General features: G+C 59.0%; 5 protein-coding genes across 5 annotated transcripts; 3 read left to right on the top strand and 2 right to left on the bottom strand.

The window, feature by feature from the left end:
• Positions 1-5,465: 5,465 nt before the first annotated feature.
• LOC130544636 (proline-rich protein HaeIII subfamily 1-like) lies at positions 5,466-8,716 on the top strand. The gene is made up of 6 exons (XM_057317222.1): positions 5,466-5,512; positions 5,891-5,984; positions 6,413-6,756; positions 7,143-7,276; positions 8,031-8,217; positions 8,587-8,716. The coding sequence occupies exons 1-6, from the start codon at positions 5,466-5,468 to the stop codon at positions 8,714-8,716; spliced, it is 936 nt and encodes a 311-aa protein (XP_057173205.1).
• Positions 8,717-21,863: 13,147 nt separating this feature from the next.
• On the top strand, positions 21,864-110,924 carry TNNI2 (troponin I2, fast skeletal type). Its single transcript, XM_057317325.1, has 6 exons — positions 21,864-21,870; positions 109,839-109,882; positions 109,972-110,100; positions 110,224-110,313; positions 110,424-110,600; positions 110,732-110,924. The coding sequence occupies exons 3-6, from the start codon at positions 109,978-109,980 to the stop codon at positions 110,825-110,827; spliced, it is 486 nt and encodes a 161-aa protein (XP_057173308.1). The 5' UTR covers positions 21,864-21,870; positions 109,839-109,882; positions 109,972-109,977; the 3' UTR covers positions 110,828-110,924.
• IFITM10 (interferon induced transmembrane protein 10) lies at positions 32,893-40,819 on the bottom strand. Its single transcript, XM_026482900.4, has 4 exons — positions 40,812-40,819; positions 39,723-39,930; positions 38,399-38,851; positions 32,893-33,533 (listed from the first exon to the last, which is right to left on the bottom strand). The coding sequence occupies exons 1-4, from the start codon at positions 40,817-40,819 to the stop codon at positions 33,384-33,386; spliced, it is 819 nt and encodes a 272-aa protein (XP_026338685.2). The 3' UTR covers positions 32,893-33,383.
• On the bottom strand, positions 43,651-56,087 carry CTSD (cathepsin D). Its single transcript, XM_026482901.4, has 12 exons — positions 55,918-56,087; positions 54,770-55,035; positions 54,317-54,423; positions 53,445-53,601; positions 51,316-51,475; positions 49,385-49,508; positions 48,832-48,950; positions 47,263-47,489; positions 45,378-45,500; positions 44,839-44,983; positions 44,655-44,753; positions 43,651-44,582 (listed from the first exon to the last, which is right to left on the bottom strand). Exons 3-12 carry the CDS (start codon positions 54,378-54,380, stop codon positions 44,415-44,417), a joined length of 1,386 nt encoding a protein of 461 aa, XP_026338686.2. The 5' UTR covers positions 54,381-54,423; positions 54,770-55,035; positions 55,918-56,087; the 3' UTR covers positions 43,651-44,414.
• Positions 104,784-106,923, top strand: SYT8 (synaptotagmin 8). Its single transcript, XM_026482868.2, is given in 9 exon segments — positions 104,784-104,883; positions 104,986-105,157; positions 105,561-105,663; positions 105,787-105,954; positions 106,028-106,195; positions 106,279-106,384; positions 106,468-106,601; positions 106,701-106,727; positions 106,729-106,923. Coding segments are annotated over 9 exon segments (1,167 nt in total). The 5' UTR covers positions 104,784-104,789.
• Positions 110,925-119,648: the final 8,724 nt, after the last annotated feature.

The following is a 119,648-nucleotide window of genomic DNA, read 5'->3' as shown; positions in this document are numbered from 1 at the left end:
ATACTGCAGGGTAAAAGAAATAATTGAGATTAAGAAGCTGTGGTCCATATATACAATGGAATATTACTCAGCCATCAAAAAGAATGATTTAACAAGATTTGCAACAACATGGATGGGACTGGAGGAGATAATGCTAAGCGAAATAGTCAAGCAGAGAAAGACAATTATCATATGGTTTCACTCATTTATGGAACATAAGAAGTGGGAAGATCGGTAGGGGAAGAAAGGGAAGAAGAAACGGGGGGTAAACAGAAGGGAATGAACCATGAGAGACTATGGACTCTGGGAAACAAACTGAGGGCTTCAGAGGGGAGGGGGTGGGGGGATTTGGGATAGACTGGTGATGGGTAATAAGGAGGGCACGTATTGCATGGTGCACTGGGTGTTATACGCAAGTAATGAATCATGGAACTTTACATCAAAAACTAGGGAGGTACTGTATGGTGACTAACATAATATAATAAAAAATTATTATAAAAAAAAGAAATCACTGAGAGAAGTTCTCCCAGAATCAAAGAAAGACTTTATTTAAAAAAAAAAAAAAGGAAGAAAGAAAGAAAGAAAGAAAGAAAGAAAGAAAGAAAGAAAGACCCTTATGTTGAAAGGGCTGGAGAAGAAATGTGCTGCCCACCACGTGTCCACAGCATGCAGACGTGAGAGAGATGAAGCTGGGATTTCCCAGGAGGAGAGTCGCTGTCGGGGGAGAGAGCGCCAGGCTGGCATCGCGTGGCCCCAAAGCAGCACGGGAGCCCGAGGACCAGGTGCTGGTGTGCACGGCACAATGATGCATTCAACAGAATACTTGGAAATGTGAGGGGATAAAGTGAGGGTGTCAAGAAGTGTTCTCAGACAGACAGGGAGTCAAGAGAATTGTCCCACAAAACCTGTTGGCGAAAACACTAAATGATTAAAGAAAAATAGCCAGTAGGTACAAGAAAAAATACAATAAAATGGGATGATCAAACATTTTTTTTGCTAAACTCATCATCTTAAAAAAAAAAAAAAAGCAAGAGCCAAATAAGAAAACTTATATTCTTGGATTTTCTGTACAGTAGTCATGTGTGAGCATAAAACAGAGAGTTTGCAAATGCATACGTTCTGTTCACTTGAAGACATAGATATCGTTTCATTTAAATTAAAAGTTAAGTGTAACCACCGTAAGAATAAAAACACAACGTGTACTTGTTACGCCGGTAGAAAGAAAGTTAGTTTATCCAACCGTCCGTGGTAATGAAAAAAATAAGAAGCAAGAGAATACAGCTCGGCGGCAGACAGGACTCAGGATGGCAGGAGCAGGTCCTGGTCTGGAAAACCTATCCCAAGACTGTGGAATAACCCAACAGAGGCTGTGGGTTAAATTAAAAGATCCCTCACCAGGCGATCGACAAGAGCCACCGCGGAGTGGACAGGAAGCAGCCGGGTGTGCGTGGCCCCGAGGACAGTCCGGGCAGGGCTCTCGGTAATAAGCCATAAGTAGAGCGCCTGGCAGTCCCAGCCTCAGCACGCAGAGCACATATTCTGCAACCCCAAAGCAAAAATGTAAGAAATTAAACCACAAAAGGGGTCGTTAAAATACTATGTGTCTGTAAACTCGGGGTTAAAGAGGTAATCACAAGTGAAAATATGGAATAATTAAAAGTAATGTTAATAAAAACAGTATACGTTAGCACGGACGGAATGCAGAACGCGGAGCCCATCCTTGCCGGGAAATGTATAGTGTTAAATAAATAAATGTGGCATCGAATAAATTTATCACAAGTCATGAGATTGGGGAGCTGTCTGCTCAATTATTTTGCCCGTTTTTAATTAGGTTGTTTGTCTCATTACTGTCAGAGGTTTATGTGTGTGTGTGTATATATATATTCTGGACACAATCCTTTATCGGCTCTATGATTTGCAAATACTGCCTCCCGATCTGTGGCTTATCTTTTTCTTTTCTTGGTGGCGTCTTTGAAACCATAACAAAATTTTAATTTATACATGTTTTCTGTTACAGATTATGCTTTTAGTGTCATAGCTACAGAATCACACCCAGACCAAGGCTGCAAATAGTTTCCCCTGTGTTTTCTTCTATCGGTTTTGGTTTTAGCCCTCACATTTCAATCCACCTGGCATTAATCTTTGCGACTCGCCTGAGGGAGGGCTCCGAACTTACTCTCTTGCGTGTGGATATCCAGATGTCCCTGCGGCACCGTTGCAAAGACAGTTCTTTCCCCATTGGGCTGCCTTTGTGCTTGTGTCAAGCACTCACAGACAGCAAAGATGAAGGTTAATTTCTGGATTCCCGGTCCCGCTGCGCTCCTCCGTGGGTCTACCTGGACACCAGCACGGCCCCATCTCGGCGGCTGTGACCATGTAGCAAGTTCCGAGATCAGGAAGTGAAAGTCCCACTCACTTCGTTCTTTTTCAAAATTATTTGTCTGTACTGGGTCTTTTGTGTTTCCCTATAAATACTAGGGTCGATTTGCGAACTTTTGCACAAAGGCCTGTTGTGACAAATCATTTTTGCGGTGAACTCCCATTGCCCAGGAGCACAGCGTGTGCCGCCAGCCATGCCGGGGAAGCCAGCACGTGGCCTCGCACTTCCGGCGCTGCAGTAATTCTTAACGATTTTATTCTTTTTGCTGCTATTATGAATGGAATTGGTTTCTTAATTTTCTGTTCAGAGTGTTCATTGCTAAGGTAGAGAAACTCTGTCGACTTCGGTCTGGGGGCGTGGTATCTGGCAGCTTCGCCGGCCTGGCTGGTTAGCTGTAACAGGTGCACGCATGTGTGTTTGGAATCTGTGGTTTGTGGTCTTTCACTAATTTGGGGAAACCTTGGCCATTGTCCCTTCAAGTACTTTTTCTTGCACTCTTCTCTTCCTAAAACCATAATCACACGCATGCTGGAGCTCACGGGTGTTCAGCTCTGGTGGTTTGCCCCTTGTGCTTCACTTTAGATGGTTCTGTGCCTCGGGGGCCCGAGCACAGGCTCCCTCCTTCATCCTGCAAGGGCTGCCCAAGGATTCCTGCACTGTTTCCACTTGACCAGTTTCTGCGTGTTTTCATGCACCTGCTGGAATTCCTCCCCTGTGAACACGTGTGTCCTGCTTCTTGCCCTGGATCCTGTTCCGGGCTGGTCCGTTGTTGTCACATCCCTGTGGACGCCTCAACATGTGTACGTGCCCATGTGCGGCTGCTGGATGGCAGGCTTCCCGCCATTCGGTGCACCTTTGGACCTGCCTCGCTGTCAGAAACCATCAGAAGCACGTGATGCATGGCAGAGGCCGCGGCGCCCACGGGTCCCCAGCGAGCCTGCGTGCCTGTGGCCAGTCCTTGGGGGGGCTGTGGTCTGGCGCGGCGACAAGGTGGAGAGTGAATGAACACAGAACATCTAAGAACAGAGATGCTACAGCGAGCAAACGCCCCGTGCCAGACTCAATACCGCACACCAACAGATTTGTGTGTACCGTGTATAGAAAACGTGTGACACTCCCCATTCATAAGCTAAAAATCGTGGGGTGCTATACGGAATGCCTAAGAGAAAAGCAACACTAGATGAAAAAAATCAGTAAAGGAAAAAATTCTTAAGAGCCTACTCTTTCCAAATTTAAATAAATGGAGAGAAATCCCTTGTTCTATGCTTGGAAAGATTTTATACTTGATTTCTGCAAACGTGAATCTACAAATTTCATTCCAACCCACTTAAAATAAAGGACAATTTCCATGTGACCAAGTTGCCCTCAGAGTCTCATCGGAGAGCATGTCCGCAGAGAAGCTACTATGGGTTTGAAAGCAAAATGAAAAGAAGGAACAACAAGGAATGAGTTTCCAAAAAGACACAAGTGCGAGGGACCACGGCCGGCAGGTGAGGCATCAAGTGCATGGACTCGGGGACATACGCAAGTGTGGCTGCATGGAACTGGGGGACGGATGGACAGACAGCGGGATGGCGCTCCAGTCGGCGGGAGACCCCATGGCCGCCACTGCAAGGCCACTGCTGTGATCGCTACCTCATCTGAGGCGAAATGTCTAGGTCCTGACTTATACACGACAGCAAACTAACAAGGAACCAAAGTCTACACAGACACATAAAAATCTGAAATTTCCTGCAGGACACGTGATGGGCTGGAAAACAGAAGCACAGAACGCAGTCCTGCGCGTTGGACTCTTCCTCAGTGAACAAGTACGCAGATCGGAAGAAAACATTTCTAGCAAATGTAACAATGAAACTATTAATATCCCCAGTCACCACATTGGCTATACAAATCGCTCAGTCGGAGACCGGCAGCCCCACAGAAAGCGGTGCTGACCACGAGCGCGGTCTCAGGGAACAGTGTGGGTGACGTCCGGATGCCGTTCCTCATTACGGTTATTAGTGTAGGAAATTACGTTGGTTGCCTGGATTTTTCCTAACTTGACCCCATGTAGAATTAACCCAGTTCTTGTCAAAACACAGGGAAAATCTTTTTGTGGAAATAGACAAACGGATTCTAAAATTCATAGAGAAAGACAAAAAAGCTGGGAGAACTCAACTTTTTTTTTTTTAAGAGAAGAATCAGGTGGAAGGATTAAGCAGCACGGTGAGCTCAAGAGGTGTGGGAAGTGGCAGTGACCACCTGTGAGTCAGGGAGAGGCAGGCGCCCTGGCAAACGGAGTGGGATGGAGCCCGCGGACGGACCCCACGGGCTCAGCCCACCACGTGGTGCACAGGCGGGGAGCGACGGAGGAAGGACACGCACTGCAGCAACGGGACGTCCGTGGGGTTAGAAAAAGACTTTTGGCCTAAACCTCGCGCCTCCTTATAAAAAAAAACAACCCAAAGTGGATCATAAATTTAAACACAAAATATAAAGCTTTTCTACAAAAAAATAGGAGAAAATCTTCAGGACCTGGCGCTGGGCAGAGCTCATAAACATAACATCAAAAGCATGATCTGTTAAAAAAATTTTTTTAAATTTTTTTAAAGATTTTATTTATTCAACAGAGATAGAGACAGCCAGCGAGACAGGGAACACAAGCAGGGGGAGTGGGAGAGGAAGAAGCAGGCTCATAGCGGAGGAGCCCGATGTGGGGCTCGATCCCATAACGCCGGGATCACGCCCTGAGCCGAAGGCAGACGCTTAACCGCTGTGCCACCCAGGCGCCCCTGTTAAAAATTTTTTTTTAAATCTGTGAATTAGACTTTATCAGAATTAAAAACTTTTGTCCTGCAAAAAGAACATGTTTGTTAACCGCACTGGAATGAAAGTAAGTAGAGAGAGAACTTTTGTCGTGCAAGAGCCCCGCTAGGAGCTCCCGACTGGGAGGAAGTGTTTGCAGGCCCCGCGTGTGCCGACAGACGGGCATCCAGAACACAGAAAGGGCCCTCAGCCTCGACAGGAAGGAGACAGAATGAGGACAGAAGCGGGAGACGTGCCATCGCAGGGGGTGTGAAAGGCGAACAAACACGCGGACGTGCCCGACGCTGCTCGCCCGCGGGACATGCCGGTCGGCAGCACCACGAGAAGCCTCCGCACGGCCGTCACAAAGTCATGACATTGCCCGGCGCCGGCGGCCGGAGAAACGCGATCACCGGCAGCTGCTGGGAATGCAGAACGTGACAGCCGCTCTACAAAATAGTCTGACAGTTTCTTAAAAAATGAAGCCTGCACTTACCATATGGCCCGGCAGTCCCGCTCCCAGACACTGATCCCAGAGAAACAGAAAACCCTACACGACTGCTCATCACAGCTCCTTCCAGCCCCAAACTAGAAACAAGCCTCCTGCCACGGTGCGTGGCTGGACACGGTGCCCGTGGAGAACGTGGGACACACTTCACACTTATCAAGGGTCGACACAACGACCTCAAGCAGCCACAGACTGTGTGATTCGGTTGGGGCCTCATTCTCAGAATGACCTCATTTTAGCCACGGGAGGCAGGTCAGCGGTGGCAAGGGGACCGTGACCGTGGTGGGACAGACAGTCGTGGCACCGAGCTGCCACGTGCCCCACGAGGCCACGGTGAGGCCAGCTCCTGGCTGGGATATGGCTGGCGGCTGCTGGGACGTCCCCGTGGTGGGGAGCAGTTGAACGGTGCATGGGAACTCCCTGCACTATTTTTGAAATTCCTGTGAATCTGTATTTCAAAATAGGATTTCTTTTAATTATGAGTAGTAAGAGAGCATATCGTGTCCCCCTGTGTGAGAAAGAAGGAGAAGCAGGAACAAGCAGGCAAAACCCACAGGAAAGGAAACCAGAAACAAGGGGACAGAGGTGAGAGGAGGACGGCTTAGCTCTGCCACCGTTGTCGCCTCTGTTTTGTCAAAAACATGAAATGGATAGAACTGTAAGGGTGGTGGGCAACCGAACAGGGATGACCTGAGGACTCGGCGAGCGTTAAGGGACTTCACCTTAGAGACTGTGACCTGGACGACCCCCGCCCTCCACAGAGGGCCCGAGGCTCCCGCAAGAGCCAGGACCAGGTGGGGGACACGGCCAGCCTGCAGGGAAACCGATCCCCCACCGCGGCCGCCCAGGGCCCAGGACACCGTCCTTGGTGCTGCCACAAGCGGGACGCGGTGTCAGGGCCCGTCCCCAGGGCCCACCTCAGACAGCAGGGCCCACCGCACCCCTCCCCGGAGCCCCCGCAGCCGCCCCCGGCCCTCCTCGGAGCCCGGCCGCGGGGCAGCGCTCTCGGGCCAAGCCGCGGGCAGCAGCCCCGGCCTCGGCCCTCACGGGGCCCCGGTCCCCACGGATGCCTCTCCCCAGAGATGAGCTCCCCGCTCAGCCCGAGGTGGGTGGAAAATCAGAATTGCTTCCTTAATTGGTATTTTCCAGTTGAGAGAACATCCTATGCTTTTTTCACTTGTGTCATTGAATTACCAAATGTTTTCATTTTTGAGAAGACCTGAAATTGCAGAGATCTTGGGGATTTAGGGAAGGAATGCAAGACCAATTTTGCCTAATTACGAAATGTCTCGGCGGTCACTCTGACGTGTCCCAGAGTAGGCGATGCAGACCGCTGGGCCTCCCCGGAGGTGGGGGGCCCGGGCTCTGGCACAGATGTTTACCTGACGTCCCGGGCCAGAATCTGGTTTACATCGAGAAATCAGACTGTTTACAGGACACCGCGTCTGTCTCTCCCTCTCCTTCCCTTTCATTTGTGGTAATGTTCTGCAGGTCTCTGGGGTCCCCGGGGACCGTCTGCGCCATCACGCAAGGCTCGCCATGTCCGGACGGCCCCATCTGGGGGACGCATCAGCCCCTGGCCCGGCCACCCGGGTGGTCAGCCACAGCCCGGGCTGGCAGTGCAGGTGGGGAGCAAACCCACCCGGCCGTCAGCCCAGGGAGCAGGCCCTAGGTGGAGGGCGGGGGGCCTTCTCCAGCCCCCACATCGTGGCAGGCCGCCGGACACGACGGCCGAAGCCTCTGAGGTGTCCTGCGAGCAGTGCCTCAGAGTGGGCAGCGGGACCCGGGGTTGGCCACAGACCGAGAGAGGCCCAGTGTATAGGGAACCCGGGGTCCACATCCGTGACAGCGACCGTAGGGGCATGTGGGGGTCAGGGATGGCACGAGAGGAGCGGGTGAGGGTTACAGATGGGGCCCTGGGATGGCACGGCCACGGCGGGTTTGAGGGGCTCCTGGTCCCTGAGGGAAGGCCCTGGCCCTCTCTGCTCCCACCTGCCCCTCCGACCTGCTCTGCCCTCAAGCTGCTAGAACCGTGGGCTGGGGGGCTGGGGAGCAGCAAGAGACACCCGCTGGTGTCCCCACACCCCCGGGGCTCACCCTCGGGCCAGGCGTCCACTGCCTGCACCTGGTCCCAGAGGCCGACCTCGGGTCCTCCTGCTCCAGGGGGCTGGATTGAACCTCTGGTTCCAGCTCCAGGTTCCGCCATCATCCCCTCCCCTGTGACGATCGCCCCCGTCCTCCTCCGTCACCGGGGAGAGCTGTCCCTCCCACAGTTAGCTGGTCCTCGGTTGTCCTCAGGACATGCATTCTCCCCTCCCTGGCCTGGGTCCCTGGGCTGTGTGCTGCCTCCCCTGGGCCTGCTGCTCCTCTTGCCCTCAGATCCCGGGCAGCACAACTGCTCCGGCCTGGATGCCGGGGCTCTCCGGAAGCGGGCAGCCTCCTTACGCTCCGGGGGCCCGTGCTGTCCCCAAAGACACAACTCTGGACCAAGCGACCCCTCCTGCCCTACAGGCTGTCAAACAGGACATCCTCAGGCCTCTGTCCTTGGGCTGCTGGACACGCCCAGGTAGTCTCAGGCCCAGGGGTGTGAGCCCAACTGTGCTTCAGACCCACGGTCCTTCTAGCACCATCCGTGACACCCAGTTGTGGCCAGACCGAGTCACCACGCTCCCCACAGAGCTCATCTGAGCTGCAACCAGCCACCATGTGACCGTCTGCTGACAGCCTCAAGCCCCACAGGAATGCCCAGGTCGGGGAGCCCGCGGTCCTGGCGCTCCGGCCTCTGTCGGGAACCCCCACATGCCAGCTCGGGGCAGCAGGTCAGGCAGGCCGCATCGTCCACTCTGTCCTGTGGGCGCTGACACCCCACCTCCCAGTCCAACCCTCAGCGGTCTGCGGGGCCACCCCGGCCTCCCCGGACCCTTGCTGTCTGCAGCTCCCCATCCAGGGATCCAGACGCGTCTCCCCGCCAGTGGCCACAGCTCACGGGACTAAAGGCAGCTCCCCCACCCGGCAGCATCCCCAGCCCCCGTGGACTCCATGGCTCGGCTCTCGTGGACCTGTGACCCAGACCCGGAGTCCCACCTGGCTCCTGCCCCCGTCACTTGGGGTGTCCTGTCCTATCTGCCTCTTTACAAGTCATCACGACACGTGGGGGAAGCCAGAATGCCACTTTCCGATGTGGGAAAGTCGGGATCTAAACGAGCTGGACCGTAATCTCAGCGCCCAGCCATGCCCGGCCTTCGGAGTTTTCGGATGGGCCCCGGCTTCTTCTGCACACGTCCTGGATGCTCCTTGCACAACTGCGTGATGATGCACACGGGGCAGACTCCCGCCGCGTTTCCGGCGAGATCAGTCTTTCACCCCCAGGACTCTCGTGGCTTCGTAATCTGAGGGCGGCCGGCCCTCCTCTATTGCCGGTCAGAACCTCCAGGGCACGCGGCTTGGAGAAGTCGCGCTGTTCCTGCCTCTGGACGTAAGGATGCAGCAGGGAAATTGCTGTCTCGGAGCCCAGGGGCCGTTGGCGGCTCGGGGTTCCTCCGCCAGCTGCAGGCAGAGCCGCCCCGCTGCCCCCGCCCCGCTGAGCCCCTGCTCCCAAGCCCGTGGGGCCCCGGCCCCGCGCTGCGGCATCGCGGCTGGGTGGGCGCACGGCGCTCGCCCTCTCTCTCTCGCCTTCTCTCCCGTGGCTTCTTTCTCTTTGACTAGATGGCGCAATGTCGTCCCACACACGTGGGTAACAGTTCATTGTGCTCCTTTTGGGTGGGTTTGCTCTTTGAATTCTCAAGTTCTCCAGGTGGGAATGGCAGCAAGCGTGGACGTCGCGCTGCACGGGCGTTTTCCTGCACTTGGAATTGGCGGGGCTGTGAATCCCGCCGGGCTGATTTTTCAACGCCTGTGTTTGCTTTGCTTAGCGACAAAGCGACACGTGCTCGGGGGACACCTGCAAACCGGGCTTCCGTGTGTAAAGTACAAGCGGAGGTCCGTGTCTTCTCTCATCGGCCGTGCGGACGGGCGGGCGGGCGGGGAACGATAAACACGCACGGGTCGCCGGCGCTGATGGAGAGATAAGGTTCACACGGCCACGTGGTGGCTGAAGTCTGTCATCGCCCCTTCCCGGCTTGTCACGGCTGGGAAGGGACCCTCTCCATCATTCCAGAAAACACACGTGTCATGCAGCCGTCCCGTCCCGCTGACACACGGTGGCCTGTACTGGCTGTCGGGGGCCGTCGGTACCACCAGGGCTCTCGGGGCCAAGAACCAACGGCTTTATCCCAGATGAAGTTTCTAGAGGAAAACCAATCCTGGGGTGGGGGGGGGCACTGTGATTCTGGATGTGTAGGGCCTACAGTTGCGGGCCTGGCTGGAAGTTCTGTGTGTCCCCCTCTCCCGTGTCCTCAGCCCTGCCATGCATTACAGCAAACCGCCAATTGGCTCAGGACAGCCTGACCACCGCCGGGTGCTGTCCTGGCCTGGTGTCCCCCCTCCGCAGTGGCCGCAGCCCAGCTCTAGGCCTGCCCCAGGAGTGGAGCTGGCTAAGGGCCGAGGGGTCGAGAACTCTGACACCCCCTTCCCACGCCCACAGCCCCCGGGCCCACATGTGTCCATCCTGGGCACTGGTTGTAGACTTTCCAAGGGCCCCGACCCCAGCAGTGACTCGGGCCCTCGGGGGCAGGGCCCCACGCCTGCTGTGGGTCGGGTGTTCGGAGCAGCTGCTTTGGGCCCTGGCCTTGGCAGCAGAGACCATGTCTCATCCACCTTGTCCCTCTGCTGGTAATCCCCTCCTTACATCAAGCGTTTATGTGGCACGAACTGTGTGCAGAGCCCGGGAAGGGAGCTGCAGAGAAGCCCGGGCTCCACACCGGCTGAGAATCCGTGGTGCGTGCAGAGCAGAGCGGGGCTGGCCCGGGCCCCTGTAGATGGAGTGGGGCCAGCTGTCCTGAGCCGATTGGGGTTTGCTGTGGACTGAACCGTGCTCCCCTAAATTCACATGAGGAAGCCTCCCTAATCACCCAGGGGAGGGTGTCGGGACGCCGGGCCCCTGGGAGGTGATTAGGGGTAGACGAGGTCGTGCAGGTAGAATCAGTGTCCTTACAGAAGCAGAGAGCACTGCCCCTCCTCGGGGGAGGACACTGGACGGGGAGGAGCCCCTCCAGCCCTCGCTCTGCCGACGCCCTGACCTCAGGCTTCAGGCTCCAGACCGTGCACAGTGCATGTTGGTTCGGGCCGTCTGTGGTGTCGCAGGCCCCACGCCAGGACGAGTAGCCAGAGCGGGACGTGCTGTCCGGGGAAGGGCACTCTCAGAGGGCCTCTTGAGGGCCCAGGGCCCGGGAAGCAGGGGTGCATAGCAGCTGTGGACGTCACAAGGCTGCCTCCGCACAACGGGCCCCCACGCTGCGGCCAGGTGCCCTCGTGATTGCGAATCCCCACGGCAGCCCTGAGGAAGCCCGTTCACACCGGTTCAGCCACCAGAGGCTGAGGCCAGAGGCTCAGCAGCTCGTCACCTTCTCCCAGTTTGGAAATGCACCATTCTCAGTCCCTGGGTGCCGCCAGGGTCTTCCAAGGGGACGGACTCAATGGCCATTAACCAGCAGAAAGAATAAGGTCTTTAGTCGGTGGAAAATTCGGGACGGAGAGAAGAAACGAGCAGGGAGGCCCTCCCTCCCCAAGGCCTCCCCCCAAGTCGACCATGGCCTCCTAAGCTGACAGTGGAGGGGCGTCGGAGAGGAAGGGTACAGACGTCCCTGCGTTCAGCAGGCAGGACCCTAGCAGCGGAGTCCCCATGGCACGTAGGAAGCAGGAGACCCCACTCCATAGGGTCAGGGGCTGGAGGGGGCTCAAGGTTGAGATTTCAGCCAGCCCCATACCACAGCCACCCAGGAGGCCACTGACACCCTGACCCACCCCCTCGGGGGTCCCCAAGCTCCCAGCCTCAGGTGCAGCCCACAGCCTCCCCACACCAAATGTCCCCTGCGGGCGGGCGCTGCCCACATGTTCCGGCAGAAATCCTCGCTGACCTCCGCCAGACCTCTGGCTGGCCGGCTCAGCTGGTGGCCCCAGGAAGAGGAGCCCCCAGAAACTTTAAGAAGCATCAAAGGCATTGTGATAGGGAAGCACAAAACTTCGCAGGAGAAATCTGCCTGGTTTTGGTTCCGCGTGGTCTCATCCAGATCGGTCAGGAGAGGAGAGCCTGACCACCTGGGGACATGGCTCCTTGAGAGGCGGGTGCGCTCCTGTAGACCCCAGACCCCAAAGGTCTCCGCATGCAGCGCCCTGCGCCCTTCCACCGTCGGGAGCCTGCCGTGTGCAGATGCTGCCACCAGGTGGCGCCCTCTTGAGCGCACAGACCTCGCCGCACCTGCCCAGGGAATGTGCTCGTTAATGGAGGTGGGGGGGCTGCGATTACTACTGCAACTTCAGAGTGGAGCAAAGGAGGCACAGGGAGCATGCGTAACTTGGCGACAGTCATGGTGGGGACCAGAGTCTACCCAGGACACAGCCCCCGAGTGATGGGGATGGGGGGCTTGGATGTGGGCACCTGGCAGAACAAGGGGGCAGGGGCGGAGGAGGGGGGCACGGAGAGACCGGTGAAGGCCTGTGCCAGAGACCTGCCGGCCAGCACCCAGGGAGACTGGCGGAGCCCTGGAGGGACAGTGGGGCGCTGCAGTGACCCAGAGGGCGGCTGACCAGCCCGACAACCCTGGGCACCTGCAGAAGGAGCTGTTTGCCTGACTTGCGGTTGCCTTGCTCCTGCCCTGTCCCTGCCTGGGGGGGCGGGGTCAGCCCTGGGGAAGCTCAGCGAGGTCAGGGTGCCTCATTACCCAGCTCTGCTCCTGCTGAGGACCCCAGAGGTGCCATGCCCGGACCCTCTCCTCGGGGAACGGTGGCCAGTTCCAGGCTGTCCAGGCCTCTGAGCACCCCCGTGGGCCAGCTCCCCCTCCCTGAGTGTCCGCAGGCCTGGCCTGGCGGGCACCAGGGGGCGAGCATGGGTCTTGTAGGCTTTCTGCTCCCACTGCTTCTCCCCACCCCCCTGCACTCCTCCAAGCCCCTTGTCCTCAACCCTCAGGCCTGTAGCAGATGGGGGGGGGGAAGCATTGGGGGGCAGCTGTGCTAGGGGTGCGTGGTGGTGACTGGGGACTGGGCAGTGCTCTAGAGGGGCGTTGGGGGGATCAGGCTGTGCTCTGGGGGGCATGGGGGATGCAGGCTATGCTAGGGGGCACAGGAGCCACACCAGAGCACTGACCCCAGAGTCCACAGAGAGCAAGGGCTCCCGCTGGGATCCTGGGGGCCAGCAGATTTGTTTTCATTTTCGTCCACTGGCATCCTGCAAACAGCCCTTCCTTCACTGAACCCCATCTTACAGACGAATCGAGGGCCAGAGAGGATATAGGCTTGCCTAGGGTCACATGACTAGAGGGAGGGGAGGTGGGGATTGCCCCCTGTGTGGTTCTACGGAGGACTGGAGTTCCCACCATGAGGCCCATGGCCCCACACCCTGCAGCTCCCAGCTCACCCTGAGGGGCTGTGGACAGGGGTGGGGCGTGGGGCAGGGCTTGCAGGCAGCCACCGTTGGGGGCGGAGGACTGCGAGTGGGTGGATGGCTGGATGGGTGGTGGGTGGATGAGAGCTTGGTTTCAGCTTGCTCTTCTGACCCCCCTTGAATTCCTTATTTCTCTCTCTCACCAATCTCTTTCCCCCCAACACACTCTTCTGGCAATCAATTTTCTACTCTCTCAGTTTCTATGGGTTCAACGTTTTTAATTTTTAGATTCCGCAGACAAGGGATACCGTGAGGGTTTTGTCTTTCGCTGACTCACCTCACTTAGCACGATGTGCTCCCGGTTTATCTGCATCAGGGTATGTGCCAGAACCCCTCCCGTCTTTAAGGGTGAGCAGTATTCCTTCGTGTAGATGCCGCATGTCCTTACTCGTTCATCCGTCAATGGGCACGGGGGTGGTTCCCGTGTCGTGGCTACTGTGAGTAATGCTGCAGTGAACGTGGGGGGCAGATCCCTCTTGGAGGTAGATACTGGGTTCATTCTGGCACCTGCACCCCCAGAAGTGGATTGCGGGGTCCTACGGCGGTCCCTCTGCTTTCCAGGGTGGCTGCACCAGTTTGCGTCCCCACCGGCTGCGCACGCGGGCTCCCTCTTCTCACATCCTTGCCGGCACCTGTCACCACTTGGCTCCAGATGGTGACCACCGTCACAGGTGAGAGCTGGTATCTGCTCTTGAATTTCTTTACTGTTTCTGGATAGGGGGCTCTACACTTTCATTTCTCAGAGGCCCTGCAAATTCAGGAGCTGGTCCTGAGCCTGTGCCACCATCGGTGCTGGGACCCTCCAGGTCCACCCTCTGCCCTTGTTCCCCGTGGCTGACCTCCAAGGACATATCATGTGCGCACCCCTGCCCCGCAGCTTCTGAAGGATGCCATCAGCGACAGCGTGTTTCCTAGCTCTTTCTGGCAGTCACCTTGTGCTGGCCGTGGTGGTGTTCCTATGCTGATGGTCACAGTCCTGCACCTGGGGTGGGGGCAGAGCTCGCCCACAACGTGGTTCTCTCAGGGTTTCAGTCACTGGCCCCCTTTGCCAATCCAGCCCCACAGGAGCAGTGGCCCCCTCTCAGCTGCTATGGCAGCTTTCCGTTGTTTCTCCAGCTCTGGAGAGCCACCTCCAAACCCTAAACAAGACATCCCCAAATCAGCCAGTCCTGTCCTGATCCTGAGTCGTCCTTACCCTGTGTCCTGTGCTGATCCTGAGTCCTGTCCGGATTCCGAGTCCTGTTCTGACCCTATGTCCTGTCCTGATCCTGAGTCTTGAGTCCTATTCTGATCCTGGGCCCTGTCCTGACACTGACTTCTGTCCTGGTCCTGTGTCTTATCCTGATCCTGAGTCCTATCCTAGTCCTGGGTCCTATCGTGATCCTGAGTCCTGTCTTGATCCTGAGTTCTGTCCAGTTCCTAGGTCCTGTTCTGATAGTGAGTCTTGTTCTAATCCTGAGTTTTGGTCCAGTTTCTGGGTCCTGTCTTAATCCTGAGTCATCTTCTGAGTCTTGTCCTGGTCTTGAGTCCTATTCTGATCCTGAGCTTTGTTCAAATGCCGAGTCTGGTTCTAATCCTGGGTCCTGTCTTGGTCCTGAATCCTATTCTGATCCTGAATTCTGTCCTGATCCTGAGTCCATTCCTAGTCCTGGGTCCTGTGATGATCCTGAGTCCTTTCCTAGTCCTGGGTCCTGTCCTGACCTTGAGTCCTGTTCTTCCCAGAGGTGACAGGCAGGATGGGACTGACTGTTCCAGAGTGTTTCCCTGGACTCCCTCCCCCTGTGCCTTCTATGGACACACCCTGGGCTTCCACAGCCAGGGCGGCATCAGGGGCAACATCAGGAACATGATGAGACAGTGCAGTGGGTTGAACAGTGTCTTCCTGGAACTTCAGAAGACGCCCTTATTTGGAAATCAGGTCTCTGCAGGTGGAATCAAGTTGAGTTTGTCCTGGACGAGGTGAGGCCCTAATTGAATGGCTGGTGTCCTTGTAAGAGAAAAGAGGAAGAGGGGTGAGGTGCAGACACACAGGGAGAAAGGCCACGTGAAGACAGGCACCAGCGCGAGGCAGGGAGCGTCAAGGATGCCGGCAGCCCCCAGGAGTTGGAAGAGGCAGCAGGGGTCCTCCCCCAGACCTTCAGGGAGCGCACGACCCTGCTGACTCCATCTTGGACTTCCAGCCTCTGGACGGCGGGAGAATAAATGTCTGCTGCCTCATGCCGTCCAGCCTGTGGTCATCTGTTCTGGCAGCCACAGAAAACCAACACAGGTAGCAGAGATGAACACGGCCTCTAAGCCACGGACCCTGTTCCCATCACCTTCGACTGACACAGAAATGGAGGCTCTCTTATTTGTCAGGGAACACATGAGGGGAAATCATGGACTAAAGAAAAAGTGCAAAACTGTGATACCACTGAGGTTATTTTAAGATTAAAAACAAACAAACAAATATAATTTCCCTGGGGGAGTGGCACAAACAGGGACCAGGAAGTGTGCCCAGCATCTCACTTGATGCTGGCAGGTATAAAAAGGGCTCCCGGCCCAGGAGGCTCCACACCTGCACACCTGTCCTCTCTACCTGCTCCTCTGACCTGCTCCACCCTCAACCCACCAGAACCATGAGCTGCTGTGGCTGTTCCAGAGGCTGTGGCTCCGGCTGCGGGGGCTGTGGCTCCGGCTGTGGGGGCTGTGGCTCCAGCTGCTGTGTGCCCGTCTGCTGCTGCAAGCCCGTGTGCTGCTGTGTGCCAGCCTGTTCCTGCTCCAGCTGCGGGGGCTGTGGCTCCAGCTGTGGGGGCTCCAAGGGGGGCTGTGGCTCGTGTGGCTGCTCCCAGTCCAGCTGCTGCAAACCCTGCTGCTCCCAGTCCAGCTGCTGCAAGCCCTGCTGCTCCCAGTCCAGCTGCTGCAAGCCCTGCTGCTCCCAGTCCAGCTGCTGTAAACCCTGCTGCTCCCAGTCCAGCTGCTGTGTCCCCTGCTGCTCCCAGTCCAGCTGCTGCAAACCCTGCTGCTCCCAGTCCAGCTGCTGTGTCCCCATTTGCTGCCAGTGCAAGATCTGAGATGCTGACCATAAGCCTCAGGTGAGCTTTGTATCCCCAGGAAGACTCCCCATCTCATTTCAGTTCTGGGCTGCTCTCCAGACCCAGAGACAGCTTTCTCTGAGTTCTGAGGAAGCTAATGACCCTGTCATGGCCCTTGGTTGGTCCTGTGACCCCGTCCCAGTTACTTACTCGGAGGAGACTCCTCCTTGTCACCCCACCCTCCTGTCATCCAACACGTACATCCTGAAATTTCCCCCACAAGCACTTTCCAGGTCCAGCCCAGGAGGGGACCCTCCATGTCTGCATCTCCTACTGACCCTCTTTGCCCTTTCCCTTCACGCTCCCCACTGAGCCAGCCCTGCCGCCAAGATCAGAATTAGGGGCACAAACTATAGCTGAGACTCCTAGGGTCCAACAGGCCCTTTGATCCCTTTAAATAAAAGGTTCTGCATCTGTCCGTCTTGTTCCCGTTGTCGTTCTTTCCCCAATGTCTTCGTCATTGGACTCTGCTCGTCCATTGTCTTCACTCACGTCACCTGAGCGCCTGCTGTGTCAGGCTCTCTGCTCCACCAGGGACACAGCAGAAAGGGAAACAAAGACACTTGGCCCAGGTTCCTGTTCTAGGAGGGAACAGTTCTCCCTGTTCAGTTCTCCCACAGGTTGGTCCCGTTGTTTCTGCATTTCCGGGGGCCAAGCCCCAGCATGGAGTGTGCACGTGCACGCACCTGGGGGAGATCCCAGGCCACAGGTGTCACAGCTGCAATCCCAACCCCTTGGTCTGGCTGCACGTCCTGCTTGTGACGGGGACAGAAGGTCTAGCCAGCACAAGGGCTTCGATGTAATAGAGATGGTGGGAAGGCAAGACCAAGCAGCGGCGTCAGGGCAAGCACAGGCCCTCTGCTCTGGGAGGCAACAGAGTGTGACCCCCAGGCTGCCGCCCTCCACGTCTTAGGGACCAGCCGCGGGCACCGGAAACGCTGCGTCTTTCTGCCTGGCTGTCCTCGGCCAGCGGAGCTCTCTGCCGGCCAGAGGTGACTGCTCCATCTGGACCTAATGCAGCATCTCCCTTCACGTGAGAACTAGGGTCAACCAGCACTCCTCTGACTTACGAGCGTCCTGTGTTGGGCCGGAGGGAAATGTCTACATACTTGGTCCCAAGTGTATCATTAAAACAACAGGTGACCTGCAGGTAAAGGAAGTTTCCTGAAGCCACAGAGCCAGTAAGTGTGCAGTCAGCGTCTACAGCAATGTCACTTTGTCCCCAAGGCCTGATGCTGGCCTGCCTTGCTTGGATGCCAGCTGATGGACCCAGAGGGTGTAGGTTATTTTAGAGCAGAAGTCCTGCAAGAATATGACCCCCCCAAAGGAAAGAAAGACCAGAGGGCCCCAGGACATCATGGTCGCAGGTCCAGGGAGATGACTGCCAAAGAGTCCAGCTTTTGCTGTGAGCTCCCTAGCAGCCAGGACAAAAAAGGAAAGAGACACCACATAGGCCTTATTGCCTAAGACCGGGAGCAGAGAGGTTTAGAGAGCATTACTTTCATGTCATGCCAGAGTGAAGAGTCATGTGGGGTGATGGGCCTCAGAATAGAGGTGCCCTCCAGGGCAGAGGGTCCCCAGGGCTGCCTCAGTGAGCCTCAAGGGACCCAGTCACAGGCCTGATTTGGAAGAGTGGCACTTTTGCAAGTCTAGAGCTTGATGAAGTCACACATGGGACAACGGATCTGAAGTTAACATTCAGGGAAAGCATGACTGGTTGACACAGAGTAAGGATGTGACTTATGCTCCGGCATGTGATGCTAATTTTATGTGTCAGCTTGGCTGGGCCATGGTGCCCAGATACTTGGTCAGACATTGTTCTGGATGCTTCCGTGAGAGTCTTTTTGGATGAGATTGATATTTCAATCTGCAGACTTTGAGCGAAGATGACGATGGTCCACGATGTGGGTGGGCCTCATCCAATCAGTTGAAGGCTTGAGTAGAACAAAAGATGGACTTCCCCAAGCAAGAAGGAATTCTGCCAGTGGCCAGCCTCTGGGTTCCATCAGCAATATGGGCTCCTACGGGTTTGCCTGCAGAATGCCTTTGCACTAATACCCCGATTCTCATCTGAGCCTCTGGTGCTGGTCTCCCCGCCCAGACTTTGGGCTCATTAGCCCTCCACAACAGTGTGAGCCAACGCCTTAAAATAAGTATCTTTCTCTATCTACACATCCTGTTGGTTCCGTGGCTCTGGAGAACGCGGGCCAGCACACTGCCCAATGGCTGCAGGGACTCTGCCCCTCTTCTGTGTGACGCCACCTGGGACCGCGAGGCCAGAGCTCAACCAGCCAGTGCTGGGAAGGATGCCCGTCCTGTGGAAAGGCTCCCGCACTTACCCCTGCAGGTGTGCACACGTGGCGGGGCCACGCCGGCCTCTTGGGATGCACGGCCACTGGGCCTGCTGGGGCAAGATCCCAGTGAACTGCAGAGAGCCCGCGGCAGAGGCATCGGCCTCAACCTCAAAGCCACCACGGGGGCGTGGGAGCAAGCAGGTCTGCTGCCTCCCAGCCTGGGTCTTCCTCGCCCTGCCCCTGGGCGGGAGGACATGTCCTGTGAAGTCCAGCGGGGGTGGGGGCAGAGAAGGCTGCCCTCACCGGGTAAGACCTGGTACTTCCAGTGCTGTACCCTAGGAACACCTGAAGATGCACAACCTGGGAAATCCTGGGTCTTAAAAGTCTTTAAATAAAGGTAATTGTGGGGTGCAATAAGCAAGATCCTCTTAAATCCTTCGCCGAGCTCACAAAAGCAGGCGTGGTCACTGTGGAGCACGCAGAGGGCTGGAGAAGGGCGACCGCGGGCACCACTGGCACAGACCCAGAACATGTCCACTTCCGGCTGCTGCACACCGCGTGAAAGTGAAGCCACGGGAAAGGGGACACAGTATGCAGGGACCTCCCTGGGTTTTCACAAGCCCTCCTAGAGCCGCCCTCCCATCAAGAACGTTCCAGCATGGCAGGAGTCACTACCCTCAGCCCCCAATGGCCGCCCCCCGACCTCCCTGAGTGACTATGAGTGCTGCCCCTTCGTTACTGAAGGTCACGCGTCTCCTGACGCAGGTGCAGCTGCAGGTGGCCGCGGGCACTCTCCTGCGGCGGCCCCCACGCCCTCGCGCTCCCAGACATTGGAGGGAGGGCAGGGGGCAGTGGCCCTCACAGCCCGGTGGGCCCCTGCATGCGGCTGACACTCCTGGAACCCCCACCCCATGCCCAGGACCCCAGCCCACCGTTCATGGAGAGAGCAGGAGACCTCTCTGCTGTGAGTCTGAGGTCTGGGTGTTAGACCGTCTCCCCCCACCGGCCCCCGCCATTGAAGTGACAGCTGCAGGTTCCGCAGGTGGGGTCCGTGCGGGAGGGGTGCCCCCGCCTCTCAGGCACACTCATCCAGAAGACAGCCTCGGAAACAGGTGACTGGGGGCAAGATGAGGGGTGTGCCAGGCTGCCTCCCCGGAGAGCGGCCGCACCGGGAAGCAGGGAGGGCAGACTGTTCACCGCCGTGCGGGTCCGCAGCGGAGCCGAGCCGAGCTGGGACAGGGAGGGAGGGCACGCGTCTTGGTTCAGACGCCACCGACTCACACTTCATACCGGCTTTTGGTAGATTTTATTGGACAAATGTTGCTTCATTTGAAATGGCAATCAGGCCATTGTCAGAGACTAAGTGACCGTTTATATTTTTTAAACGATATTTTTCCCTATTTCCCCTGGGGGGCGATCTGTGGAGCTCCCCAGGATGTCCTGCTGAGGGCAGAGACCCCGCCCGTCCCTTTATTACTAAGTGACATTTTAAGACAACCATGAGCTCCCCCAAAGGCTAAACATTTGGTGAAGAAGTTGAAGAAGACAGGTGGCGTAAATCCCCCAGGTCGGCTCTCCCTCCTGCCTTTGGGGAGAACGGTGAGGTCGCATTACCTTACCCCTTCCTCCAGAATGCAGCCAACCCCCCTGGTTACTTTTGTGTCTTATACACACGGGTCCGCGACGCTTCCTCCTAACGTGCTACACTTGGGCGTGGTTCGCACTGGGATCCATGACTGGTTGGGACTTGACTTCTACGACTGTGGGGCTCGGGTCTTTGAAAGGCGGCTGTGGAGTTGGTCCCCTCCCTTTGTTGAGAAAGGCTGTCCCTCCCCCGTGACCTGTCTTTGCGCCTCTGTCAGAGCTCAGGGATCTCAGGCGGCTTCCTGGGTGTCCGCACGCGGTCGCCCCGCATCGCCGAGCGTGCGCCTGGCAGGGGCCGTGGTCCCTCGCAAACATGGCTTACAGGCGGGGAATACCATTCCTCCCACTTTATTTCCATTTTCAGAACGGTTTTGGCTTTCCACCATAGATTTCGGAAACAGACAAAACTCCACTTTGTCTTTATCTACCAGAGAATTCTGCTAAGATTTTTACTGGAATCCCATTAAATTTGCAGGCGAGGGTTGGGAGAGCGGACGTGTTTGTGCTGTTGGCTCTCCCAGTCCGCGCACGCGCTCCCTCCGTCCGCGGTGTCGGGCCGTCTGTGGTTTCCTCCGAGAGTGTTGTGCAGTACTTAGCAGACCGATTCTGAATGTTTAATCGGAGTTATACTGAAAGATTTCATTTTGGGGAGCTATTTTTAAAAAATGGATGTTACTTATTTTAAAATAGACTGTGTTTTTTAAAGCAGCGTTAAATTCGCGGCAAAATTGGGAGGAAAGTGTACACATTGCCGTGTACCCCTGCTCGCACACAAGCTCCCCACGCTTGACATCCCCAGCACGTGGTAACGGTCCGTGAGCCTCCACGGACACGTCGTCCTCAGCAGAAGTCCACAGAAGTCCACGCCAGGATCCACTCTGGGTGTTGTATACTTTTTTCCGGGAAAAAAATAAGTCAAATTTTAACTATAACTGACCAAACTGCATCCAGGAATGTCTCCAAACAACCAACAACAGGAACAGGATCAAATTCTCCTGGTGAAGCAACCGGGTCCTTGCCCGCCGCCGTGCTTCCGAGCGTCAGCCCCGGAGCAGCCCAATCGTGAGGCTGGGTCTGTCCCGCATGCGAGTCTCTCATCCCGAGGGGAGGGCTGGACGTGAGTGAGGGACGCGTCCCCTCCACCCCCTGACGCTGGGGACTCTTAGAAAGTCACTGACTGGGCAACTGTTGTGGACCGAGCTGTGCTCCCCAAATTCACATGTTGAAGCCCTAACCCCATGACCTCAGAATGTGACCTCATTTGAGAGACGGTCTTTAAGAGAGGTAATTTGGTTGAAATGGGGTCACCGGGGGGACCCTGACCCAGTGTGACCGGGGTCCTTATAGGAAGAGGACACCAGGACACAGATGCGCACAGAGGGACGACCCTGTGAGGACACAGGGGGAGCACGGCCGTCCTCACACGAGGAGAGAGGCCTCGGGAGGACCCCGCCCCGCCCGCGCCTGGACCTCGGGGGACGGTGAACCCCGTTGCGTGAGCCACCCCCTCTGTGAAATTGCGTTACAGCGGCCCTGGGGGATGAATACAGCGGGGTCTCCAGGCATGTCTGGCTGCTACACTTGGGGGTGCTGCAAACCGCCGCCACAGGGAGCTGGCTGGCCCAAAGCGTCCACCGCACCGAGGTCGGGACACCACGCGGGGGATGAGGGGTCAGCTGAACGGAGGGCCTGGAAATAGACTCACGTATGAATGGACAGCTAAACGTCTTCTCCACACAAGGCAGGGGGATGATCGGAATTCCACGCCCAAACAATGAGCTTTGAGTCACGTTTCGCACCGGATGCAAAAGTCACTTCTAAATGGGTCTTAGATTGAAATGCAGAGTAAGGGAGAAAAATCTTCATGACTCCGGTTTGGGCAAAATGTCTTTGAGGCGATACCCACAAAAGAAAAAATGAGGTAAATTGGACCTCCTCAAAATGAAGCAGTGTTGTGTTCGGAAGGCACTGCTGAGAGACGGAGAACACCAGCCATGGGGGAGGAAGACCCTCGGAAACAAGTGTCTTTGTGTCTGGCGCACACGAGGGATTCTCAACCATCGATAAAAAGAAAACAACTAGGTATTAAAACGTGGGCTAAAGACATACAGAGACCCCTCCCCAAAGGAGCCACACGGACGGCCAGGCACGCAGAAGGGGTCTGACGTGGCCAGTAAGGAGGGACACACACGTGACAGCCGTGGCGAGGGGCCGCTGCGTGTTTGGCAGAGTGGCTGGAATGAAAACAGCCCACGCCGGCGCAGGGAAGGACGGAGCTGCCCGCGGTGGTGCCGCGGGGACAGCCCCGCGTGGGATGCGGTTGGCAGTCCTTCTAGAATTGAGCACACTCACCGTGACTCAGTCGTGCTCACAGACATTGAGTCAAGGGGTAAACGAAGTCCACGTTCCCTCGAAAGCCCGCGTGGACGTGTGGATCCGTAACCACCCACGGGCAGAGCGGGGGGACTGTCCCTCCGTCTGTGGGTGGACACGTGGCGGGGCAGCCACGTCGGGCAGCACCTGCCACGGTGGGAGTGTCTCAGGTGCATTCTGGAGACCGAGAGCAGACATCAGTGGTTGCCGGGGCCTGGGGTGGGGGGAGGCCTTAACGGCAAAAATGACACGGGAGAATTTCTTTGTGATGTGGACCTGCCCTGTGTCTTGGTTTCGGTGGGGGTTTTTGTCTATGTACTTGCCAAAACTCAGAGAACTATGGATTTTACTATATGTAAATTATACACTAATTTTATATGGAAACAGAAGTCTGATTCCAGGAATACCTGCTGGCTCCCCCAGGATGCCTGCTTGCTCTGTGATTCTGCAGGGGTGCGGCATCCCTGGGCTTCCTCACGCTCCACACGTCCCCGGCTGGATTACGTGAGAATTAGCCCCAGCCACCTGGTGGCCAGGTGACAAGACGGGGGCATGTTCCAGGGGGTAGGCATTGCCCAGTGTGGGAGGGCCTTCGACTTCCCGAGGTCCGAGAAGGCCGGCTCCTACCGGAGAGGGGGTCCACCTCTGTAGGTCCAGCATCTGGGGGGCGCAGAGTCAGCATCCTTGGAGGCATCTGTCCCTGTGTCCCCATCTCTGTTCTCAGGGTCCCTTACGTCCTGTTTCTTTGTCACTGGACGGGGCATCACTACAACTCAGCCACAGCCAGCTGTCTCTGCTGCCTCTGGGGGCCCTGTCCCCCTGAACCCCCCAAATAGCTGCCTCGTCACACCTCCCCGGGCTCTCCTCCACCGGAACTTCTGCCCATCCTCACCGGTGAAGCCTTTAACAACGGGGCCTCCAGGTCTTCCCGGCACCATCCGTGCCCCATCCGACAACCAGAGTGGGGGCGCCTCGGTCGCCAAACCCCCCGCCCCCCACCCTGTCCTCTCAAACCCCCTGGTGCTGCTCCTGTGGGTCTGGGTCTTCTGGGGATCGGACACCAGGACGGGGTCCCACCAGAGGACTTCCTGGGAAACGTCTGTGAGAGAGCAGGTGGGAAGGCGCCCTGGGACGGAGACAGCGTGGGGCCAGGCGCGCACCTGACCCTGAATGGGGGGAGGGAGGGACGCACGCGAGAGCCGGCTGCAGACACAGACCGGCCGAGCACGGTCTTCAGGACCCTGAGGCCGCTGTCTTCCGGGAGAGTAGGGGGTCGGGAAGGAGCCTGCCTCGCCAGCGCCTCTGTGGCTTCAGGGCCAACGTGGGTGAGGCTTCGGGGTGCAGCCACGGGCACCTCCGACCGTAGCCAGCAAGCGACAGAAGGCGGGAGTTTTACCGGCAGGTCGCGCACCCAGCCCGACTCCGATGCCTCGGAAGAGTATTGTTTTGCAGGGTGCTCGGACACAGTAACAGACGATGGACCGTAACCACTGAAACACTTCGAAAGACTGAAATCACAGAGAACATTCTCTGCCCACACGGCTCTTCGGCTGCAAGTGCACGAGAACGTTGAACTAGAACATTCCCTGTCACGGGTCTGCTGAGGCTGGTAAATATACAGGGCAGTTCGGGACATCCTTCTAGCTGCAACCAGTGTCACGTACGGTCCGGGGCTGACGGTGTGAAGTCTGGCTCCTGTTACCCATGAAGGCGGCCGTTTCAAATGCTCCCGCCGAATTGAATGAAAACACCTCAAAGGCGGGAGAGTGATATCAATTCACAAGAGTAATCCAAAACGCGCGGCTCAAACGCAAGCGCGCCTGACCCCGAGATGACCTGACTTTTCCATGAAAACCCTGACGAACCAGAGGACAAAGTCATATTGCCATGAACTTCAATGTGAAACAATTACGTCTTCGTCATGTCCCCAGATACCAAAGCTGCTTTACACAGAAACTTGGTTCCATCGAACGAGAACAGCTGGAAGTGACCTTGTCGGCCCGTGTTACCCCTTCACGCCCTGCACGGCTCCCTCCATCCGCGGCTCAGCAGCCACCCCCCCGCCTGTGGCAGCGGCTCTGGGCTCAGAGACACGGCGGGACCGACGCTGTGCACAGTTCACATTGTGTGACATCACAGCTCTGACCGCACGCGGTCGTGCTGAGTGAGGGACACGCATCTTTGAAACCATAGGATGAAAGACCGCTTCTTATATTTATTTATTCAGTGTATTGCAGGGTGAGGAGTAAAACAGAAATGGTTGTGTTAAATGCAGCAGGAATGGTCAGTAGCCTTTAGGGGGTAGAGTCCTAGACTGGACAGTGGCTAGTGTCCATGCGGGAATGAGAGAACATGAAAAGGAACGAGTTAGGTATTTACTGCGAGAGACCAGAGGCGGGAACAACCAAACGGGACACGAAGTAAAACACTGACTATTAAACGGACTGAAACTAAAATCAAAACTTCCCTATGAAAGAGCGTAGGGCCCCACGGCTTCACCAGCGAATGCACCAAATATAGAACGTAAATAAAACCCCTTGAAACAACTCGAGACCAGCATCGCCGTGACGCCCAAGACTGGCAAGGACCGCGTGAGGGAGGAAAGTCTATCACACTCCTGAACACAGACGCAGAAAAGAAAAATCACGACAAACAGAGCAGTGTTTTAGAGTAATACCACGGCGGCGCCTGGGGGGCAGAGTCGTTAAGCGTCTGCCTTCGGCTCAGGGCGTGATCCCAGCGTTCCAGGATCGAGCCCCCCATCAGGCTCCTCTGCTAGGAGCCTGCTTCTTCCTCTCCCACTCCCCCTGCTTGTGTTCCCTCTCTCGCTGGATGTCTCTGTCAAATAAATAAATAAAATCTTTAAAAAAAAATAATACTATGAAATGAACATTTTTTATTTATTTCAGAAGCGCAAGGTTGTTTTAATATTGGGGGAATCAAATGATGTAATTTGCAAATGAACTTATTAAAAGAGGAAAATCACATAATCAAATCAAAAGGTGCAGAAAATTATTCAATCGTGTTGGGTATTAGTTTAGTAAAATTGAGTCATTTTTGCTACGATGCATGTTCACAAAACGCAAATTAGCCCAAACGCGGTGGGTAAATAAAGAGCTACGGTCCAGCACAAGGACCGTGATTATGCAGACACGTTTCCCCCCGCATGTTAACGATGTTAAATGATTGAGGTTAGCATTGTCACGACGAGAGAGGACGTCTTGGGATCCCTGAAGACCGCAGTGGGGAGTGCCGGAGTCCTGTGCGGGAGACGCCCAGGCACAGATCAGGACGTGGAGAAGACCCTCCCCTTGTGTCCCCTTGTGTTCAAGAAGCCTGGAAATGTCATCACTCTGGGTCGGATGATTAAAGTGGGTGAAATCTGGAATGAATGCCCTTAAGGACTCATAGAAATAAGCACGGCGTGCGAGCATGCAGAGGGGTGCTGTCTGGGGCGCTGGCCTCCTGCCCCGCGGGGACCATGGGGAGCTGGTGGTCGCTGTCGGCTCCGGTCACAGAGGTCCATGGGTTTTGCGCCGTCTGCCCCCAAGTCTGTGTTCCTGTCGGCTTTCTTATTTGTAGTCCATGCTTTTGCAGAATTTGCAAAGTTTCTCCTGTCCGTGGCATTATGGCAAAAATGTCAGTATTAGCATATTATGACTAACAGGGAAGTTCCTTAAGCTAGTAATGATGTCTGCAAATACCTAGAGCAAATGTCATCCCAAATCGTGCAGCCTGGGAAGGTTTATCTGTGAGGGAGGGATGACCTCTATTCCACAGTGTAACTGAAGTCCCAGAGAATTAAGGAGAACAAACACAGAGTCTGCGGGTTGGAAAGGAACAGTGGGAACAGTAAGCTTGCAGATGAACGGACGCCGGGTTGGGTATGTGGGAAATGCAGAAGTTGCAAAAAATACCATGAAAATAAAAATCCTGTTAGTAAGGATGCTTAATACAAGATCGTGCCTTAGAAGTCGAATGATGCTTTTCACATCGCCAGCAGACACTTGGGAAGGGGACTATTTCACACTGTAACATTTACAAGAGCGTAAAAATCAAATATCTGGAAATAAATCTGACAAATTATGTGTAAGACCTCTGCAGAAAGCTGCAGAGCATTTTGGAGAGAGCTTTAAAAGGGTTTGAATAGGGCGCCTTGGTGACTCGGGGGAGGGGGCTCCTGGGAGGGCCGGTCCCTTAACTCAGTCGGTTAAGTGTCTGACTCTTGGTTTCGGCTCAGATCATCACCTCAGGGTCGTGGGATCGAGCTCCGTATCGGGCTCCGTGCTCAGCTCGAAGTCTGCTTCAGATTCTCTCTCTCGTCTGTCCCTCCTCCCCACTTTCTCTCTCAAATAAATAAATCTTTTTTTTTTAAAGGGCTTAAATAAACGAAACTTTATGGCATGCTTACAGATTTGAAAAACCCAATCTCATAAAAATGTAAATTCCTCCTAAATGCATCTATATTTTTAATCGGAATCCCAGCGGGGCTTGTCCCCTGCTTGATAAGTGGATTCTACAATTAAATGACTATCGAAGGTAAAATCGTCAAGGAATTCTGGAGAAGACGCTGCGGGAGGTTCCCACAGGCGGTTGGAGGCACCATAAAGCTACGGTGATTCCGATCCATGGGACTGTTCAAGGACAGGCAGGTGCTGCCCGGAGACGGTCCCCTGCAGGAGGGGACACCTGCTAGGTGGCGGGGACCGCCTGTGAAGCAACACCAAGGGCAGCTCTCCAAACCTGGGAGCCGTGAACGGTGTGAGAAGCGTCGGGAGGACGTGAATCCTATTGGCAAAAGCATGAATCATACCAGAAAAACTTATGAATGAGACGTGATGGGACACAGTCATGGCGGTTTAGGAAGGTAGTGCAGGCGCGTGCAAGGGGGCCGCGGAGTGTCTGTAGTGGCCAGTGCGCCACGGTCGACAGCGGCCCCAGTCTTCCCGTGACTCCGTGGCCCCGAGGCTTCCGCAGGTGTCGGGACGGTCCTGCTGGGATTATCTGTCGGTGTGGGCATGTGTGGCGCTTGCTTACGTGATCCCGCGCGGTGTGTCCGTCAACCCCGGGCTGCGTGACATCCCCGCCACCATCCACGTCGGGCCCCGGCCGGGCTCCCCGCGCAGCCTCCGGTGAGCAGAGCCCGAGCAGCGTCTTGTGTTCTAATATTTGGTCTTTGACTCCGGTCCTGACCCTGAGCTCCCGAATCGCTTGGAATTTCCTGGGTGACAGGAGGGGACTCGGGTGGGGGGTCCCGATCACCAGGAAGACGAAACCTGATTAGAAGCTTGCCACTCTCAGCCCACCCCCTCCTCCTGCGAGTTACTGATCGATCGATCATGTCTACGTGGTGAAGCTTCTGAAACATCCGGAAGTGTGGGGTCTGGGGAGCATCCGGGCTGGGGAACTCATGGAAGTTTGGGGAGAGGGAGTGCCACGCCCTTCCCACACACCCAGGCCTGCACGTGGCCTCCATCTGGAGGAGGAGGGGTCCTTTCATCACCAAAGCTGATGAGCAGTGAGTGCACGGTTGCCCGGAGTCCCGTGAACCCTCTAGAAAAGCGAGGGAAGACAGAAGCCAGCCCAGGAGGGGTGGTGGGCACCTCTGACACACGGCCTCCTGGGGCTCCCTGCTCCCCTTGTGATTGTGACTGGCCCCCAGGGTGCTCACCGGGCCTCCAGGTGGACTCACGGATTCCTGCTGCCTTCGTGGACTGGAATCGTTAGTAACATGATGGACGCAGACTCAGTCGTGCCTGATTTGGCCGGAGCGGGGCTCACGTCTCCTCAGGTCTTTGCTTCCTGGTCATCTCGCCTGGCCCGTCCCAAGCCTGGGCAGTGCCCGCTGCCCGCTGTTCTCCGGGGAGCCCGGCCCCTGCAGGTGGGCAGAGACCTTAAGAGCCAGGATCTGGGCACCAGTGAGCTTGTTGCTTTCGGGGTGTAGCGGCTTGCCGACCCGCCCAGTGGGGAGAGCTGGGGGTGCCGGGGTTCCCCCGTCCTACCCAGCACCGTGGCTCCTCCGTCCCTTGCGTCTTTGCCCACAGACTCCCATCAGTCTTAGCACATGTAGTATTTGACCAAACCTGCTGTCTGTATCCCGCCTCCCGTCATCCCCACAACCCCCGCCCGGCGCACCTGCCTTCTCCCCACAAACTTTCTCGGCTCCACCCCCACGGCCCCCCTCACACCTCACTCTTGTCCGTGTGGTTTCTCCCAGAGACATTCTCTTGCAGGCACTGTGCTTGTTTCTGAATAAATACAAGGACAACTTCCCCAGGGAAAGCGTGTGAGTCCAAGCTGCGCTTCGCACATTTACGAATTTGTTCTCGTACGTATGTGAAAATATATGTTAACACACGCTCGAGGCATCTCCCACTGCTGGCTTCCATGAACACGTCCGCAGAAATGCGTGTCGTGAGGAACGACACAGGCATGGGGACACAACGTAACCACTTCCGTAAAACAGACACGTAGCCACCACGGGCGTCAAGAAGTAGGACTTCACCAGCACCCCAGCGTCACCCCCGTGTGCCCCGATTTGGCAAATGTCCAGGTGTTTTTCTCTACATTTGCTTCTTTTTGTGTCCTGGGAGAAAGGCCCTCACCTCACGGAAGGTGTTGGTAGTTGTGACCGTCTTGAAATCGGACACCTCTGTTTATGAGAAGATGCCAGGGAGAGAGCGCGCTGAGAGCCTCCATGTGGGCCGTCGAGGGGCAGAGACGGGGCGTAGACAGACCACCGGGGCGCCCCTGACAAATCCCGGGAGGAAAGATGTGCTCGAGCTAGCAGAACAGGCATTTAGCAAGAGGACTTGCCCGTGGCAGGAAGCGTATGAAAAGATGCTCGTGTCATGAGTGTCGGGGAGCGCAGACTGAAGCCCCGGGACCCCCGCCCCACCTCCCCCAGGAGGCCAAAAGGGAAGGAGGACGAGATGCCCCGGAGCTGACATTCCTCCCCTGCTGCCCTGCTCAGCTGCTCTTCACGCCCCTCCGGCTGGGCCCCTGAGCTGCGTGTCTCCCGTCCGCTGGGCCCCTCCCGCTGACGTCTGCCGACCAGCAGGTGCCTACGGGGCAGGACGGTGTCTCTCCTCCTCTGAGCAGCCTCTCTGGACCTGCCCCGGCTGAGGTGGGATTTAGCACCTCTCCCTGGACCCCATGGCTTGTCGAGGTCAGGCACTTGCCCACCCCCGTGCCCCCATCTGAGCCGGTAGACTCTATCCCATGGGTGCAGGAGGGGAGCTGAGAGCACGTGACCATTCTGTGGTTTAAATGTCTGGACAAGAGGGTCAGGCCGGAGAACTGTGGACCACCGTGGCCAAGGTAAGAGAGGCTGGGGGCGAACTGCACAGCACCCCCCTCTCAACGCACACGTGCACACGGCCAGTCTCTCCATTCAGCCACTTGGTCTCGATCCTTTGAAACTGGACAGTGGGCTGGAGGTCACAAGGGCAGTGGCAGGGCCAATCAGGGCAGCATGGGGGAGAGGGAGGGCAGGGAAGGTCGCCCCCAAAGATGCAGAAACTTGGGGCACATGGAGAAGGACAGGCAGAGAGTGAGCCGAGGTGACTGCCTCATTCGTTCCTACAAGTATTTACTAACTGGCAGTTGCCTGCCCGATATTGTGCAAAACCAATGAAAGCACGGAGGGGACGGGGTGTGGGCACAGGGAGGGCTGGAAGGTCAGGGGGAGCCCTGAGGGGCAAAGACACGGACCTGGAGGCCAGAGGCGGAGGCTAGAGCCCGTGCCTGCCCGCCTGCCGGGGTGAGACACCCCCACAGACACCCCGCCCAGCGAGGACCAGCCCATCCCTGAGCCCAAGGGCTGGGGAGACGGTGCCTCCGGGTGTGGCCCCACACTGCCCAGGAAGGACACAAACATCTGCAGGCTAAGGGCACCTTTGCTGCCTGCAAGGCCAAGGGACCACTTTTGCAACAACACCCAAAAGCCTCATCTGGGCGGGGCATGTTCCAGGGACGAGCTGGCAGAGGCCTCCTTCCTGGGGATGCATTTCCTCTGGGTACCTGTCCCAGGGGGCAGCCAGCTGCCGGCACAAAGGCTTAAGGGAAAAGAGGGAAGAAAACATTTGGCCTCTAGGTTCCCGGCCCCGCCAGGCATAACAAAGCCCCCTGGACAGCAGGGTAGGGCCTAGGTTCATGACCCACAGTCCCCAGCTCCCCAGATGCCCACTGCGCGACGTTCTGACCCTGCCTCCTCCAGGAAGCTTCTGGGCAGTGATGGGAACCCACCTGGGTGTGACCTCAGAGGCTCTGGAAGCATCCAGGACTGAGCTGGCCCCACATGCTCCCTGCCCTCCAGCCCCCCACCCCCACCAGCCACCCTCCTGGGGTCCATCTGGAAGGCTCCCCCTTCCTCTCCACGGCGTGGCCACAATTTAACTCCGTGCAACCCTGCAGGGGTCCCAGCTCCCCACCCCCCATCCTGCCACTGCCTGGGGTCAGGGCTCATGCCATGGTGTTCCGTTCCTCCTCACCCCTCCTCCTGGGCTTCTGGGTCAGGCCAGGGCTGGAGTCCTGCTTACTCACCCATGCACCTCCCAACCACCCAGGGCCTGTTTGCTTGAAGCCCCTGAGGACTCTCTTAACGGCTGCTTAGCACTCTCACCTGGGAAACACGTCTCCAGACCAGGTCCGCTGCTCCCAGGAACCCTGCCTCGACTGGCCCTCTCACAGAAACTCCCGCCTCCCTGCTCAACATGACTCGGCCTGCGGAGCCGTGGACCCACAGGGATTCAAGTCCCAGCAGCCTGGCCTTTTTGGGATTGTCCAGAGTCCTTCCGTCCTCACCAGACGCCCAGCCTCGTGCCCTGCTCTCTAGCCCCGTCAACATCTTCCTTCTGGTGGGTCTGCCGCAGGGGGGCACCTCGTGGGAAAACTGCAGAGGCCCTGGATGCATGCCCTCAGCTGACCCTTGCACCCACCCCAGAGTCCGAGGCAGGTTCATTTGCCCAGGAAAGACCCCAAACACCTCACTCCCTACTGAGCCCTACCCTGCTCCAGGCTTGCTGCCCTCTCCCAGGGAGATCAGAAGGGAAACCCAATTCCTGGCCCCACATCCACAGTCCCGCCGCATCACCCACACCTCTGCCTCTGTCCTGGGTGAAGGAAACGTCTCTCTCCTGCTGTCTGGACGCTGCCCAGATGGGACCCTGTCTGTACCCTCTGTCCTCTGACACCCAGACCCCCATGACCGTCTCAGTCACCTGGCCTTCCCCCCATGGCTCTCCATCACCAGGGACCCTGAGCCTTGGGCTTGGCACCCACGCCTCTCTTCTCCCTTCATGGCCACTCGCTGCCACGTCCCCATCCCTCCAAGCACAGCTCTCTGCCCCTTCCTTGCTTCCTTCCTTCCCTATAGGCCCCTAAACCCAAGGGGCCCCTCTGGCCTCTCCGTCCGTGGCCCCCCACACTCCCAGCTTTCCTACAGGGATGCCCCTTCATCCTGCCAGCCATCCTGGAAAAGTTGGTGTTCCCTGGGCTCCGCAACGGCTGTCACTGCTCAGGCTGCCCGGGCTCCACACATAGCCTCCAGACCCGCAGCGTCAGCCCAGATGGCTCCTCTGCCCCCACAGGGCTCCTCCGGGGTCCTCACATTAGCGCACAGCCCTGGCCAAGTCGGACACGCAGGGATCCCCCCTGGCTCCTCCCTGCCCGCCTCACCTGCGTACCCAGTCTGTCCCCAGATTCCATCAGCCTCGCCCTGGGACGCAGTGGACGCCCTCTGCCGCTGCCCCAGCCCCAGCCCACACACCATGGTTCCCACTTCGCTACAGCCCGTGTCCCATCTTGTCCCCTCCAAGGTGTCTTGACGCTCCAAACAGCACCATCCTCAAAACCCTCAAAGCACGCCTGGTCCCTCCCCTGCTCAGCACGCCCCCAGGCCTGGGGTAGAGTTTGCAGGCCTTCCTCCTTCCCTCTCTGCCCCTGAGCTGCCTGGAACTTCCTCTGGTTTCCTAGACTGGCCATGACCCCGTGCCGCGAGGACCATGACCTCGTGCCACGGGGACTCTGTACCCTCCTGGGGGATGCACTGGTTTCTTCGCTCTAACTTACAGCCTGGCGGGCAGCTGTGTTCGTGCTGCCTAACCCCCAGGGGGGCTCGTGTTTGGGGCTCCCTCTGCCAAAGCCCCCCTCAGTCCCCTTGCATCGTGGGCAGAAGACTGCTGGGTCATGGAGCAGACCTTCCCCTGCAGTCAGCCCTGGGGGCCTGGACCACCGGGCAGTGCCAGAGTGGGGTCCCCAAAGCCGCCAAATTTCCCCCATGCCCTGCTCGGCCGTGGGACAGAGGCTGGGCTGGAGCCAGACATGTACTTTATTGAAAGTTCACAGATACAAGACTCTGAGCAGGGTCATAGCTTGGGGAGCTGGGGTCGGGGAAGACAGAGTGAGTCCCCAGATGCTGGCAGCCCCCTCACACTGGGAAGCTCCCACAGAAGCCCTTCTTGCTGGGTGTCGGGTCAGAGGGGCCCCAGGAGCCGGGGGCGGGCACAGGAGGGCAGGGAGGGCAGCCAGTGGAAGCCAGGGTGCAGCAGCACAAGGAGACGCCCACAGACCCCAGAAACAGGCAGAGGCAGAGGGTCAGGAGGCAGAGAGGGTGGGCCGGCCCGAAGCTCGCGGCCCCCGTACTGTATGGAGCTTCTGGCGGCCTCGCTGCCCGGGTCACAGCTTCAGGGGGGCTCCAGGGCACATGCCCCGCTCTGCCCCAACCACACAGCATCCCATGTCGTATCAGTCGTGAAAACAAACATGTCCCAGTGCTTTGTCTCCACGGCCGGCGGTGCCCGGTGGGGCCTCAGTAGTCGGTGAGCGGGTACCTCAGGAAGATGAGGACCAGGATGATGCAGGACGCGGCCAGGGCGGAGCTGGTGATGTTGAACAGCCGGGCTGTCTTGGCGTCTTCCACCGCTCCATTCAGGTCGTTGAGAAGCTTCTTGTCCCGAACCTGAGGCCAGAGGGAGGAGGTGAGGCCGGCGGCCAGAGAGAAGAAAAAGGCTAGTCCTGGGAACATCTGTGCAAAGCGCACCCAGGAATTCTTTGTATTTCTTTTTGCAACTTTTCAGTAAGTCTGAAATTATTTGACATAACATAGGATTGTCAACGATACTCTATTATTTGATCGAAAGTTGGCTGAGAGCACATTGTAAGTGTTCTTACCACCAAAAACTACAAACCTCAAAAACGAGAATTACGTGAGGTGACGGGTGTGGTATCGAACCCCCTTGTTGCAATCATCTTGCAGCATCTACATGGATCATATCATCGTATTGTACACGTTGGATTTACACAAGGTCGCACGTCAATCGTATCTCAATACAGCGGGAATCAATAAACAGATACAGAAGATAAGGGAGAAAGTCGGTCTCAGAGAGTTATATGATCAGACAATGGAAGATGTAAGCGTCCTCTACTCCGGACAGGGTTCCTAATCTAAAATGAGCAGGGATTACCTGAGAATAGGCACTATGCCTCGGTAGAATAGGTGGCAGTCCCTACAGTCTCCTGGAAGGGATGCTGAGATACAGGGAGTAGGCTGGAGCCCAGGAAATCCTGGGAAGACAGTGGGTATGGGCAGAGCTGGACCCATTTCCAAGATTCTCTGGTTATGAAGAGATGTTCCCAAGGAGGAGGCCACCCTCATCTAGGATAAATCTTAGGATTTCCTTCTCTTCAGCTCTTTCTTCTTCCACAAAGTCCAAAGAAGTGTAATTGGATATGTGGATGGATGAGAAGGCAGGGAGAACAGAAAGAAACGATAGTGTAGAGAGCACATAGATGGATGAGATGACTTAAGGGGTAATAGAGTATGCATGAGCAAGGATGAGTGTGAAGACAGGTACATGGTGATGGATGCACATTGCTCAGAAGGGATGGCAGATGGCTTGAAGGATGAATGGATGTATTGATGTGTTGGGTCAGAGGATGGATGGATGGCTGACAGGTAGAATGGGTAAGTAAGATGGAGAAAGTTACTTAGCAATTGAGGTTAGATAAATAATTAAGTGCATTGATGTATAAAATAGGTGGGATGAGATGGGGAGAAGTAGGGAAGGGAGGAGGATGCACAAGAAACATGTATAAACACAGATGAATGGAGGGTTGGTTGACTATTTGGATGGGTTGAAGGGAATAAAAGAGGATGGATCAATGTATAAGGGATGGTGGGTGGATGGATGGACGGTTGGGTGAGTGGATGGTTAGACGGGTGGATGGATGGATGGGTGGAAGGACGGATGGGTGGATAGATGAATGGGGATGGTTAGATGGGTGGATGGATGGGTGGATGGATGGATTGGTGGATGGATGGAAAGACGGATGGAAGGATGGATGGAAGGATGGGTGGATGGATGGATTGGTGGATGGATGGAAAGACGATGGAAGGATGGGCGGAAGGATGGGTGGATGGATGGATTGGTGGATGGATGGAAAGACGGATGGAAGGATGGATGGATGGATGGGTGGATGGATGGATTGGTGGATGGATGGAAAGACGGATGGAAGGATGGGCGGATGGATGGGTGGATGATGTTAATATTCAGAAAACAAGTAATGGGCAAATATGCATGTACAAAAACTGGCCCAGTATCCCCTCTCCTAATCAATCTTTTTTACTTCCCTGTTACTGGGAAGTCCACAACCTCGTAGGCCCGCACTGAGCGGGCACCATGTCATTATATCTGCTCCTCCTCTCCTACCCGCCCTCCCTGCCCCAATTCAAGCCATGTGTTCCTTTTCCTGGGCACCACACTGGGGCCCTAACTTTTCTCTGCCTCTGGGCTTCTTTTGGCCCCTTCCTCCACATTGGCTGCAGATTTAACAGCTACGACCGTATCTTTCTCTTCTGTGTCTTCCACATGATGAAATCCAAACCCCTCACATAATTTTTCAAATCCTCCTTGCACAGCCGTGTCCGGCTTTCCAGGACTATCCTCTTGTCCAGGCCTCCCTGACTCCCCCATCCTCAGGTCCTGGTTTATGTGTTTTTCTCCATCTGGAACACCTGTCTCCTTACCCCCCTTGCCCAGTAAAAACGATGCATCCTCCCATAAGTCTCCCATGCCCGGCTCCAAACTTGTCCCAAATCAGGAATGAAGTATTCTTTTTCTGAAACACTGTGGCACTTCTTCCACCTTGAGGGTGTCCTCTGTCCATCCACCCATTCATACAACACCCTTTGACCCCTACTGTGGTCAGCCCTGCCTTGGCACCAGTGACAGCAAGATGAAGGGATGGTTCTGGTGGGGTGGGCAGCCATGACTGGGGCAGGGAGTCTCTGCTGGGAAGTGGGGGCTCGGCCAGAGGGAGTCAGTAGAGTCTTTGTGGGTGAAAAACCCTCAGGCTGCGGGAATAGCACGTTGCAAACCGAGGTGTGCTCACGGAAAGGCTGGGCGGGGAGTGTGTGGTGAGGCTAGGAAATGGCTGAGAATGGATCTTGAAGAGCCTTGGATGCCGAGATGAGGACTCTGGCCTTTATTTGGTTAACAAGGGGGAGTCAGTGGTCATTATGAGTAGCTCGTGTCTCCTGCAAGAGTGGAGAGTCGACGTTCTGTGTCTCTGCCTTCCCCGGACACTCAGCTAAGCACCAGAAGGCTGCAATCTGTGTTGCTGACCCAGCGTGCACTGAACTGAACTGGCCCATGTGGGTGGAGAGGCTGGCTGGCTGGTTTGATGGGTGGATGGACAGCTGAAAGCAGACAGGGACACAGTGTTGGTTTCACACCACTGAATGCCAGCCTCTGCCCTGCTCAGGTGTGCTGACTGGGACGTCGTTTCATTTCAACGTGTTTTGTGAGCAGATGAAGGAATGAGCTCAGATGAAGGTGGCTTGTCAAGAGCTTTCTGCTCTTAAGGGACCAAGTTGGGAATTTGGCCAAGACCCTCTGACCTGTTAGGCGCCCTTGGAAGTGCCCATGACTGGCTACAAATGGTGCAGGGTGCAGCAAGCCAGGCGACATGCAGCTGGATGGACAGATGGACACATTCCCAGGTGCAGGAGTCTGAGCCAGCCGGTTCTGCACCCCCCCCCCCCCACAACTCACCTTGCACCCTCTTCCCTGGCAAGCCTCAAGCTTTTCTGCCCTGGCTGTCCCCCAGGAAGGACATGGGGGAGCAGCCCCAGGGCAGAGTCATTGTGAGCTCCCTTCTGCCCCTCAGAAGCACTAATTCCTACCCACCCCCCCCCCAGTGCAAATCCTGCACCATTCAGAAATCTGTGACCTACCTACACCCTGCACCAGATGGGCCTGCCCTGTGCCAGCCGGTGCCCACAGCCGAGCCAAGGGGAGGAGGGCACAGCTTCCGGACAGGAGCCCACACAGCCAGACTCGAGTCTACAGGCCACTGTCAGGGCACGGCAAGAGGGCACCAGGGGAGGCAGAGCCCCGCCAGCTGCCCCCACAGCTCTGCCCTCTGCTTGGCCCTGTCCCAGTGGAGCCAGAGCCGAGGTCGGCCCAGAGCCTCCACCCTCCCAATGTCTAGGGCCCCCTTCCCTTTGCTGCCTCCACAGCACACACAGGCACACACACTCGTGCACACGCACACACACACAGTTGTACCTGTATGCACGCACACACTCAAGCCCACATGTTCACACATGCAATTATACTTACACATTCACATCCATACACACTCGTACCCATGCACTCACAGCTACATGGGCACACACGCTCGTGCATACATGCACACTCACACACACTCACTCACACAACGCAGTCCCCATACAGCGGAGCCCAGAGCTCAGTACACAGGCCTGGAGGCAAAGGTGCGCCTGGCGGTGGGTGATGCTGACGATGAGTCAGGAGGTGGCCAGGGCGTGTGATGCCAGGGACAGGGGCGGGGCTCAAAGATGCACAGAGGCAGAGCTGTCCAGGCTTCTGTCCTTCCAGGGCCAGCCTCCCTGGCCTAGACTCTCCTCTCCCTCCGTTCCCCACGTTCCGCCCCCACCTCACTGGGCGGCTGCAATCAGTGACGTCCACCTGGGCTGAGACCTGCAATCCGGGGACAGTGATGATCTGGCCAGACATGAGCCAACCCCTACCGGAGTGGCAGGGAGATGGGTCCTGCTGGTGGGCCCTTCAGTCCTTACACATTTGCACAGAGCTCCCCACTTCGATTGTGAGTGGATCATAGCCTCCCTCCTGCAATCTTGGTCCATTTCTTTCTGCTTTGCCCTGGGGACGTGAGGTCCTGTCTGCCTGGCAACCTGCTCTGCCCCCAGCCAGCTCCTCTCACAGTGCCGAGCGGCTCCTACAAATCGTACCCACTCAGGGTTTGCAGTCAGGGGTGTATGGGACGTGCTTGTGGCTCTCTTCCCCTGGGCACCCCAGCCACCAGGACGGACTGTCTAGAACCGTGTGGGAGAGGGAAGGCAGAACACAGTGAGTCGATCAGAGACCCTGTCTACCGTGCCTGCTTCTGAATACCTGCCCGGTTTCAGGGTCCCTGTGAGGGGCTTGGAGAAGAAGGTCTCCACGCTGTCCTCCGATCAACAGGGGAAGGGCTCCAAGGGTCTTCATCCGTGTGCTGGCTCCGTCCCCGCATGCCCAGGGGCAACTCCACGACCCCACCCAGAGCACAGGACATTGAGCCCTGGGTGCTCCTCCAGGACCTGGCTGGCTGTGTAGAGAATGCAGTCTCGCGGCCCCGAGCCCTGTCAAGGCAGTCCAGAAGCTTCCGCAGCCCAGGGCCGGGAAGGGCAGCCCCTCCCTGCTGGCTCGGAGCTAGCCAAGCGCCCTACGTGTCTCCGGATCCCACGAGGCGGCCCCCACCGGCCAGCGCCCGCTCCCCCGGCCCCTCCCCTGCCCCGCTCACTTTGAGGGAGTAGGCCAGCGCGATGAAGCCCAGGCAGCAGAAGTTGAGGTAGACGAAGTTGAAGATGGACCACAGGTAGTAGTCGTTGACCTCGGTGGTGTCTGGGTAGACTTCGATGACCGTTGTGGGGTTCGTCATGGTCTTCTTCTCGGCTAGGTGCTTGCAGGCCTGGGGGGCGCCAGAGGCCCGCACGCTGTCTGTCTTGCTGCTCTTGGACTCCATAGGGAACAGGGTGGGCGCCATGGGGGGCGATGCTGAGGGCTCAGGGGCCGGGGCCGCTGGAGCCTGTAGGGCTGGGGGCTTGGACACGCAGGCAAAGCAACCCTTGGGCGAGCCTGCTGGGGGCCTTGGAATCCAGAAGGCCCCGTCCAGGGGGACTCGGGCTTCCTGGGCGCCGTCCGTGGTGCTGGCCGGGGCTCCCAGCGGGGCTGGGCACTGGCCGGGGCCCTGGGCCTGGAGGGAGGCGGAGAGGAAGAACGAGCTGGGTCCTGCCCGCCCTGCAGGGCTTGCCCTGGTGTCCTGCAGCATCTCCTCTGCACACTCACAAGCAGCCCCAAAGGAGATGGAAATCCCCACCAAGGCAGCCAGCTGCCAGCCTGCCACCTGCCTCCCCCACCCGCCCCAGCCACCCCGATGCCAAAGCCCTTCACAGCAGCCTTGGCAGGAACATCGGGGGCTTTTCATCACTTTGCCATCTGCGCACAAACATTCACCCACTGACACACAACAGCAACACCCCCCATACCCAACAACGCCCCAACCGACAGGCTGTTGCAATAAACAGAGCACGCCAGCATCCCAAACACCCCGACACACACAGGGCATGCAAACCCACAATGACAGCGTCTGAGCCACTCTGGCAGAATGAGCAGAGCTCTCCGGAGCACCTGCAGGCTGACAACGCTGACACCTCGGACACCAAGGCTCTCCAGACCCCAGGGCACACCCGTGTGCTGAGATGCTTCCAGGTAAACAGCTCTGCACTGTGACACGCAGCGTGGACATACACAGCCACACGGGCTCGGATGCAATCGCCCAGGGATGGAAACGGCCACTGCGGGCGCCCCAAACTCGTGCGCGTCGTCCCCGCCCCCAACCCCGGCCCAGAGCAGTCGCGGGGACCCCAAGCGCTTGCTCGCAGGAAGCCACCCAGCCCGTGGCACAAACAGACGCACAAGGACACTCTGGGAAACGCGCACTTCTCCAGCCAGGCGCTAAGGCGTCCGCGCCCTGCGTCCCCCCACCCCGGGGGTCTGCAGCCGACACCCCGCGCCCCAGCCCGGGGCTGCTGCAGCCGCACGGAAGGCGCGCCCCGCGCCCTCACCTGCTGGTGACTCCTGGGCTGGCGGGCCGACCCCTGCGCCGCGGTCCGCGCGTCCTTCCGCCGGCCCACGGCTCGCTGTTTGCCCGGCCGCTCCGCGTCCCGGCGGCCCAGCCTCGGCGGGGGGAGCGCACGGGGCTGGCGGCGCCGCTGTCCCCGCTCCTGCGCTCCCTCCGCAGCGCCAGGCCGGCCGCGCGGCTGCAGCCCGAGCCTGACTCACGGCGCCGCCGGCGGGCGCAGCCACCTCCCCGCCTCCTCCCGCCCGCAGGGTGGGGGCCGCGGGCGCCGGCCGGAAGCCGGACCCTCGGGGGCTGCAGAGCCGGTGAGGGTTGCCGGGATGGGTCCTCCTACAGTGACACCCCGTGTGTCCCCCACCGCTGAGCCTCTCCCGCCTCCCTGCCCCTCCCTCTTGCTTAGCCCCTAGCCCCTCTCCCCTGTCTCTCCAGGAAGGAGCCCCTTCACCCTCCTGCTGTCCTCCTCTGCCCCACCCCAGCCACCAGGATGGCTGTCTGAGCCCCTTTCCCTCCACTGCCCCTTCTCCCACTGCCGAGTCCCTCCCCTCCCCACATCCCAGTCCTCCCCCCTCAAGTCCCAGTCCTGGCCCGGTGGAGCCCCCACCCTACACAGGTAGCTGAGCCTGGGCCCCTCCCCAGCACATCCCCAAACCTAACCAGCCCCCACCTGCTCTCCTGTTCCTGTACACCCCTATCCCCAGCCAAGCCCCTTGTAGGCTCCAGGCCCCCAACTGTAGCACTCTCTGAGCCCCAACCCTAGCACCCACCTTTGCACAGTCCTACCCTTGACCGAGGCCCTAGCCCCGGAGGCTACCAAGTCCAGGCCTTCCCTGAGCCTTGGTGGCCCCCACAAGGACCCGTCCTTTCTGAGCCCACCCCTGTGGAAACTCCTGACCCCCTTTCCCCATATCTGACCCCACACACCTCAGCCCAGAGCCCCCAGCCCCACCTCCCGAATTTGCACCCCTCACTGAGTCCAGTCTTGAAGGCCCTGACCCCTCACTGGTTGGTCCTCTCTGCCCGCGGGGCCAGATGTTCTTCTCCAAGCCCCTAATGACACTGGTCTCCGTCCACTCACCTGCCCATGCGTCTCTGCCAGCCCTACCTGTCCCACCCCAGCCCCGTCCCCTGCAGATGCCCCTTCCTCTAAAAAATGGCCACTGGCCCAGCCCCAGCCCCCTCTGGGGGCCTCCGCTCACTCCACACCCTCTCACTCTCTCTCACACTTGTCCCCAGATGACCTCTCCTTCCCGCAAAACTCCCGGTGAGTCCCATGCGCAAGGGAGAAAGAAGCCCTAGCCCTCTCTGCCTCTCCCGGAGCCCCCCCCTCCCCATGCAAGTGCCCTCTTCGCCAGCCCACCAGCCTCCACAGACCCCAGACCCTCCAAAGCCCCCCAGAAGCTGCACCTATGTGTGGTGGCCCTAGATTTCCTTCCCCAGCTCCCCCCAAGCCCTGTCCCCTTGCAGGCCCTGGCTGCTCCCTCATCAGCTCAACCTGCCTCCCCCTTCTCCACAAGCCTCTCCTCCGAGCCCGGGTCTTCTCAGGGGCAATCCTTGCTGCCTATGCCCAGTCCTCTGCCCACCCCTGCTCTCCCCAACCTCTCTCTGAGTCTGAGGACTTCTGGGAACCCACCTCACTGGACAGGCCCCAGCCCCTCCCCGAGCCCTCCCCTTACAGCCCCGCCCCCGGCCACCCTGGCCCAGCCTCATCTGTGGCTGTCAGGAACCCCAGGAACCTCCAGGAGGTTGATAAAAACCCCTGTGAGTGGGAGGGGTCCCGGGCACCAGGGCCACCCCCCCCCCCCCCGCCCTGGCCACACCCTCGGCAGAGCCAGGCCCAGTCCAAGAGCCCACAGGCGTGAGGGAGGATGGGGACTGTGGGCGGACCAGGATTCAGTTCTCCCTCACGCCACACCCACTGCCCCCTTCCCAGGGCCACATGTAGGGGCACTTGGACCCCGAGGCCTCAGGCCGAGCCTGACCGGAGGGGCAGCCTGCCTGCAGTCTGCATGCCACGCCACCAGCTCACCCGGGGCCAGGCACCGCCCCACCTGCCACAGGCTCTGCCCCCGGGCTGCTCTGGGCAGGCAGGCTGCAGGCAGAGGCCATTGGAGCTGGTCAGCACAGTAGTCCAGCTAGTCCTCAGACAGCAGGAGAGGGGCGCCTGGCCCCCAGGGGCCTTCTCCAGATTCCAGCGTGGAGTCAGAGGCTGCCTTTCCCAGGGACCTGGAATCCAGAGTGGTGGGGGGGGGCGCTTTAGCCCCCACTGGCCTCCACCCAGTAGGTGAGGGAAGGTGCTCCACTCAGGTCGGGCGTCCTCCAGGCAAGGGCAAGAGGCAGGAAATGCCCACCGGGGCCTGCTGGGCTGGTGCAGAGCATGGCGAGCCAGCCAGGACGAGTGCCAGGCATTGAGCTGGGCTCCCTGCGGGGATCTGCCAGTGCCCTGGCGAGCAGTGCCCTGTTATCACCCACCTTCCGAAGTCAGACTAGAGGCTTAGGGTCGGGTCAGAGGCTGCATCTGAGCCGGGAGTCAGATGCTGGGGTCCAGAGGATCCCGCCCCGCAGGCCGGGGCAGTCGTACCGGTCCTGGGCTCTGGGCAGGAGCTTCAGCGCCCCGACAGCCGGTTGGGGGCTGGAGGCTCAGCCTGTGCTCATCTACACTGCGCCTGGGGAGGGACCAGGGCACCCTGCTGTGCTGGTCCCTGCAGCCCAGAGAGGGGATGGAGGTGGCCTCCGACCTGGGGCTCACAACTGCAGGGCCAGCAGAGTGGGGGTGGCCCCGCAAGGCCCTGGTAGGTGGAGGCAGGTCCCAGGGCAGCCACCAGGGGTTGGGGGTACCGGTGGAGAAGGGGTCTGCCTCCTCCCTGGCCGGCTCGGACTCCAGGCGTCTCTGGGCACAAAGGCTTGGATGACACTGTCTGCCTGCAGCCCTGCCGGCTCCCCGCTCATATTTCAAGCGCAGAGAACACGGGGCACGTGTCTGTGAGCCTCCTTGCAATTCTGGTTGAAGGTTTGCTAAAGGTGACAGCTAGGGCTCTACTCTGGGTTGCAGTCCCCTGACCCCCTAGGGCCAGGACAACGACAGCCACAGCACTGAAGGCCGAGAAGGCATCAGGACGGTGACATTTGTCACATTTGCCATTTCCCTTACCCCAGTGGGGAGTGGGCTTGGGGCAAGAGTCCAGAGCCGCTGATCGAAGAGGGAATGCCCTCCCAGTGGCTCACAAACTCCTATTCATCCTTTAAAACCTCCTGGCCGTGCAGCTGCCTCTGGGCACATGAGCCCTCAGCAAACTCCCAAGAGGCCAGATCCCTGGGGAGATCACTGCAGCCCGAGGGAAGTCCTAACTGGGATCCCTGGACCCTGAGACTTCTGGCCCCTGGGCTGGCCTGCTCCAACATCAGCTTGCTTTGCAGAGATGGCGTTCAGGTGCTGGCCCGGAGGCCCAGAAGGGAGTCAGGGTGCCCACTCACCATCAGCCCCACGCAGGCTCTCATGGGGTGTCGGGGTTAAGGGAAGACCGGGGCCCCACTGCTGGTGGAACATTGTCCAGGGAAGCACAGCAGACACTCACCTGGACCACTCCCTGAAAACCGTGCCCAGTGCAGACCCTGGCAACCTTGCCCGGCCTCAGCCTGCAGCCTCCCGCCAAGGCCACATCCTGCTGGTCACTGCCGCAGGCCTCAGGACCAGCCAGCCCTCCGCCTGTGAGGCTGGGCAGCAAGCTAGAGCCTCCAGGGTCCCCTGTGCAGGGCGGGGGGTGGGGGGGAGCCAGGGCACCTCCAAGCTTCTCCCCCCCCGCCTGGCTGAGTCAGCCCTCGGGAACAATGGCCTCACACCAGCCATACCAGCTCCTTCCCACGTCCAGATTTAGAACCGCCCTTCCCACCAAACACAAAACATGCCAACACAGAAAAAAGAGGCCCAAACAACTGTATTTCCATGTCAACTTTGGCTCCCGGTCGCTGGGGGGGGGGGGGGGGGGGGCAGCTGCAAAGGTGACACCACCCCCCTCCTCCCTGACCCCGGACCAGCAAATGGCCTCCCGGACAGGGTCGAGCCCCAGGATGACCCCAAAGGCATCACAAGGCTGGCTCTTGTCCCTGAGCCCCAACCCTTCCAACTTCTTCCTGCTTGTCCTCAGGCCTCGCTGGCTCTTCCTCAACGGCCCACAGAGGCAGACGCGTGAGGCCAGCAGTGCCCAGCTCCGGACCCCAGGCCAGGCGGAGAGGCCTAGACGACAGCCTGGCCCGGGGTGGGGGCTCAGTCCAGAGGTCCTGCCTGGGCAGCCAGGCCCCCGAGGCACAGGCTGGAGGTGGGTGGGGGAGGGGGAGCTACCGGGGGGAGGGGCTCCCGGGATGCCCGACTGATGGGCTGCCAAGCCAGGCTGGGGCTTCCAAGTGAGGGAAGCGGCTCCACACTCTGGATCAGCCTGCTGGCGGCTGCCCCGCACCCCGCCCCTCCATTAGACAGACAGACAGACGGGCGGGTAGGCAGGCATTTCTGCAACCAGGGCTGGGGAAAACCACAGAACAAAACGGCAGGCCCGTCAGGCCGGCGCCTGCAGAGCTGGGTTGTGAGTGTGAGTTTGAGCGTGAGTGTGTGTGGCAGGGGCGGCGGGGAGGGCGGGGGTGGCTGGCCTCCTCCTGCTGGACTCCTCCCTCCCCGGCGGGCGGGCGGCTAGAGCCTGGTGGCTTCGGCCAGGCCCACGCGGTTCTGGTCCCGGTCGAACACTGTGTAGTAGCGGCCGATGAAGACGTCACCCAGGATCCAGAGTGGCCCGCCGGGCGGGGGGATGTCCATGCCCATGAAGCCGCTCAGGCAGATGGTCTTCCCACCCTGCGACACCTGGGAGGGCCGCGGTGGTCAGCACCCAGCCCGCAGGCCACCCCGCCCTGCCCCCGTCCCACCCCCGCTGACCTTGAGCGTGTAGTCCTCCGAGGACAGCGTGTAAGCCCTGTCGCCCAGCTTCAGGGTGACCTCGGGCAGGGTGGACACCTTCTCACAGGGGATCATGTACTGAGGAAGAGAAGACGCAGCAGCTGGGGTACGGTGCAGGGGGTGGTGGCAGGGGCACCCCACCCACACAGCCCGGCCCACTCACTTCGCCCTGGATCAGCGGCACAGCCCCGATGGCCTTCTGCAGCTCGCGCACCTCGTCCACGGGACCCACGATGAGGGACGTGCCCGTGTCCAGGATGGCCTCGCAGCCCCCCTTGCACAACGTCAGGCTGCTGCCCACGTCCACCCTGCGGCGGAGGGGGCATGAACACGACGGCCTGGGCTCGAGCTCAGGGTGGGCCTTGGGGGGCAGTCCTACCTCCAGGGCCGCCTGGGACCCCCACCCTGCCTCGGCCACAGCCTTGCTAGGACCCTCTCTCCCCTTGGCTGTGAGCAGAGGCAGGCTGAGGGCTCAGGGGGCCAAGAGCAGGTTAACTGCGAGCCTCGAAGTCTCAAGCAGAAGAGGGCCAGAGCCCAGGGGCCAGGAGCTCAGCGGGGTGCCAGCAGGTGGCAACGGACACCCAGGGCGAGCGGGCCCAAGGGCTGTAGCTACCCAGAGGCCTGCTGAGTGGGAGGCTGGGAAGGGCCCCCGCACACCACGCTCCCCACAGAACCAAGCGTGCCCCCTCGCCCAGCACTCACTGTTCCATATGGACCTGCCAGTAGGCCTTGCGGGTGACGTTGAGGTAGGACAGGGGGCCCTTGTAGTACTTGGAGTCCGTGCCGCCCAGCATCAGCTCACCCCCAGGCTGCGCGCCGGGGTCCCTGGGAGGAGAGGGGCGGAGTCAGCCACACCCGCTCAAGCATGGGGGGGAGGGGGGGAGGGGGAGGGGGAGGAGGGGCTGCCCACCCCCACACCGTGCATCCAGCCTGACCGCTGGCCACACAGCCACAAGCTGGGGCCAAGTCAGAAGGGGTGGGTGGAGCTACAGAGATGGAAAGATCCGGAGGAGGCATGAGAAGGGAGAGGACTTCCTTCTCCTTGAGGGGTGGGGCTCCAATCCCACACCCGGTGTGGCCTGCAGGCCACGCCCCCGCTCAGCCCGCAGAGGTGCCTGGTCTGCCCGCTGAAGAGGGCCAGGGTCAGGCTAGCAGGCAGACGGGGAAGTGAAAGCTAGGAGCCCAAGGAAGGGGACCATGTCTGCCTGAGAAGAACCAACCAGGGAGGGCTTCTGGGAAGAGGTACTGGGCAGCACCGAGAGCTGAGCCAGCGCATTCCTGCCCCAGGGCCTCTGCACCTGCTGTTCCCAAGGATGCCCTCAGCCTCACCCAACCGCTCCCACCCCCCTTCACCTCTCAGCTTTCCTGCGCTCAACCCTGCTCCTGCCTCCAGACTTTCTCTAGACTTAGGGTTTGAGTTCACCAGCTTCTTCCTGGTCGGTTCCCGCTCAGAAACACCAGGTCAAACCCCGTCCTCCCTCTACTACCAGCGGCCTCCAGGCCTCCCCCAGCCTCCCCCATCCCTCACCTCCGAAAGCCCAGTGTGGAAACCAGATGGCTGCCCCTTGTCTGCTCCCCACCCACAGCCCTGCCCCTCCACCCCTCATCCAGGGAGCCTGAGACTGGGCCCGGCCAGACTCCTGGGTCCTCTCTCCCCTGACTGCTCACCCCGGGCCCGAGGGCTCACCGGGAAAGATCCCACCCCGTTCACCAGCCTGGGGCCATCCAGCCTCCAGCGGGCAGCTCCATCTGAAGCGGCTGCTGAGTGTTTACCACCGAGGACAGCACCCAGGCCGAGGCCAGGGGCCGGGCGAGAGGGGAGGCTTCTGGGCTGGCACTCAGCTGGAGCACCTGGGGCTGGACCCTGAGGGCAAGTGGGCCTGTGGGGTGGACGGGGCACGCGGCACAGTAACCGCCAGTGGTCGGTGGGCCGCCCACTCACATGCAGTCCACACCTCCGTCCTCCCCACACCCGCACCGGGACCTCTGACACCACCCTGAGGGAGACCGGCGGGCCCAGGTCACCCACCCTTCCGTGTGCAGCAAGAGCCACTGGGACACTCGGCGCTGCCGCCAACGGCGGCTGGTGGGGGCTACTCTCCACCCTGAACCGGGGCTGCGGCCCCATCGAGCAGCATCCGGCACTCAGGGCCCCAGTGGGGTCACCTCCGCTGGAAAGCCCCCAGGCCCCTCACCTCTGGAGGCTGGTCACAGACTGGGGCTCATGGCTTTGGCCCCTCTGCCCACCACCACACCCAGGGAAGGCCGGGCAGACGGACCCGAGAGGAGGAGCCGCCGCGAGCCCTGACCAGGGTCTGGTTCTCCAGGAGGGGGGCCTGCTGAGTGAGACCGTGGGCCCAGGGCCTGAGCCGCTCCTGATGGGCAACCCCGGCCCCAGAGCCTGTCGAGAGCTCCCTGCTCCTCTGTAAAAGCGTGGCCAGCCCCCCTCCGGTCAGACGCCGCAGCCCCGGTGCCTGGAGGGTGGACGGGGAGGCGGGGAGCCCGAGCCCCCAGCGTTCAGCCACACGGAGCCGGGAGGAGGGGTGAGGCATGGGGAAGAGATGGGGCCAGGCCCCTCCCACCCCACCTATTCAGGTAGAAGGAGAAGATGTTCTTCTCCACGAGCTTCTGCTGCATCAGGTTATCGAAGACGGGGAGCACGTTGTTGACCGAGATGCGGGGGTAGGCCATGCCCAGGATGCCGTCGAACTTGGCTGCAATGAAGGTGATGCCCGGCTGCTTGGTGGCCTCCCCGAAGGTCTGCCTCTCCACCTTGACGCCAGCCAGGCTTGCCAGAGCCGACTTACAGGGCACCTGGGGGCCGAGGGGGGTCAGTGGGCCACGGGAACCACAGGGCCCAACCGCCAGGCCCTGTGTGTGCTAGCATGGCCACAAGCCCCTCTCTGTTGCCACCCGCCACCTCGCACACCAGCCCAGAAGGAAGGGCCGACGACACTGGCTGGGACACAGCTGGGGATAGGGACGTGGTGGCCCACGGTCATCAGGACACGGTTTTCATGGGAGTCAGCACAGAGGGGTGGGCTCCGCACTCAGCTCTGAACTGCTGGCCCTGGACCAGCCCCACCCAGGCCTGCTCCTGCTCCTGGGCTACTGGAACCCCATGACCCAACCTCATGACCCAGCTCAGCAGACTCAAGGCCACGCCACCCCTCCCCCACCACGGGCCCAGCAGCGGCTGATAAATAAAGACACAGAGCAGGATGTGGGGAGAAACGGCTGTTAGGGGCTGACACCCTGACACCGGGAACAGGGGAACGTGCTAGGGCAACATCCTGTTTGGGCCGACACAGACCAGGAGGAGCCGACCCCAACAGGCAGGTGGGTATGGGGGAGGGGCAGCGCCCCTGTAGGAAGGTCCCCCCCACCATGGCCCACCCACAGTCCAGACAAGGGACAGACAAGCGGGACGCTGGCTGGGCGCTGGCCACTCCTGGCCGCCTTCTGGTCCTGCTGGGGCTGGGGGCCGGGGGCTGCCTGTGTACTGCCTTGCTCTCCGCCCCCAGGACTCCCAGTCCAGAACCTTCCAGGGAGCTGCACACCAAGAGGTCACACGGAGGCACGGGAGAACCATCCGGGGCCTGCCCACCCGCCCTACCCCAAAGATTCTCTGTGGCAGGCAGGGTGTCTGGACGGCCCTCCGGCGTCCTCTACGGGGGTTCCCGGCACATCGCTGCCCTCCCTGACCCCGAGTCCCCAGCCAGTGGCGGGGACCCCATCCACAGGGCCTAGCCCTTGTGCCCAGTGGGCACCTCAAACCCATCGGAGCAGAAGCCAGCCCCCCGACCGGCTCCTCCACCCCCTGCCGGCCGCGACCCTGGGAGCCGCCTCACCGTGACTCACTCCCCAGGTCCGGGTCCCAGACCCACGCCCCGGCTCTCGCACCCACGTACTGGTGGCCCCCCTTTCCCCTCCAGACCTCCTGGCCTTCCCCCGTGCGCATGTGTGCGGGCGCACACGCACAAAACACACGTGCACACACATGCACGCGCACGCACACACGGAGCCGGGTCTGCCCCCCGCTCCCCGCCCAGCCTGGCCCATGCTCTTCCTCAGCTCCCGGCTTTGGCCAGGCTCTGCTCCTGCCCGGGGGTGCGGCGGGCTCACCAGGCCGTCTGAGCGGCCCCCCCAGACTCACCGACACGGTGTCCTGGCTCAGGTACCCGGACAGGCTGCCGGAGCCGTAGTGGATGTCGAAGGAGGTGCCGTTCTTCACGTACGTGCTGGACTTGTCGCTGTTGTACTTGTGATGGATCCCTGCGCCGGCCGAGGAGCCCGTCAAGCCCGCCGCCCCCCGCCGCGGAGCACCCCCCAGCCATCCTCCCGGGGTCGGGGCCGGCCTGTGACCCCAGCCCCGGTCTCAGCCAGCAGCGGTCTGGCCTGCCCTGTCCTCGGCCCCCACGGTCCCGGCCCGCACGAGAAGCGAGGCTGGCACGAACAGGTTCACCCGGAAAGTGGGGCGCCCTGGGGCAGGGCAGAGGGGCCAGGCCCGTCCGGGGTGGCTGAGAGGCAGAAGCAGTGCACTGCCCAAGAGGGCCCGAGGCCGGCCCCACTGGTGCCACGCAGCTGCCCTCCCGGACCGGAGACGGGGCGGCCCAGAGCCCGGGGGACCGCATGCAGGGCGTGAGGCGGTGGCCGGCCGGTCCTCCCCGCCTGCCCCTCGGGTAGCACGAGGCGGCGCTGCGACTCACAGCAGGCGATGTCCAGCAGCTTGCAGTGGATGGAGGGGACCCACAGGTTGGAGGAGCCGGTGTCGAAGACGACCGTGAAGCACTGGGGGGGTGTCCCGATGCCGATCTCCCCGTAGTACTGGGCCTGGGCAGGGGAGCGGCGTCTGTCAGGGTCGCGGGGACAGGGGCCCCAGCCCTGGGTCCTCAGACCCCTGGACGCTTCGGGCTCCACCCCATTTGAAAGATGAAACCAGCGGCCCTTTCGGCTTGGCCGTCCCTGTCCTGGACGACCTGCCTGGAAGACCCCGCTGCCCCAGGACCTCAGGACCCCGACAGGGGAGACTTCCACCTCACGACGGGGTCCACGTCAGGGCTGGCCTCTGGGACCTCATTCCCACCCTGCCCCTGCCCCCACCCCAGGGCCAAGCCTGGAGGGCTCCCAGGTAGAGGCATGAGGGCGGCGAAGGGAGGTACACCCTGGAGGCCGTAAGTTTTGGCTCAGAGTCTCTCACTGCCTAGACCTCAGTTTCTCCATCGGTACCTGGGGGAGGAGGGCAGCCTGGGGGAAGCCCAGGGTGCTGACCCACGGCTCAGGTGAACATGAAGGGGGCACATGCCCCTCTGAGCCTCAAAGGGAAACCCCGTCTTTGGCGCTCTCCCAGGTCAGGGGACATGGATACTTGGATAGGAGATGGGAGCCTGGCGCCCCCTGCTCCAGGGAGGGAGCCTGGGCCCTAGGTCACCATGGGATTCTGGCTCCAATCCCCGCAGGAGCGTCTCCGCTGCCACTTGGCTCCAGGGAGAACCAGCAGCTGCCTCATGACCTAAGAGAAGTGTCCAGATTCGGGGGGCTGGGTGATGACTCAGCGAGTCTCCGAGCGCGTGTGTGTGTGTGTGTGTGTGTGTGTGTGTGTGCACGCACATGTACTTGCACTAGGGGATCAGGAACTGGGGGATCAGGAACTGGTCGGTCAGGCCCTGGGGTAGATCCCCCCCCCCCCCCCGCCGGGCCCAGTCACATGCCTGTGAGGCCTCAGCTTCCTGGCACGGCTGGGGCTCTGGCCAGACAGGACAGAGGGCACGGCCACCTGTCCCAACCCCAGGTGGACCAGAGGCTGGATGGCAGCACGAGTAGGTCCCCACCACTCAGGGGCAGGCCGTGCAGAACAATGCCACCCGGACAGCCCCAGAGGTGCCAGGCTGGGCCCCAGGACCCGACCCCAGGGCTGGGACCAGGCCAACCCAGGCCCAGCTCAGTATGTGACTTTACAAAATGTCCCACCCCCGAGCCTGTGTGCCCCTCAAGGAGCACTCGGCATGATCAGGGCTGGCTGCTGACCAAAGAGGAAGAAGGGAAGGGGGGGACTGGGTCACGGGTGGCAGCAGGCCTTCCAGCAGGACAGGCAGAACAAAAAAGGCCCAGAGCGTAAGTTACACCTGGGCAGGCAGGCCCAGATGACCCGAGCTCAAGGACCCTGCAGCCCCTTGGGGCCCGGGTCTGACTTAGGCTCCTCCACACCCAGCTGATGGCCCTGGGCCCAGCTTGCTTATCGATAGACCATGACCCTGTCCCCCATGCCCACAGGCTGGCCTCAAGAACAAGACGGCTCCTGAGGTCAGTAACGCTCAGTGGTACGCAGCGGGGGAGATCACGGGGGGAGCCAACGGCACGCCCACCTGCCCTCCCCGCCCCCACAGGGCCAGGCCCCCCAGGGGGACAAAGGTGGGAGTCCTTAATTGGGCAGGGGTAGTAGGAGGGCACCGAGCAGGGGAGGCCGTGGCTGAGCAGAAGCCTCTCCCCACACGGAGCAGGTGAACCCTGCAAGAACAGCGGGCCACCGAGAAGAGTGTTCCCTGCCCGCTCCCACAGATCTGTTCTTAAGAGCCAGCTCGTCGAAATCAGTGTTTGCTGTCTGCCCAGCCCCCCCCAAGAGGACGACCTCCATACTCACGTCCATGTAGTTCTTGAGGATCTCCGGAATGGGCCCCCCCGCCACACTGGGCACCCCCTGTGCATACTTTGAAATGGGGCCCTTGGCGATCAGATCTTCCACAGGGCCCCCCAGCTCCGACATGGTCCGGCGGATAGAGGTGAACTTGTGCAGCGGAATTCTGTCAAGAGCAGGGAGCGGGGCTCCTCAGGGTTCGCCTCCCCCTCCCCCTGGACTGCTCTGCACCCACACCCACCCTCAGCCACCGGGGGCTCCAAAAGCACCCCCCCATCCCTTGTTCCCACTCTGTGTCTGCTGTGGTCTCTTCTGGGGCAGTGGCCCGTGGGGTCTGTTAGGGCATCGGTGTCCATCCGTCACTTCTGCCTGTTGCCCTCTGAGGGGACCCATTCACCTGCTCCCCGAATCTGCTGCCCTCCGCACAGACCCCATGCAGAGATGGTCCCCACTTCCCTGTCTGGCCTCCTGGGCTGGCTATGCCTCGCCATCAGATGGGACTTCCATGCCACCACCTCTGAGAAGCCCTCCTCGGCCCTCCTTCAACATGACCCTGCATCCTCTGTCCCCATCACAGTGCAGACCCCAGGAAGGCAAGGCCTGCACTGGGTGCTGGGGGTCTCTGCCTCCAGGTCTGCCTTCCTCTGAGATGCCCTGCAGCACCTCCACTGCTGGCCCCTGCCACCCAGCCTTGGCGGTCTGCCTGGGCAGAAAAAGCACGGGGTTGAGGTCAGGTGGCCTGGTTCTAGCATGCGTGGGGTCCCTCCCCTGGCCTGGATCCTTGGCTCCTGGGCTTCAGCTTGCTCCCAGCTCCGACGACGCAGGGGGGACAGGAACGCACCCTGAGGGCACCCCAACACCTGGATGGCAGGTGCGCCCAGCCCAGGGGATTTGGGAATTCAAGGTCACAGGTGGCCCTTCCTGGCATGCCAAGGGCGTGCTTCAGGAAGATGGGACTCTTGCCTAAGACCTGGTAGGCTATTAGAGTCCAAGATTCCTGCCTGGAGGAAGGGGACACGCCCTCCAGCAGCCCAGGAAACAGGTGCCATCAGTCCCACAGCACCTGGAGGAGGTGTGAGGGGGCCTGGTTCGCCTGCCCGGCCCCAAGCAGCCGCACGCTCAGCTCCCCACCGTCATCCACCCCAGAGGGGAGGCCTGTGGGTGCACCAGGGTAGGCGCAGCCCTGCAGCCTTCTCCCCACAAAGACTCCATCTGGGGCTAGCGCCCCCAAGCCACAGCCCATGGGGAAGCCCACGCAGAACGGCCTTCTGGCAAGGCTGAGTCCCGCTCGGCCCCCAGCCAGCTCCCACAGCTCTGTGACCTCACCCACCTGCCCATGGGCAAAAGGCCCACAGCAGAGGTGAAAGGATGCCTTCCCAGGCCTGGCACCAAGGCCCCGGGGCCAAGGGTGGGTGCAGGAGCAGAAGGGGCTGGCCCACTGCACCCCTCCCCCATCTGGGAAAGCAGGCTGCCTGGTGAGAGTGGGAGGGTGGGGGGTGGCGGCGCCAGTCCTCAGCCTGGCTGGCACCGCATGGCGGACTCACCTGGTACAGGGGGACAGGCCCCTGGCCCTGAGGAGGGTGCGGTCCTCACTAGGACAGGTGCGCGTGGGGAAGCCCCCTGCAGCCTGGCACCAGCCGGGCCCCTCACCCAGACCCTCTCCTTAGACTAACTCCCTTCTGTCTCTGAAAGACTCGGGGGCTCCTCGGGTCAGAGGGTCTCCCGCCTGGCGCTGTGATCAGAGCCCCGGACACAGCCAAGCGAGGCCACGCCCAGTTCACAGCTGACAAGGGGGGGGCAAGCGGGAAAGCGACTCGCAGGGACAGGTGCTGTGGGGAGTGCAGCCGCGCCTCTTGGCTTCCGCACGGAGGGCCCGGAGCGAGCGCAGGTACAGCAATCCCACCTGTCCTGGGGAGACTCGGTCAGCCTGGGCCTCAGCCATCCTCCCTCCTGCAGCCTCCTGTGCCCCCCCAAGTCTGACTCCATGGCGGTACAGAAGAGGGGTCTCCGAGCTGGCGGGGGCCCTGGCGGAGGCCCCGCAGGAGGCCGCGCGGGCGGCACTGCTGCATTCCAGAGCGCAGGGGGCACGGAGGGCACCGGGGGCGCGCGGGGCCCACGGGGTCGCAGGGCCTCACCTGACAAGCGCGGCGGCGGGCGCAGCCAGCAGGCCGAGGACGAGCAGCATCAGGCTGGGGGGCTGCATGGTGGCGTCAGCCGGGTCCGAGCGGAGCGCCGCAGGTCGTGCGCTTATAGCCGGGATGACGGCGCACTTGGCCGAGTCAGCTGACCGCACTGTTTGCACCCGGGCCGGTCACGCGGGCCGCGGCCGGCGTGCGCGGGGCGGGGCCTGGGCGGGGCGATCAGGCCGGGCCCCCGCCGGGCCCGCGCACGGCGCTCGGGGGCGCGCACGCCGGCCCCAGCCCTTCTCCAGCCCGAGGGGCGCGGGCGGGGCGATACAAGCCCCAGCTTGTACCCAGGCGTGGGACTCTGGACACTGGCAGCTGGGCAGCCCCCGGAGCCCGAAGCTCCGTCGCCACTCCAGACTCGCGGGCTGCGCGCCGCATAAGGCCTCGCAGCCCTTCCCAGGCCTCTGCTCCACATTCCTCCCCCCCCCCATTGCACCTGCTGCAGGACCCGGCCCGTTCGCCCAAGCCTCTTCCTTTCCAACTCTTCTTCAACCCTGGGGATCGTCCGGACCTCATCCTCCGTCTCCAACTGTCCCCAGGTCCCCCCTTCCACCTCCCCAGAGCAGCACCCCCCTGACCCTACCCTGGGTCCTCCTTCCTCTGGGGGCCCACTATCCCTTCCAGGCCCCATCTCAAAGGATGCCGCTCAGTGGGATCAGATAAGGAGCCAGGTCTCTCACCTTGAGCCACTGGGGTCGGTCATTTTCACCAGCCTTGGGAGAGTGAGTCCCTCACTGGGGCCAGTCCTGCTGAGGCCACAGTGACCCACTGCCCTCCAGTACCTCCCACCTCCCCAGGTCACTAAGTTATGCCCAGCTTACTGTTGGAGGGGAGGGCCCGGTCCACTTCTCCAGCCCCACTCCCAGCCAGAGGAGGGGCAGGCATGAAGGAGGAAGGGAGTTTGGATAGGTCACTCCAGAGATGGTCCCTGTTGAGAATGTGCTAAGAAGTGACCCTTGTCGGGAGCAGACCTCTCTGGGAAGGTGACATTTGAGCAGGATGTGAACAATGAGGAACTTTCCCAAGGGGACTCGCCTATAGGGCACTTTTTCTTGGGTGGTCCTGCCAGCTACCCCACTTAAAGACGGGCAAATGGGTTCTGTGGCCCTCGGCAGGCAGGACTGGAATCCCCATCTTTTCTGTGACCACCAAATAAATAAAGTGACCTCAGCCAACACCCTCCCACCCCGATCAGCCCGATGGCCACAGATGAGTGACCACTGCCCTGCCCTGCCTCCACATCCAGCTGTTCCACACGTTTGTCGTGTACTCACCTGGGCTGGTTCTAGATATGAGGACTAGAGCCGGGAGGGAAGCAGGCAGACATCCCTGCCCTCAGAGTCTGACCCCAGGTGAGCGGGTCCACGGCCACGTGCCACGCAGGCCCCAAAGTGGGACCCTCGCATGGAGCATTATCACCTCCCGCCTGGCAGGCCGCTGTCTCAGACAGGCTCTGAATGGGCTGGACACCGCAAGTGCTTGAAGGTGGTCCTAGCTGACGTCCCCCTGGGTCCCCAGTGCCCACAAGACCATGGGTGTCCTAGGATGTTCAGACACAGATGTGTGAGAAAATGCAGCCTTTGAGGGGCCCGTGTGCTTCTTCCCCAGGGCCCTTTACAAGGCCAACAAGGCCACCAGTGGGTATGGACGGTGAGAGAGCTCAGAGGTGTGACATGGCAGCACGAATGTGTCTGGCTGGGGCAGATGCCACCCCGGCTGAGACCCTGGGCTTTCCCCTGAGGATAGCGGGGAGCTGCAGAGAAGGGACCCCTGGTGGCCTAAAGCCTGGAGAGACCCTGTGTCCGGCCACTCTGTACAGAGTGAGGACATTGTGCTGTTCCCACAACCCCCCAGCACCCAGAGCAGCGTCTGGCACAGCTGGACAGTGATGTGTGGGAGACATACGTGGGCCCCTAGACCCTGGCTCGTGCCCACCAAAAGCTGTGGGTCCTGAGTGGTGCTCAGGGTTCCTGGCTGGCTTCTGTGCTCCTTCCCCCCAAGGTTCTCTGGGATGCCCTGATTCTCTACCTTGCCAACACCCAGGAGTGGGAGAGGCTGCCCCTGGGCCCTGCGGTTGCTCCCCACAGGGCAACTCGGGGCTCTCTCCCTGGTGGGCAGTGCCACAGCCCATGACTGCATAGGCTGGGATCCGGGCTGCACTGGGCCTCCACCAGCTGGCTCTAGACAGATTCATGTCTCCACCTTACACAGCTGCTCTGGCCTGGGGCTCGGTGCTCCCTCGATCCCTGTAGCCTCAGTCAGGTGCAAAGTTCCCAAAGAGGCCCCTGCCCCTGCCCCTGCCAAATGTGGGGCAAGACCAGGAAGAGGTACTCCCCTGCTGGACCAAAGGCAGTGGGCCCAGCCCAGAGCTACAGGGTTAATGGCTTTCCAGTGCCCACTGACCTGGGGCCCCAGGACAAACCTGGTGAGAACGGGACTCCCAAGTCAGTTCAGCGGGTGTGCAGTGTCCTGGAAAGCTGAACCCAGTGAGGGGCCCAGGGTGTGGCTCTGGTGTCTCTGGCTCCTAGCGGGTGGGGGCCAGGGTCTAGAGACTGACCAACCCTTGACTCTCTAGCAGGGAGAGCCAAGGCCCCGATGGGTAGGGTAGGCCTGGGTGAGTCAGAGGATGAGAGTGGGCTAGAAGCCACTTCCCTTTGACCTCCACTCCCACGCCTCATGGGTCAGCCCCTCTGGGACCCTGTGCACCCATTTGTCTCTACCCCACACAACTGTCCAGCACCTGCCGCGTGCCGGGCCTTGCTCTGTGTGCTGAGGAAATGTGGGGGACAGCACAGGGGACTCGGGGCACAGGGAGGACGGGAGGGACAAGGAGGAACGTGTTGCAATGAGGGGAACTCATGTGAGCAGACTAAGGAGGTGACGGGTCAGCAGACGGGACAAGAGCTGGCTGAGCATGCTGGGCGGGGGGGGGGGGGCAGAGAGGGGCCACCCTGCTAGGGCACTCAGACGTGCAGCCCCTGGGAGGACCCTTGTTTGCCTCTGAGCGGGATGCGCTCAGGGCCCTGACCAGCATCACCCTGCTGCTGCTCTGAGATGGGGGAGGGGCAGGGCTGGCAGTGGATACATTTCAGAGGCCAGGCCAGTAGGATTTCCCGGTGGGCTGGACAAGCGGTGTGTGATAGAGGGGTCTATGCAAACTCTCCAGAGGGATGGTGTGTTATTGGCAGAGTCAGGAAGGGATGCAGGAGCAGGGGATCTGGCGGAAGACCGGGATGCGTCAGGTTGAGATCATGCCTGTTGGACACGCAAGGTGCACTGTTGAGGGCCAGCTGCTACGGGAGCTGGGGGACGAGGTTGGAGGCGACCAGGGCTGAGTGTAGATAGAGACTAGGAAGGGCCCTGGGGCCCCTCGGGTCCGAGAAGTGAGATAGTGGAGAGGGAACAGCCGATGAGACTGAGCCTGAGCAGCTGGGGACAGGAGAGTCTGAGAGAGGAATGCCTGGAAGCCAAGCAAAGAGCCGTTGCAGGAAGCCGTGGGCCGCTGTTCCAAGTGCCCCCGCCACGGACCAGGTGGAGGATGGGACTGCACACCGACCACTGGATTTAGCAATCTGACCTTAGGGAGAGCAGTTTCAGGGAGGGGCTGGGGTGTAGACCCAGTGGTGTCGACATAGAGAAGACAAGTAGACATCCGGAACAGGGGAGAGTCTCACACGGGGAGAAGCCAATCTTGTCCATAAAAGGCAGGTGAACGAGGCTGTCAAGCCCTCCCTCACACCGTACACAGCCATCCAATCCAGGGGATCAGAGACCCGAACGTCAATGGGAAATCCTTTGGGGGGAAGAAGACAAAGGAGAATGTCTTCTTGATCCTGGATCATGTATTTAACCAACAAAGATTTGTTTAAGGAGGAAGCACACAAAAATGCCAAGCCTGCAAAAGACCTCGTCAAGATAACGAGACACCTGCAGACAGAACGCTTTGTAAGGTGCGCCTCTGGTAAGGGGCTGATTTCCAAAGTACACGAGGAACTCTTAAAACTTGACACTAAGAAAATGAACGATCCATTTAAAAATGGGCCAAAGGCCTGAACGGGCACGTCGCCAAAGAAAAACACAGAGGGTAGGTAAGCACATGAGAAGATGCTCACGCCACATGGGAAATGCCCATCCAAACAACGGGACCCACCACACACCTGCCCGGATGGCCAAAATCCAGCCCCTGACCGCACAAAACGCTGGTGAGGACGCGGAGCAACGGGACCCGTCATCCGCTGCTGCTGGGGACGCCAGACGGTGCGGCCACTCTGGGAGGCACCCAACGGAACGTTGCGTCCGTGGTATTTACCCAAGGAGTCGAGGACTTCTGTCCACACGGAAACCTGCATGTGGCTGTCCACAGCAGCTGTGCTCGTAACCGCCAACACTTGCGAGCAGCCGCGAGGCCCTTCCGCAGGTGGATGGTGACCTGTGGTCCGTTTGGCACAGAAGCGAGCAAGCTGTGCAGCCGTGAACGCCCACGGCGGCGTATCACCACGTGCTGTGTGATTCGAACTCTGCAACGTCCCGGAAGAGGCAAAGTACGGAGACGGTAGCGAGACCCCTGGTTGCCAGGGGTCGGAAGGGAAGGGGGAGGGCGGAACGGGAGGAGCCCGGGTGCTCGGAGCGGGGAAACTACGCGGTACGGGACGTGAGTGGTGGGTACAGGACTTCATACACGCGTCGAAACCCACAAAATGCACGACGGGGAGTGACCCCCGACGGCAAAGATGGACTTCGGTTAACAGTGGAGCAAAGCTGGTTCGTCCACTGTAAAAACCACCGATGACAAACGTTAGCAGCTGGGAAACTGTGTGTGTGAAGAGTGGGCTTCCAACGACTCTAAAATCAGCCAATGTAAACCTGTTCTAGAAATTAGCCTATTACGGAGAAAGAGGAGCACCCATGTCTCTTAGGAGAAAAAGGGTCAATGAGACTACGCTAAAATTAACAACTTTGGTTCCTTAAAATACACCATATTAAGAGAGTGAAGAGGCGAGCCACAGCGAGAGACAACGCGCTCTCACGACACGCGTGTGGCCGGCAGCTTGCGTCTGAAACCCAGGCGCTACAAAGCTAGAAGACGGACAACCCAACGGAGAAGGAAACGATCCCCACGACGGCAGGCACTTGGCACCCACACAGAGGAAACCCTGCGGTCGGTGAACCCACGAACCTGTGCTTGTCCTCTCTCCCCTCAGCGGAGTGCGGATGCGAGCCCGGGTCTGCCCTGCACGCCTGCGGGGACAGCTGCTGAGGGGATGCTGGAGAACCCCAGGCGGGGTCGGGACCACGGGGCAGTTGGCCTGTGCCAGTCCGTGGGATGGGAGCTGGTACCCACACCGCGTGGCCCGTTCCCGAGTTGTCCTTGGCCAGTGGCATCTCCTTGAGGCCTACACCCCCTGAAACGTGCCCAGCCACAGAGTCAGGAGCAAGAACGTGCATGTAGCACTGTTGACCACAGCCCCAAATGGGAAAGCTCCCCAAAGCCTGGAGTTGTCCCCAAGACTGTCAAAGGGATGAGTGATTTGTGGGCATGCACACAAGGGGAGGCTCACAGCCTGGAGAACGAAAGAATGACCACCGGGCACACCGCCAGGAACCCCGCAAACACGGTGCTGGGCACTGCGCCCAAGGCCCTTCTCTCCCTCTCCCCCACCTCTCAGTTCAAGAGGGAGGAGGGCAGGGCTCCTGGCTGGCTCTTTGCTGCCCACGTCTCCCTGCCCCAGGCCCGGGTGTCGCCGGGAGGCTCTGAGACCCCAGTAGCCCCCAGGACAAAGCGGGCGGCGCTGCCGGCCACTCCCTCGCACTCTGCACCTGCGGCTTCCTGGGTGCTCCAGACGGAAAAGGGGCGTCTGCAGGTCCTGCGCGCAGCCCCAGAGCTGAGGGGGACTTGCTAAAGGGCAGAACCCTGGGAGAGGATGAGGCAGGAAGTGGTTTCTTGCCAGGTCATCCCAGGAGGCTGCCAGAGAGCAGCTGAGATGCTGAGTCACGCCTGCCCCCGCCGTCCTCCTGCCCTGCCCTGTTCCTGGGCCTGAGTCACCCCAGCCCTCAGAGCCTGCCACCCTGGCCCTCAGAAGGAAGGGGAGGGTGCAGTGCCCAGGGCCCTGGCCACAGGTCCAGGCTATTAGTTCTGCTAGGGCTGCACAGGAGGCCATGCAAGGGAATTAGCTTCAGGTCAGCTGACCTTGGACAGCTGGTGGGGGAGGCTGGGAGTGGTTGGCAGAGTTAGGGTGGGGGAGGGGGTGCCTGGGCACAGGCGGAAGGAGTGGGGTGGGGGAGGGAGTGCCTGGGCACAGGTGGAAGTAGTGGGGTGGGGGAGGGAGTGCTCAGGCAGAGGCGGAAGGAGTGGGGGAGGGGGGTCTCCAGGCACAGGTGGAAGGAGTGGGGGAGGGAATGCCCAGGCACAGGTGAAGGAGTGCAGGTGGGGCTCCTCAGCTACAAGGACGGGGTGTAGGCGGTGAGGAAGAGGAAGAGGGTAGCATTCACTGTTTCCCCACTGGCCCCTCCTGAGAATAAGGATGTCAGCCTGTAGTGGTGTGAGTTGCGGAGAAACAGCCGCCTGTGTGGCCGTGGTTGCTGGAGAAGAGGTACCACAAGCTGGCGTGAGGGTTTGCTCACAGGTCCGGAGGCCACAGTCCGCAGCCAGCCTCGGGGACTCACATGGAGGTGTCGTCGGGCCTGGTCGTGCTGGAGGCTCCGGGAGAGGCACCCGCGTTCCTTGGCTCGGCCTCTCCGTCCACCCTCATGGCCCGGAGCCTCGCAGGCTCCCTCTGCTCTGACCCTCCTGCCTCCCCCTGAGAAGCACCCACCCCGGTGACCCACAGTAATCCTGGTCTCAAGGTCATCGACCCCTTTGCCCCATCATGCACAGGCTTGGGGGGCTGGGATGGAGATGGCTTTGGGAGGGGGCATCATTCCACCCCCACGTACTGTCACTTGTCAAAATGGAGAACGTCATGGTGCAAAGTGGCTCAATTTGGAGCCCAGAGAGTGTGTGCTGCTGGTGGGCTGGACCTGCAGGGGGGGGTGTCCTTGAGGTACTTGGACGTGAAGGGCAAGGTCAGAGCAAGGCCAGGGGTGGGACAGTGTGGGAGTCGGCTGACGGGGGTGCGGGTCTGGCAGCGGAATATGCATGAAAGCTAGGGCAAAGGTCCAGGTAAGAGGAGGGGCAGGGGCCTGGATCCTGGAGCCCCTGCACCTGAATGACCCATGATGGAGCCTGGGGCAAGAGGAGTGTTACCCTGAAGAAGGCTGAGCTGAGGAGCTGGAGACAGATGGGTGGGTGGCTGGACTCGGGGAGGTGGAGCAGGGCTGTGAGAAGATGGGCCATGGGGCCTGGTCTGGGTGGGATGGGCCATGGGGCCTGGGTTGCGGGGCTGAGATGGGGCCTTGGGTTGAGGCCATGGGGCTGGATTGGGTGGGTGGGAGGGGCCATGGGGGCTGGGCTGGGTGGGTGGGTTGAGACCATGGGGGCTGGGCTGGGTGGGCTGGGTCATGGGGGCTGGGCTGGGTGGGTGGGTTGAGACCATGGGGGCTGGGCTGGGTGGTAGGGGCCATGGGAGCTGGGCTGGGTGGGTGGGTTGAGACCATGGGGGCTGGGCTGGGTGGGCTGGGTCATGGGGGCTGGGCTGGGTGGGTGGGTTGAGACCATGGGGGCTGGGCTGGGTGGGCTGGGTCATGGGGGCTGGGCTGGGTGGGTAGGATGGGGCCCTGAGGGCTGGGCTGGGATGGAAGGGACAATGGAGGGGGGGGTGCACGCTGGGCTGTGGGGGATGGGAAGGCTGGTTGAGCTGGCCTGGCCCTGGTGGTTGGACTGTGTGCTCTGAGTGTGCTGGGCTGGGTTGGGTGGGTTCCTTGTTTGTTGGCGCTGGCTTTGTGAGTGTCGGGAAGAGCTGGGCAATGCCTGTGGCTTCCCCTAAGTATTCTTGGCCTCCAAGTGTCCCACAGAACAAAGGTGTGACTTGTGTCTGGGCAGCTGGAGGCCGAGGCCGTGGAGGGGGTCTGCCCAAACATCCCCAGCCAGCTCCAGCCCAGATGTGACCAGTGACTACCTTCCAGGCAGCTGGCTGCAGCTGACCTCTTTCCGGAAGAGGTCACGCTGGGCCAGCTGTTCTTGGCGGGGCGGGGGTAGGCCGTCTTGCCTCAGTCCTCCCAGAGATGTCCTTGCAGCAGAGCATTGGGAAAGGGGGTTCCGGCTTCACAGTCCCGCAAGGGACCACCACACAGTGGGGGGTGCACAGGTGGGTGGGGGACAGGTCCCACCTCCCTCCACGAGGGAGAGCTTGCTCTGCCTCGGCCTGACCCGGAACAGACGTTATCACTCCTGCAGGCCTCCACCCTCTGCCCACGGCCAGGCTTGTTCCCAGGGCTGGGCCGGTGGCTCGCGGTCTATACCTGCCTGCTCTGGGGGATGCCAGCTTCTCTGTGGCACCCAGCCCCTCCCAGGCAGCCAGACAGACAGGTCTGGGGCTACAACGCCCCCTCTCTTTGGAGCAGTGACTCAGAAGGGCAGGGAGAGTGGGCGGGAGCAGGTGGCCCCTGTGTCCCGTGAACAATGCCCAGATTCTTCCTCCGCGAACTCCCAGCTGGGGAGGTGGGGGCAGTGATCTGGGACCTGGCTCTGAAGGTCCATGAGCTGAGGGACAGGGAGGATGGGTCCCAGCCCTGCCCGGAGGCAAACGCCAAGGCCTCCACGTTCAGTCCTGGAGGGGCCTGGCGGGGCAGTGGGGCTGTGGATGGGAACCCCCACCCTGCGGGTGACCAGGGTTGTCCCTTGCACTTCCCACTACACGCTGCCGAGAAGCATGGCTCTGGAGACACCACATCCCCTCCCACCCGCTGCAAGAGCTGGGGCAGACCCTCAGCTTCCGTAAGCCTTGGCCTCCCGCCTGTAAAATGGGATCTTGATACAGACCTCTCCTGCAGAGGTGGGGGCATAGCCTACCCCCTCTGTCTGAACGAGGACTTGGACCACCTCCCTTCTGACCTCGCTCTGTCCTTTCTAACTGATGAAGCTCCTCGTTCCAGCTCCTCTCCTAACTCAGGCGGAAGACCCCTGGGAAGCATGCCCCAATGGGAACCACAACTCCCCTCCAGCACAAGGACGGCCTTGAGCCAGAGGGACTCCCGTGGGACTGACCCCAAGACAGTGATCGACTTTGAGTGCCCCCCTGCACAGACCCACCCACCGGCACTCCACATTCTCCTTAATAAACCTGCAAGTATTTTCAGTGCTCTGGGGACCGCGTTCGAGACTCCAGTCCGCGGTCCTCCCAGTAGTGGCCTTGCGGAAATAAACTCCTCTCTTGTGTCACCACCGCTCGTCTGTCTGCCTCTGGATTTTGTGAGTGGCAAGCAGCCTACCCGATCTGTTTGGGACCCCCAGAGCCAGGTTCTCCTGCACCCCCGCGCCCCAGCTACATGTCCCCTCCGGCCGCAGGCTGAAGGGAGGACCCCAGAGCATGGGAGAAGTGTGGGGACAGCACTCGGGGACTCAGAGGCCAGGGAGGTTGGTGTCTGAGGGAAGGGCAGCCGAGGGTGGAAGGGGTTTGCTGGTGAGTGGAGACCCCGAAGGGAGCGCACCTGGGTGGGCCCCAGTGAGGGCGGGGCAGGGCAGGGCAGGGGAGTTCTGTGCAGCTCCTCCTGGCTTGGCTGGGACGGACGGTGCACGGATGGAGGGGTGCTGCTGATTCGGACGCTGAAGGGCAGGTCACGGGGTATCGTGAGGACCCTCGAGTGCTGAAGTCGGGGGCTGAGTCTGTTTACGGCGATGCCCGTGGGGGTGCAGACGGGCAGGAAGCAGACCCCCTCTTTTGGCCCCAGCCCACCGCTCACTGGTCTGGCCTGCGTTTCTAGGATCATGGCCCCACCCGAGGTGCTCTCAGAGGAGGCTCAGGCCCTGGGCAGAGGTCTCCCGGGGTCCCTGGGTTGTGGGGTATCTCCCCCCAGGAGTGCCCTTGGGAAGACCCCGTGCCAGAGGGTCTCTGCAGGGGTGGCCGGCTGGAGCAGCCACAGCAGGGAGAGGTCTGTGAGGGTCCCTGCGGCTCTGGGGGTACGTGATGAACAGGACCGGTACAGCCCCAGCCTCCAGGAGTGGGCGGCCCGGGCACAGGGCAGGCACACGGCGGATGGGTGTCCTAAGTCAGGAGGGGACAGCAACGGTAGGAGCCATCGAGGGAGGGGGCGCAGGGCACTGGCCGGGGGCATGTGGCAACTTACAGGGGAGGTCGGGGTGATGACCCAGGGAGAAGGTGAGCCTCCTGACCACTGGGGACAAGCGTCCAGGCCAAGGGACAGGGCAGCAAGTAGGAAGACCCCAACAGGAGCTGAGGCAGTGGGGGCCGGAGGCCTCCAGCCACGGAGCCTGGGAGACGCCCCGAGGTGCCGGAGCTGCTCCTGGTGCGGCAGAGATGGGAAGAGGGAGGGTGAAGGGGCTGGTGCCCACCGCTAACCCCAGGGAATGCGGCGGGAAGGGGGCAGAGGAAAGGTGCGGAGTGGCTCACCGGCCGTCCCTGGAAGGACCAGCCCACATGTGAGAATGCGGCCAGAGGGGCAGCTGGTGACATGGGGAGAACTGTCCCCAGGGAGAGCCCTACAGGGGAAGACAGAGTCGGAGAGAAGGAGGCAGGTCACAGGGATGCCGGCGGGGCCCCTGGGCGCCCAGCACGGGGCAGCTGGAAAGGCCCCAGGCCCTGCTGACCTCGGAGCACATGCGAGGCCCTCCTGCAATCGGCAGGCTCAGCCAGCAACTTCCTTCCCTTTCCTCAGGCGGCTTATTCTCTCGGGGTGCGTGTTTGTGGGGGGCCGTCGTGGGAAGCTGGGCTTCACCCCCGGGATCCATCTGTCCTGTCCGGTCCGCAGCCCAGCAGCAGCGCCTCGGGGAGGCAGCCCCTCTTCTCGGCCACACCAGCCCCCTGCCCACAGGGGCCTGTGCCTTTCAGCCGGACAAGTGCCCTGAAGGCCCTTCAAAGTGGCCACAGCCCATGGCCCTGCTGCTCCCATCTGGCCCTGCAGGTTCCCCCCCACAGGCCACTGCCACCTGGGGGGCCCTGCCTGTCCTCCCACCTGCTGGCACCTCTGACCTCCCCACACCCAGCCCATCATGGAAGGTCTCAGGACCTGTCCGGCAGCTCGCGGAGTCCAGGCGCCATGCCCCCACGGGGGACAGAGCAAGGACACTGCTTCACCCGTCCCTGACCCGCAGTCCACGTGCCCTGCTCTGTCCCTTCCTGCTGCCCAGTCCCTCGGTCCTTGGGCTCGGTTGACTAGTGCCCCTCCCCCCACAAGAGATACCCGTGTCTACAAGGGTCAGTTTTATGGGTCCAGCGGGCTGGGCCCGGGGAACCCAGATGTTTGGTCAAACATGATTCTGGGTGTGTATGTGCAGGTGTTTCTGGGTGAGATGCACATGGGAGGCGGTGGACTGAGTGAAGCTGACGGTTTGCCACAGGGTGGGTGGGCCTTGTCCAATCAGTGGAAGGTCTGACTAGCTCAAAAGGCTGACCCTCCCCTGAGGAAGAGAGAACTCCTCCTGCCATCAGACTGGAACTGAGACGCTGGCTCTCCTGGGGCACCGGCTTGCCAACTGGAGCTCCTGCGACTTGGCAGCTTCCGTAACCAGGGCGCCCAATTCCTTGGGTGGGTAGAGAGATAGACGGATAGACAGACAGAGAGACAGACATCCTGCCAGTGGTCTCTGTGGAGAGCCCTGACTGACACAACAGCCTAATTCCGGAACCCATGAGGGTGCGGCCCCGCTGGGCAGAGGAACTTGGCTAGTCTACCTCGGTGAAGGACCGTGAATGGGGGGACCGTCCTGGACGTTTGGGGGGGTCCTAGCCGCATCCCAAGGGTCCTGACGAGAGGCCCAGAGACAGGGGGAGTGGGAGGACACCACTGAGTGTGGTGCCCCCAGAAGCTGGCAAAGGCTGGGAACGGATTCTGCCCCCTGAGCCTCCAGGGGAACCAGCCCCGAGAACACCCTGATTTTAGTCCAGTGAGACCCATGTTGGACCCCCGCTCCCAGACTGTAAGGGGGTGGCTGGTGTGGTGTTGAGCCTGGACGTTGGCCGTGGAAAGGGGCGGGGTCCTTGTGGAGGTGACCCACGGTCCCGGCCGGCCCAGGGCTCCCCCGTTTTCACCGTGACAGTCCTCTTGTCCCCGGGGCAGCCAGGGCGTCTGGTCAGGCTCCTCATCCCTCTCGTGTGTTAGTCCCCAACTTGCAAGGACAGACGACGTTGCCCACGCAGCCGCTATGCCCGAGGAGAGTGCCACATCCATCCCGCCCTCCTCGGAGAGGGGCCCACTTCACAGTGAGGAGACGGAGGCATGGACTTGTCAGGCAGCCACTCAGCGGAAGAGTCGGAGTCTTGCCCGGGGGGCCCTCAGAGAGGAGTCTCCCTCCAGAGCACACCTCTCCAGCCCCCCGACGCTTCCGGGCCCCTGCGCCTCACGTCCTGCTGACCTTCCTCAGTCACCAAGTGCAAGCCCGGTGGAGACACGGGGGGTCTCTGGGGGCCGGTGCCGGGAGCTCAGTCTGGTGGGGGCGGGGAGCCCCCAGTCCCTGCCAGTGGCAGGTGGACTCAGGCGGGGTGGTGACAGCAGTCTGCTCAGCCCTCCTCCTGCCCTCCCTGCTCCCCTGCGGGCCAGCAGCAGAGGCCCGGCACCGACACCTTGTGCGCCCCCTGGAAGCAGCCCCCAGCATCAGCGGGCCTGCCTGCCCCCAACTCCTACGGAACCCTGCTTCTGTTTTATCAGTGTTACCGTCTTCCTGCAGGGGGCAAGCGGCTCTGAGGCTTGTGCGGAAGAGCCGGGCCCTTGTTTGCTTAGAGCTGGCTCTGCAAAGACCACAGATGGGCTCACACAGCAGAGACTCACTGTCCCCCCGTCTAAGATGCCCACACGGGCAGGGCAGGTCACCCTGAGGCCTCTCTCTTCACGTGTGGACGGCCGTGCTCTCCCTGCGTCCTCACGGGGTCGTCCCTCCATGCGAGGCTGTGTCCTGATGCCCTCTTCTCATCAGGAATCAGTCATGTGGGATCAGGGCCACCCCGGTAACCCCACTTTACCTTAAACACTCGATCTCCACGTGTGGTCACGTTCTGAAGTACCAGGGACCAGAACTCCAACCTACGAATTTGGGGGACACAATTCACCCGTCACAGGCAGCACCCTCTTCCCCCCACTTCCTCGCCCCTACACCCCCGGCTTTCCCAGGGGGTTCTTCCTATACGCACCTGCACCTCCGTATTTCGCACCACAGGGTGCAGAGCCATAGCTGTCTCCCATCACGCCCAGGGTCCCCACCTTCCGACCCCCTTTGCCAGCCCACCCCGGGCTGCCAGTCCCCTGTTCTTTGCACCCCGGAGCCCCCAGACTCCTGTGCTCTCTATAGCACAGGTCTCAGGGGCTTGTCAGAGACCATTCCTCTCCTCTGAAAACTGGCCAGTGGTCCCCAGTGCACTTGGAGGCAGGACCAGGTCTGTGTGGCTCTCCCCAGGCCCCCGCACCCCAGCACTGTACCCCTGCTGATGCGGCTGCCGCCTCGCCCTGTAGACCCTTCCCGGAGCGGCCCGCGGGCGCCGAGGCCGGGGCTAGCTTGCCGTCTGTGCCCCCGCCCCCCTGTCCTGAGGTCCTGCCCCCCAGCCCAAATCAACCGTGCATTTCCTTTGAGCGGCTGGACACCGTCCTCATGGCACCTGCTTGGGAGTGGTCACGTGCTGCTGCGTCCGCGGTCCCGCGGTCCCGAGGTCCCTGCCATTATCAGTGGCAGCCTGCTGTTGCCGCCGTGACACGTGACCACGCACTCAGGGCTCTGAACAACACGAGCATGTGACCCACAACCCGAGGGGTCAGAAACCTGAACGGGTCTCACTGGGCCAGACTCTGGGGGTCACGGGGCTGTGCTCCCTCGGGAGGCTCCAGGAACACCTCAGCTCCTTGTCCCTTCTGGCTGCCCGAGGGCCCGCATTCCGTGGCTTGTGACCCACTTCTGTCTTCGGAGCCAGCCACGGCAGCCAGTCCTGGTCCCGTGGCATCCCTCTCGACTTCTGCGAAGTCACATGTCCCGCTCCCACCCTGAGCACCCTGTGATCACAGGGTGCTCACCGGGATAATCCGGGGTAATCTCCCGGCTTCAGGGCCGGCTGCCTAGCAACCGTAATTCCATCTGCAACCTCGCTTCCGCTTGGCGGGGCAGCAGACCCCGGCGTGGTTCCTAGGGTCGGGGGTGCACGTCTTCGGGGACACAGTTCTGCCCGCCACAATCGCTGTCACGTCACTTTTCATTGACAACTAGTGTCCCAGAACATGTGTGCTCCACAACCCGCCTGTCCGCCTCGGCATGGATGCACGTGTGGGCGGCTTCCAGCCTCTGGCTGTTCCACGTGCCAGGCTTCGTGTGGGCGTGCGCTTTGGACTCTGTGTCGACATCCAGACCGCCGGGTCGCATGGGAGAGGCGGGGAATTTGTAGAGACACTTCCAGACCGTGCCTGCTCTCCACTCACATGGGGCGTGTGGGGCCCCAGCTGCTCCACGCCCTCCCCAGGGCCCTGGTTCCAAAGTTAGCAGCTCTCATAGGAATTTCGTGGCTTCTCACCGTGGGTTTCTTTTGCGTTTCCCGAACGATTTATGAATCCGGGCACCTTTTCCGTGCTCGTCGGTCCCTTGTGACTCTTGGAGGAGTGTGCCTTCAAACCTTTCCCCCATTTCTTTGTTGGGTGGTGTTTGTCTTATCGTTGGGTAGGGAAAGTTCTTTATATATTCTGGCTAAACATCCTTCACTTTTTTGCAAAAACTCTGTTTTGCAAGTATTTTCTCCCGGCTGGTGCTATGTGCTGCCTTCTTTTGACAGTGTCTTTCAAAGAGAAGTTTTAAAAGAACACTTTTGATGAGGTCAAATTTGTTGATTTTTATGCTGTTTTTTCGAGTGCCATATTGAATAAATCTTTGCCAGACTCAAGGCCAGTCAGATTTTCATCTCTGCTTCCTTCCAGGAGCTTTATAGTGAGTGTGGTCTCTGACATTGGGTCTCTCCTCCCTTTTGAATGAACTCTTGGGTACGATGCAAGGTGAGGGGTGTGTTCCTTCCTAGGGCTGGCCAGTCCCTCCGACACCTCCTGTTTAAAAGGTAATCCTTTCTCCATGGTTTTGCTGCTTGGCCGAAAGCTGGTCGACCAACGTGGGCGGGTGCCGTTCTGGACGCTGTCCCTGAAGCCCACGGTCCTCAGGCTGTGGGACTTTCCTGTTGCCCACCGTCCTCTGGGAGCGTGTCTCAGGAACCCAGGGCAGGCTTTGTAAAATGCTTTTCTGCACTTGGGGAGAGGGTCACAAGATTTTTCTTCTCTTAGTCAGTTTATTAATAGTATGAGCTAAATTCCTTATTTTCAAACGTTAAAACGACCTGGCATTCCCGGGAGAAGCCCCACGTGGCCGTGTGTTATCCGATTTGTGTATTTGGGGATTTGATTTGCTAAACGTTTGGGAAGAATTTTTTCATTTCTGTTCGTGGCCTGTTTCTTCTCGGTGCTTGGTTGTGGGACCCGAGCGATGTTGGCCTCGAGAACGCGCAGACAGTGCTGCCTTCCCTTCGGGTCCCCGTCTAGCCAGCTTGGGACGAGCGCTCACTGTCTGAAGTGTTCGGCAGAAGCCGCCACGAGCGCCCTTCCAGGCCAGGCTTTCAGCTACGGTCTCAGTTTCTGCCGTTGGTTTGAGGGCCGGGCGCCTCCGTGGCAGGCGGGGTCTGTCCTCTCACCCGCGGCGGAGCGGCGGGAAGGGGTCCCCACAGCCCCCCTCGCTCTTCGTGTTTTAGCCGCGTCTGTGGTGACGGCCCTGCAGACGGTCGGGTCTGCTCCCGCTGTTTTGGATCAGTCGGACACGATGGAGTTTGATTACGTTGTTTAATTTCTAAGAAAACAGCTCTGGCTCCGCTGGTTTTCTGTGGTGTAGACGTCTGCTCTCACACTGATGACTTCCTTTCTTCTGCTGACTGTAGATGTCGTTCTTCTTTAACCCAATTTCTTCAAGTGGAGGCTGAGGTCATTGATTTGGGCACTTCTTCTCTTTTCTCGCATGACATAAGCCAGATCCCACGAATTTTTACAAAATTATTTTGTTTTTTAAATCAAGTGTAGTTAATATACAGTGTTTATTACTCTCGGGTGCGCAATATAGTGATTTGCCAATTGCATGCGTCACTTCTCAGCCCTCCTCACCACGGGTGCCCGCCCTCATTCCCGTCCCCTGCCCCCCTGCCTCTCCTGTCCCCTACCTGTCCCCGTCCCTTGTCCCCTCCCTGTCCCCATCCTCCTGCCTCCCCTGTCCCCTGTCCCTCATCCCCTCCTCTATCCCCCACCCTCCTGCCTCCCCTGTCCCCATCCTCCTGCCTCCCCTGTCCCCTGTCCCTCATCCCCTCCCCTGTCTCCCACCCTCCTGCCTCCCCTGTCCCCATCCTCCTGCCTCCCCTGTCCCCATCCTCCTGCCTCCCCTGTCCCCATCCTCCTGCCTCCCCTGTCCCCCACCTTCCTGCCTCCCCTGTCCCCATCCTCCTGCCTCCCCTGTCCCCTGTCCCTCATCCCCTCCCCTGTCCCCATCCTCCTGCGTCCCCTGTCCCCCACCCTCCTGCCTCCCCTGTCCCCATCCTTCTGCCTCCCCTGTCCCCCCATCCCTCCTCCACTCCCGTCTCTTGTTTCTTTGCTCATTTGTTGCTTCTTAGATTGTACATACAAGTGAAATCATACGGTATTTCCCTTTCTCTGACTTATTTCACTCAGCACTATACCCTCCAGGTCCATCCATATTAAAGCCAACACATTTTTGTGTTTCTATTTTCAATCTGTTTGAAACACTCTCTAATTTTCCTTTTTTGAGTTCTCTGACGCATGTTACTTAATTTCTATATTGTTTTCGTTTTCTGTTGCTACATGACCAATTACACACGTGGCAGCTTCCAACAACACCCCCTTCTCGGTGCCGGTCCCAGGGGCCAGGATCCGACAGGGCGGCGCTGGTGGCCTGCCCTCCCCCATCTGGAGCTCAGGGTCCTCTCCACCCATGCCTGTCGCTGGCTGGACTCAGGCCTTTGTAGTTGGAGGACTGACGTCCTCTGTGCCTCCTGGCTGGCCCCGCCGGCTGGGCGCTGTTCTCAGCCCCCCGTGGCTCCTCTCAGGTCCTCGTTCCTCCGCTCCAGTAATGACCAACCTCTTCTCTCTCATGCTTGGCGTCTCTGACTTGGATTTCTCCGATGAGGTTGGGTCCACCCTGATAATCTCGCTATCTTAAAGTCAGCTGAATAGTAACCTTAATTACATATACAAAACTCCCTTTGTCCGTTTCACATAAAACGAGTAACACCAGAGGGCACAGGGCACGTGTCCATCTTAGAATTCTGCCCACCACACATGGATTTGGGGGTTTTCCACATACTGTTCTCTTGGACGTTCAGAATTCAGTTCTTTTGTGGCCTCACTCTGTATGATTTGAATCCTTTTAATTTATTAGGAGTAGTTTTATGGCCCAAAATATGGTTTACCTTGGTAAATGCTTCATGTGTACTTGAAAAGAATGTGAATTCTGCAGTTTTCGGGGTGGAGTGTTTTATAAATGTTAGTTCTGTAGGTTGGATTGACAGTGCTGTGGACTCTCCGCTGCCTTCCTGGCTTTCTGCTTACTTCTCTCAGTTATTGACAGAGAGTTGTCGAAATCTCCTCACATAATTGTGGATTTGGGGGCGCCTGGGTGGCTCGGTCAGTTAAGTGTCTGCCTTCGGCTCAGTCACAATCCTGGGGTCCTGGGATCAAGCCCCACGTCAGGCTCCCTGCTCATCGGGGAGTCTGCGTCTCCCTCTCTCTCTCTGCCCCTCTCCCCTGCTTGTACTCCCTCTCTCTCTCTCACACTCTCGCAAATAAATAAATAAAATCTTTAAGAAAAATAATTGTAGATTCGTCTATTTCTCCTTTCAATGCCAATAATTTGTGTTTTATGTATTTTAAAGCACTGTTATTGGGTGTGCTAACATTTACGGTGGTTAGAGTCTCTTGATGGATTGACCCACTTATCATTACGAAATAACGTTTTATGCCTGGGAGTATACTTTGCTCAAAATGTACTTTGTCTAGACTTTTGTTTTTTAATTTTTGAGAAGATTTTATTTATTTATTTATTTATTTATTTATTTATTTATTTATTTGAAAGAGAGAAAGAGCAGGAGCAGGGGGAGGGACAGAGGGAGAGGGAGAGAGAGAATCCCAAACAGACTCTGCACTGAGCTTGGAGCCCCATGTGGGGCTTGATCTCATGACCTTAAGGCCATGACCTGAGCTGAAACCAAGGGTTGGATGCTTAACCGACTAAGCCACCCAGGTGCCCCTGTCTGAAGTTAATACAAGCAGCTCTCTTTTCTTTTGGTGAGTGTTACTGTGGTGTATCTATTCCTGTCCATCTACTTTTGACCTGTTTGTGTCTTCACATTTTAAGCAATTTTCTTAAATGTAGTGTATAGTTGAGTCTTGCTTTCTTTTTTTTTTTAATCCAATCTGACAATTTCTGCCTTTTTAATTGGGATTTTAAATCATTTACATTTAATGTGATTATTGATAAGGTTGGATTTAAGCCCATCATCTTGCTATTGGTTTTCTCTTTGCCACATAGGTTCTTTGTTCTTTTTTTTTTTTTTCCTCTTTTCTTTTTCCAATTGAGTATTTTAATGATTCCATTTTATTTCCTCTGACAGCTCATTAGCCGTAACTCTTTGTTTTGCTATTTTGCTGGTCTGTTCGGAACTTACAGTGTGTCTCTCTAACTTGTCATTCTACACCTTCAAACAATAATACGCTACTTCATGTACTGTTTACAAGGTTCGCAACAGCTACTTCCACTCGCCCTGCCCTTCCTGGACTCAGTGCTAGTGTCATCATATGTCTTACTTAGATCACATTATAAACTTCACAACACATTGCTGTGATTTTTACTTCGAATAGCAAATCATCTTTTAAAGACATTTTTCTTTTTAAAAAAATTTTAAAAAGATTGTATATCTTTATTTGAGAGAGAGAGAGCACAAGCAGGGGGAGTGGCAGGCAGAGGGAGACACAGACTTCCTGCTAAGCAGGGAGCCCAACACAGGGCTCAATTCCAGGACCCTGGGACCATGACCCGAGCTGAAGGCAGACACTTAACCGGCTGAGCCACGCAGGTGCGCCTAAAGACATTTTTCAATAGAATAATTCTTTACCTCCATATGTATCGTTTCTGGTACTCTTCACTGCTTTGTATAGGTCCAGATTTCCATCAGGGGTCATTATCCTTCTGCCCAAAGGACTTCTTTCAAGAATTTCCTGCTTATTAGTCCTTTCAGTCCTTTCATGTCTGAAAAAAAAGTATTTTTTTGTCTTCATTTTTGAAGGAATTCTTGTTGAAACGAGAAATTCAGATTTACCTTTTTCCTTCCAGAGCTTTAAAGATGCTGTGCTACAGAACTCTAAATTGTGTTGTCTCTGACAGTGCTCACTATCATTTTTATTCTATTCCTTGACATGTAAGATGTCATTTTTCTATAGATGTCTTTAAAATTTTCTTTCTATCACTGTTTGTTGGTTTTAAGAAATTTTAATATTATGTGCCTTAGTGTAGTTTACTCATGTTTATTGTGCCTGGGTTCATTTAAATTTTTGAATCTGTGGATTTATTTAGAAAACTTCCAGTCAGAATTTCTTCAAATATTTTTTTGTTTCCCCTCCTTTGGGATTTCAATTACATGCAATACAACATGCAATTAATTACCCTGCTTAGAGTTGTCTCAAAGATCACTGATGCGCTACTCCTTTTTTTAAGTCCATTTTCTCTCTGAGTTTCATGGAGATAGTTAGTTCACTAATCTGCCGTTATTCTCATTTGCTGTAATTTTTGTCTCAGACCATAATTTCCATTCCTCCACCTCCAAAGGGGGTCTTTGGGTCTTTTCATATCTTTCCTGTCTCTTTAACACATTTATGTGCCCCTTTGCCTTCCCAAACATATAGAATACAATTACAACAAAAGTTTTAATATCCTACGTACAAATCCTTTCACTTTGTCATTTGAGTCTGTTTGTAGAGATTGATTTTTTCCCTTGATATTTTCCTGCTTGCTTGCATTCTGGTAATGCTTGCTTGGATGCCAGGTCTGGTGAGTTTTACGATGTTGGGTGCTATACATTTTTGTGCTCTTATAAACATTCCTGGGCTTTCTTCTGCGATGCAGTTGTGTTTGGTCCTCTTGGGTCCTAGTCGAGAGCCTTGTGAGTCAGAACCAGAGCAGCATTAGTCTAGAACTAACTCTGTCCTGCTATTGAGGCAAGACCTTTCTGGGCAATCCACCCAGGTCCCTGTCAACTCTGAGGTGTTGACACCTCCACTCTGGCTGGGGAGGACGCCAACTATTCCCGGCACTGTGTGACCTCTGAGGATTGTTCTCCCACCTTCTTTTGGATGGTACTTTCTTCATTGTTGGGTGGTTTCCCCAAGTACATGCAACAATCATAGCTGAAAACTTTGTCTCACTCCTCCTGGTCTTTGCCATGTAAACTCCAGCAGTCTCGACCTTCCTCGCCTCCTGCTGCCAGGATCTACCTGGGTCCCACACCACCACCATGGCCTGAAAGCTCTCTCCAGGCAGGTGGCTGGTGCAACTCTTGTTCTCACATGTTGTTTTCCTCTCTCGACCACCCCTGCCCTGCAACTGCCAGGAATCCGATGCCTGAGAAACATTTGTCCCTCATCTTTTTAGAAACTTTTGTTTGTTTGTTTCGGAATGGAGAGTGAACCTGGTCCCTGCTGCTTCATGTCAGTAGGAACAGTCTCCCCGATGGGAGATTGCTCTGTTTCTGTTCTCATTTTTATTTCCTTAGAAGGTTTTGACATGTAGGCCACAACTATTTCTAGAGCAGTGAAGCCAGTTTTTGCTTGGTTCTGTGTTGGGATCTAATTGAGGCTTGTAACAAAAGAACACACAGAGATGAGTTTTTGTAGATTAAACAGAAGGAAAATTGTTCCAGCCGATGACAGTGTGTTCCCAAGAAGCAGGAAGAGGGCATCCATGCATTCCCCTTGTGCTCAGAGAGGTTTTAACCTGCCAGTGGCCAGCCCCTGATGCAAGTGCTACTTCCTGGGCCCCAAGTTCACCTCCTGATGTACCCCCCCCAACATAGACCCAGGACACCCTTGAACCTACAGGAAGACAAGTGTGTATGGGGTCACATCTCTGCCTTTGGGCACTGGATCTGAATTAGTTTGAAATCTCTAGAACCAGAGCAGGACTTCAAGGGCCCCTGGTCTCAACCTGGGTGGCACTGGGAGCTATAAGCAAACCTGACCTTGTCACAGTGACCCTCCTCTCTCTGGAATGTCATTCAGTGTGGACACTAGACTTACAGACAAAAGGGAGCAAGGACATCAACATGACCCACTGTGAGCTGGTGATGGGAGTTTCTACCAGACCCCACTCAGAGATCTGGAGGGAAATAACGTACAGCTCCTGATACCTGTTTTGATATATTTTGTGTGTTTTGAGTGAGAACAGGTTTTGCTGATGGATGCAGAGTGGGGCGTGAAGCAAGGAAGGGTAAAAATGTATGGCCCGAGATCCCAAGGGAGCTGGGCTTCTCTTTGCAGAGTTGGGGACATCAGAGGAATGAGGAGGCTGGGCGGTGGGAGCACGTGGGGCTTGAGGGTGGGGCACCCACACCGTGAAGCTGAGGGTTGGATTCAGGAGTTCAGGCAAGATGTCTGGGCTGAGGGTCTGTGGAGACATGGAATTTAAGGCCACGGGAATCACCAAGCTCCCGGGGGATGGAGCACACCCAAAGGAGAGGCAGGGTGGAGGCTGAGGTCATGAGGCATTTCAAACCGGGGGAAGATGGAGTGTGGAAGAAAGTGGCACCAGGACCATTATTTCACAGCCACGAGAAGATGATTGTGTGTCTCACCTCCACAAAAATGAGTCCCAGATAGATTGATGGTTTAACGGTAAAAAGTGGACCGTCACAAGGTCTCCACTGACAATGGGGGGCAGTGGAGCCCAGTGGATGAGAAGAGTCTCTGGGAGGGAGGGTCAGGGTCCCAGTCCCGGCTGGGCCAGGCGTGACCTGTGTGACCCTGCGAAGGTCACGAGCCTGGTGCCTCCCATTTCTCATCTGCATGATGAAATAGAGGCGGAGCTACCTCCCGGAATCAATGGCCAGGCCCAGATGAGTCAGTGGATATGGGTTAGCTATCATCGTCCTCATTATTGTTCTTTATGTTTGTGGCTTTATCATCTCAGAGGGGGGCAGCCTTTCTAAGTGTGACACTAACCCCAGCAGCTAAAACCCTGAAAGACTCATGAATTTGGTTGCATACGTCCGTTCTTTCATGTTTAATTAGGTTAAAACATTGTTAAGTGTTTCACTAGGTAAAACCCTAAATAGGCAAAGTCGAAAGGGCACTGACAGACTCAGAATGAGTTACAATCACAGAAGTTTCCTTTCCCTAATATATGAGGAGATCCTATAAATAATTTTCTTAAAAAGAATCCAATGGAAATGTTGACAACGAAGATAAGCAAAAATTCAGAGGAAAGGAAATACAGCTGACCTAAATATATGAAGACAATAAAAGAAATGTGGATGAGAACACAGAGATACCATCAGTTTCTTATCAGATGAGAACAAAACAAAACAAACAAAGCCTTTAACATGCACGCAGGTCTGTTAAACAAGAGAATGGGGCAAGGAGCTCCTGGTGCTTTGCTGGAGGGAATATAAATCAAAACAACCTCGCAAAGAGAATTTGATAAAATGCAGTGAATTTCAGGTGTACATAACCTTTGACATGGCAGTTCTCATTCCGGGATTTGTCATGCAGGCATCCTCCCACACATGCAGACAGAGCACGCACGGTGCCCTCCACACATGGTGCCCTCCATGAGAGCTAGTGGGGGTCCACCAGACCTGGACGTCCACCCCTGGAGGCCTGGTTAAGTACATATGGAACACCTGTGCAGTGGAGCGCCCTGTGGTTACACTAGAAATAAGAATAAGAAGGGTCCCTATATATACCCTGGGCAATGATCTCTGAGACATTTGTTAAGATGGCACAGAATAATTGGTGCAGTATGCATAGAAAAGAGGAATCCAAATAGTATTTTTAAATGTCCCTTTATTGTTCAGGATATCTCAGGATGGACACAATGAATCTGGGGATACAGGAATCTTCTGGAAGGAAAGGGGTATGGGGAGGTGGAGGGGGGAAACTGTTCATCGAGAGTTTTGGCTGTACACCCCTTTGAGTTTAGAACCACGTGAACATATTACTTAGTCAAAAACAATAAATTGAAGTCTAAACATGTTTCAAGAAAATCCACTAACAGGAAAAGAAGAAAAACCATACGATCATCTTACAGGCTGTGGAAATTTTCCTTATAAAACTCAACATCTGATCATTATTTTTGTAATGAATATCATTGCCAATTAGAAACCGAAGGGAATTTCTTTAACTTGATAACGATCAGCTACCAGAAATCTATGGCAAATACTACACGATGAAACATTAAAAGTGTCCCTTTCAAATCAAGAATATAACAAGAATGCCTACTGTCACCGTCTGTCTTCAGCATTGGCAGAAAGCCTGGCCAGCCTTTAGACTAACCAAATCAATAAGGAAGGGAGAAAAAGAATAAGGATGTGAGAGGATGGAAGAAAATTCTTATCATTCTCGGATGATGTCAGTACTAAAACCCAGAGAATCTACAGGGGAACAAAAAATAAGAGAATTTAGCAAGGTTCCTGGATAAAAGATCAATATACAACAACCACAAAAATGAAATGCCTTTGTACAAACTAGGAGCATCAGAACATACACTTAAAAATTACACACATCATTTACAATGTAACAAAAAGGGTATCTAACAAACATGTTTATGACATTCGTGGAGATAATTACCAACAACGTGTCAAAGGATTGAAAGGAAACTAAATTGGTGGAGGGACAGACCTCGGCGTTAGGATGGCTCAATCCTCTGCAGGCTCATCCGTAACCTGCCTCATTCTGTTCAGTTTCAGGACGGTTGCCCACGAGACTAGACAAGCTGATTCTAAAATCTACATGCAAGAGCGGTGTTGTCGGGAATTACCTTGTATTTAGTAACTGGAGAGAGAGACAGAGACAGAGACAGAGAAAGCCACGTAGGGACAGAGACAGAGACCACAGCTTTTGTCTCCCCAGGAGCAAGTTTTAACACTGGAACAGTAGTTGCTAAGAACTGAGGGCCCTGGAAAATTTTGACACCGTGTAACAGCGTAGCTGTGTTTTACTTGTATTCCAGCAGCTATCTTCCCACCTGCTGGGTCACGGTCTGTGTTGTCTCCCACCCTGGAACGGAAGCTCACTGCTGAATCCTCTTACAGCGTGGTGAGAAGACGCACAAACCACCCTGAATGAGGCATCGTCCTGAATTCCCTTTCAGACCTGACCTTCCGTTAATCCTATATGTAACATAAGTCATTCCTGCACTCCTAGAATAGACCCGCATTGGTCAGGAGAGCTTGCTACACGTTTCCAGACATGATTTGCTGACATTTCATTTAGGATTTTTGCATTTAAAATAAGAGTGGCTTGTAATTCTTCTTTCTTGACTGTTCTTGTCTGGTTTTGGTATTGAAGTACACTAGACTCATAAAAGGAACAGTAAAAACCACTTACTTTTATACTCACCAGAGGACTTGCATGAGGTTGGGACCTCTGTTCTTTGATTTTCTTTCCTCCTTATGGTGTGTTCTACCTCTGATTTCACGTCTTCCAAGCTACAGATACACTTGGGTATCTTGAATTGGTTGAATGTTCTTTTTCTGGGGGTTGTTCATCCCAAATACAACTTCAAATTGTTTTGTGTGCAGTTGTTGATAGCATTCTCTTGTTATTGTGTAAAATTTTGGATGCACCTGTATTTGTCTCCTTTTCGCTGTTGATATTGTAGGTTTATCCTCTCCCATCTCTCTCTCTCTCTCCATCTCTCCATCTCTATCCATATATCTCTCTCTTCTCCATATCTCTCTTGCCCCTCTCTCTCTTCATCTCTCTCTCCCTCCATCTCTCTCTCTCTCCATCTCTCTCCCTCCATATATCTCTCTTCATCTCTCTCTCCATTTCTCTCTCCATCTCTCTCTGTCCTTCTCTCTCTCTCTCTGGTCTTGTGAGCACTTCTGATATGTCTTTGTTTTCAATGTGATTAATTCCTATTACATTTAAAAAATGTGTTTCTCTCAAATTCTTGGAGGGCGGTTATTCACTGTCTTCTCCTTCATATGCACCGTGACCACCTCGCTGATCTCAGCCCAGCGTCCTTTCCAGTGGAGAGATCCTGGTTTTCCAAGCCCAGTGCCGGCCGCATTACTGAGGCCCTGCTTCATGGTGTTTCCTGTTTTCATAATTGCTTTATGCCAAGCTCTATCTAATTTGCATTATGAGTTATTCTTCTCTCTCCAGCTATTTTAGAATGTCTATTTTTTTTCAGGCTCAAAAATGCATTTTAGATGCTCTTGGTTTTTTGTTTTTCTAACTTACCTGTAATATGATCAGAGACTGGGGTCACTGTGACACAGATTCACTGAGATATGTGAGACTGTCTCGGTGGGCTCACCTGTCATCAGTTGTCACAAATGTGTGCCTTCAGAGAATGGTGATTCTCTAACTGTCAGATACAGGGAACTACATTAGTCTGTTAGCTTGGGCTTGTCAGCTGTGTCGTTGAATCCTCCATGAAGCCTGGGTTCCAGAAATTGCAAGTAGATTGTATTAGACTAGCTCTCTGTAGACAAACTATATATCTTTTTGACTTCCTAAAGGAAGTTGGCAGAGCCACAAGCAGGCAGAAGCCTGATGGGATTCAATGTAAGGGCAAGCCCTGGGAACTCTGGTCCTGAGGGTCTCCAGCCTGAGCAGCAGGGTGGCCCCAGTGCGAGCAGCAGGCTCAATCTTGGTTTACTCAAGGGTCAGAGGGCAGAGTTTGGGGTGAGGGAGGAAACCCCAGGTAGGAAAGGGCCGTAGAGAGGGAAACAATCTGCATTAAGTCACTCCATTTCCAGGGCCCTGAGCCCTAAACCAACCATGTGCAGGAGGAAACCCAGGAGGCTGAAAATAGCAGCTGGAGCACTGAAAGAGCTCAGAGGGCTCAGAGGGTGCTCACCAAAGCAGCACCAGAGCCTAGAGTCTGAATCCCAGCAAAGTAGAAACTCTGGTACACACCTACGGCATCCATCAAAACCCCAGAAGGGCCTGACCTCAGAGCACAGACTCTGCCCCAAGACTGAGTCTCAGGACAAAGCAAGCTCTGAGGGGAAGAACTTTGCAAGTTCCAGATGCGTGGGTAGGGAGTAAACGGTCTGCTCCAACAAAAGCACTGTGGGAACACTGAGGGCAGCTTTGACAGACGGGCAGAAATGGACCAGTTCCTAAAAGCCCATAGACTACTCGTATTCAACGGAGACAAAACAGATCATCTGAATGTCCCTAAAACTACTGAAGAAATTGAACGTGCAATTTAAAAACTCCTGAGGAAGAAATCTCCAGGCCCTGAAGAATTAGTAGCAATTTTATACAAGGTCTTCCAGAACATCGAAACTCATTCTGTGAAGCCAACGCTGTCCTGATACTAAACTAAAGACAGTGCAAATCAGTTTCAAAGCCTTCAGAAGACGTAAGTCTTTTTTTTTTTTTTTTAAGATTTTATTTATTTATTCGACAGAGAGAGAGACCAGCGAGAGAGGGAACACAGCAGGGGGAGTGGGAGAGGAAGAAGCAGGCTCCCAGCGGAGGAGCCTGATGTGGGGCTCGATCCCAGGACTCTGGTATCACACCCTGAGCCGAAGGCAGACGCTTAACCGCTGTGCCACCCAGGCATCCCCCCAGAAGACGTAAGTCTTATAGAATATTTCATTTGGACCTAAATAGAAATTAGAAAAAAAAATTAAAAATACCTAGAAAAGCCTCCAAATATTTGATATTTGGCCAAAAAAAAAAAAAAAAAGAAAAGGAATTATAAGGGAAATTAGAAAATAGTGGAGTTAAATAAAAATGAAAACAAAACACACACAGGGGTTGCTCAGAAGGACGTGCACCGTTTAGCGCGACTATTTTAGCAAAGAACAAAGATTTAAAATACAATTTCCACCTACCCACTTTTAGTAGGAAAACTAAAAGTGAGAGCAGATGTTGATAAAGTAAAAAGCAGAAAAATAAAAGGGAAAAGTTAACAAACGGACGAAAAATCCCAGCTAAAGTAATGGAGGAAGAGAAGGAAGCACAGACTACTGCCGCAGACCGCTGGCGGCCCATGCGGCTCTCGCGGCTCTTCCCAAAAAAGGCCACAGAGCAAGCGGGGTAAGGAGTTCCTGAAGGCAGGGAAGGCGAGGGTCAGAGGGCGGACTGTCCAGAACCGCGCAGATAGTCTCCTGCCGGGTGGGTGGGTTTGCTAGCAGCCCCTATAACTATCGGGGTGTCCTAAATTGGGGGGTGCTCAGCTGGGACGGAACCCCCCCCCCCGGGGGCATTTATGAGCTGGTGTCAGCTGGAGAGGAGGAGGGGGAAATCTGAAGAAAATAAAAACCAAAATAGATGGGGAGACGGGTGCGCTTTGAGGGTCCCTTCCCTCCAGCCCCCGGAAGGCGGGAGCGGGGTTGGTGAGGGGGCCCGTTCGCGCCGCGGGCACTGAGTGGAAGAGGAAGTGGTGAGCACAGGGAGCCCTGTAGGGGAGGCCGGAAGCAGCATTCTTCATAATTACGAAATGCTGTGAACAATCCCAGCGACCTTCAACGTGGGAACACATGAACGGACTGAGCTAGTCCACACGACGGGAGATGCGCTGGCAACAGGAGCAGACCACCGACCGCAGGCCGCATGGATGCGTCTGGGATGCATCACGCCCACGGGACACCTGCTCCCACCGCACGACCCCGTACAACCAACGTTCTGCGAGGGACCGCGACAGGGACCAGGACTCGATCGGCCGCTGCCCCGCGTTAAGGGTGGGAGGGTTGATCGCCCTCAGGAAGCTGGTGACAGAATTGTTCTACTTTCCGATTTTGGTGGCGGTTATGAAACTCCACGCATTTGTCAGAACTCACAGGACCTTACACCGAAAAGTGAAATTTGCTGCATGTGAAATTAAATACATATTAGAAGTATAATACGCATGCTTTCCCATGTGTATTGTTGTTCTGCATAGCCTTAAACTGGCGAGCTCTCTTCCACTGTACGTGCTATCAGCTAATATTTTATTTCTACTTTTTTATCTCTAAAATTCACTTATTTTATTGTTTTCAGTTAATATTTGCTTAATTTTACCTGGATGTCCGAATAACCATGAGATCGGGGGAGATTTCTGTGCTGGGCCCTTTGCAGGCACGTTGTTCCTTGGACTTGGGTTTCCGCCCAGAGGTCTGCTTTTGGGGTAGCAGTCTTGTGGTTTGGCAGTGGACACCCCCCTAAATGTTGTGACAATAGCTTTCTCGCCTTTCCTTATCGAGACCCCTTAGGAATGCGTCCCTAACCCATAGTGTACTTCCCTGATTTCTCAGCGTTGCACAAATGGGGTCATTATTGCATGTGCCCCTTTTCCTAGCTTCTTGGTTGTGCAAATGGTCCATGCTCTTCAATGCTGGGTGCATCCTAGCTCACATGTGTTCACGTGTTCACGTCCCTCTGAGTGGACATTTGCTGCATTTTGAATTTGGGGCTGTTGTGAATGCTGCTGCTGTGACCATTCGTGGATGTGTGTGTTGCGACGTTTACATGAGTTGCCCTAGGCTATCGTAGTCCAGAGCGGAATTGCTAGGTGGCCCCGGGAATGTGTATTTTCACATTTCTGGGTAATGCTCAGCTGTTTTCCAAAGCACCATGCTGGTTGCCATTGTGGCGGCAGAGCACGAGAGCTCTGGATCACCTGCACCCTCCACGGAGCTTGGTTCCATCAGGCATTTAACCGTTTGCCTATCCAGAACGGCGTCATGGTAAAGCAGCATGATTTTGTTCAAACACATATGGCCTGGTCTCTGGAGTTCCATTCCATCCCGTGCCTATCAGTCATGACTCACCGCGCACACAAACACCATACTAGCTTAGTTGTGACAGCTCTGTACACTCTGATGTCTGCTTAGGGACGTTCTCCCGACCTCCTATTTTCCCAGGGGGTCTTGCTTCTCCTGGCCCTTGGCATTGCTTCATAGGTATTCGAATAAGCTTATCAATTCCCACCAAACACTGGTGAGAATTTTGATCCAAACCGCATTTAATCTCTAGGTCCTATTGGGAATAATGGGCATCTTTAGAATATTGAGGATGTGAACAATAGATGCACCTTCATTCGATCGTGCATTCTGTTCGTGATGGTGAAACCTCAGATATGCAGGTTAACAAGGTATTGTGGAGGAGACGGGCACCCCTCACTCAGGCCAAGTCACAGAACACAGCTGGCACTCCAGCAATGTCTCACGAATGCACGTGCAACCATAACCTCTCCTTGCTTGCCCAGTGACCACTAGCCATTGATGGGTGTTGATTCTGATATCATCCCAGCACCGTATTTGCCAAAATCTTGGTAATCACCCAATACCCATCAACAGTAGGGTGAATAAATAGATACAGATATTTATACAGTGAGTACTACATGGCAATGAAAGTGAATGAGTTACAGAGGCATGCCCGTTATGGAGGGTGCAAGTGAGCGTGCATACATCCTGGACACATACGTGTATGTGTGCCCTGTGTGTGCGTAAGCATGGTGTGTGCATGTCTATGCTTGCATATTCACTGTGTACCTGTGTGCATATAGCATGTGTGCACACGCACAGGGGCATGTATGTGCATGCGTGTGGGAATGTATGTACACGTGTGGATGCACACACGTACATATGTGTGTGCGGGGGCATGTGTATGTGTGTCTATATGTATATGTGCACACATGCTTGCACATACGCACGCACAGGGATATACACGCGTGTACATAGATGTGTACACACGCACGTGCATCTATGTTCGTGCATATGCGTGCATGTGCACATGTATGTGCGCGCATGTGCAATGTGTGTGTTCGTGCGCATGTGTGGACATGCGTGTGCCTATGCACATAGGCACGTGTATATATGGACTTAGCAATATTTGACAAGTTTTGATGTCCTCAGACGCCAGTTTCAACAATGTCACCCTATGCTCCAGAGCAGTTGCACAAACGGACACACTCCGAAGCACCACGTCCTCCCCAGAGGGTGGCGTTTCCCGTTTTAGACGACCGCCCACCTGGGGAGTGTGTCATATTATTATACTTGCAATTTGCATTTCCCCAACTCCCATTAAACACCTTTTCGTATGATTATAGGAAATTTGGAAACGCTATTTTGTGATGTGCTGGCTTTGGTCACTTGCTGATTTTCAGTAGAATTACCTGCTCTTTCCTCACTGAGTTTCCGGAGCCCTTTCATTCTGAATAACAGGTGCGCTCCAGCTCCGTGCATTGTCTTTTCACTGTTCGTGGGGACGCACGTCATCCACTTTATTGAGATAAAGTTAAATACAGTCACATGCACAGACTTGAAGTGTGTGGCCCCATTCGGTTGAAAACATGTACACTCACGGAACTCTGACTTTACCAGGGTATAAAACATCTCCATTTCTTCACGAAACCAACTCGTGTCCCTTTGCAGTTAGCCCACACTGTGCCACCTGCCCCACGTTCCCATTTGTCGGTCCCAGGCCACCACGGATCTGAGTTCTGTCAACAATAAATGAGTTTTATTTGCTCTAGAATTTCACAGGTATTAATTTTCATCTGGCTTCCTTCACTCAAAATTCTGTCTGCAGGGTTCACCGGTTGGTCGGTGTTTCATTGGTTGATCTGTTGTCATTGTTAGAACCGGGATGGCAGATCTGTTTGTGCCGTCAACAGCCGATGGACATTTGAGTTGTTTCCAGCTTTGGGCCACCATGACTAAGCCGCCCTGAATATCCGTGTAGAGGGCTTTTTGAAGATATGTGTTTACACATTTCTTTTGTAAGTTTCTTAAGTACATGGGCCATAGGAGAGGTGTATGTGTAAGTTTATGGAAAACTGCAAGACCATTTTCCAATCTGGTTGTACCTTGTAATTAATTATTTACTCACTGGTTTTCACCCATCGAGTCCTGTACAACATTTTCAGAGCCAGAAAGCACTTTTACAAAATCTCCTGAACTCCCCATCATTAAACTTCCAGAGCTTTTAAAGAGAGCTTTCTTACCGAACGATAACCTGCAAACATTTAAAGTGTACAGTTTGCTAAATTTTGACACACATTAGCACACAGTCACCATGCCAAACCCGCCTGTTAGCCCCCAAAATGTCTTCACACCCTTTTAGCGTCCGCTTTTCCCTCCCAACCCATCCCGAAGAAACACCTGGGCTTACTCAGTTGGATAGCTGAGATTCTCCCTGATATCATCTTCCTTTATCCTTGAGGATCATCTGGTATTTCTCCTCATGTGGGTCTGCTGGCAACAAGCCCTCCCATCTTTTACCCGAAAGCTCTTATTTCACTCCCATTTTTGAAGGCTTCTCTCCCAGATACAGAATTCTGGTTGACAGGTGTGTGTATCAGTGCACTTCAAAGATGTCCTTCCATTATCTTCTGGCCTCCGTTGCTCCAGATGAGTAGTCAGACGTCATCTATACTGTTGGCCTCAGTATGTAATGTATCATTAGATATGATTTTCTTTGTATATATCCAGACTGGCATTCACTGACCTTGAACTTCAAAGTCGATGTTTTTCAACAAATTGGTGACATTTTCATCCATTTTTCTTTAAATATTTTTTCTGTGACTTTCTCACTCTATTTGCTCTTGGGGATTCCAGTTACACTCCTGCTAGACAATTTGATGTGTGCTGATAGACCACTCAGTCTCTCCCTCTCTCTAGATGGTTGTTGCCGGTCTGCCTTTGACTACACGGACCCTGTCTTCTGTCATCGTGTAACTGCCAGTAATGCCATTCAGTAACTCTTGCATTCCAGGTCGTTGTAGTTTTGAGTTCTAGAATTTCCATTTGGTTCTTTCCAGCCTAAATTCCTCTTCAACATTTTCCTTTATGTTCACATATAAAGAGCATACTTTAAGTCTTGAACATATTTGTAATAGATGCTTAAAGTACGGTAAATCCAAAATCTGGGTCACATGGGAGTCCATTTCAATTCACCGGTATTTTTACTGACCATGGGTGATATTTTTTAAATCTCTTGCATATGTGATCATTTTTCTTGTATACTGTAGTTGGCACTAGAGGAGTCGACTCCTTCTATGACACTGACTTTGTTAGATTCCACATCTAAGGGAGATCAGATCGTATTTGCTGTTCTGGGTTTGGCTCCTTTCACTGAGCATAACGTCCTCCATGATCATCCATCTTGTCACAAATGGAAGGACTGCCTTCCTTGTTAAAGCCGAATATTCCGTTGGATCTATGTACCACATGGTCTTTACCCATTCATCTGCCAATGGACAGTGAGGTTGTTCCCTTATCTTGGCTGTTATGAATAATGCTGTGATGAACATGGGAGTGCAGATCTCTCTGAAATCCTGTCTTTGGTTCCTTTGGGAAAACACTCAGAAGTAGAATTGGGGATCACATGGTATTCTTATTTCTAAATTTTTTGAGGAGCCTCCATACTGGTTTTCACAGTGGCTGCACCAGTTTGCATTCCCACCAGCTGTGCATGAGGGTTCCTCTTCTCCACATCCCTGCCGACACGTGTTGTTTGTTGTCTTTTGTGTTCTAGCCTTTCTGACAGGTGCAAAGTGATATTTCAGTGTGGCTTTGATGTGCATTTCCCTCGTGATGAGTGACGTCCAGGATCTTTGCATTATCTGTTGGCCATCTTTATGTTTCCTTTTGAGAAATGTTTATTCAGGCCCTTTGCCCATTTTTAAATCAGGTTATGTGTTTTCTTGCTGTTGAGTTTTTGCTTTATTTTTAAAGGATATTTTCAATGAGTATAGAATTCTAGGTCAGTAGATTTTGTTTTCAGTCTTTGATGACATCACCCTATTTTTGGCAGGGTTGTTAGTGTTTCCATCGAGAAGGTGGCTAACAGTTTACTTGTTGCTTGCATTCAGGTAATCTGTCTTTTTTACTCGACCCTCTTTAAGATTTTCTCTGTCATTGGTAACTATAATATGTCTAGATGCCAGGTTTTTTCTTTCTTTCTTTCTTTCTTTCTTTCTTTCTTTCTTTCTTCCTTTCTTTCTTTCTTTCTTTCTTTCTTTCTTTCTTTCTTTCTTTCTTTCTTCTTTCTTCTTTCTCTTTTTCTTTTTCTTTCTTGAGTTTACAGGGTTTCTTCAATCTGTGACTTGGTGCTTAGGTCAGTTTGCAAAGTCTCGGCCATCACCTCTTTCACATTTTCTTTGGGTTCCATCCACTCTCTCCTTCCACAGTCCAGTTACATGTTAGATATTCCATTATGTCCCATACAGCTCTTCTGTTCCATTCTGTATTTTTTTAAATCATTTTGTCTTTTTTCCACTTTTAGAATTCTCATTTAAGCTGCATCTAATTTGCAGTTAAGTCATCAAACCACCACTGAGGGGTCTGTACTTTCCAATTCTAGAAATCCCAGTAGATCCTTTGTCTTAATTTCTAGTTTTCTGCTGAATTTCTCCACCTGGTTCCTTAAGTTCTTGAAAGTCACAACGTGAGAATTATTAGTAATACTAGAGACACATCCAGCATCCGAATCTTTCTTGGGTCTGTTCCTACTGTTTATTTTTCCTCTGTTTGCTGTCGGTCCCCATGTTTTTCCATGCGCGCTCACTTCTGATAGAGTTCCAGGCCTGCTGCTTAAAAAATCCAAGAGATAATTAGAAGCTCTGTGGGATATTATCACCTCCAGAGAGGATTTTCTTCTGCAATCGTTGGGTGACCATACTAACGAGGATCATTTTAGTTCACACAAGAATTGAGTTGACTCCAAGTGGAATCTCAGGTCTTGAAAGGGTGGGTCTACTTCAGCTCATCCTTCCCCCTTGAGGGTGGCACTCCAGGGTCCCAACCAAAATCTGCGATTCTCACTGGGGTCTCTGAGATGTACTCTGTCCCTCCTGCTGTGGGAGACAACTCACAGGTCTCCTCATCTTCTCAAACTTTCAGCTATAGAAATTGCTGTAAGAATGCGTCATTTCCCAAAGGGAAAAAGTGGTCCCAGACTCTGACCTCGCCTCCCTCTTCTTCCCTCTTTTGCTCTAGCTTGGACAGATCAATAACCATGATAAGGCCTCCAGTGTCTTGAAAAGGTCTTTGGGGGCATCCCCCCACCTCAAGTTTTTCTAATTGTTCTCAGCAGCAGAGTTGGTCAAAACAACTTCCTTGGCCGTTTCCAGATGCTGAATTTCTCCTTTTTTTTTTTTTTTAATCTTCTGGAGACTGCCCTTGTTTTTTTGGAAAGCCCAGCTGTAGTGTTTAAAAGGAGCACAGTTTCCCATGAGTGGCTATTTTGTGTGGGGAGATATTTAGGCCTTGTGTTCTCCATTTTGCTATAAATTCTAAGTCTCTGCTCATTTCCATAACTGCCTCCCAGCAGAATGTAGAAATGGTGTCTACACAGTGCTGGGAAAGCAGTGATCACAGACAAGCGAGGTCTTGGGTGTGTGGGTCAGCACTTCAGGCCAGGTGCCCCTAAAGCTATTGGGTGTGAAGTTCTCTTTTTTCATTTTGACCTGAGTAAATGTGAACAGAGGCCTATCCTCTCTGGAGGAAACATATTCCACACTTGGAAATTCTGCTCTGGCCCCAACCTGTGCGACACAGAAGGCCGCCCACCTCAACACGCCCTGTAGCAGGCCCAGCTGGCACAGCGAGAAGCCCCACCAGTTGAAGCCTACAGTCCCACAGACCCCATGGTATTGAAGCATCAACCCAGGGACCAGATGCAACGTGGATGCACCTGCAGCTGAGAATCCTCTACATTTTGAGAAGAGGCCCCTGCACACTGCTCGTGCTGCCAGAGACAGAACTGCCCCCATGAGCCTGATGATGGGTTCTGCCGTGCCCATCCGTCGTAAGCCTGGCAGCAATCCAGAGCAACTTGGAAATGGTATTCCAAGATCAAGCCCAAGGAGAACCAGAGAGCCCATGTAAGCTACCTGACCAACCAGTCTACACCACCATGTCACCCACCACAGCGCCCTCCCCCAGCTCATGCCTACGGCCACAAGGCAGTCCCTTATGACCAGGGAAAGAGAAGGAAGAAGCCTGAGCTCACCTCCTGGGAGGGTTGGCTCATATGTAGGGGCAAGGCAAAAGGGATGGCTGCTGCCTGCTGTCCACTGTCACAGGCGGCCTTGACAGATATTGGAGGAGGAAAGTCTCTTCAACGGCTGGGGCTGACAGCACTGCACCTGACTGTCCACCATGTGCAGAAGGAGAAGTGGGCCAGGCTGAGAATGTGCACAGATGCCTGGACAGGGACCAGGGCCTGGCTCTCTGATCCAGAGCCCTGGCGGAAGAGATTGGCAGATCAGAGACAAGGAAGTGGGGTAGAGGCACACGGATGGACACACAGACGTGGGTGCAGAGAGGAAGGTCTCTGTGCCACGTATGACGCTCACTAGAAAGCACCCACCCGCTGGGGCCCAAGAGTGTGGAGTAAGTGCTGTGCTCTGGGTAAACGCACAAGAAGAGAGTGACGGGGAGCCACAGGGGCACCGCTGGGACTGGGCGCTGCCCAGGCAGGAGTGTTGGGACTGGCTCAAGGACACGGGTGTTGTCTGGGACCAGGTCAACTCCACATGGGGACAATGCAAGACTGCCTCAGAACGTGCATGATGGGGGCACCTGGGTGGCTCAGTCAGTTAAGCGTCATCTGCCTTCTGCTCAGGTGAAGATCCTGGAGTCCTGGGATCGAGCCCCTCGTCCGGCTCCCTGCTCCGCGGGGAGCCTGCTTCTCCCTCTGCCCCTCCCCCTGCTCATGCTCTCTCACTCTCTGTCAAATAAATAAATAAAATCTTTTTTAAAAGTGTGCATGATAGGACCTGCTTTAGCCCATGCATGGCGACACGCTGTGGAAAAGCACAGAATTGGAAGTGACCCACGTGCCCCCACATGGGGCCTGGTTGGATAAACCACCGGGCACCCACTCGCTGAGGCCTGTGCGGCAAAGGAAGGAGGGAGAAGTCCACACCGTGTGGCCAGCTGGCCTCCAGGACTGGGGTGGGGGAGCAAGAGGGGCAGGCCAGGGTGGGCACCAGCAGGCGTCACTCTAACAAAGGGTCTGGGGTGTGAATAAATAACATTTTGAACAGGTGGCCGCTGTGAGTACGTGCGGACCAGAGAGGAAGCAGCCCAAGGAGCCAGGGAGCGGGGGTGGCCGTGCCCTATTCCTCTGTCACCTCAAATCACAGACAAGTGTGATGTAGCATAAAGCACAGTGACGTCGACATGGCAAAAGCAAGCCCCCGAGTGAGACAAAGTGGGACGGAGTGAACTGCGCTATCCATCCAGCTGGCGCCTTACCCACCCAGAAAGTTTATTTCGAGCCAGTTTAAAACACAGTCATGTGAGGACATCTGTCGCATGTGGGCTGTGCGTGTGTAATTGTGTTAAGTGCCCTTAGGAAACAGGACTTCCAACATAAGACAGACTGAAATATACAGTCTAAGGAGTCGAGAAAAATCTTGAAATCCTGCACTCAAATTGGAAATATAGTGTGATTCCAGGATGGATTTTATTTTTCAAAGATACATTTTTCCTAAGCCAGTCATGAAAACACACTGTAAGATTCCACCCACATTAGGTCCCTGGAGTCCCCAGATTCATGGAGACAGAGAGTGGACGGTGGGCACTGGGGCCGGGGGAGCGATGGGGGTCGGTGTCTCAGGGGGACAGAGTCTCAGTTTGGGAAGATGGAAAGTTCTGGAGACGGATGGTGAGGACAGCTGCACAACAGTGTGAATGTACTTAGTGCCCCTGAGCTGTGGGCTTAGAGATGGTGAAGACCATACATTTTATGTTATGTATTATTTTATCACAATAAAAAATATTGGAAAAAACATGAATTTCCAAATTCTATTCACAAAAAGCCCCAGAAACAGTGGCCAGACCAGTAGCAATGAGCCCCCTCTTACCCAAAGTGGGGCCTCCAAGTATCCACAAGCATCCCTGTGGAAGGGACCAGGATCCTTAGAGGAATGGCTGGTTCCAGGACCAGACACAACTTTCCCGAGATGCACGGAAACTGTCCAGACCGCTGTCACTTCAGGACGGCACACTGGCCAGCTGGTTCCCTTTGGCCAAAGACAGGCAGTTTGGGTGCCAGTGAAGAGAACAGGGACAGCGAGTTGGGACACACCCTGTGGTGACCCCCATGAGTCATGCAGGCATGCGTCACACCTTCCCCTGGGTGCACGCCAGGCCGCTGGCTCGTTTCCCACCAGCAGACTAGGGCAAAGGTAGGGGTAGGCAAAGCCTCTAACCGGCTGCCTTTGAGTTAATCAGGGGAGGTCCTCCTGCTGGACTTGAGCTCGTTGGGTGAGCCCTTTAGAAGAGGGTCCAGGCCTTCTCTGAAGTCAGAGGCCAGGAGCCTCTCTGGGAGAGACTCTGTCTCTGCCACGGGCTCCCTTGGAGGACACAGGTCTGCCGTGAATTCTGCAGCCATGAGCTCTGCTGACAACCACACTGGGTCCTTGTCCCGTGGGGCCTTCAGATGAGACCACACCCCCAGCCGGCCGCCTGCCTGCAGAGAACCCAGTGAGGCGTGCTGGGTCTGCTGACACACAAAGACCGTGGGAGGACAGTGCCGGGGTGCTGTCTCAAGCCACCAAGTCTGTGGTAATTCCTTACACCACATAGGAAATGCCAGTAAAGACAAGGTCGAAGAGCCCCGATCTCAGGCACGTTCGCTCTGTAGAGCCAGAGAGTAAACGCTTCAGGCGCCACAGGCCCTGCTGGCTCAGCCTGCATAGCGAGTGAGCATCAGCCCCGTCCTGAAGGTTCTGCCGGGCTCTCTGCTTTAGGGCCTCGTAGCGGGGACGCAAGGTGGGCTCCTCCCCACAGGCTCGGGGGACAACCCCACTCAGAGCCCAGTTGGCCCCATGTAGGCCTGGGACTGAGGGCACCATCTGCCGGCTGGCTGTGAGTGGGGGCGTCTCTCAGCCTTGGGGAAGCGCCCCCCCCCCACCGCCGCCATGTCAGGTCTCTCACCGCGAACTGCTCTGACGTCCTCTTCTGACACCAGCTGAGGAACAACCCTCCGCCTAAAGGCCTCGTGTGATTAGTCTGAGTTCACCTGGGGAACCTCTATTTTTAAGTCAAACTGATGGACAGCCTAATTACGTCCGCAAAATCCTTTTTAACACAAACACGGGAGTGATTTTTTTTTTTTTTTTTTTGTATTTACGCTTCTGGGAATTAGGGCAGGAAATCTGGGCAGTGGGGCCGTGGTGGGTAGGAGGGATCTTAGGAGCCAGCCCCCTGCTGTCATTGTGCCATGAAAGAAGCCACAGATGGCATGTGAACAAATGTGGGGGGCCACGTTCCAATAAAACTTTATTTACAAAAACAGTGGTGAGCAGGATTTGGCCTATGGCTGCTATGGATTGCTGACTCCTGGTCCGGAAAACCAGCAGCTGGTAAAACCATGAGAACCCACGATGGGGAACGTGATGGCAGGTGTCCCTAGCTGGCCACACCTCGCCCCCTGACAGTGGAGGGGAACACACCTGCCTCTGTGTCACAGGAGGGGACACACCAGCCCTCAAGCACTTTCCACCTCTGAAGCAGTCTTGCTGAAAACTTGACCTCAAACCAATCAGGTCTAACGAGAAATACAGAGTGTGGGAAAACATCCGTGAAGGCTGGGATGTTGGGAACTCCATAGACCTATGAGCTTGTTCCTTCAACAAATTAATGGCAAGAATTATAGGGGGAACTCACTGATCAAATGGGGGCCTCGGAACCCCGAGCAGCAGTGCCCATGAGAGTTCTGTGGGGGTCTAGACATGAAGAAGCTGCCCCAAACCCATTCAGGGGGCACGCGGGAAAATGTGATGACGTGGGAGGGTCACTGTGCACTCTCCAGGTGCGATGACGGACAGCGAGGGTCTGTGGGCAGAGTGCTGTGTCGGGGGCTTGCCTGAAAGTCATCTGGACAGTGAGCCGAGGGGCATAGCTGGGACCAGACTGGCCGCTACGTGACTGTGGCTGAATCCGGGTGAGGGTCCTAACGTTGTCGGTACTCTGGTCTGTGTGCGAGATTCTCCAGCTGCAACGCGCGGTCCGAATGGGCAGGCAGGGGGAGGGAGGGCCTGGGCCTTTGGGGGGAGTTGGGTCCATCCCATTCGAGGACGCCAGGGGAGCAAGGATCCGCATGGGGGCCAGGCCCACGCAGGGTGTCTGGGAGCGGGGCCAGCATGTGTCTCAGGGACCCTTCCCTCCATATGGCTCCGAGGGGCGCTGTTCCCATTCCCAGGGATGCCCCCGGGGTCCTGGAGCTCGCCGCACACACCCCGGCCATGGGGGCGGTTGGCCTCTACCTCCCTCACTGGGCTGCGGGCCCCCCGGGCAGGTGCTGCTCTGCCTGGTGCTAGGGTCAGAGGCGAGCCTGGCCACCAGTGCTCTGGCCTCTGGCATCCTCTGTTCTTCTGGGGACTGGCCTGGACACTTGTGGGACCTTGTTGCATCCCACCTGGAACCCCTTAGGCACACGGCCCCAGCCCAGCTCGGGTTAGAGCCCGACCTGCAGGCAGAGCTGCTGTGGTCGGTGGTGCCAGCTTCCATGTCCCCATCCCACGGTGTCCCCTGCAAGGATGCACGCTTCGTACTTCCCCTGCCTTCTCTCTTGCTGAGCCGGCCAGCGACTCAGGCTGGTCAGTGGTGTTCCCAAACCCCCTGCCTAGCCTTTAGGCCCACACCTCCTTCTGCAGGGTAGAGACGTCCAGGGGTCGCAGAGCTCTGCAGGTTTGTGGTGGTCCTGTGGCTGGGCTGGCCGGAGCGTGCCCCCACCCCATCCGGTTGCTTCGGCAGGTGAGGCCCTGCTTCTTCACCCAGCAAAGTCGGGGGGAATGGCTTCAGGGGCCCCCATTCCACATGGCGAAGGCTCCTGGGAGAATTGCTTGGCAGTGGTCTCTTTCCTTGGGATCCCGAGACCAGCAGGGTCCGTGGGCACAAACTCCCACACCCCACTCCCGAGCTGGCCTCAGGCACATCCATCCTGGCCCGTCCTCGGGGTCTCAGTTCTTGAAAACTTCTCTGGCCTCAGGAGTCAGGCCCTCATGAGCCTGGGTCAGGGCTGCAGGGAGTCAGACATGGGGGGATGGATGGGAGAAGCGAATGGAGGGCGGCCCAGTCGATGGGTGCTGAGGTCAGCCCCTCCAGGCCAGGCCCCAGCCCTCTGGGGTCCCTGTCCTGGGACATACGGCCTCCCAAACCTGCAGCCTCAGCAGGAACCAGCCCTCGGCCTGCTTGTGTTGAGCACATCCTGGACCATCTCCGTGCAAAGCCAGGATAGGGACAAACAGTGGGGTAAATGGGGAGGGTAGCCGGGCACCTGTCAGGGGCTCCTGCGAGGAAGGGGCCGTGCTGGTGGAGCCCCAGGGCTCCCATGGCCAGATGCAGCCCGCTGGGTTTGCGCCACTGCCTCTGTGCTGAGCCGGCGGCCCCCACCCTCTGCCTCCCCATCTCCTTTCCCACCAGGGCTTTGGGCCCCACCCAGCGCAGGCCAGGCCTCTCCCGAGGTGCCCTGCCCACGGGCAGTCTGTTCCCTGATTTGCCTCAGCGGGGGTCTGGGCCCAGCATCCCTGAGCCCCAGCTCTAGGAGTCGATGGGGTGGACCTGCTCGGACCCGGGGAGTTCCTTTTCCCAAGGTCAGGGTCCACATAGCGGTCTCTCGCCCCTGGCCGGGTCTGGGTCAGAGGAGAGAGAGGCCCAAGGGGCTGCTGGAGGCCAGGGGCTGGGCTGAGAGGCTGGCATAGGGTGAGGAGCACGGCCCGGGCCAGGGTGGGCTCTCAGCCTGCAGATGTGGCTGGAGCGCGAGGTGCTGGAGGGTCAGAGAGAGGTGAGGTTGGAGGCTGCCTAGGGCAGCGGGGGGCTGGGCAGAGGGGGCCTCTCCCCCAGCTCGCGGGACGAGGCTGGTTCTGGGCTGGGTGCTGGCCACGTGAGACCCCACGTGAGCTGTTTGGGGCCCAGGGCTGTGGTCCAGCAGTTCGCAGCAGGGGCGGAGGCAGCCGGAGAAGCCCAGGCTGCCTGGCCAGTGCCCGAGAGAGAGCACTTGCTCGCCACGGGAGCAGTGCCCACGGGCGTCTGTGTGCGAAGGTGCAGTTGGGCAGCGAGGTGGGCTGGAGCTGGTGGCCTCTGTGGGGTCAGGTCTCCTGCCGCCCAGAGCGGGTGTGTGCGTCTGGGGCAGTGCAGGGCGGAGGCATGAGCTGTCCGGGGGCGGCCTCCGGGGCATCAGCTCCCCTTGAGAGAGCACGTGCGTGTGTGCGCCGTCGTCCCTGTGTTCCCGGGAGCAACCTGCAGGCTCCACGGCCCCCGGCTGGCCGCATGGCGGCCCCTCGTAACTGAGGGAGGGGAGGCCCCTCTGCATCGTCCGGTGGGCCGGAGCATCTTCCCGTTGTCCCGGCGGCCTCCCCAGACCCGCTGCCCCACCACCATCCTCACGGCTCCTCTGCCTAGGCCACTCACCACCTCGTGACCCCACCTGCACCCCCAGGAGATGTTCCTCCACCTGTGAGCTGATGGGAACCCTGTCCCAGCCCGTCCCAGGGTCTGGATGCTGGGTAGCATCCCTGTGCCTCCTGGGCTCCTTCCTCCTTCCCTCCCAGCCGCCCAGAGCTCCATCCCTGGCCGTGATGCCTCCATATCTAGGATGTAAGGTGGCTCTCTGGATGGGGGGCTGGAGGGAAGGCCTGAGATCAGGAGATCAAACCTCTTTCCATGATGACCCAGCTCACCTGGGGTCCCAGCCAGCCGGGCCCTGAGCCTGTCGGGGGGCAGGAGGGGTCCCAGGCTGAAAAGCTGCTTGGGCAGGCCTCTGGTCAGAGGCTACTGCTCAGACTAGCCCCCCAGGGGGGGCCTGTGATCCAGGAAAGGGTCCCCAAATGGCACCTCTGTGGGGAGGGGCCCCAGGATGGAGAGTTTTGGAGGCTTGGGGTCCCCGGACGGGTCCTGGGAAGAGGGTCAGGCTGCGGCCTGTGCTGAAGGGGCCCAGCGAGAGGCGTGTGTACGGAAGGGGGCGCCCACACGCCTGCCAGGGCGGCCGGGCCAGGGCTGGGCAGCAGGCGGAGCCAGGCTGGGCGGGCAGGGAGGGAGCACAGGGTCGGGCGGGAGCGGGAGGTCAGGCTGCCTCCAGGAGCGGCCAGCGGACAGCAGGGGGAGCTTGGAACCTGGCTGATCTGGCCCTGCCCCGGCCACCCCGCCACCTAGGCCCCAGCCCGACCTCCTGGGCCAGGGCGCACAGAGGGGGCCTGCATTCTCCAGGGGACTCCAGCCGATCTGGGGGTGGCGGCTGTGGGGCAGGGAGAGGTCCAAGAGGGGGGACCTGTGGGGAGGGTCCCGGGCCAACCAGCAGTCCTCACAATCACCTGCAGAATGCCAGCTGCATGCTGGGAGGGAGGCCAGGGAGCCCCCGACGTGCCTCATGGACACCCCAAACCCGAGCGAGGGCTGGGGCGGGGAGAGCTGCGGGCTCGGGGGAAGCAGAGGCTCTAGGCCTGGAGCGCGGCTGCACGGGGATGAGGGTGGGAGCGGCGGCCTGTGGGCGCCCTGACTCGCTCCCTGAGTCTCCGTTACGAGGCTTCACAATCCCGGCCCACGGTCCACACTGCGGAGTCTCCGCGAGCGCCGAGATGTGTCGGTCACTGCAGGCTCGGTGTGCCCTGCTCACTGGCCTCACCCGACGGGGGTGTCCCAGCAGCCCAGGAACCCGGGAGGTGGCCCGGGGAGGGGTACGCCTGCTGCAGACCTGTGCACAAGTGCACGGTGCCCCCCAGGCTTGGGTCCATGGCCCGAGGTCCCCCTGCCACCTCCCCAAACATGCTTGAGAATGGGGTTCTGTGCAACTGGCCAGAAACCCGGGGGGCCTGCCACACCCCGGGGGGAGGCTGGGGGCAGCGGTGTGGTGGGAACAGAGTCGGTGGCTAGTCTTTGGGCTCCGAGGGAGTGGGATGAGGCAGGGCCGGGGGCCCACGGAGACTGAGGGAGGTAGGCAAGCACAGCAAGGCCTGGAAGAGCCGGGATGCTCCAGCCTGGACCTGTGGGGTCCTGAGGCAGGGGTCCACCCAGAGACACCCCAGAGACCACAAGGCAGACTGCCCCACCCCGGGAGCCTGGACAGGAAAGCCTGGATAGACCCGGCTCACACCCAGAGGACACAGGCCTGTGTGTGCTCCCCTCGCTGACACCCAGGTAGCCTGCATGTCCCAGACCAGGCCTCTCACGCACAGGGGCCCTAGGGGGTACATCTGGGTCCTGGCTCATAGGGGGGACCCCAGGGAAGTGGGGAACCCCCTGGGCAAGAAGAGGTCACATGCATACTCCCTTCCTACTCCTGACACAGGCAGAGAGACAATGGAAGCAGAGCGAGGCCAGCTCCAAAGAGAGCCAGATGGGGAGGGGGTGCCGGAGCGAGGGGCCCATCTTCCTGTAGGCCCCACGGCCCCCAGGTGCGGAGATGGCTGACCTAGTGGCCAGGGGTCTGCAGCCTCCAGGGATGGTACCCCTCCAAGCAGCCTCCGCCCCCACCCCTGGCCTGGGACCCCAGGACCCGGCCCCGAGCTGAAGGGGACAATCCTGGCAGCCGGGTTGCCCCCACCCTTCCCGGCAGGAAATGGCGGGCTCGGTGGAGGGGTCTGGAACGTGCACACAGCCGCTCCTGCTGGCAGCCTGTCCGGGACGTGCACCGTGTACGGAAGGCTTTGATCGCATGCTCCCAAACCGAGGGTCCCCAGTCTCCCCTCCCCACGGCCATCCCCCGCCCCTGCCCTGCTGGCGGCCAGTGCCAGCAATACCAGGGTTTGCATTGGCCTTCGGCCAAACCCCGGAATGTGCCTGCTGGCCGCGCCGCAGCTGTTCCTGGAACGGGCACGACAAAGCACAGACTGTCTTTGAGACGTGGGCGGACGGGGTGCAGCCTGCCCAGAGCCACGCATGAATAGGGCACAGAGGCGCTGGGACAAGATGAATGGGCTCACACAGGCTGGACACCCATGAATGGGCCGCGGGCGTCCAAAGACGCGGTGGAACTTGGAACTGGCTGGTGGGGCCCGAGACCCGGGGACATGGGCCTACGTGAGGTGTGGGGTGTAGGCCGCTGAGGGTACATGCTGCTAAAATCCCCGGTGAAAGGGGAACAGAGTGCCCCAAAACCCAGAGTCCTGAGTGCACGGGATTCGGGCACTCAGGAGTAGGATGCAAGCTGCAGACCCAGACATCCCCGTGGTGGGTATCAAGATATCCATGGTCAGAGGGCCAGTCTCAATTCCTGGATCCGCGGGGCACGGGCATCGGCTGTGCACGGTCGGGGGGCCAGGACCCAGACCCTTGCACCGGTGGGGGTCATACCCCTCAGACGTTCAGGAAGTGTGGTGGTTTCAGACCCCCAAGGAAGGGGCACAGGACCTCCAGACGTTTAGACAGCAAGGCACAGCCGGCCTGTGCAGGAGCTCAGCACGGAGACGCTGGGATGGGTCTGAATGGTTTCTGCAGGCCAGCCCCCCACGAACGGGCACCAGACGTCCAAAGATGGGGCCTGGGTGTCGGGATGTGGCCCTGTGTGAGAGGCAGGTGGTGGGGGACCAGGCTGCCTGAGACCCTGATGACGTTGGGGTCCGGCAGCCAGAGAAGAGGGCGTGGGAGCCAGCGCGCCAATGCTCAGTGACTGGGGGAGGACGGCCCCGAGGCCCTGGAAACGGGGGGCAGAACACCGTCAGGTTGATGGTCAAAGTCCCGTCGCTGAGACATTTGGAAGAGTGGGGTACGGGCTGTTGGACACTCAGAGACTCAGGGCGGTAGGTCCCTGGGGCCCGAGCCTTCAGATGAACGGTGCAGCCAGATTGGGAGGATTGGGGAACGGGGGGCCAGACGCATATGCAGAGGCGGGTGGTGGGATCCAGGAATTCAGGGTGGCAGGTGCCAGGTCCCCATCTGTGCGGGCGAGCGGGCTGCAGACACGGGCAGTTACCCAGAGCCACACAGAGCTCGGGTGCGGGGTGCCCGCTGCACCGTGTCCCGGTGACCCAGATGGGGCAGCCAGACCCCTGGCCAGAGGGGCAGGAGGCGGCCGCCTCCCGTAAGCCAGGTGTGACGTGCCTGGGGTCCGAGACAGCCAGATGCGGGACTGGTGGGGTTCCAGGTCTGCAGTCTCCCAGCCGGACTGGGCGCACGCCATCCAGCTCAGAAAGGCGGAGGGGGCTGGGAGGGCAGAGAAGTTGCCCCATATTCCAGGGAACGGGGTCCAGGCCCCAAAGCCTCAAGAACAGAATCCACAAGGACGGATGGCCGGCTACCAGGCTGTAGATGGTAAGGCGTGTGGGGTGGACAGCTCAGCGTTTCAGCCGGGGGGTGGGGAGTGGGGGCATAGGAAGCCAGATGCTCCAGCTGAGGGGGTTCAGGACCCACTCCGGCTATCGGGGTACAGGAGCCACATACACCAGCATATGGGGTATGGGACCCAGGCTCTCAGACTAATGGGCTCCAGAACGCAGACACTCAGTGTAATGGGGACAGGACTCCATATTCAGGCAGAGAGGGTTCAGGACCCCAGGCCTGTCTGGGGTGGGGCCCAGCTTGTGGGAGGCCTAGGATGGACATGCCAGACACCTGGGCGGCAGGGCAGGCAGATGGCCTGGCATGCAGATGAGTAGTGCACGTGGCCAGAGACAAGGTGACACGCACAGGCAAGGGGTGGTTGGAGCACGGGGCGCCCAAACCACAGGAACGAGGCCACTAGGCCTGGCCCGGCGCTCCGGCCTACGGGAGACGTGTCAGTGAGGCATCCAGGTGCCCAAGGGGCCGACAAGTGGGTACAGGCTGTCCAGGCACCTGGTGACCACAGAACGGACAGTCCTGGTGCCCAAGACCTCGGCTGTAGGGGAAGAAGGCCGCCAGATGCTCAGGTGGCCAGGCATGTCCCCAGGTATTCGCCCCGATGCTGGGGGTGCCCCCCGATGAACAGAGACCCTGAGAGCAGGTGAAGAGGGCCCTCCCAGAGCTGTGGAGGAACCAGGCTGCATGGTCCCAGAAGCCCTCAGGAGGGGCAGTTCGTGGGGAGGGGCAAGAGCGGTTGCAGGAGGGCCCCGATGCCCGGGTCACAGAGAATCCCAGTTTTCTGACATGCGGGCTTTGGTCAATGGATTCCAAGCTGCACATGCCGTCCCACGATGAGGAAGGTACCTGCCAACTTCCGGGTGAATGGGGCATAAATCACCCAGACACTCCACAGAGCAGGGTCCACGTCCCCCAGAAATCCAGGCTCACAGAGACTTCCGGAAGAAGGGAGCGAAGCTCTGTGAGCCAGCACCTCAGTGTCGGTGTCCAGAGGCATGGGGCACCGGGGGTTGCAGGTTCCCGGAGGCTCAGATGATGGGGTACGGGCACCCCTGATGAAGAGGGCGCGGATAGCCAGAATCTCAGCACTGGGGCACAAGCAGGCCGACAGCCAGCAAATGGGCACAGGGCACCCCATGCCACCCGGGGCCGCAGCAAGGCGAGCACCCCGGGGCCCGGAGGAGTGGGGGGCGGCCGCCGGGGTCAGCGCGGGCAGGGTGCACACGTGCTGTCCTGGCACGTCTCGCGGTTCCGTGCCAACAGCTCCCGGCTACCCCGAGCCGGCATTTGCCATGAGTTCCAACCTCAAACATTCCCCAGGCAACCTCAAAGGAAGCACCCCCGTCCAGGAGCCCCGCCAGGGCCTCCATGTGGCTGCTGGCTGCCAAGCCGCCGTCTCGGGGGCCGCAGGGCTGGCCGGGGGCTGCCAGCTCTGTTTGCTTTTCCCCTTCCTGCCCTGGATCCTCAGACGCCCGTCTCGCCATGGAGGCGCCCGTATCCTGGGAAAGGCACAAAGACCCTACAGTGGGGCTGGGGAGAGTCGCACGCGGGGGCCATGTGCTCGCTGCACGCCAGGACCCCACAGCAACGTGCGGCTGGTTCTGCGTCTTCCCCCCAACACGGGAGCCGGCTGCCCCTGGTCCCCGTGCTGTTAGCCCTTCCTCCAGATCCCCCTCGCTGGGTTGGACTCGGAGAAAGAGCCGAGCCCCGTACAGGGGGATGTGTCCCCAGAGCCGTGCGTGACCGGCTCGCCTGCTTCCCACCTGCTGTGTCCCCGCAGCAGCCTCCCGGAAGTCCTGCCCAACCAGCCCGGCTGGCCGCCCCGGGGTCACCGGCTCTCTTGTTAAGCATTAACCAGCCCCGAGTCTGGCCGCAGCAGGAACGGGTTCAGAGAGACAGCCTGGCCTGGGAGGGCCACTCGTGGCTGGGCCTAGGGAGGGACCGGGGCCGGAATGACTGGACCAGATGAGCTGGCCAGAGTCGTGTGGCGACTGAGTTCATGGCCCTGCTGAGTCTGCTGGAGCAGGAGGCGCAGGGGGGAGGCGGGCGAGCACTTCCGGCCACTGGCCCGCCGGGAACCGAGACCTCTGGGAACGGGACCGGCCCAGCTGGAGGCAGAGGCATGGATAAAGTGACCTCCAGAAGGTTCTCTGGGCTCCGGAAGCCCAAGCATCGGCAGGAGCAGGCAGGCTCAGAGAGTCACCTGGTGACCGCGCCGCCCGGCCGGCCCTGCACGCGCATCGCAGTCCCGGCCACGCCGTGTGTGCCATGCACCCGGTTCCAGCGGCACCCAAAAGCTATGCTCCTCCAAACCCAGACGTCCTCATGACTCAGTGCACCCCCCTTGGTGTAGGAACTTCTCAGACCAAGTCCAGCCTGACTTCCCTCCCGCGGCCCACGGCCCCTCCCAATGTTCAGTCCAAATAGGCCGTCGCCCCCTCTCACAAGGCCCCTGGGAGGATGAAGAGACCCCAGCGTCCCCAGAGGGACCCCTCGGGGTGGCCCCGCACCTGGACGCCTGGCGCCTGGGTCTCAGGGTGGACCCCCCTCCCAAGGGAGTTCCCTGGTTCCTGAGGGCCAGCAGTTCCGGCTCCGAGGTGGGGCTCCCCGAAGCCCTGCCTCTCACACCCCCTCCCCCACCAAGACGCCCTTCTCATTCCCCGGAGACCCGGCCACGGCTCCCAGCACGGTCCTCCGTGCCTGGGGTAGAGAAAGGCCTGGAGGCCAGGCCAGCCGCAGGAAGTGCAGGCGGAGGTGAGAACATGTCACACCTGGGGGGCTGCCACCCCCCGGCGTGTGGGGAGCCTTGCTCTCCTGAGGGGGCCCGCAGAAAGCTGCTCCCCTAGTTTAAACAGTTCCAGTCAGACTGATGATGGACGGGCTTGGTCGGCTTGGCTCTCAGGGTGTTGGGCCCACACTGACAAGAGCCCCTCCACCAGGGAGAGCTGGGGTTCCTGAGCGGACGAGGCAGGGTGGGTCCAGCACAAACTGCCAGGAAAGTCAGGTCGGAGGCTGGGGAGTGACGGGGTGGGGGTGGCTTCCTGGAAGAGGTGAGGCTCATGAAGGCTTTAAAGGGTGAGAAGGATGGGGATGGGATGGAAGGACAGCTTGAGCCAGACCAGCGGGAGCAAAGCCCCGTGCGTGCAGGGAGGTGGCCAGGAGGCCATGCTGTCCCCACAGGAGTCACAAGCTGCGTCTGCACGGTGGCAGGAGGGAGCGTCCCACGGCACGTGCCTGGGACAGAGAGTCCACTTAGGAAGGACGCCCGGCTCCCTTTCCTGGGAAAAAAAGCCTTAACACTAGAGAGGGATTTCCCCGCTAGGCCACCCCAGACGGAGCAGGGGTGGACCCAGGAAGCTGTGGGCGGGAAGGCAGCCCTGGAGGCAGCCCCAGGCCAGGAGGGCTGCAGGAGCGTCCCAGGGCCTGGAGAGTCGCCCGGGGCTACCTGCCTGCCCCGGGTTCTCCGGTGTGCTTTCTGGCAGCTGGACCGCGGGCTGGGTCCTGTGGGGCTGGCGGCGCCACCTGGTGGCTGCGTGTCCGCCTGCACCTGCACCACCGCGGGGACCTGGAGGTCCTGAGGGACCCTGTGCCTACCCCCAGGCCTGGGGGCCCCGCAGCGCTTGTGGCCGGCATCCCCAGCATCCTGGGGCCCTCCGGGGCCAGCCTCCAGACACGTCCTGTGGTCTCGGGGTCGGCCTTCTCTTGGATGGCCCGGAACTCTGCCAGGTCTGCAGCCCCAAACCCCCGCGACTCCGTGCCTGGCCCTGTCCCCGGCTGGGGGGCACACGCACGCACAGGCACACACACACATGCGCACACAGTTTCCGTGCTGACATTGCACCTGGAATTCTCAACCATAGAAAGTCTTCAATGATCGACTTCAATTCCAGCAGTCACACGGGCTCTGGCTTTCCAGAAAGTCAACGTTGACTTTCAGTTCCATGGGGGAGCAGGGGGCTCTGGGTTTGGCCTCCGGAGTCCGGCTCCAGGAACCCTGCAGGACCTCCAGGAGCCCTCAGGCCGTCCGCTGCCCCCGGGGTCCTCCGCCAGCCGGAGCCGGAGCAGGCCCGGAGCATCCTGCGGACAGAGGGCCTGGAGGCCTGTGGGCTCCCCTGAGCACCCGCACTCCGTGGCAGTGGCTCACCCAAAGGGAACCCCCCAGAATCGGCTCCGTAATTTGCAGGGCCCATGCAGAAAGCGTGCAGCCTTTGGTTCAAAATGGTTAGAATTTCAAGACAGCAATGGTGGGCGTTCTGCCAGGCCCGGGGCCCTTCCCTCTGAGTGCTTTCCTCCCGGGTGGGGGCCCACCTCCTCATCCCTTCTTGTTGCTGCGGCTCCCTGGCCCTCTGCTTCTCTCTCAGCTGTCACCGTCTCATCTGCACAAGGCCCCACAGGCACAGTGCACACTCAGCCCCTTGATGGTGACACAGCCGGCCTGGGAGGCGGGACACTGGGGCCTGGGCGCTCCCTGAGCGGAAACTCCCTCCACGGAACTCTGAAGGGTCAGGATGGTTCTGGGAGCGGGGAGGCCTCTGCCCAGCCTGCTGGGGAGGGGGCATCGGGGCCGTGCACGTGGGTGTCATCTGTGGAATCAGGCTGGGTCTCCTTTCTGTCTCTCCCCATGCGGGGTGCAGAAGGGAGGGGATCCCACCCCGCTGCCTGGTTATTCCTGGAGGGAGTGGCCTGGACCGAGCCCCTGGGTCAAGGGGTAGCAGGCTTTTGTGGAGGAAGAGGAGGAGCCCCTGGCTGGAGGAACCGTGACTCTGGGTGCCAGTGCTCCCCAGAGGAGGGGAGGCCAGGAGGAGCTGAGCCACGGGAGTGCCCGTGGGTCTGGGGTCCCAGCGTGCCCCACTGTGGTATCCGGCCCTCTGCTCTGAATCCCCAGTCCCTGATGTGGGTGGGAGCAGCCAGCCCGGGCTGGCCAGGTGTGCTTCCGCCCCGGGCCCCAGGCAGGTAGGCTGCGCCAGGCCCACCTTCCCTCCCACCAGCAAGAAGGGTGGCAAGTCGGCAGGTGGGCAGGTCTGGGCAGCGGCTGCTGAGTCAGTCTACAAGGAATGTTCGGGCCGCTCCCAGCTTCACCCTGTCCCTGCCTGCCCCCACCTCGCCCTGCTCCCCAGGCGCTGCTGGCATGGCGCCCATGCCGGGAACGCATCCTCAGCCCAGGCTTGCTTGGACAAGCTCCCCCCAGCAGCCGACCCCCACTCCTCCCCCTGAGTGCCCCCATGACCCCGGCAGAGCCCCCATCTCCACGGTCCCCGATCGCTCCCGGGCTGGCCCACGTGTGTGAACAGGGCTCCACCTGTGTGACCGACAAACCAGGGAGGGCCTAAGGTCAGGGCCAGGGATGAGTCGGGACCCCGACAACAGCCCCCAGGCGGGGCCCAGAGCCCAGGGGAGAGAGGCCTGGAAGGAGGGGGCTTCCTGGAAGAGGAGGCTGCGTACGAGGAAGCCTGGCCTGCTTGGCTGGGGCTGGGGCTGGGGGCTGGGGAGGTGGCCAGGAGGCTGGGCCTGTGGCAGCCAAGCCGGCACTTCGGCCAGAGCCCAGCGCCTCCCTCCCCTTGGCTCCACTCAGAGCCCTCGCCCCTGGCCACCCCAGGAGGCCTCCCTGCCCAGGCAGACCCTGGGCCCGCTGCTGCTGGGCAGGTGGGGCAGTGGGCCGGGGACGGAGGGGTCATCCCCAGAGGTGAGCCGGCCATCCCAGCTGTCTGCTCCCAGCCAGCAGGGAGGGAAGATGGGGCACCCCCCGGAGCCCCACAGTGCCCCGGCCCTGGCGGGCACCACAGCTGTACCTGGGCTCATTCCGGACCTCATCCCCAGGATCCCCTGTGAGTTGTGGGACCCTGGGAGGGGCGTGGGGACGGCGGGCCCGATGGGGGCAGCTGCTGTCCACGGAGGCATCTCACCTCCGTTTCTGCGCCCACCCCCAGGGCCCTGCTGGGCGATTGTCACTATCGCTGTGGCTGCTGGCGTGCTCACGGTTTCCTGACTCCTCTGTGCTCTCTGCTGCTGCCTCCGCTGTCACCATGGCCGCAGGAGGAAGCCCAGGGACAGGGAGGCTCTGGGCCTGGGTGGTCCTCAAGGGACCACCACCAGCACCCACCTGGTGAGGAGCGGGCAGCAGCGCTCCCCGGGGCCCAGCTCCGGCTGGGCCGTCCCCGAGGTCAGTTCATGCCCAGCGTCAGCCCCCCACGATGGTCTCGTCGGCCTGGAGCAGAGGCAGGGAGGGCCCTCCTGGCAGGGAAGTGAGGAGCAAAGGTGAGAGGGAGGCAGTAGACAGGGAGGCAGGTGGGACTCAGGCCTGGAGGTGCTGCGTGCCAGCCACAGAGCTTGGTCCACGGGTCACGGGAGCCGCAGGCGTTCTTGAGGAAGGCAGCGGTGCTGGAGATGTGCTTGGGGGAGACGTGTCAGGTCAGCCCCGTCTCACAGAGCCGAGCTGAGGATTTGAGCCCTTGTGTGGCCGCCCGGGCGTCCCAGCAGCACCTATCACCTTTCCCTACCTACCCCTGGTACAACCGGACATGGATAACTCAGACAAGGCCCCGGGGGGGCCCCAGCACTGGGGGCGCCTGCAGCTCTCCCTGGAGTATGACTTTGGAAGGCAGGAGGTGCGGGGCCCCCTTTGCAGGCCCAGAAGGTCTGTGGGTTCAGGGAGGGGTTGGGTGCCGGGCAGGCCCTGTGCGCGGGGCTGACCAGGGAGGGCCTGGGGCTGAGCCAGCCCTGACTCCCAGATCAAGGTGGGCCTCAAGCAGGCCGTGGACCTGAGGGCCTGTGGCCCGGGCGGCACGGCAGACCCCTACGCCCGCGTCAGCCTCTCCGCCCAGGCAGGGTGCAGGCACGAGATGAAGGTGCACCGCGGCACACTCTGCCCCACGTTCCAGGAGACCTGCTGCTTCCACGTGCATCTGGGCTGGGTGGGCCGGGGGCCCAGCCCGGGTGCGGGTGAAGCCCAGCTCACACCCTTGCCCGCAGGTGCCGCAGGAAGCGCTGCCTCGGACCGCCCTGCAGGTGTGCGTGCTGGGCTTTGAGCGCTTCTCTGCCCACGAGCCGTTGGCCGAGCTCCACCTGCCGCTGGGCGCCGTCGACCGGCAGCACGTCCTGGAGCAGTGGTACCAGCTGGGCCCGCCGGGCACCGTGGAGGTGAGGCCGCGTACTGCTGGGCTCCAGCCTGGCCCTGCTCTGGGTGTCGCAGGGGAGGCCGAGGGCCCTCTCACTGCCTGCAGGCCGAGCTGGCAGGAGAGCTGTGTTTCTCGCTCCGGTACGTACCCAGCTCGGGCTGGCTGACCGTGGTCGTGCTGGAGGCGCGAGGCCTGAGCCTGGGCCTGGCAGGTGAGAGCCGTACCTGCCCCTCTGCATGGCCCTGTGCTCGGCCCTCGGACCTGGGACACCTCTGATCCCTTTCGCCTGCCCAGACCCCCACGTGAAGGTCCAGCTCATGCTGAACCAGAGAAAGTGGAGGAAGAGAAAGATGTCCACTCGGAAGGGCACAGCCTCCCCCTACTTCAACGAGGCCTCCACCTTCCTCGAGCCGTTCAGACAGATCCAGGTGGGCTGCCTGGAGGAAGGGGTGGGCGGGACCACCCCTGGGGCCAAACCAACCTCTGTCTTTCTCTTCCCCCATGCACCTCCGCCTGTCTCTGCCCAGAACGTGGATCTGGTGCTGGCTGTCTGGGCCCCGGGGCCCACAGTTTCGGGCTGAGCCCATGGGCAAGGTGCTGTTCGGCGCCCGGGCCTCTGGTCAGCCCCTGCAGCACTGGGCAGACATGCTGGCCCATGCCCGGCGGCCTGTTGCCCAGTGGCATCACCTGCGGCCTGCCAGGGAGGTGGACCGAGCTCTGGCCCTGAAGCCCCACCTGCGCATGCCCTAGCCCGGCCCGGGAAAGCATCCCCGTGCCTCGGGCTCCCGGGACTGAGGTGTGGCTGCTGTTCAGGCTGCCCTGGGTGACCACTGCAGTAAATGCCTCCTCTTATTGTGGCTCAGTGTCTTTCCTGAGCCCGTGGGGACACGGTGGGGTCAGGGGCTCCCCCATCCCTGCTGCGGGGAGAGGACTCTCTCCAGGCTCCACCGGGCCCTGAAGCCTCTGGCCGGTGGTTGGCCCCTCAGCAGGTGAAGGGGTCCCCTCCAGGCCCGACAGTGTGGAGAGGTAGGCGGCCCTCCCTGTCCGTGAGGCTGCAGGGTCGGGGAGGGAGGCTGCTGCCGGTCCCATGGGGACACGGGGTCATCAGGAGGCATTTGGGGGGTGGTGACAGTGGAAGGAAAGGACCCCAACCCAAGGGGCCGCTTTAGCCCTCCCCCCGTCATTTTCCAACGGCGGCTGCGGCGGGACGTCCTCTTTGAGACGGCAGGGGGCAGTAGATGTCTTCGGAAGCCAACCGGGGCCTTGGGGGCTCAGCCCTGGCCAGGAATGCGGCTCTAATCCCCACACATCTGGACGGCTTTAGCTCCCCCTGACCCTCCCCACGGCCCTGTGAGGCCGGCAGGGCTGGGGCCACGCACCCCCAGCTCAGAGGGTGCCAAGTCATGGTCCTCCGGATGTCTCTGCGGGGTGGGGACCCGGGCGGGGGGCGCAGGCCCGGGGCCAGGGTGAGAAGGGCAGCAGTGCGGGCCTGCCCAGGCAGCCAGGCGGGCCCCAGGCCCCTCGGGTCAGGGAGAGGTTCCCAGGCGGGTGGTGCCACCATCCTTGGGTTGAAGGACGAGTTCTGAGTGAGCCAGGAACCGCCCCAGGGCAGGGCATTCCGGCCCGCTGCACGTCCAGGCGCCCTCCCTCCTGATCCCAGAGGACAGGATCCAGCAGAGCGGGGGGGCAGGAGCCCCCACTCAGAGGGCCCGGGCCATTGCCGTGGGCCACATTTGGGGATCCAGGCCTTGCCCCCGAGCTGGAGCCAGCCCGGAGGAAGAAGGGATGTGGCCGGCTCATGCCTGGGTGCCTGGGACACCTGGCCCAGCTCAAAGGCCGCGGTGAGCTGCAGGGGAGCTGCTCCACCCCAGGAAGCCGGCCCCCTTGGGGAAGCAGAGGGGAAACCGAGGTGTGGACCCTGGCTTAGGACCGGAGTGACCCCTCAGCTGACCCCTCAGCTGTGCCCTGCGGTGACCCAACAAAGCCACGTACAGCTGACCAGAGGCTCCTTGCAAGAACAAGGGAGGCTTCTCGAACTTGTCACTGAGCTCTAAATAGAGCAACCCAACCTCGGCATCCCCCCCTCCACCCACACCAAGACTTCTTGGACTGGACGACAACACGCGGCTGGGCCGGGCCAGGCGGCCTGGGCAGGTGGGGAGGCCCCTGTGCCCCCATTGGTCTGAGGAGGGCTCCATGCCCTTTCTGAGCAGGGGCCCAGCCTGGGGGAGGCCATTTATACCCCTCCCCCTGGGCCCACCAGCCCAACTTGCCGCTACCAGCCTGACCTCGCTCCCAGCGCTGCTGCCCAGACGCTAGGTGAGGCCAGCCCGGCCAGCTCAGGCCGAGGACAGGCACTTCTTGAGCTAGCTTGCAGGACAACGTCCCAGGGTGGGGGTCCTGGGGGCTGGGGGCCGCCTCCAGCAGCCCTCTCTGGGGGGCTTCCATGGAGCTGGGAGCCAGACAGAGATAAATTGGGAGGCGGCTGGGGGCAGGGGTCGTGGACAGCCCCCTGATCACAGGGCCTCACTTCTGGGTGGGACACAAGGAGGAGATTCGACGGGCCAAGGGACCCCAGGCTGAGGTGGGGAGCCGTTTCTTGCATGCACTTGGGCCCGAAGCCGAAGGAACAGAACTAAAAATAGCTGGATGGCTCTGGTGGCCACCTGTGCTGGCCTATCCCCCCCCCCCCCCCCGGGACAGCTGCACCAACCCAGGCCCTGCCCGGGACATTTCAGGAACACTTTCTCCTCTTCTCACCCTGGGAATCTCAAGACAGTGCCTCCAAGGAGCTCCAAGGAGGTTGGAGCTGGGGGCAGGTCAACAGGGGGCAGGGTTGGTGTGAGGGCTGCCCCCCCAACCTGGGTGGCTGGTGTCACGGCAGAACGGGGACCGTGGCCCTCATGCCCAGGCCTTTTCTCTCCCGCAGGCTCTAAGCCCAGGACTTCAGGATGGGGGAGTAAGTGGAGCCCCCAGCCCAGGCCCCTGACACTCCCACCCTCCCCCACCAGGGTGGGGGTCTCTGCAGCTCCCCAGCCTGCTCTGGTCACCTCCCGCCCCCACCCACCCCATCACACTGCCCCATCCATGTCCCTAACCTCTCTCTTCTCTCCCCACTACCCCACCTGCCCCCTCCCTGGGACAGTGAGGAGGTGAGTACCTGCTTGGGGTGGGAGGGGGCCTGGGGGCATGAAACACAGAGGGGACAGGACCCCCTACTTGGGATAGGTCAGAGGTCGGAGCTCAAGGGAAGCTGGCCAGCCCTCCCCTGTGACAGTGCCCCACCCAGACACCGAGAGACACTGACGAAACAGAGGAAGTGGCCTCCGAGCCCCACGGGGCAGGGGAAGTGGGGCTGTGGGCAGGTCACCAGAATCGCTTCTTCTTTCCGACTGCTCCCCCCACCTCCTGGGCCCTGCCGGGATCCCCCGCCCCTCCCACTGCCCCTGAGGCACGGCCCCTTCCCCACACCCCTGAGCCTTCAGACCTCACCTGCCAGCTGGGCACGGGTATCCTGGGCCCGGCCCCCCAGCAGGGCCTCAGGAGCCCCAGGTCCAGCTGCCCCCCAGGCAGGGCCCACTGGCCTGGGTGGGAGAACGTGGAGGGATGTGGGGGTCCCGGGGACCCAGATGGGCCCTGACTCTGCTTGCTCCCCCCAACCCCGCAGAAACGCAACAGAGCCATCACGGCCCGGAGACAACACCTGAAGGTAGGTGCTGCCCCCGAGGTGGCCGTCCTGGGGTGTGTGCCGGGCTGCGCGCCCACCATCCCTCACTGGCCCGCCCCCCGCCCCCACAGAGCGTCATGCTCCAGATCGCCGCCACGGAGCTGGAGAAGGATAAGAGTCGCCGTGAGTCGGAGAAGCAGAACTACCTGTCCGAGCACTGCCCCCCACTGCACCTGCCTGGCTCCATGTCTGAAGTGCAGGTACCCTCCCCAAGCCACGCTCCTGCCCGCTGCCTCATGTCCCCATTGGTGAAGAAGGTGGTCAGGGCAGGCGGAGGGCAGGCGGACCGCTGCCCACCCCCCACCTCTTGCCCCCACCCCCAGGAGCTCTGCAAACAGCTTCACGCCAAGATCGACGCGGCCGAGGAGGAGAAGTATGACATGGAAGTGAGGGTCCAGAAGAGCACCAAGGAGGTGAGCGGGCGAGGGGCGGGACCAGGGGTGCGGCAAGGGGCGCTCCGAGCCGGCGGGGGGCCCGGCCACGGCCGGCCCCCACCCAGCGCACGCCCCCCCCCCCCCCACAGCTGGAAGACATGAACCAGAAGCTGTTCGACCTGAGAGGCAAGTTCAAGAGGCCCCCGCTGAGAAGGGTGCGCATGTCGGCCGACGCCATGCTCAAGGCGCTGCTGGGCTCCAAGCACAAGGTGTGCATGGACCTCCGGGCCAACCTGAAGCAGGTCAAGAAGGAGGACACAGAGAAGGTAGGCCGTGGTCCCGTCCGCCTCGCAGGGCCACCCAGCACCACCGGCCAGCTCCTCCCTCTGGAGGGGGGGAAACTGAGGCTGGGGTGGTCTGCAGCCTCTTCCTAAGCTCTGCACCACCCCGTCCCCAGGAACGGGACCTGCGCGACGTGGGCGACTGGCGGAAGAACATCGAGGAGAAGTCTGGCATGGAGGGTAGGAAGAAGATGTTTGAGACCGAGTCCTAGGCCGCCCGCCACCCCCCCCGCCCAGCCTGGTGCCCCCCCGCCCAGAGTGAGAGGGGACACGGCTCCCTCAGTGGTCAATAAAGGATTCCAATCCCCATGACTCGTCTGGTCTGGTCCTGCCCAGCCTCACTGCCCGCAGACTGCCTCCGGGCACCCCGCAAACTGCCACAGGCCGGGGAAGCCTGGGACGGCCCTCGGACAGCGCGCACAGCAGGCGGAGCTGGGGCTGGGGCGCTTGCCGGGCTGGAATCCACCCAGCCTGCACCCTGGGGCTGTGCGGTGTGGTCACCCCCGGGTGTTCCCCAGGCTTGCCCTGGACACGCCCGACCTGCGGGCCTGGAGGTGGCTGGCCTGAGTCCCGCCTGCGCCAGAGCTAAGACGGAGCATTTGCACACTGCACGGTCATCCCGAGGGGACCCGCCTGGCCCAGAGACCCTATCCACGCGGCATGATTCCCGCCCGGGGGCCACGCAGGCATGCCCTCCCCATGAAACGTGGGCAGCCCCCATTCCTCCCCTGGGGCACACGGCCCAGTCTGCAGTCAGACGGCTCTCAGGGTGGCTTGTGCCCGCAGAGCAGGGACACACCGAGCTGCGGTCCTCACTCCTGCCTGGGGACCAATGACAGGCCACCCTGGCCCCACAGCAGGCCCAGGGGGAGGGCTTACATTGCCTTCTGCTCTTCCCCAAGGCCATGGCCCTCCTCACACATGAAGGGACGATGTCCCAGACAGGCCCTGACAAGGACCGTCACAGCAAGGCCACCTCTGTCCCACCTCCTATGTGGGGAATGACACGGTGACCCGCCAAGGTCCCTGCACTCAGATCTTTGGAGGGGTGCCCAGGGAGGCCAGGCTGCCCGCTGTGCCCTTGCCCTCTGGACATCCCAGCGGCTGGACACGGGAAGGGTATGCCGTCGGCCTTGGGCCACCTCAAGGGACCACGTCAGCTGCCCTGTGGCCTTGCCTGAGCTCTGCTGCCGGGCCCCACAGCAGCCCAGGAATCCGGCCGTCCTTCGAGGGGCTCCCTGAAGGCCCTCCTTGCAGATCCTGCAGCTTGGGACCCAGTCTAGTCGACCCCGGGGCCCATGCGCCCGCAGGTGGGGTGGGGAGGACCCCGGTGTGTTCTGAGCATCCACGTAGAGCTGAGCGTGGGGATTCAAGGAGCGGGTTTTGGTGGCTGGAGAGACAACAGAGGCAGTGCCCCACCACCGACCAACAGAGTGACCCGGGCAGCCGCCCAGGGGCCGTGCCTGCCAGGAGAGGGAGGCAGGGACACTGGGGACCCGGCTCCCACAAGACTCAGGTCCCTGGGTTTGGGAAGACTCACTGTGTGGTGAAATGAGTTTTTTTTAAAGTCAAGGAAATGTGAAAACAAAGTTCTGGGTAACGATCCCCCCAGGGCGAGGGTCCGAGACAGGACAGATAGAAGGGAAGCACCTCGATCCCGGTAGGTTTGGGGGAATGTTGGAAGTCTTGGACTGGGAAGTGGATCTGCGGGTGTTTGTTACACTCTCTAATGACCACGTGAGTGAGTGAATGAGGCAGGGAGGACACGGCAAACCAGACCAACAAGCAAACGTCAAGACTGGCTCTGCACTGGCCTTCCGTGCCTCCCTGCCCCTCCTCCCCCGGCTGTCCTGGTGCCCAGGGCAAAGGGCCTGCAGACACATGGCCTCGGGCGGGATTTCTGCCAAGTGTGTGGCCCAGCACCTAGCATGTGGGGAGGGCTCTGCACTGTAGAAAGATCTCCAGGGGGTAGAAAACAGGGGCTGGAGTGGCAGAGGGTGTAGGAACCACGGCCACCTCCTGGGAGGGCAGGGGCCCATGGGGAGATACATAAGAGGCAGAGTCCCTGGACTTGGTGGAGAAGGCAGGTGGGATGGCAGGCCCGTGCTGAGGAGAAAGGCTGGGGGCTGCTCTCCAGGGAGGGGTTCAGAATAGGTGGAGGGGCCGGCTCTCGGCTGTGGGTTTGCTGGATGCAGGGGTCTGGCCTGGAGATGGGGGTCTGCGCGTCCTCAGAAGTGAGGGCCAGGGGATGCCCCGATGATGGGCAGGCAGGGGAGGGGAGGAGAACGCTGCTCCTGGAGGTCCGAGCCACACGCTGCCCAGGAAGGGCCCCCGAAGGGCGGAGGAGGGCAGCAAAGGTGCAGGTGACACAGCCTGCCCCGTGGGGGACGCTGGAGGTCAGGGTGGACTCGCAGCCCCAGGAAGCCCCGGGGGGACCTGAGCTGGGCTGTGGCCGGGAAGGGTGAGCTGTCTGGAATGGAAGTGCTGGAGGTCAAGGACAGGAGGGCCTGGGTGGGCGAGGTTGGCCTGTGTGCAGGTGGGCAAAGGTGCCCCTGTGTGGGGCGGGTTTGTGCCCATAGCCCTTCCCTGTCTGCCGGCCATGAGGCTGAGAGGCAAGGAGCACCCCAGTGCCCAGGACTTGGTCCCCAGCAGCATCCTGCACACAAGGCCTCGGGGAGGAGGGGCTGAGCGCTGAGCTGGGGGAGCAGTGACCTAAGTGAGGAAGCCGGTGACAAGGACACGGTGCGGCAGGTGCAACGGAAGTGGGGTTTTGTGCTGAAAGGACTGCACCCAGGTCTGCGCCGTGGGCGGGCAGGACACCTACGCCTGGTCTCCAGGCAGCAGGCCATGCAGACCTCGGGCGCCAAGGAGCCAGGGCGGACGGGAAGGCAGCCGGGTGAGTCAGGTAGGTGATGTGCTGGTCTTCTCTGCATTCTTCTTCTTTCTAAAAATATTTTATTTATTTGTCAGACAGAGAGTGTGAGCACAAGCAGGGGGTGCGGCAGGCAGAGGGAGAAGCAGGCTCCCCGCGGAGCAGGGACCCTGATGCTGGACTCGATCCCGGGACCCGGGATCATGACCTGAGCGGAAGGCAGACGCCTCACCGACTGGGCCTCCCAGGCGCCCCTTCTTCGTCTTATTCTTACTCTTGAAACTTTTCTGTAAATTTGAAATAATGTCTCCGATGTGAAACTTTTCTTTGCCCACTGAAACACTGAAATTCTTGAGCAACGATGAAAACAGGTGATGTGGGACGTGGGAACGTGGGTGTGGCCAGGCCAGGCAAGCACCGGGGGAGGACCACAGGGCCGGCAGGCAGAGACTCCGCACCCCTCCCTGGAAGAGGTGGCGGGGAGGGGGTTGAGTGGAGGCGGGCCCAGGAGGCAGGGCAGGGGGGCCAGGCCACCTTGGAGCTGGGAGGACTGGAGTGGGCGCGGCACAGGGACTTCCCAGTACAGGGCAGGACTCAGAGGGGCTTCCCCACCCCCCTCACCTCCACCCCTGCCAGCCCAGGGGAAGTCCGAGTGGGGCCCTGGAGCCAGAGGTCCCCTGTGAGCAAGCATCCGCCTACCACTGCCCAGCCCTCTCCCCAGCCAGCCTCACCCCTGCAACCTGTCCTCTCCTTGGTCCCTGAGCACTGCTCTGTCTGGGCCCAGACCTGCCTTTGCCCCTCATAGGGCCTCCCTGTCCCCCACTGTCTCCCGGTCCTGTTTCTGCCTCTCTGACTCCTCCTGACGGGCTGCTGGGTCTCAGTTTCCCCCACCACGAAACTGGAGAATGGAGCATCTGCCTCACTGGGTGGCCAGGTGGGGGGACAGGAGGCTCACCCCCAGCCTCACAGATGCCACACCTGCCTCAGCACTGGGCCCGGAAGCATCTCTGAGCGTTCCCTTGGCCACCCCCACCCCACCTTCGATGTCATCCCCTCCAAGAAGGCTTCCATGAGCCCTCAGCCCCGAGGGCCTGGAGGACCAACACTGGAAGGGAGGTAGGCCCTCTGGTGGGGCAGGAGTCTGGGCGTCCACTGTCCAAGCAGGCTTCCAGGGGTTACACACGTCTGCTCACCTGGCTCCAGTCCCCGACAGTCACATGGGCCACCTGCCTCCCCCCAGCTCCCAACCACCCCCATCACCAGCATCCTTGCTGGACGCAAAGCCTTTGTCCTGGGAGGAGGCCCAGCTCACAGGAAGACCCTCCAGACAGCTTCTGCCCCCGTGCCCACCCACGGTCCCCTGGGACCCTCTACCTCTGAGTCTCTCAAGGCCAGCCTTGGGGAGGGGCCCTCCTGCCCTGCTCCGGAGGGGATTTCTGGCACCTCCAGGCACAGACAGGTACCAGTCCACCCCCCTGCTGACCCCTATGTCCGCCCCAGCAGGCCCCTCTAGGACCCTTTCACGCACCAGTGACCTGAGCCCACGTCCTCCAAATCAGAGGCCACAGAGCAGACCCTGACGCCTGCCACCCCTTCCCACAAGCGCCCACACCCCAGGAGCCGCACCCCAGGGACCCTCCTCTGCTCGGCGGTCTCTTCCATGCTCACCTGGCCCCAGGGGCTCCAGCCGTGGGCTCTCACCTCCCCTGACTGGCCCTCCCCAACTGTAAAACGGAGGAAGAGAACACGTGCCTCCCTGAACGACCAGGCGAGGGGGGACATCCGCTCGGCGTCCCCAACCTGTCCATCCCTGGCTCCCTGTCAGAATTCCTGTCCCCAGCCATCCCCTGGCCGCCTCCTCACGCTCCTCACACCCGACTCCAGGACCCAGCTGTCAGTGATGGAGGGAGGGGGCCAGAGCTGCCCCAGCTACCCCACAGCAAACCCGCCAAGTGTCTGTGGATGCCTGCGGAGTGATCGGCCCCCAGGACGCTGGAGCGGGGGAAAGACGTCCTCTCCACCCCTGCCTGTGGGAGCTCAGCTCGTCCACACCACCGCCCCTGGACACCTTGGCTTTCCCTTGTGCCTCCAGCCTGGGATATCCTCGTCTGGAATCATCTCCCACCCAGACATTCCCTGCTTCGTGCCTGAGCTTGCTGACCGCACCTCCTGGACCCCCAGTGCACCCTGGGCACCCTGACTTCTCGTTGCTTCTCCCCCGTGTCTCATAGGGGCTGAGGCCCGAGCTGGCTGGCTGGCTCCGCTGCTGCCCTCTCCCTCCCGGGCCCGTGCCTGGGGGGCCACTGAGGCCTGGACCCTGAGCTCTCACTGGTGTGTGTGTCCAGGCTGGCCCCTGGACCCCCCAGCCTTCCTCACGGTCTCCCTGTCCCTCCTCTGCTAGCTGGGGACTCTGAGGTCCTCAGGAAGCAGAAGCCTGGGGTCCTAGAACAGTGGCAGAGCCCCCTCCCCACCCACAGCGGCCCCAGGGTTGGACTGGAGTGAGGACGGAGCCCCCGAGCTCCCCCTTCCCTGAGTAACAGATCCCAGCGTCAGTGCCCTGGGGCGGTGTAAGGAAGGACCACAGACCGGGTGGCTCAAACTCAGACGCTCCCTATCCCCCGGTCCTGGAGCCTGGAAGCCCGATGTCCAGGCACGGGCAGGGTGAGCTCCTCCTGAGGCCTCTCTCCTCGTGTGTGGATGGCTCTGCTCTCCCTGTGTCCTCGCGGGGTCGTCTGTGTGTGTCTGTGTCCTGATTCCTTCTTCTTATAAGGAACCCGGTCCCATGGGATCAGGGCGCAGGGACCCCATGTTACCTCAATCACCTGCAAAGCCCCCAGCTCCCGTGCAGCCAGCTGTGCCCCCCAGCCCTGAACTCGTGGGGGCACAGCTGAGCCCCCGACACTCCGCACACGGTCATCTTTCTTCCCATGCTCAGTGCTCTCTCCTGAACCCTCAGAACTCCCTTCCTGTTGCCCCACGCTCCCACCGTGGTGCCCCACTCGCCCCCGATCCCACTGCCCAGCCTTTCCAGATGGCCCGTGGTGGGACTTCAGCACGCCCCCAGCCCTGGACGCTGGCACGTGCTGACGCTCCCTCCACCCGTGGCAGCTTGAGCTCAGGTGTCCTCGGGCCTCGTCACGCCCCCGTGCTCTGCCAAGTCACCGACTCTGACCCACCTGTCATCCTTCTCTGGTCTGACCTGTTCTGTGTATTGACCACTTCCCCGTTCTTGACCTCCCATCACTCACTCTGTCCACCCTCCCTCCCCCTCCCTACTGAGCGCATGGTCCTGACACCTCCTTCCCTGGGGAGCCCATCCCACTTGGGCCTTAGAGGCCACCTTGCCCATGGACCCAGCTGCCCCTGGATAGTGGCCTTGGTGACCCCCAACAGCGTGGAGTCAGTGCACCCAGTCCTTCTGCGCTGCCCGTCCCGCACAGACCTCCTCCCAGCCCGGCTCTCAGAGCCCCGCGCCCCTCGGCTCCACAGAAGCCCCCCTGGAGCCCACTGGCCGCTGGCAGAGCTCGCTCCGGCCTGGCCGTGGATCACCTGCGGCTTCATCGACCCCTCACTGCGTCCCCAGACGTCACACCAGGCTTGGAGGGTTTGGAGGCGTGGGGACAGGCAAGACGAGGCCTCTGCCCTCTTCACGCCACCCTCTTGTGCCTTGAACGATGCCAAGGGGACAAGTGATGGAGTGTCTCTGTCTCGGGCAGACTCCCCAGAAGAGGGTGTGGGCGGTCCTGCCGTCTGGATGGATGCTGGTCCCCTGGGATGCTGCTCGCCACGTCCACGCCTGACGGTCCCGGCCGAGTGGAGACGAGGGACAGGGCAGCCTGTGAAGGGAGGTGCGGGACGCACAGCGGCCAGAGCCAGATGGCCCGGGGCATTCTCGGCTTTCTTTTTTTAAAGCCTGGGGAGATCTGAGTGTGTGTCTGTGACAGGGCGCTGGCCGGGGAAGAGGGCGGAGGGCAGCAGGATGACCCGGGGGCCGGGCGGCTGCTGAGCAGGGGGCAGAGCAGACAGAGCTTGGGGCCGGAGCTGGAGCTCGGGATGCTGGGCCAGCTGGGATGCACTGACTTCCATGTCCTCTGAGAAGTGTGCGGTGACAAGGAGGGAGGCCCAGGTGACCCTGGGGAGGTGGGGGGTGGTGGTGGCAGCATCTGAGCCCCTCCCTTCCAGATGCCTCACTGGATGGCCAGGTGCACCCTGTGTCCCCCCAGGCCCCGCAGAGCGTCCTTGGGTTTTGTGGCCCCACCTGGCACCCCCGGAGAAAGGGCCTACCTCCTGCCCTTTGGTCCCAGCAGGTGTTGGGGAGGCAGGGGGTGGGCGGCTCTCACAGAGTCCCCCACCAGAGCAGCTTAGACAGCAGAAATGCATTGTCCCTCCCAGTCCCGGAGGCTGGAAGGCCCAGCTCCAGGGGTGGGCAGGGGGGTCCCTGCTGAGGCTGGGAGGGAGAGTCCGTTCTGGGTCCACCCCCCCTGCTGCTGGTGGTTTCCTGCCTTCTTTGAAGTTCCCTGGCTTGTAGACACCCCCGCCCCCGCTGGCCTCCGCCTCTGTGCGAGTCCGACTCAAGTTTCCCCTTTTCATAAGGATACAGTCACATCAGATGAGGGGCCTACCCTAATGACCTCACCTGCTAGGGCCCTGTCCCCAAATCGGGTCCCGTTCTGAGGTCCTGGGGGTCAGGGAGTCCCCCTAGGGATCTGGGGGGGACACAGTTTAACCCCCACCAGGAGGGATAGGGCTGCCGCTGGGCCTTTGGGGCTGGGGGTAGGCAGAGGGGGAGGGCAGCGCAGTCCAGAGGGCCCTGGGGTCTGGGGAACACAGGTGCCAGGTTCTGAGAGGAGATTAAACAGGTGGGCCAGGCAGGTCAGGCCAGGCCTGGGAGGCTGATCAAGGCAGAGCTGGCCTCGTGGGCCTGGGGGGAAGGGGGGCTGCACTTGGTTTCAAGCACCACTGTTTCCCTTTTGAGATTCTTAATAGTTTTTGACTCAGAGGCCCCGCATTTTCTCTTCGCCCCGGGCCCCTCGCATCAGGGCACCGGCCCAGCCTTCAGGCAGCAAACGGCACAGTAGGGCTGCAGTGCGTCAGGGGCGCCCGGGCTCCATCTGCCCTCACCCATCCTGGCAAGACCCCTACAGTTAACAGCCGTGATGTTGGGCCCAACCTCACTGCAGGCCAGAGGAAGGGGCCCCAATGGTGGGTTGACCCAGGGTCACAGCCACTGACAAGGTGCTGGAGTGGCCTGTGCCTCTGGGGATGCTGGGGCCCAGCCCCCACTCGGATGGATGCCCAGCCCCCGAATCCTTGTCCGAAGTTGGACAGCGAGTGACCACAGGAAACCACAGAGGGGACAGGAGAAGCCTCAGGCTGAGGGGTCCCCGGGGACCCTGTGGGTTCCCCGTGCAGCCCTGGGCCTGGCCTTGCTCAGGCCCTGCCCCATAACCCCTAGTGCGGGACCCCTTCCTGCGTTACAGCGTTTAAGTGCGGGCTCGTGGCCTCCCCATCGGCTTGTCCCTCGGGTGGGCCCCACCTCTGGCTGAGCACTCTGGGGGCCCTGTCACCGACCTGCCTCTCTCGGCCTTGGGGTCCTCTATGGGTCCTCCCCAGCTGGGTTTCTCAGGCCCACGGCTGCCCAGGGTGTGGCAAGATGGCCGGGCACTCCCTCCTTCCCTCCTCGGGGCCCGGGGCTCAGCCTAGCTTGCCAGGGAAGCCGCGAATGCCTCCAGGCCAATTCTGGGTCTGGCCCCCACAGCTACCCTCCACCCCTCACTGATTTCTGAGTCCCTGGTCTGGCGACTCCCAGCAGCCAAGGACCATGAAAGGTGGATGTGGCCTCAGTCCATCCCCTTGTCCTGCCAGTGCCTCCCGGGGGAGCCCCTGAGCCCCCTGCCTCCAGAGCCTGGTGGCACTGACCAGGTGTGGTCAGCTCCAAACTCCCTGAGTATGGGGGTGAAGGGGCCGTGGGAAGGGCAGCACAGAGAGTGGGGAGCCCAGCAGTTCAGGAAAGTAAAGGAGGTGCAGGAAGATGTGGGGTGTGCAGCAGGGGGCATTTCCTGCAGGGCCCCAGCTGTCAGCCGCCTCAAGAGCTCAGGCCGGTCAGCGGGCCTCGGAGCAGGGCCTTGAGGCTCGAGGCCCGTGGCTCAGAGGACAGGCGC

Source organism: Ursus arctos, unplaced genomic scaffold (genome assembly GCF_023065955.2).
Source record: "Ursus arctos isolate Adak ecotype North America unplaced genomic scaffold, UrsArc2.0 scaffold_23, whole genome shotgun sequence".
Lineage (NCBI taxonomy): Eukaryota > Metazoa > Chordata > Mammalia > Carnivora > Ursidae > Ursus > Ursus arctos.
Note: the sequence above shows the minus strand (reverse complement) of the source record. Positions and strands in the feature narration are given on the sequence as shown.

What these genes read in the sequence shown, in the direction of transcription:
- TNNI2 (XM_057317325.1), top strand. Translation starts at nt 109,978, where the DNA reads ATGCTCCAGATCGCCGCCACGGAGCTGGAGAAGGATAAGAGTCGCCGT. An exon ending in TCCAGAAGAGCACCAAGGAG is followed by an intron (nt 110,314 to 110,423) that starts GTGAGCGGGCGA and finishes CCCCCCCCACAG; the next exon opens with CTGGAAGACATGAACCAGAA. An exon ending in AGAAGGAGGACACAGAGAAG is followed by an intron (nt 110,601 to 110,731) that starts GTAGGCCGTGGT and finishes CCCCGTCCCCAG; the next exon opens with GAACGGGACCTGCGCGACGT.
- LOC130544636 (XM_057317222.1), top strand. Translation starts at nt 5,466, where the DNA reads ATGCCGGTCGGCAGCACCACGAGAAGCCTCCGCACGGCCGTCACAAA. An exon ending in ACGTGCCCCACGAGGCCACG is followed by an intron (nt 5,985 to 6,412) that starts GTGAGGCCAGCT and finishes CGCCCTCCACAG; the next exon opens with AGGGCCCGAGGCTCCCGCAA. An exon ending in AGCTCCCCGCTCAGCCCGAG is followed by an intron (nt 6,757 to 7,142) that starts GTGGGTGGAAAA and finishes AATGTTCTGCAG; the next exon opens with GTCTCTGGGGTCCCCGGGGA.
- IFITM10 (XM_026482900.4), bottom strand. An exon ending in AGCCCAGGAGTCACCAGCAG is followed by an intron (nt 38,852 to 39,722) that starts GTGAGGGCGCGG and finishes GCCTCCCTCCAG; the next exon opens with GCCCAGGGCCCCGGCCAGTG. An exon ending in CGCTGGCCTACTCCCTCAAA is followed by an intron (nt 33,534 to 38,398) that starts GTGAGCGGGGCA and finishes CTCTGGCCTCAG; the next exon opens with GTTCGGGACAAGAAGCTTCT.
- CTSD (XM_026482901.4), bottom strand. Translation starts at nt 54,380, where the DNA reads ATGCCTGCCCCTCCTCTGGCTGGGAGTGGGGCTGGAGAAGTGGACCGG. An exon ending in GCTGCTGGACATCGCCTGCT is followed by an intron (nt 48,951 to 49,384) that starts GTGAGTCGCAGC and finishes CGGCCGGCGCAG; the next exon opens with GGATCCATCACAAGTACAAC. An exon ending in TGCCGCTGATCCAGGGCGAA is followed by an intron (nt 44,754 to 44,838) that starts GTGAGTGGGCCG and finishes TCTCTTCCTCAG; the next exon opens with TACATGATCCCCTGTGAGAA.